General features: G+C 41.4%; 11 protein-coding genes, 2 long non-coding RNA genes and 1 other non-coding gene across 17 annotated transcripts; 5 read left to right on the top strand and 9 right to left on the bottom strand.

Annotated features, from left to right (window-relative positions):
• Positions 1-2,783: 2,783 nt before the first annotated feature.
• LOC102699595 lies at positions 2,784-7,189 on the bottom strand. 2 transcript variants are annotated; one of them, XR_001550468.2, is made up of 4 exons: positions 7,013-7,189; positions 3,701-4,242; positions 3,377-3,615; positions 2,784-3,289 (listed from the first exon to the last, which is right to left on the bottom strand). It is a non-coding gene; the product is annotated as an uncharacterized LOC102699595 (long non-coding RNA). The 2 variants fall into 2 exon arrangements; XR_423629.3 differs by having other exon boundaries at positions 3,377-3,544; positions 7,013-7,188.
• Positions 7,190-8,119: 930 nt separating this feature from the next.
• Positions 8,120-14,619, top strand: LOC102699316 (V-type proton ATPase catalytic subunit A). The gene is made up of 19 exons (XM_006656268.3): positions 8,120-8,393; positions 8,961-9,087; positions 9,181-9,236; positions 9,328-9,384; positions 9,477-9,588; positions 9,684-9,721; positions 9,854-9,955; positions 10,049-10,105; positions 10,178-10,249; positions 10,384-10,485; positions 10,595-10,790; positions 11,293-11,399; positions 11,855-12,049; positions 12,150-12,236; positions 12,314-12,418; positions 12,655-12,752; positions 12,858-12,936; positions 14,019-14,107; positions 14,201-14,619. Exons 1-19 carry the CDS (start codon positions 8,325-8,327, stop codon positions 14,313-14,315), a joined length of 1,863 nt encoding a protein of 620 aa, XP_006656331.1. The 5' UTR covers positions 8,120-8,324; the 3' UTR covers positions 14,316-14,619.
• Positions 14,620-16,367: 1,748 nt separating this feature from the next.
• LOC102722867 (glycosyltransferase BC10-like) lies at positions 16,368-21,343 on the top strand. Of its 2 annotated transcripts, XM_006656267.3 has the most exons (11): positions 16,368-16,694; positions 17,264-17,781; positions 18,380-18,478; positions 19,098-19,198; positions 19,281-19,352; positions 19,513-19,603; positions 19,737-19,817; positions 20,231-20,287; positions 20,372-20,494; positions 20,580-20,618; positions 20,843-21,343. In XM_006656267.3, exons 2-11 carry the CDS (start codon positions 17,437-17,439, stop codon positions 20,969-20,971), a joined length of 1,137 nt encoding a protein of 378 aa, XP_006656330.1. In that variant the 5' UTR covers positions 16,368-16,694; positions 17,264-17,436; the 3' UTR covers positions 20,972-21,343. The 2 variants fall into 2 exon arrangements, with proteins under 2 accessions (XP_006656330.1, XP_040381371.1); XM_040525437.1 differs by lacking the exon at positions 16,368-16,694 and having other exon boundaries at positions 17,123-17,781.
• Positions 21,344-23,390: 2,047 nt separating this feature from the next.
• LOC102700253 (cryptochrome DASH, chloroplastic/mitochondrial) lies at positions 23,391-26,811 on the top strand. Its single transcript, XM_040525057.1, has 12 exons — positions 23,391-23,819; positions 23,936-24,075; positions 24,193-24,411; positions 24,481-24,621; positions 24,730-24,921; positions 24,993-25,039; positions 25,191-25,267; positions 25,438-25,513; positions 25,606-25,675; positions 25,776-25,899; positions 26,037-26,086; positions 26,309-26,811. The coding sequence occupies exons 1-12, from the start codon at positions 23,402-23,404 to the stop codon at positions 26,507-26,509; spliced, it is 1,755 nt and encodes a 584-aa protein (XP_040380991.1). The 5' UTR covers positions 23,391-23,401; the 3' UTR covers positions 26,510-26,811.
• Positions 26,812-27,283: 472 nt separating this feature from the next.
• Positions 27,284-30,212, bottom strand: LOC102722586. 2 transcript variants are annotated; one of them, XM_006656266.3, is made up of 5 exons: positions 29,995-30,212; positions 28,476-28,566; positions 28,264-28,384; positions 27,863-27,917; positions 27,284-27,777 (listed from the first exon to the last, which is right to left on the bottom strand). In XM_006656266.3, the coding sequence occupies exons 2-5, from the start codon at positions 28,516-28,518 to the stop codon at positions 27,598-27,600; spliced, it is 399 nt and encodes a 132-aa protein (XP_006656329.1). In that variant the 5' UTR covers positions 28,519-28,566; positions 29,995-30,212; the 3' UTR covers positions 27,284-27,597. The 2 variants fall into 2 exon arrangements, with proteins under 2 accessions (XP_006656329.1, XP_015694457.1); XM_015838971.2 differs by lacking the exon at positions 29,995-30,212 and adding an exon at positions 29,808-29,976.
• Positions 30,213-32,440: 2,228 nt separating this feature from the next.
• On the bottom strand, positions 32,441-34,039 carry LOC102721454. The gene is made up of 2 exons (XR_001550628.2): positions 33,749-34,039; positions 32,441-32,555 (listed from the first exon to the last, which is right to left on the bottom strand). It is a non-coding gene; the product is annotated as an uncharacterized LOC102721454 (long non-coding RNA).
• Positions 34,040-34,782: 743 nt separating this feature from the next.
• LOC102699698 lies at positions 34,783-36,459 on the top strand. The gene is made up of 3 exons (XM_006657154.3): positions 34,783-34,795; positions 35,197-35,853; positions 36,164-36,459. The coding sequence occupies exons 1-3, from the start codon at positions 34,783-34,785 to the stop codon at positions 36,223-36,225; spliced, it is 732 nt and encodes a 243-aa protein (XP_006657217.2). The 3' UTR covers positions 36,226-36,459.
• Positions 36,454-40,688, bottom strand: LOC102721741 (putative clathrin assembly protein At5g57200). The gene is made up of 15 exons (XM_006656263.3): positions 40,480-40,688; positions 40,243-40,312; positions 40,058-40,155; positions 39,490-39,628; positions 39,263-39,390; positions 39,062-39,154; positions 38,930-38,980; positions 38,755-38,820; positions 38,589-38,654; positions 38,407-38,487; positions 37,952-38,029; positions 37,683-37,859; positions 37,515-37,593; positions 37,261-37,379; positions 36,454-37,107 (listed from the first exon to the last, which is right to left on the bottom strand). The coding sequence occupies exons 1-15, from the start codon at positions 40,564-40,566 to the stop codon at positions 36,712-36,714; spliced, it is 1,728 nt and encodes a 575-aa protein (XP_006656326.1). The 5' UTR covers positions 40,567-40,688; the 3' UTR covers positions 36,454-36,711.
• Positions 40,689-43,188: 2,500 nt separating this feature from the next.
• Positions 43,189-44,441, bottom strand: LOC121054777 (B-box zinc finger protein 32-like). Its single transcript, XM_040525434.1, has one exon. It carries the CDS (start codon positions 44,261-44,263, stop codon positions 43,559-43,561), a length of 705 nt encoding a protein of 234 aa, XP_040381368.1. The 5' UTR covers positions 44,264-44,441; the 3' UTR covers positions 43,189-43,558.
• A 6,554-nt stretch (positions 44,442-50,995) lies between these two features.
• LOC102699972 (protein STRUBBELIG-RECEPTOR FAMILY 3-like) lies at positions 50,996-57,392 on the bottom strand. Its single transcript, XM_006657155.3, has 17 exons — positions 57,049-57,392; positions 55,997-56,126; positions 55,853-55,921; positions 55,638-55,703; positions 55,486-55,557; positions 55,329-55,400; positions 55,170-55,241; positions 55,029-55,094; positions 54,349-54,414; positions 53,725-54,197; positions 53,590-53,643; positions 53,175-53,500; positions 52,799-53,067; positions 52,565-52,703; positions 51,901-52,040; positions 51,643-51,799; positions 50,996-51,482 (listed from the first exon to the last, which is right to left on the bottom strand). The coding sequence occupies exons 1-17, from the start codon at positions 57,173-57,175 to the stop codon at positions 51,396-51,398; spliced, it is 2,385 nt and encodes a 794-aa protein (XP_006657218.3). The 5' UTR covers positions 57,176-57,392; the 3' UTR covers positions 50,996-51,395.
• Positions 57,393-61,894: 4,502 nt separating this feature from the next.
• On the bottom strand, positions 61,895-65,689 carry LOC102722022 (ubiquitin-conjugating enzyme E2 22). Its single transcript, XM_006656264.3, has 7 exons — positions 65,361-65,689; positions 63,597-63,674; positions 63,335-63,479; positions 63,065-63,142; positions 62,844-62,956; positions 62,623-62,726; positions 61,895-62,444 (listed from the first exon to the last, which is right to left on the bottom strand). The coding sequence occupies exons 2-7, from the start codon at positions 63,597-63,599 to the stop codon at positions 62,129-62,131; spliced, it is 759 nt and encodes a 252-aa protein (XP_006656327.1). The 5' UTR covers positions 63,600-63,674; positions 65,361-65,689; the 3' UTR covers positions 61,895-62,128.
• Positions 65,690-74,396: 8,707 nt separating this feature from the next.
• LOC102722304 (TBC1 domain family member 5 homolog B-like) lies at positions 74,397-78,733 on the bottom strand. The gene is made up of 5 exons (XM_006656265.3): positions 78,362-78,733; positions 77,919-78,022; positions 77,201-77,377; positions 75,185-76,845; positions 74,397-74,782 (listed from the first exon to the last, which is right to left on the bottom strand). The coding sequence occupies exons 1-5, from the start codon at positions 78,496-78,498 to the stop codon at positions 74,636-74,638; spliced, it is 2,226 nt and encodes a 741-aa protein (XP_006656328.1). The 5' UTR covers positions 78,499-78,733; the 3' UTR covers positions 74,397-74,635.
• Positions 78,734-82,362: 3,629 nt separating this feature from the next.
• Positions 82,363-86,662, top strand: LOC102721170. Its single transcript, XR_005811991.1, has 3 exons — positions 82,363-82,638; positions 84,506-84,557; positions 86,549-86,662. It is a non-coding gene; the product is annotated as an uncharacterized LOC102721170 (transcript).
• A 15,438-nt stretch (positions 86,663-102,100) lies between these two features.
• On the bottom strand, positions 102,101-105,571 carry LOC102720884 (auxin efflux carrier component 2). Its single transcript, XM_040525273.1, has 7 exons — positions 104,541-105,571; positions 104,210-104,394; positions 103,813-104,116; positions 103,019-103,104; positions 102,762-102,919; positions 102,553-102,629; positions 102,101-102,462 (listed from the first exon to the last, which is right to left on the bottom strand). The coding sequence occupies exons 1-7, from the start codon at positions 105,545-105,547 to the stop codon at positions 102,396-102,398; spliced, it is 1,884 nt and encodes a 627-aa protein (XP_040381207.1). The 5' UTR covers positions 105,548-105,571; the 3' UTR covers positions 102,101-102,395.
• Positions 105,572-108,130: the final 2,559 nt, after the last annotated feature.

The raw sequence follows: 108,130 nt of genomic DNA, 5'->3' as shown, positions 1-108,130 counted from the left end.
TGTCCATCTTGAAACGTCGTAAAAGATCCTTGGTGTATTTTGTTTGATGCACAAACGTACCTTGAGATGTTTGTTTAATTTGCAATCCCAAAAAATAAGTCAACTCGCCCATCATACTCATTTCAAATTCCCTATGCATCGTTTCAGCAAACTCCACAACCAAAGGGTGAGATGAACAACCAAAGATGATATCATCCACATAAATCTGAACGAACAGTTGATCATCACCATGCTTAAGAACAAAGAGAGTTTTATCAATTTTTCCCATTATAAAACCTTTAGCAAGTAAAAAGTTTTTAAGCCTATCATACCATGCTCTAGGTGCTTGTTTCAAGCCATACAAGGCTTTAGACAAACGAAAAACATGGTTGGGAAAATCAGGATTTTCAAAACCAGGTGGTTGTTTCACATAAACTTTCTCCTGTATATAGCCATTTAGAAAAGCACTTTTAACATCCATTTGAAATAATTTAAAACCTTTTGAAGCAGCAAAAGCCAACAAAAGTCTAATTGCGACTTAGTTGTTGATTCTAGATCGACGATTTTGATAGGAGTGCTGTTGGTGCACTTTGTAAATACCAGTTGATACAATAAAGTCAAGATCATTCAATCTACGTTTTCGACTTTCATCTACTGGTGATTTTTTGGATTCCGACGATCCGATCGACGTCATAGGAGTGGCGCGATTCGATGATCTGCTCGACGGCACATGAGCGGCACGATCAAGGTAGCAGCGACACAGGAGCGACGTGATTAAGGTAGCAAGTCTTCGTTAATTTCTTCGACAGAGGTAATCCTTTATTCCGCAAAAGATTTTTGGGTTTTGTTTTTCCCTACCATTCACCCCCCCCCTCTGGTAGGTTTGTTTGATCTTGTTCGATCCTACATTATATTCCTACATAAGATTTGTAGGAAAATGTATATTCGGTCAACTTTCATCGATATGGTTGTGTACATTTGATATTCCCATGATTTAACACATGTATGCCAGCCCCAATGGTTGAAGTTCATCTATATTTTTTAGAATGTCAGAAATGATGTAAAAGTTGCATTTGCACTTTCGTGCGTACGTTTTTTTTGAACACAAATTGTTCAACAGACCATACTACGACCTGAAGCTATAAGAAGAAAGCATCGGTTATATATAGCTTATCAGAGATCGGTACAAACTATGTACAGGTGATCGATTGGCATATTCAGGGGAAAAAGACCAAACGGCATATTTATAAATAAAATAATTTATAAATAGAACTTTTTATACATACTATTACTCTATTAGCGATCTAAAAGCTAAGGCTGAAAAATAATCTATAATAAAAAACCTAAAAATCTACCTTAAATTTAAAGTTGAAAAGTCAAATTTTAACTTATAAACATAAGTAAAAGCAAAAATATGAGACGGATAGTTTCCACAAATCACATTTGTCCCACCTCCAACGCCAAATGCGTGGCAATTGATAATATAAAAAACGGAGACATATGCGAGAGGAGATGATTTAAGCTTCACACCATAATCTCCAACCTGCAGGCAGCAACAAAGTTTATCTAATACTACCCCAGTACCATGTATTAACAAAGGATCTCAAAGAAACATGCAATTAGTTGCAAATTCTTTTTTAAAAAAATAAAAAATAAACCCTAGTTGGAAAGTACTCCCGAGGCTTCCTATCAAGGATAGGAGAACGACGTCATTTCGCTTTGGGGGATAAGCATATTTACAAATGAAAAATAATTTACAATAAATCTTTTATATATATGTATTTTTAGCAATCTGGAAGCAATGACTGAAAAATAAACTATAATAGAAAAAACCCAAAATCAACCCTAAATTTAAGATTCAGAATTCAAATTTTGGCTAATAAGCATATGCTGAGGTGAAAAGATGAGGCTGAGAATGCCAATGGCGTGATCAATAAAAAACGACACAATCTGCAGGTTGACAAAACTATAGCAGTATGATCCACGAGATTTAATTCTAGCAATGTCGAGACACGAATCAGTACAAAGCTGACTTTAATATCTTCTCACTACTTGTTGCTGAACTCCCTTTCACCTTTGTGTTTCCAGACCTAACAAAGACAGACAAGGATTACTAATGAAAATTCAAATCAAGAAAAATACATGTCATATAAAATAAGAAAGCATTGGACAACTACTATATTCTGAATCTCATGTTTGGCATGCTATGTAAGCAAGTGCATGAAGAGGAATATCACAAATACACAAACCATGTTATGCACATGTAGCCCTAAGTTTTGATTATATGACCACATGTCAGCCGTCAGGAAAACCCGGGAAGTTCCTTGCTACCTCAGGCAGAGCCAGCCGTTGGTCTTGCTGGAGGTAGGAGGGATGAAACTCCCAAGTTTGGCGCAGTATTTGTACTATTTCAATTTCGACCGATCAACTTCGTGTTATGGAAACACCATCAACGGGAAAATGAAGTTTACATCATGTGCTTGGCCATAAGGCCATTCACTATGGGGGCTACTGCCCCGTGTGCCAAGTGGGCTGAGGGCATGAGCAGGACACGAGTTGCACAGTGGAGACCCATGTGGTCTGGGCTGAGAGGATCCCAAGGTACGTCACCGAGAAATGCCGGCCCGTAATGGGTGTCCTTGGGCTAGAAGCTCCAGCACGTGTAATTCCGGATTTAACCTCAGCATCTTGGCCCCAGTTCTTGAATGGGCTTCTTCAGTGGAAGCCGCAGCGAGTGTGACACAAGATTAAAGGTACCTAGGGGCAACCGGAGATGGTTTGACACCATTGCGGCTCTGGGGGCATGGACGATTTGGAAGGAACGCAACGCAAGGATATTCAACCAAAAGCAATGAACTTGGGACGAGATCACATCCGCAATGGCGGCAGAAGCGGAAATCTGGCGTCTTGCAAGGGGAGGCGTTCCGCAGCTTAGCCTTCAACCGAACGCTACCCTGGTGGCTCAACAATCACCGCGAGATTAGGCTTTATTTGCTTAATTTTCCTCCTCTTTCTCTTTTAGTTTTTGTGTATTTCCCTTCACTGTTTCCTCCCTCCCCCTGTACTTTTGTTTTGCTGAGCTTTATTCCTCTTAATACAAAAATACGCGAGTCTCGCGCGTATTCCAGAAAAAATAATGAGACCCCAGCAGAAATTGAGGTGGATAAAATGACATTTGTTGCTGCAATTTCACAAGTGGTAGTTTCTGTTAGTGAAGACATGTGCCTTCGCCCAACAAGTCCTGAATCTGAGCCCCCTCAATGATCAAGAACTTCAGCACAAGGGGCTGAGCAATAGCATGACTTAAGTCCTGTTAAATAAAACCCGAAGTTAAAGTGTAGCCAAATGCAAACACAAGGAAAATGGAAGTTACATAAAATGGTCCAAGCTCAGTAACCTGCAATGAAATGGCCAAACACATGTCTGCTATCATCCTCCGTCAGCAAAGTTCTTGTAGCAGTTCTCGGAGCACCAAAAAACCAGCTATTGCTCACAAAAGTCTGATCATCATCGTCACCAACTGATCAACCAAAATGATGATCACAAAATGCCGGCCTGTTGCTATCTACAAATAGAAAATCAATTTCAGAACACATTGTCGCATGTAACCAGCAATCTTGCTTGGATCCATAGGACCTACATGAACAAGGAAGGGGATCACAACTTGCAGCTGTCCTCTTCCAGATCTAGAACAGAATCGCAGTGGGGAGGTCAAGCTTACCTGCTCCAAATCGATCTGGATGAGGCAGCGAAGGCGCACTGCTCCGAACAGCAAGCCTAGCAGGTCCTCCCTCCCGGCTGGAAAGAATGGACGGGCGACGAGCTCGCCGCCGGGACCAGCCTTCAACCAAGGAAGAGGGAGCTCACCTCGGCGCCGAACGAGTGGATGAAAGGAGAGTGTCTGCGCGGGAGAGGATGATGGTGACTTTGGGGCTACTCCCTCTCGCGCACGCTGAGACCACCAGCGGAGGCGCTGCATTCTCCCAACGCGTAGCCCAAGACGCTGCCTCGCACGGGTCGAGGCCGAGAGACGCGTACCCTGCTCAGGATGCGAACTTCCCTGTCGGGCACGTTAACCAGCCTCCGTGGCACTGGCGGTCCGGCGTGGTGGGCTGAGGCATAACACCACCTCAGCAGACTGTGAATGCCCTTAGTTACAATGTGCAGGAACTGCAATATGACATACGACAGTAAAAGACACAAGGAGTGCCGTCTTACTGGAGGATATGTTATAATTTTGTGATTTGCAGGAGTTGGCGACATCTGGAAAGAAAAAAGGGTGCAAAAAGACACTTCAGCATTGTAAGTTTGTAACTGTAACAAAAAGGAACATATCCTGAGCCCTCTAAATGCATGAAGATAATGGAAAAATAAGAGTGAAGAGAACCAGAAAAAGGGTTGACTAAACAGAATTTCTCAGAGAAAAGCAAAGTTGTCTCTGGAAAGACCAAGAGCCACAAACTGTGACACCTTTTCAGCTTTTCCCCTACCTAAAGGGTACAGTGATATTATTCTCTTCTTTAGGAAAAAAAAGGTATGGCATTGCTCAAACATTCACCTTGCTATTTGTGCATTTTAGGTCACAGAATTTGTTCTGGTCCACTACAATCTAATGGTCCATCTTGCAAGTAACATATATACCTTCCGTTATTTGACAAACCTAATATCAGCACATGAATGCTATGCAGTCTCTTGTCCAAATAGTAGTAGGTCAGATCAAAATTGAATATTGCCTCCTCCAAAATCACCCATATGCAACTTGACCAGACAGAATTTAAACCAATAATGAGCATCGAATATTGAAGAGCAAGTGGTAGGCCTATCTGAAATGATGATTCCAGGTATGAAGGAATGTTCTCTCAGAAAGAGATTAATCCAAAGTCAAAGAGCGAATGGGCATGAATTCTCACTGCCTCTCAGCCAACCACTTAACAACAGATATACCCAACTTGTAAATGATTAATTGATAATAAGAAAATAGGCATCAGTATCCTGTATTGATCAATCTGGATACAACTCTCATTGGAGTTTGCCCTTTGGTGTTTGTTGTGTACTTTCAAGAAACAACAGGATGCCTATGCACAGATTGCAGATCTTCCCTTCTCAATTGTTCTTTCAAAAACAAAAAAAAAATTAATATCAAACTTCAGAACATGTTCAATTGTTCTGAAACTTTAGTGCTCTAAAATTATTTAACTAATTACTTTTGACGTTATTGTGGAAATGATCTTTTTGTGTTTAGAAAGATATTATTGAGTCTAATAAGCAATGAAGTATTCCCTGTTTTTCAAATCCATCTTTAGCTAATGCATAGTATAATCCAGACATTTTTTTGCTAAAATTTTATATAAGTTAACTTGTGTAATCCAAGAGAGCAATGCACGATACCAGTAAACCACATTGCTCTTTCTGTGATGGGGTAGAATATCTATCCATATCAAACCTAACACCTCCATACAAAAGAATCGGGCCATTGCCTTTGACAAAAGAGGCATGTCATGTTTCATTTGTGCACTTTTGCGAGCCTATAAATAGCAAGCCATAAGGACCACACAGTCATGCAAAACACATAAGGCAAAGTCATATGGATGACTGAAATCCTGCACAGAGGCAGCAGTCAATGGCATGCATCATCTAGTGGTGCATATCCTAGAGAAGTAGAGAGGTTGTTTTGGTGCTTGTTATCACACCCAATGCTAGGTATGAGTTATGGCTATCAATGGCCACTCGTGAAACGAGATAGAGAACGGAATGCAGCCAAGGATGACTTGCCGGTATGTTTATGCATGTTTCAAGGGGCCATATGAGCCCTCACTGTTTTAGCTCCATGCTCTGGAATTTTCCGGCAAGTTGTCCTTGGCTACGTCTTGTTCTTTTTCTCTCACGTGAGGCTATTGCATGGTTTACATCTAGCTTCCAGGTCATGCATGTATAGTGATGCAGATCACTGTAAACCAGCTATGTATTTATGGATTAAGGATTAGTTTAGTTGTGGAGGTGATACACTTCTGGTTTCTCACATATAAATATCCAGGCAACTACAGCTGATCCTTTGGGTATGATAATGGCTCATTCAGAGTTGGATATGACTGCACATCATGTCACGGGATAGATGTGTGGATGTGGAAAAATTCCTTTTATTTTGTCATTTAAGTGAACATATCCCTTGTAGGTGTGGTGGCCCATGCTGAACAACATTGGCAAACAATGGATAAAATGACTTGGTTGTATCCCCATCATGTAATTAACTAGCTAGCTAGCATTATATTCACGTTTTCCCCTTTTAACTAAAACTGAACTAACACTTCAAATTGTAACATCAACAGTCAAATTTCTTGACTACTCAAATTTCTTGATTACTCAAATTGTAAAATGGCACATGCCCAACATATAGCAGCAGCCAATAAGATGTAGGAGTATATGTTCTGTGTTTTGGTGTTAATGGAAATTGGTAATAGCTGATAATATGCAGGATAATATGTTTTGTGCTTTGAGGTGAATTGAAAGATAAATTGGTGATACTCTAACACCATAACACGCTGTGAGGGCTGTCCTAACTCCTATTAATGAGAAATTACCAGGACAATCTTCTCAAGAAAAGAAAGTAGCTGGACAATCATCATTAGCTAAGAGGGAAAGAGTCACTGGCTCTATTGGTCGGGTTCCATGCTATCCAATATCGATATCTCACGAAATAAAGCAGACGCTCCAGGTGAGAGCATCAGAACACAAGAGTAAAGCCAGGATATGACAGTACATGGAGTGGGAGCAGCAGTGAGGATTGAAACCCTCCATTTGATCACTAGCCCAGGTAACTAACTAATCAGTCAATCGAGCGTAAGTGGGCAGTTGATCGCTACCAGTACTAAACCAGCACTGCCCTAACAACAGAACAATACTAGAACGACCTCCCCCATCGGGGTCAGTTCTGCAGCAAGGATGCACCAAATCGAAGGATCCCATGTTCTCGTGGTTTCATCGGCAGTACAAAAAAATCCCGACACCGGAAGCTTCGAGATGTAGCACAGCTTACCTCTCGAGCGCGCGCTCGTAGTCGCGTCTTCCCGCGTACGTAGTAAGCGCGGCGCGGCGCCATCCTTGGGTTACCTCGGATACGTAGACGCCGCCGCGCCCGCGCTCGCCGTCGTCGGAGAAGGGGATGGGAAGGCGATGCGGCGATGCCGCCGAGACGGGGAGAAGAAGCTCTTCGTGTGCGTGGGCTGGGCCTGGTTGGGAAATGGGCTAGCCGAGCAAGTGGGCTGGCCTGCGAGGCTATAGGCTTTCCTGAAGAGATTCCTTCCCCCTCTCTAAAATGTGAATAATATATATTTCACCAAAGAAAAATGCGGATTTAAAGAGATATACCGTAAAACTATAAATTTAGTAGTACTAAATTCAACATGAAAATATGTATTTAATGCATAGTATCACATAAATATAGATTTATTTATGAAGTTATCACACAACTACAGATAATATATAGTTTATATTCATTGTACTATTTTGCTTTTTTGGGAGTTAATAGATTATACATTTGCGATAAAAAAATGTTGCAGTAGACAATTACATTAAAGGGGAAATGTGGTTTTAGGATAAGTTTGATGTTAAATCTATAGTTCCGTGATATATCTCTTTAAAACTGTACTTTTGTGATAGTTTAATCAAATAATATGTAGTTTTGTGAAATTTGCTAAAAATAAAATATATGTCTGAAAAAATTGGGGTTGAATGTACAAGCTTAAAACAAAATTGAGTAGCTATAGGTACTTTTAAAGTAAAGCCCGTATGTTATTCATTGTCTAGAAATCCTAATATTCCATACAATCTATTCCCTCATAACCATGTCCCAGACTAACCTCACCTGACTATTAACAAATTATCCAAACAAACTCCTTGTGTTTTAAATTGTTAAAGTATAACTTTGTTATTTTGATCAATAAAGGGTCACTAATGTCACTAGAATAGCATTTACTGTATACACATCTTTAATCAGTGTGATGTTAACATGTCCCAACCAAGTCGTTGACAGCACCACCGCCACTCATGGCATGGCATGATGAAACAAACCAAAAAACTAAAATAAAAACCCAAATCAGCTGCAAACCAAACAAAAAAGACAAGTAAAAACCCATAGATTTTCAAATTTTAAATGCGAAAGAGAGAGATAAAAAAAACAAATCCGGAAACGAAATCCGCTTATGCAATCGTGGCCCCGTTCCCCATCGCAGCTTGTTCCAGCCCAGATCGAGAGAGAGCCGTCTCCCTCTTCCCTTCTCCTCCTCTCTCTCTCTCTCTCCCCCGCGTGATCTGACGCCGGCGACGACCGCCCGCCGCCCGCCGCCGGCATGGCGTACGATCGCGTCACCACCTTCGAGGACTCGGAGAAGGAGAGCGAGTACGGCTACGTCCGCAAGGTTTGGTCCCCTTTCGCCGCCCCTCATCCTCGTTGGATCAGTCTCATGTATGTGTAGATGCGATGTTACGAATTGGGGTTGGCCTCTGGTCGTCTGGATCAGTGGAGCGGAGGTGCTGTCTGTGGATTTTAGTGCTGTCTCGGGTTCTCGATCACGGGAGTATGGGGGGGGGGGGGGGGGGGGTGGCGCTGCTGCCTGTAATTGGCGTGTGATCTCTGCTAAGAGACTGGGGCTGGGGAGTGGTGTTTGGATCGAGTTGAATTGATGTGGGATTAGGTGAACTTTTGGGCGGATTAATTTAGGGTTCTACTGGTGTTTGGATCACGAGAGGCGCTGGCTAAATTTTACTGTGTGGATCGATGATTGATGCGTTAACTGTGATTGGTTTGGTTTCTATGGTGAAACCATTTCCGTTGTGCAGATGCGGTATTGTGCTTTTGGGGTTTAGTACGTTTGGATAATATGTTGATAATGCCTTGGCGTCTCTTATTGGCACATGATCCGTCTTTTCGTACTTTTTTTTTTTGTTTGAACGAATTGTTTCGCCTTTGTTTTGCATTCTTCTAGGTTTCTGGACCTGTGGTCGTGGCTGATGGAATGGGTGGTGCTGCCATGTATGAACTTGTTCGAGTTGGTAATGATAACCTTATTGGGGAAATTATTCGTCTTGAGGGTGATTCAGCCACCATTCAAGGTATAGAACAGTGTAACACATATTTGTGGCGCCTTTTCTCCTTATGACACGTATAAATTTTACAAATTTTATCTTGTGATTATCACTTTACAGTTTACGAGGAAACTGCTGGGTTGATGGTTAATGATCCAGTGTTGAGAACAAGAAAGGTGTGATGCATTGTTAATTCTATGTGCATTTCATGTATGTTCTTTTTTCCTTTTCACTTCTTTTATAATGCTTGGTTTCTACTTTCATCAGCCTCTTTCAGTTGAATTGGGACCTGGTATCCTTGGAAATATCTTTGATGGAATCCAGGTGAATCAGATGTAGTAATCGCATATTTATTAGGCTGATACGAGGACTTCTATGCTGATTACATGAACTTTTTTCTTATCTACCCTTCGCAGCGCCCTCTAAAAACTATTGCTATAAAGTCTGGAGATGTGTACATACCACGTGGTGTTTCAGTCCCTGCTCTTGACAAAGATCAGTTGTGGGAATTCAAGCCAAATAAGCTAGGTATCGTGCCTGCTATCCTGTTGTAAAATCTGAGCATGACTGTTTTCAAGTTTTTTCCTGTACAGAAAGATACATTACATTTGTCATTTGAATAGGTGTTGGAGATGCCATCACTGGTGGAGATCTATATGCTGTAAGTTCACAAGACATTTCCCTTGTTTACAAGTTATTATCTTGTTTTATTGCTAGCGATCTTCTGCAATCTGCAGATCACTGATGATGCAATTTTTTTATGTGTCTTTACATTGTCCTAACTACCTTGCAGACTGTGTTTGAGAATACACTGATGAAACATAATGTTGCCCTTCCTCCTGGTTCTATGGGGAAAATAAGTTATATTGCACCAGCTGGCCAGTATAGTTTGCAGGTTAGTATGCATTACTTAAAGCTGCTGCTTCTGTGCCTCATTTTTTTTGGCTTAACTTCATGTGATATCCTAATCCTAACTTTCTGTATGCAGGATACAGTTCTGGAACTAGAATTTCAGGGCATCAAAAAGCAATTTACTATGCTCCAGGCAAAGTGCTTTCCCTTTCATTAAATATGTCTTTACCATGTTTATGTATATCTGAATATTTATGCTCTGCAGACATGGCCTGTCCGGTCACCAAGGCCTGTTTCATCAAAGCTTGCTGCTGATACGCCTCTTCTAACAGGACAGGTACACAAAGCTAGCTACTCACAGCTCCTCCATATTGTTTTTTTTCATTATTGTCAAGATTTGATGAAGTGATGATTTCCTGTCCTGCTCTATTTTACTTGCTGTACCTCTCATTTGCTATGAGCTGTTTTCAGCGTGTACTTGATGCACTATTTCCCTCGGTGCTTGGAGGAACATGTGCTATTCCTGGAGCATTTGGTTGTGGAAAAACTGTCATTAGTCAGGCACTTTCAAAGGTCTTATCACTATTCCTCTCTATTTGTTATAGTTTTATCCAACTGCAGGCATTAGCTTTTTAAAATGACTGAATTATAGCCTTCTACTGAGTCAAATTATCTTATGCAGTACTCCAATTCTGAAGCTGTTGTTTATGTGGGCTGTGGAGAAAGAGGAAACGAGATGGCTGAGGTCCTTATGGACTTCCCACAATTGACAATGACATTGCCTGATGGACGTGAAGAGTCCGTTATGAAAAGAACAACACTTGTCGCTAACACATCCAACATGCCTGTTGCTGCTCGTGAAGCCTCCATTTATACAGGTAATACATATATACTGATTACTGATGTTTTGAATTTAGCATTCCATTAGTATAGTAATATAGGAATGTGTATCCATTTGCTGAAGTCCTTTCCTCTACCAGAAAGTGTTGCTTCGTTAGAGACTAATAGACTATAGTTATCTCAATACAATCGTCACATGGATTTGACAAATATATCTATGCATGTTTCATAATTTTTCAGTAGAACATTGAGGATATACACATTTTTCTTTTAGCCATGGCCTGCATAGTTTATTGAGGATATACATATATTCCTGTTAGTCATGGCATGTATTATTACTAACTGTTTTGTTGGAGTCAGTTTATGATGGATGGTAACTAGCTTGTTAGCACTAGATCTTTTAGTGATTGAAACTCAATGAAGTGGTACAATATGTGTGGTTTCTAGTAATACACTAAAAATAGTCCTTGCTTAATTATGCATTACCCCTGATGTTCTCTCTGTCAACAAAACAATCATATGTTTTTTTCTGCCCACCAGGAATTACAATTGCTGAATACTTCCGTGACATGGGCTATAATGTCAGTATGATGGCCGATTCCACTTCTCGATGGGCTGAAGCCTTGCGTGAGATTTCAGGACGTCTGGTATGATTCTTCCTTTCATGTTACTATATTACCTTTTTGGTCTTTTGTTTGCAACTTATGTTGACTTCTCTATGCTATGCTGTGACATGAATGTGAATTCCTTTTAATGATGTACCCCTATTCGGATTTGGGATTTAATTCTATTCCATTTCCTGTGAATTCTTGATCCAAGAGTATTATTTATTTTATTTCAATTCAGTAGCTTAATTTATTACTGAATTCATCAATAGTCGACTGTACCATCCAATATCAAGATAATAGAGCAATGGGGAGATTAATGTATTGAAACATGTAAATGGCACTTATTATATAGGTTTGATGCATCTTGCTTGAAATATTTACCAGGCAGTTATCTTACTACAAATTATTTTTTGTCGAAAGTGCTCTCGCTAGCTACTTACTGCTTTACTCTACAGTAATGTGAATTTGAAACTGATGATTTGATCGATTTTCAGGCTGAAATGCCTGCAGATAGTGGTTACCCTGCATATTTGGCTGCACGTTTGGCATCCTTTTATGAACGTGCTGGTAAGGTGAAATGTCTTGGCAGTCCAGATCGGACAGGCAGTGTCACAATTGTTGGTGCTGTCTCTCCACCTGGAGGTGATTTTTCAGATCCTGTTACCTCTGCAACTCTTAGTATTGTGCAGGTAAGGAAACTGCTACATAATCCAACCTTTGAATTAAAGTTTTAGACCTTTCTGACAGCATATTTCATTGTTTGATAGTCTTAACTGCTCTCTATTGCAGGTCTTCTGGGGATTGGATAAGAAGCTGGCTCAAAGAAAGCATTTCCCATCTGTCAATTGGCTCATCTCTTACTCAAAATACTCAAAGGTTATTTACAACTTTCCTATGATGTCAATACAATTAAAATCACCATTCACACTAACATGCTATCTCCTGCGCTGTAGGCTCTGGAATCCTTCTATGAGAAGTTCGATCCAGATTTCATTGATATTAGAACAAAAGCTCGTGAAGTGTTGCAGAGAGAGGATGATCTAAATGAAATTGTCCAGGTATTTTTATTCACTTTGTTTAATGAGGATCTGCTTCCTAGATTTGGTCGTAGAAGCAATGGTTGGATCTTGGAACACTTAACATGGTGATTTTCATTTCCAAAAATAGTAGCAACAACACTTGAGGTTGCTCAAACTATTCAATTTGTATTTTATTGATATTTAATGGCCCTTCTTGCTTTGTATAATATGATTGCTATGGCATCATTTGGCCTAATATCTTCACCACATTTCAGCTTGTTGGTAAAGATGCACTGGCAGAATCTGACAAGATTACGTTGGAGACAGCCAAACTACTAAGGGAAGATTACTTGGCACAAAATGCATTTACCCCGTGAGTGATACCCTAGTTAGTGTGATTTAATACAGATTCTTGTCTGTATTTTAAGGGTTAATGATTAACCACTTAATTCTGATCATGGCTAATACAATGAAACAGATATGACAAGTTCTGTCCATTCTACAAGTCTGTTTGGATGATGCGCAACATTATTCATTTCAACACATTAGCAAATCAGGTAATCTCACGTGTTACTACTTTTTTTGTGCTTGGATCTTAAATTTGTCAAGCAACTTTGGTTTGAACTTTGAAGAATGTTTTGTTTGACATTTTGGTAAGGTTGCTATTTATTCTGAAAATTCTTTTTGCTTATGGAAATTTTCTTTCTACCATTATGGATTGAAATTCTGTCCTTTTTGCTCATTGATCTAGGAGTTTAAATATTGTGCTTTATTCCTATCATGAACTGTATTGTTATATCTGTTCTAATATTAACAGCTATGTTCATTTTCTTTATGAGGCTGCAGCCCTAAACGAAAAACCATTAAGGCACAACCCTGGGTGTTGGCAGCACTTGCACTGGTCCTCAGCCAAAGCAGAAATCTCACACAAATAGTTGATAAAAAAGAATTTATTTACTTCACCCCAGTTCTGTTGCACACTTTCATCAACTCTCACTGAATCCCTTGGTTGGGTTGGATGTCACTGTGCTAACGCCTAAGGGTTCTCTCCATGCCATTGTATTCATATGTCCACCAAAGACTTGGGTTTAAGTCAATCATTTTTGCTCAAATTCATCTAGTTAAGTGAATTATGTGACTTCAATATTTTTCTTTTGGAAATTGGTGCACAAACAACTACTTCCCTCAATCACCGTACTACTTGTCCCATCAATCACCTCCCAATTAAATGTCTACCCATCTTACCTCCACTTACCCTCCCACCCCCACTCAATATTTATTAAGGGGCACTAAAGTATTTTTCTTCTCAACCTTAATCTCTGCTAAACAACCTAGAAATGCTTATGATTTGGAGCGGAGGTAGTAGGTTCTAGGCTAATTATAATTTTTTTTTCAAAAAGAACCATTGGCTAGACTTGCAATGAGCTGAATTTTGTATAATGATTATGTCTATAAGAAACATTAGTGGCAAGTAGCAACATCCTTTAGGTAAATTTGATGTATGAACCTTTTTAAGACCCATCTGATATCTAAACTATTTTCATCTTCTGGAAAGAAACTTCTAGTATTCATAGGTGACTGTAGTTTGTTTGAATCCATCAATCTTTAACAAAGGGTATATTTCTGTCTTGTCTTGTAGGCTGTGGAGCGTGCAGCCAATGCTGATGGACAAAAAATAACATACAGTGTCATAAAGCACCGCATGGGTGATCTATTCTATCGCCTAGTGTAAGTATTTCAGTTTTGTACTCAAAATGGTACCTACTAGTGGTTTTGTTTCCATTGATAATCCTGTCTGCTGAATAATTCACTCTGCAACAGATCTCAAAAGTTTGAGGACCCTGCAGAAGGTGAAGATGTCTTAATCGCGAAATTCCAGAAATTGTATGATGACCTCACAACCGGCTTCCGCAACCTAGAAGATGAGACTAGGTGAAGTACTGTAAATTGAGGATCTTATTCGTGTAAACAATAAAAGACCACCAGATATTCGAAACGAGTTGGGGCAATTTCTTTTGCTTCGCGTGAGGTTGTAGATGTTAATTACGTCTCAGAATTACCTTTTTCCCTTCTGCATCGACACTGCTGCTGCTGCTGCTTTTTGTAGCTTCCCTGTTTGGCCTCCCGTGCTGGGTGAAGGCATTCATTTTGATGTACAATTGTTTTATATTGTAAGATAAGATACTGGTGCACATGTTCATAGTTGAATAAGCACGATGACCATCTACTTGAACATCAAATACATCTACATTTCTCACATCAACACCCATTTCATATGTATTTCCAGATGGGTTACCCATGTGCAAAGCACAAAAGGCAACATGAGCAAAATCTTGCACCTGTCAATTGAAATGTGATTTCTTGGCTTACATCCAGATCCAGGTAAGCATTTGGAATCATGCCGGTGCATGACAGCATGAGATGAGATGAGATGAGATCCTATTGGAAGCAGCAGCCCTGCAGAGTGCAGACAAGTCCATCCGTTCATGGTTGAGGTCTTGAGGACCAGGCAGAGACAGAGGTAGGGCCAAGCCAGCCTACCTAGTTTTGTCTTGACCTGGATCTCACACACTCACTGTGTCTGGACGCTTGCCTGCTCCTGGAACAGCCAACCCAAACAGGCCAATACCATTTTCGTTTTCTGTTGGATGTTCTGGACATCCCAAATGCTTGAAAGAAGCATCGTTTTCTTTGTTTGTTTTCAGGTGAGAGATTACTTTGCTAGGTAGATCCAGAATCCAGATTCTCTGTACCTGTCATTTTTTGGGGGCGATGTATGTACGGTCCTTGCGTTGCGAATACTCCTAACCGTAGAATTGTACACACAGTCACCAAACCCATTATTGACCGGTCAACAAACAAAGGCGTCGTTTGTATGTTTCGACTCTCTAAATTCTTCTGGATCTCGCTGAAAATGTAGGGCCTATTTGAATCTTACTCAGCCGTTTCATATTATAAAACATTTTTTGATCTTACTTTAGTTTCATCCATAGATAAAAATATATTTTATATATGTGTTTAGATTCATTAGCATCATAATTTTGAGTGTCAAAAAAAAATCTTATAGGATAGAATGGAGTTAATACTGAACTGTAAAGGTTATCTGGTTTACTATCACATTTTCCTAACATGATCAATAGAAGTTATCATATTTATCTAGATTGGTGCTATCAAATTCTTTGTCACGCCTTGGTGAGTTTAAGATGGCCTAATTTGTTGGAAGATAATGTTGCCCGTGGCTGCAAGCTTACATTAAACTTGTTTAAACTTATATGTGGTAAACTATGGCCAGCAGCTAAACAGCCTTGGTGAGAAAATTGCTGTAGCCGTTGACCATCCCTGCTCCAACATCCAAACAGGGGTCTGATGATCTGATCGATCCCAAAGCCAAAGGTAGTACCAGCAAAGATGCAGTAGTGCTAATATGCTTTTGTGGGTGGCTACAGTGCTTATGTACCACACATGCATATGCACTCTGATACCAAAGGTAGATGCATATTCAACCAAAGGTATGCCTCTTTTGGCCAATTTTTATTAGACTATATAAAAAAAGCAACCATTAGTTCATACGAATCGCATATTCTCGCACTACCTCTACCTCACAAAAAAGATAAACAAACAAGACTAAGAATACTACTCACTCACTTTGTTCTATATTATAAAATTTTTCAGGTTTATCTAGATTCATCTATATATATCATTGTTATATTTTATATATATGTCTAAATTTATCAGCACACAAATAAATTCAGATAAAGTTAAAAGAATCTTATAACGTAAAACAGAGGAAATATGGATTTTACAAACATATAATTCAAACTGGTTCGACTTTAAAAAATGCCAAATCTAGAAACCCTGATGACCATGACTACCTCCAAAGTGAGAAACTTTCAAGGGACCCAGTTGCAAAAAAGCACACGACCAAAACGATTACTTAAATCCAAACCACCTCCTCCCCTCCCCACCATTTCGAAGCCCATCACGGCAGCGAGAGGCGGATTAGTGCCACTTCCAGCTTAATTAAATCCATTTGTTTAATCTCTCCCTCCTCTCTCTCTCTCTCTCTCTCTCTCTCTCTCTCTCTCTCTCCACCTCCGCCGCATCCCAATCCGATCTCCAGATCCACCTCCGCGGCCGCCGCCGCCGAGCTCGCCGCGGCGACCTCCCCGCCGGGACCGGGCCCCCGCGAGCTCCGGTTCGGTGTCCGTTTCGTGCCATTTCAGGCGGGCGGGCGGGGTGCGAGCTAAGCTCGTTTCGGAGCGAGCTCCTGCGCCGCGTCTCTCGCATTGGGCTTGGTCGTCGCGGGAGAGCTGGGGTAAGCGCGCGGTTTAGCGTAGTTTTTTGGGTGTTGCTCTGTGGTGCGCGTGGTTTCGATTTTTTTTTCTTTTTTACGTGAGCTTCTGTGAGTGAATTGTGGCTTTGGCTATGGTGATTTGGGATGGGTGTGCTTGGTGATGGTGGTGCGGCGAGCAGTAGATTGGATCGAGCTGGGTAATGGCGTTCTGGGCTAGCGAATTGGGATCGGGATGATCTGGTCAGAGTTTGACTTTTTCGCGAGCCGCCGTCGTGGACTTGGGCGACGCTGCCTTACTGTGGAAAAGCACCTGATTTCAACGTGTAGATCACCTATTTCCAACCAATTCGCTGCCGGCTTTGCTGGATTCATCGAACAGCTTACAAAATCTCCCGAGCAGGGGGACCGACTGGTAGCTTGGTAGGATGCTGGTAGCTTTGCTTAGCTGAATCACCTACTGGATGCATCGAGATTTTGTGCAAGAACAATCATTGGCCAAATGGAGTTTTTGTTTGCGCGACCGAATTCTGTCTCTTGCCTAGGAGCTTTCGTGATCCCATGATTGATGTTGTGCTTATTTGCAATTGCAGGAAGGTGTCAACCTTTTAGCTCATTGGGATTCATCTGGGCTCGGGTAGTCCGGTGTGGTAACTTCACATCATAATTACCAGAGTTTGATACTTTGATGGTGACGATCTCTAGATGATCTGAACATGGTGAGGAGATAGAAGTATCTTGAGTGTTGCAGCAGGGCAGCAAGGATATGACTGTCATGCCATCTCTGCGCCACCGGGCTGCGGCCAAGAAGCCCAAGTGGATAATCATACTTGTGTCACTGGTTTGTTTTGTGTTGATTGGGGCCTATGTGTTCCCACCACGGCGCTATTCGCAATGCTACCTCTCTGGTTCTGGTGGGTGCACAGGTTTCAGGGATTGGCTCCCATCTGTAACCCGCAGGGAGCGGACTGATGAGGAGATCATTTCATCTGTGGTCATTAGGGATATTCTTGCAATGCCGATGCCAGTGTCAAAAAATCCAAAGATTGCTCTTATGTTCTTGACACCTGGTTCACTGCCCTTTGAGAAATTATGGGAAAAATTTTTACAGGTTGGTACAGATATATTTGTTGCAGCTGTGCAATTTAAGAGTATTAACCATTTGACAGTCATATGCTTTCCTTTAACTGCAATGCAACATCAGTCTCTTTTCAGCATAAATACAGGTAGACAGGCTAGTTCAGTGGTTAATACTGTAACATTGTTTTTAGATGCATATTGCTGAAAGATGACACTTAATCAATGTATTGGTGTTTTTGTGAAGTTTTTATAGGCTACAGCTAGTTGTAGACTTGCTCCACTGTTGTATTATGAACATCATGTTAAATTGATAGATGCTGAACTAACTTATTAAATTTGTAGCTAATGTCATAGGTAGCATCCCACAAGATCATTATGCATCATTGAGAGAAATGTCGAGGCCAATTTCCTTTACTGCACAACAAGTCAAACTAATGGATATTTCCTTATAGCTAACAAATCGACTATATTATACTGCAAGAACTAACAAGTATACTTTATTTGTCACTATAATCTTCCCTCTCTTCTCTCCTGAACCTCTGGAAGTGTATATATGCTGTGATAATGCTCATTGCTTATATAATTCATTTAAACTTAAAAATCTGAATAATTTTGACTTCTCCTAACAGGGTCAGGAGGGACGATACTCCATCTATGTTCACGCATCACGTGAAAAGCCTGTACATAGTAGTTATTTGTTTGCTGGTCGTGACATTCACAGTGACGCGGTAATAATTTTCGTATTCATAGATTCCATATTTAATGCTTTTTTTAGATGATGTTCGTTATGAAGGATTTGAACTGCAAAAATATGGCTATTCTCAAAGCTTATGCATATTTCTCTGCATTCTAAATGACTAATGGGTGTGTTAATGACTAAGTGGTAGATCTTGGTTCCATCAGAAGCTTCTTTATTTGGCTATCTACTCCAAGGTAGTAGTGATGGACAAATAGTTGTTTTACGCACCATTGGACATATTACTATAGTGATGGGCTTATATCGAGCATGTCAAAGTGTCTAAGATAATATTCATAAATAAGTTTTTAGCACCATTTTCAGGATGTTCTATGTCAGAGGTAGATCATGCTATATTAGGTTCTTGCCGAGAATTATGGCACTCCTTATAGCTCAAGGGCTGCTACTATAATGTGAGATCCAGCTTGTAAGAACACCTCTAGTAATTTAACCTGCAGCGGAAATAAAAGAAAGAAACTGTTAATTTCTTAATCCTGGAAAATTGAAGTTTGTATCATTGCATATTTCAGTAGACTTCTCGAAAGGACTATTCTATTGACTTGTGGTCACAAAGTTTGCGAACTTGAAAAGAGTGCGTGATTGCTCTGCAGGTAGTATGGGGAAAGATTTCAATGGTTGATGCAGAGAGGAGACTATTAGCCAATGCACTGGCAGATGTTGATAACCAATTCTTTGTGTTGCTTTCAGACAGGTTACTGAATCTGATTATTGATAACGTATTTTTGTTCCTTTGTTTCACTATATATTGAAGTTATCTTTCCTTTTTGTTACAGCTGCGTGCCACTGCATACATTTGATTATGTCTATAACTATCTAATGGGAACAAATATTAGCTTCATTGATTGGTAAGAAGCTAAGAACACCGAATCCACATTCAAATCAGAGTAACTAGTGAAACAAGTTATGTTGACATGTGATCAATACCGCAACGTTGTTGATTTGTGTATCACTTGGAATGCTGCATGCATATTTTGATCTTATTTCCCTTTATTGTTATTTTGTCAGCTTCCGTGACCCTGGGCCTCATGGAAACGGGAGGTATTCTCCTGAGATGTTCCCTGAAATAGAGGAGAAAGACTTCAGAAAGGGCGCCCAGGTAGTTTCTTGTGTTACTGTTACACACCTGATTATGGCATTGCAATTCAGTCTTTTCGCAGTATATCATTTTTTTACATGCCAATTTTAAACTGACATGTTTTATATCGTGTTCTTATTTGTTATTTTACTAGTGGTTTGCAATTACACGAAGACATGCTCTACTGATTCTGGCAGACAGCCTTTACTACAAAAAGTTCAAGCTATACTGCAAGGTGAATATCAGTTCACCCCTGACCCCTTCACTTCTTGTTGAACACAGCCTTAGCATTTGTGAAAAATGCAAAATAGACTTTCAAACAATGTCCCTCAAATATGACTAACGGAATGAATATCAGTTCTGATAATTACTTCCTGAAACATTTGGAAAAGTGTACACTTCTTGCAAAGAGAGCTTTTTCTAGTGTGTAAAATATACTAAATAAGCTCAGTTTTCATTGGATCGAACTGTGTTCATTTCTTGTGATGTTAGCCACAGAACACCTAAGATCTGAAAGTCTTTGGGCTTGTCCTGTAATCTATCATTTTTGAAGTCTAAACAAGCCCTCATAATTTTTGTTTTTCTAGTTCTTGTATGTGTTTTTCTGTTATCAGTGATCTTTAAATGATTTACCTTCTATGATGACAGCCAGCAGATGGACGCAACTGTATTGCGGATGAGCATTACTTGCCAACCTTATTCAACGTTAGTATTTACAATATATTGAATTGACATTTGGTTCTTTTGGGGGCTTACTTGTTAAATTCATATCATTTTGCATAACTTCAGATGGTAGATCCTGGTGGAATTGCTAATTGGTCAGTTACGCATGTTGATTGGTCTGAGGGAAAATGGCATCCGAGATCATATAGAGCTGCAGATGTCACCTACGATCTATTAAAGAATATAACAGTATGTTTTCACCTTGATATATATCCTTTTTCTCATAACCTCATAACAGTATGTCCTTATTCTCATGTACATTACTGTTGTTCAGGCTGTTGATGAGAACTTCCATGTAACAAGTGATGACAAAGTAAGTACACCAAATTTTTTTTCAGTAGCCATCAAATTACTCATGTTAAATGTTCGTTTTCTTCATCTTGGATTATCCTGTTAGGCTGTTACACATTGTCCTTGGTTGCCAATTTACCATGAACTCCTCGATTGTACTGCATATACATATAATTTATTATTTATGAAGTATGAGACTTGAACAGCTGGAAGACTGACGTGCTTTTTGTTGCCGTACTTTTGTAGAAGCTTGTGACACAAAAGCCATGCTTATGGAATGGATCGAAGAGACCATGCTATCTTTTTGCTAGGAAGTTCTACCCTGAAGCTCTTGACAACCTACTGAAGTTATTCACCAGTTATACATCTGTCTAAGTTCCATCGAATTCTTTGTCCTTGGCATATGGTCTCAAAATCCCATGGGCTCTTTTTTGCTGTTTCTGTAAATTGCGAAATCAATACCTAGATTTTTACACATGGATCTGATGGACCTAGAGACTACAGACTACAGAAGCAGATCGTCATCGCAGCAACTGTGACGACTTGTGAGTTCTTAGTCCCTGGGTAGGGCTGTGGCGAAATTTGTAGCAATGACACTGCCCTCACTGTAATTTATTGTGTTCTCTTGTATTATTACATTAATTGTCTTAGTCCATTGGCTCCATTCCTTTGAAGAACAGATATTTTACATTTGTCACACCGTTATTATACGATCCATTCTTTCTATGGACACAGATAACAAGAGAATCAATGAATCCCAAGTCTTCTGTTACCGTGAAGTTTTGATGATTTTGGCCTATATATGTTTTGCAGTGTTTTTTAGCACGGGTGGTCCAAATTACATAAATGTTTTAGGTCATAAATATAACATGCAATACATAATAGAAGTATAAAATTGATCAAAAGTGCATCTTGCCTATGTTAATAAATGTTCTTTTTCTCTTTTTTTTTCTTTCTCTTCACATATGAGCTATTTTTCTTTTTTCATATATAATAGTAATATACTCATGCAATAGGTTTTACAATTGATAATAGGCAGCCCAGGTGAAACGGTAAATGCAACTGATGATGAGTGCATAGGTCCATGGAGAAAAAACGGTTTTCTTAAAAGATTCTAGTTTTATTAAAGCAATGACTTTTGCGTGATGTGGGATGGGGAGAAAGACAGGTTATCTTTAGGGTTTTTAAAGAAAAAGTCAAACGACATATTTACAAATGAAAATAATTTGAGAATAAAATTTTTATATACATGTTCATAGCGATTTAAAAGCATAATCTAGAAAATAAACTTTAGTGAAAAACCTCAAAATCAACTCTAAATTTAAGGTTAAAAATTTAAATTTTAAGTTATAAACATAACCCAAAGCAAAAGATGGGGGTGTAATAGAGATATATGCTTAAGCAGTGATTTTTTTGGCTGGTCCGCCCTCTAGATCCGCTAGTGATGTTTTGTCATCTTTTTTTGATTAATAATATATTAATATGTTCTAATAAAACCATATTAAAGCTACCTATGGATTGACGGGAACATAAGAATTTTGGATTTTGTAGGACTTTAACCTTATAGTAGAATTCTAGAAAATGTCCTCTTGGAACAAATGATTGCACACCCTGAATCCTACGAATTGTTCTAGCAGGAACTAGTAGGGAAGTGAATCCTAAGAAATTCTTATGGAATGCTTAAAGTCCATGGAAGTTTTAGAGAAAATTTAACATGATGTCCAACTTTATGAAAAATTTCTTTTGAGTCTTTATCTCTCAGTAAATTCCTATATTATTTTATGTTATCTATCTAATTCTTTTTATTTTACACTTATGTTCCTATTAAAATACATCATTTATCCTATAATTGCATTCATGTTAAAATCCAATGTTGTTTCTCTTACTTTATTTTCTCGATATTGCATTCAAAGAAGTCCTAAACACACTTGTTATTCATAGTATCCGATGAATTGTACTTCCATAAGATGTACTATTGAGCCTATAGTGCTGGTATATATATAGATAGGGATGGGCACAGATCAGCCAACAGGGAATTTAGGATGAACTCTAGTTTAATTTAGTTCAACTTAATGAACTAAGTAGATGTTAAAATAGAACCAACAGTAAATTACTCATGGGCATTCATGTCCATCTCTAAATTACTCATAGGCTAATCCACGCCATCCATATCTATTGATGGCGATGGTGATGTAACAAGATAAAGTTATCAGAGTCATAGTAACCAATCTTTGTTGCTGCAACAAAGTATACAGGTCTAAGCCTAGTTTTTTTGAATTTACTATATGAATATTCATATAAATTGTTTGGGGGTGGACCTAGATGGTTTCGATTAAACACCGGCGCCCCTAAAATTTTGAGAAACAAATCTAGCGGACATTGATTTATATAACTTTAGAGAAAACACAAAAGATAGTGCACAGTTGCATAGTATTATCAGACATGAAAATGAAGCATTTTGCATGAATGATCTAGGTTCCTAGCCAAGCTTCTTGCTTTAATCCTTTTGGAGATACTTTACCCTGTAGACGGTGCACACCCATTTGGCCTTTTTCCTATATATATCCACCACTGTCAATGTCCTTTATCCATTCCAAAACACACGAGACCGGGGGCCCACGACCCCAGGGCCCCACAAAATCCATAGTCCATTTCCTTAGGCCCACGCTCGGCCACGTAGCACCACTCACATACCGCCACGTGGCACCCCTCCCCACTCTTCCCTCCATCTTCCTCCTCCCGCCGCGTTTTGCAAACCGCTCCCTCGCGTCTCCAAGAACCTTCGAATCGCCGGGGGTCCAAGAAATGCTCCACCTCCTCCCCTCCTCCTCCTCCTCCTTCCCTCTCAATCCCCAGTTCCTCCTCCTCCGGAGACCGCCCGCCAATCTGCGCGTGCTCCTCCTCGGCCCCTTCCACGCCATGAGCGCGGCCTCGAGCTCGTCGCGGCGGGCCGCGACGGCGGCGGCGGTGCCTTCGCTCTCCGCCGACGAGACCCGCGCGGCGGTCGGCGAGGCCTTCCGGAGGTACACCTCGCCGAGCCTGCGGCGGGGCGGCGGCGGCAGCGGGGTCGCCATCGTGTGGCTCAGGAACGACCTCCGGGTGCTCGACAACGAGGCGCTGCTGCGCGCCTGGGCCGCCTCCGAGGCCCTCCTCCCCGTGTACTGCGTCGATCCCCGGACGTTTCGGGGGAGCACCCATTGCTTCGGCTTCCCCAAGACTGGAGGTGAAGGAACTCGGATGAATCTCCTGATGGAAATACAGTTGCTTCCTGCTGATTAATTCGAGCTTGGCGTGTGTAATTTTGGCTGAGGAAATGTTGGTTTGATTCGTCTCTTTCAGCACTGAGGGCGCAATTCCTGATCGAGTGTTTGGGAGATTTGAAGCGCAACCTGATGAAACAAGGTCTCGACTTGCTCATCCGGCATGGCAAACCTGAAGACATCCTCCCTTCAGTTGCAAAGGCTGTCAGTGCACATACAGTGAGTTCATCTGCGCACTCATGCCCAATTCTCAGTGCAGTTTCATGTTGAGTTGTGGATCCTGGAGTACTGATTTCAGACTGAGAGTTAGGGGAGTAACTGGTGCTGTATCTCCAGGTTTATGCTCATAAGGAATCATGCAGCGAGGAACTCCTCGTCGAACGACTTGTGCGCAAAGGCTTGGAACAAGTTGTGATTCCTCAGGGGGGAGCATCTAACCAGAAGAAACCCCAAAACCCCAAGCTGCAGCTCATATGGGGAGCAACACTGTATCATATCGATGATCTCCCATTCTCTGTGACCAGTTTGCCAGACATATATACACAATTCAGAAAGGTATAAACTCTCTTTATCTAGACTGTTTTTCTGGCATCATAGTTACTGTCAATGCAATGTTTTTGTCAGGCTGTTGAATCGAAGTCCTCGGTTCGGAACTGTAACAAGTTGCCGCCGTCGCTTGGGCCGCCTCCTAGTTCTGGCCTGGATGAGATTGGAGGGTGGGGAACAGTACCAACATTGGAGTCACTAGGCTTAAGCATGACAAAGGCAGGTTCAGTTAACTGTGTTGATATTATTGTCAGTAATCAACTGTACTTTGGTAGACAACCTTTGATAACTTCACTTATAACTGTCACTGTTTACTTCTCTCTATAGTCAGAGAAGGGAATGCATTTCATCGGAGGAGAGAGTGCAGCTCTGGGAAGAGTTCATGAGTACTTCTGGAAGAAAGACCAGCTGAAAGTCTACAAAGAGACCAGGAATGGCATGCTAGGTCCAGACTACTCCACCAAGTTCTCCCCTTGGCTTGCTTCTGGCAGTCTTTCGCCACGTTATATTTGTGAAGAGGTAATCAAGTCATGCTTCTGTGAAGAGATCAGTAGCTTTTGCCTCATGCTGTATTAATGGTCACGGTGCAGGTAAAGAGATATGAGAAGCAGAGAGTAGCAAATGATTCTACATATTGGTAAGTGTGCCCTTATCACTTCTAGAGATGTTTATATTGTAACTCTTGCTAATGAGTGTTTTTCTTGTCAATTATTGCAATTTTGGGCTCCGAGTTTTCTTACAAGTCAAAAGTGAAACTGAAATATATCCTGATATGCCAATACTTACAGGGTTTTGTTTGAGTTGATATGGAGAGATTATTTCCGATTCATATCAGCAAAATATGGGAACTCCATTTTTCAGCTAGGTAAAGATGTAGCCCTCTCGCATATCCTTAGATATTATACCATGAAAAGAAGTATCATTCTGAATTTTAATTTTCTTATTTATCCTGAAAAGATTAAGCTATTTCAGCTAAATAAACATACAACAGTTGCATTTGTCTGGTAAGGTATAATCCTTTCAAAAATACTGTAGGTGGTCCAAGGAATATAGTGTCCAAATGGAGCCAGGATCAGGCATTGTTTGAATCTTGGAGAGAGGGTCGAACTGGGTATGGTGTACTCCCAGTTGTTCTAATTTTTTTCACATATTAACTCATTATTCATCATATAAAACTTCTGAATTTGTCATGGTGAATTTCAGGTACCCTCTTATTGATGCCAACATGAAGGAGCTTTTAGCAACTGGTTTCATGTCCAACCGTGGCCGTCAGGTAAGCATTGACATGTTATCACATTAGCAGAATGACTGCACAAGGGTATGAGACCGAAGGCCACCTGATCCAAGGCATCCCTCTTGTTGATTTTATACAGATTGTCTGCTCATTTCTGGTCCGGGATATGGGTATTGATTGGCGAATGGGAGCTGAATGGTTCGAAACATGCCTATTGGATTATGATCCAGCTTCAAATTATGGTAACTGGACATATGGAGCAGGTTAGCGTTTCCTAATATTCAGTTACTTATTCTTGTAAGCATCGAATAATCAAAGCAAACAGATGACTATAAAGTGGAAGAAGCAAACAGATGCCAGGCTCTGACTGACTGACCTGCTACTGCTGTAATCTTGACAGGAATTGGCAATGATCCAAGAGAAGACCGATACTTCAGCATACCTAAGCAAGTAAGCACCAAAACAAAAGAATATTAACCAATATTCAAATACTTTTCTTACCGACTGAACAATTTAAAGATAATCAATCTAGACACTAGACTACCAGCAAGGATGGGTACTAGAAAGTGACCATTGCAAGAAGAAATTAAATTATGTGGCTATATGCATCAACTCACAACTACATAAGCTTAAGATGTCAATATCTGACCATGAGTGAACATTCTTCTGCAGGCTAAAACATATGATCCTGATGGAGAGTATGTTGCCTACTGGTTACCCGAGCTCCGGTCTCTTGCTAAAGAACGAAGGAACTTCCCAGGAGCCTTGTACATCAACCAGGTTGTCCCACTGAAGTTTGATGCTGGACATCAGAGAAGAGATCAGTTCAATAGGCAGAGAAGGCCAGGCAACATGTATAGAAGACAAAAATAATACGATACATATTCAATTATACATTTACAGTTTACACCATTGATCAATACGAAATGATGCAGATTTACAACAGATAGCTAGAGAGCAAACGGCAGTGAGCCTTTGTATGGTCTTATGCAAAATTTCAGCTGTGCAAGTGTTTGTAAAATGACGCTGCATGATTTGTGAGCTCATAAAGTCAGAAATACTCGACAAAATTTATGACAAGCGTGAGAAATGTAGATAAATCAAATGGAACCCTAGAACATTGCAGAGAGATCAGATCTCTCTCCTCAATGACAGCATATTACCTCTCATTTTCTGCTGGCTAGCCTTCGCAACCAAAATTTAAATGCATTAAAAATGTACGATCGTCACTTCTGTGTCCAATGTTATTTAAAAATATTAAAATTTTAAGAAAAACTCAAAAAAAAGTCACATGTAAAGTACTATTCATGTTTTATCACTTAATAACAATAAAAGTATTAATTAAAAAAGTATTAATTAAAAAATCAAATAAGACGAAGAATCCCTAAAAAATCAAATAAAACGAAGAGTCAAAGATAGCATCTAAAAACTGATAAACGAATTTATTTTGGAACAAAGGAAGTACCATTCAAAAAGGTTATTCTACTATTTTTCATACTTTCCAGCATTGACTTTTAAACAACAAACAATATAGATATAAAAATTCCACCTATAAATTATTACTCATGGCTGCTTCATTGAGATATAGCACCCAAAGGTATAGATGGCCATTCAGTTATCCACGAACAAATCCAGCACAACTCGATATGGTGATAAAACAGAAATTTTCTTCCATTCATCAGATGAGCTCATTTCTCAGTAACATAGGTTTGACAGCCTTTATTTGCCAAACTAGCTTCATAGCCGACAAAACTGAACACAAAAGATATGTACACCACTGCCGATGACAACGGCACAAAACTTGAAAACGGCAGCTTCTAGAGGTGATAACCCGTATGTACAAATTGGCCCTGAAGAGGCAAGCAGAGTTACAACTACAAGTAAAGTCAACAGCCGGAATGTTCACCAAGCATGTCCTCTGGGTCTGGGTGCGAGCGGTCATGAAGCTAATAAATGTAGTTTCAAGCCTTTGTAACAGATCCTTCCCTCATGCAGTAACGAACATTGCATCCCTTTGTTGGTATAGGAATGCTAAGTGACTGATCAACGTTTTGCATCTTCCACGCACAGAATTGTGTATCGTGTACAAGAGGATTGCTTGCTCGAACTGGTGGAGATCCTGTAAAGTATGGAGGAGAAGCCTGCAGATTGCCAGACTTCTAGCTTAATTGGGAAGCACATTTGAGCAACACACGAAAATGTGGCAAAGAAAAGAGAAAAGCTAACCTTGCTCATAATGAAATCAGAAAGATCTTGTGTTAAATCATACTCTTTACATGACCTGAACAGCAAGATGAATCATGCATGCTATGCAGTTAAAATCAAAATAATGTAACTTATACCAATATGTAAACTCCAGATGAGAGAAGAGTGTAAAGAAAACTCAAATGTAGTCAAATTTGTAACATGAAAAACACAAATTACAGCATACTCAACCAAAGCAAGATACTTCAAGCAATCTAATGCATCAATAGACAGTTATACACTATTATTGGGCGAATTTGATAAAATCATTTGATTGTATTAGGATATTTAGGGTATTTAATGATGTTTATATCACCACTTGTGGACAAGAAAATTAGATTAATAATCATATTAAAAACTAGTTAACCAGATTGCAAGTATACCTGCCGCTCTTGCGTGGTATTGGACATCTGATCGCTCCAGCCCTGCTAGTTGTGCTTTGGCAGGATTTCATCATTGTTTCTGTTCTAAGCTTCTCTAACTCTCTCATTTCCTGGATAAAGCCTTTATGGTATGATGTAACCAAAGTATGATCAGTCGGCAATGGTTCCGGTATATTTAAACAATGCATAACAGGTTAAAGCGTGGTTAGAACCTGATGAAGGATTCATGGTGTTCAGCAGATGTTCCATGCCCATGACAGGAAGTCAGGAATAAGATTTAAGATGGTTTGCTCTGAAAGGTCCCTGCACAATAAGAATTCCAAATGAATCAAGAGTAAAAAGAATCTTTTCAGAATAATTGGAGCCTTTACATCAGAAAATCAATAGGACTTCGGGAATATTTTTCCACTGTAGTTTCACATGCCAATAAAAGTTATAATATCTCTAACAGGAACAGTGCAGTCCCAATAGTCACGCATGTATAACAATAGAAGAAATTTTATCATACGTAACATCAGGAGTGAGAAATGTAAGAATCTGTAATGCAGTGGTAGTTGTACCAAATGTAAAAGACAGCACTCTTCTAAAGAGGAGAATTAGAATTCGAATAGAGAGACATAGCTGAATCAGCTGGCAACTGTTTGGGAATTGATTGGTAGGACTGCCTTTACCATATATATGTAACATTTTTACACTCCAAATCTTGCTATTTCAACCATTCAATTGAGTTTCAATGTTTTGCATTGGATCTTCCAACTGATCCCCTACAATGCCACAACATCCTCACAAGCCATCACTCCCACCTCTTCGCCTTCCCTTACCACGGGAGGGGTTAACACACCCCAAGCAGTAAACCCGGTTACCGCGCAGTTGCCGTGGTAAACCAGGAATAACTGGACAAAATTTATCAAAAAAATAAACTTTTGTTTAACTTTTTGAATTCAGTGGGGTTACTAGGCATTTAGTGTTACCGCTCCCTGATGGTGTGCCAAGTTACCATGTTAACCGGCGATAAGGGAAGCCCTTCCTCGTAGACATCGCAAGCGAGGTCCAGTGGACAGTGTTTCCATCCCCACTGGCAAGTATGACCCTCAATGCCCCCATTTCTCCAGCATCTTCCTCGCCTCCAGATCCACCATTCACCGGCATTGGCATCAGCATCCGTACTGCTGCAGCAGCCTGGCCTCCATCTCCATCCAGCCAAAACTAGGGACGGCTCCCACCGCCCAGAAACCTAAACCTAGCAGCAGGATGGAGCTACGCCGGTGCACGAATCGTGGAGTAGATCCAAAAGATGGGAAATTTTGTAAGATTTTCTGACCATATTCTGCAGCCAATCCTCTGATAGGTCCAGATGTAAAGTTCCTTAAAATAAATTTACAAACAAGATCGCCGGCTGAAGATTCTTTAAAGAGGAGATATAAATGCACGCGCAAGGAAGTCGGCATAGGCCAATCTAAGCAATTAACACTGCAACAACTGAATCTGCAGCATTTCTCCCCAAACACATCCCCAGTCAGATTGGAACCCTCGTAGGCTCGTACCTCAATCCAACGACGACACGGAGATTAAATTAATCTCTCAGAAACCAACCGAAGCAACCGCAGAGATCGACGAGGAACGGCGCACAACAACACGCCAGCGACTCGCATCCCCTCCCCCCACACTAATCACTAGATTGAATACCCCATCTCTCATCTCCCGGCCGCGCAAGAAAGAGGAGCCACCCACCTGAACCGCACGAATCGAGAGGATGTAGGGGGCGGGGGACGAGGCCGCCTCCTCCGGTTCGCCGCGCTCCCCGGTCGTCCTCGTGAGAGAGAGATGGGGGGATGAGGCGAGAGGCTAATTTTAACGGACGCGACGGTGGCGGTGGAGGAGATTGGGGTTGAGGGGATCGAGGGGGGCGGGGCTTGGCTTGCCGATCGAGCGCGCGAGCGCGCGAGGTCCCCGAGAGGATAAGCGCAAACACGCAAGCGGGCCGCGCCGAGAGGAGAACGAAAGAAAAGGGGGGAAAAAAAAGAACGGCAGGTGGGGCGTGCGGTTGTGTGAATGTGTCTCGTGTGCGCGGGGCGGGGCGGGCGGACGGGCGGTTGCGCGAGCGCGACGGAGGAGTCCCTCTCTTTTTTGCCGTTGGCATCGCGTGCGTGCGTGCGTGTCCGTGGTTGGTTGGTGGCGGTGTTGCGGGACGCGAACCGGTGGATTCATTCACGCACGGCTCCGTGCGATGGATGGCTGCCTGTGTGTGTCGCGCGACGTTGCGTTGCGTTGCGTTGCGGCGCGGCGCGGCGGGGTGGGGGAGACGTGGTTGTGGCGCGGGGTAGCCGTGGCGTGGCGGCGTTGGGGGCGCGGCGGGGAGTGGGGGTGGGCGCGGCCTCGTGGGCTTTTTTTCTTCTGCAGTTTGCGCACACGTTTCGGCTCTTGGTGAGATTTGAGGATCGCTGTGGATCCGGACGGAGCACGAACGGATGAAGACCATGCTCGCTCGGTCCTAAAAAAAATTAATACTGTATTGGCTATGACATCCTATTGTAACAAATATAAATATAGTTAGATATATGTTCAGATTTATATAATTAGAATTATCATTTTGTCTTTTTATAAAACGGCGAAGTAGCATGGTAGTACCATTCACGATAATCACTTTGTGTCCATTCTGGATCGTCCTTGCCCGGTAGTCTTGGTGGTTCTCTAACAGTGAGTACAATAAATGATTTAAGTAGGTCGTAAAAATTATCTTGATGCTTACGTGGAGTAGAGAGAAAATGAGAGAGAAAAAACAAGATACAGATCTACAATCAATTTTAGCACATGTGTCAAGATAATATATGTACGAGAGATGGGCCATACATTAAAAGTAAGTTTTATTATATACATTTTTCATATTTTAGGTTGTTATTATGTTATTATGGATTAATCTAAAATACAAGGGTGAAATGCTAAAAATAAACTACGATGAAAAAACGTCAAAAATAACTATTTAAGATTTAAAATATAAATGTTGACTTATAAGGATAAATAAAAGCTAAAAGATAGGATAGGGTTGAAAACCAACGATGCATACATCTGTACACGAGAGGAAAAGCAGGTGAGGATTATACTTGAGTCTACGTAGTTTTATTTTGTTAATTGTTATTGTTTGGTACTATTGGTCGGTACGATAGCCTCAGCGCTCTTTAGCAAACAAGCACCCTATTTTTTACTATGTGTGCTTATAAGCCACAATTTAAATTGTCAAATTTAAATTTAGAGTAAATTTTGTGATTTATAATCCTAATTTACTTTTTAATCTTATCCTTTTAAGTAACTAAGAATATATATAATTTTTTTATTCCTAAACTATTTTTTACTATAAATATGTCGTTTATTTTTTTAAAAAAAAATCAGCCCCAAACTCCATGTAGATGGATCTCGTTAAAAGCCACCTGTTAGAACGGGTGATAAAATATTAACGGCTCTAAACAGCTGTGAGACTAGCGATCCTACCTCCGTTTCATATTGCTCATATTGTAAGACATCATAGCATTATCAATTAATAAATTTATATATATATATATATATATGTCTAGATTTATTAGCATCTATATGGATCTAGACAAGACTAAAAAGTCTTACATCGTATAAGGAAGAGAGTAACATTTAGATCGATATTTTGACAATGATCAACCACAGATGATTGATTTCATCTCATTTGGTGAATTTTTGTTTTTGATACCTTCCTTGTTACAGTAAGTTTATGCTCCTATATTTTGTACCCTGACCTTTTCTTTTGCTTATGTTTATAAGCCAAAATTTGAGTTTTTAACCTTAAACTTTAAGTTGGTTTTGACATTTTTTTTATCAAAGTTTATTTTCCAGCCTTAGCTTTTAGATCACTAGAAATATATATATATAAGTTCTACTTACAAATTATTTTTTATTTAGCATTTGATTTTTTTCTGTAAAAAGGCAACCAATCACCGTCTTAATCGAGCTTGTACAACTTCAATAGAAGATTTATGCCGTGTCAGCATATCAGCGTGCTTGCGCTACAAGATTATTAGCACATAAAGAAGAGATCATAGAAGAGTGGTCGAGATTTTAGTTCTGTAATGGTAAGATTGTGCGACAAATGTGCAACAGCAAAATCTCCGAGCAATAGTTATTCATGATGCATTGTAACACATTGCGGTTTTCTGTAACACCGTACATGAGTGACTTCAAAAGCCAAAAGGCAATACGACTCTACTTTCTCATCTTAGAAGTACAAATGCTCCTGTGTGGTTTCCAGCTTTGAACCTGATTTCATCCTGCTGCAAGCAACGAGTGATATCAGTCAACTATACCAAAATGATGGCAAGAATAAACAAGCACTGAAAATTTAGTGCTTGTAACTTGGCATCAAAATATTGTTAATGGGGGCAAAGGTTACAAAAATCTATATCGAAAATCATGCAGTGTGAATCCTGTTTTGGTGTTTACCCAATCTACTAAAGATTTTCCAAGTTAATGCTACAGATCAAAGTACAAAGAACTAGTCTTTACCTGCATTTACTCTAGATAGATAGGAAAAAAAATTGCACACCTAAAAAGATTGGACCAACAGCTAAAAGACTTAAAATGATGAATAAACAACTATGAAGTAGCTAGAGCCTAAACTTCAACAAGATTCCTCGCCATAGAAGAACTGAGTTGCCAATCTACCTTGTCAGTAATTCTAATTCTAAAAGACTGGAAAGCATGGCAAAAATAAAACCTAATTTTCGACCAACAAATACTCCAACATGAGAAACTGTAAAGTTACAGTGCCACATCAATTAAAAAATTTCTCCGATTAGTAAATAAATGAGCACAACATTAAACCCCAAAGCTCACATAACCAATCAACTGGCAAAAATTCCTGAAGCCCACCAAATCGCCATCATCCACTTATTAAAGTTGCAGAATTGTCATCACTTGCTTTCTGTTTCCGGACCAATGCTCATGACAAACCATAGCAGGTAATTAAATCGCACACCTATTGACTGCATGTGTCCTAGATTCCTAGATAAGGAAAATCTAAAATTTCATCTACAAATCTAAGGTATTGATCCCATACAACATATACGAGGAATTCAAAACTCAAACTTTTGTTGGTTATACTCAATCCTATATACCCATCCATGATCCATCTACCTATCAACAATATTATCGGCACATAAAAATCAATCAGCACCAAATTACACAGGTCTACTAGACTATAAACCAATTTCTAATCTTGCAAAGTATCGTGCGATTGTACTCCTACCCAGGATGCAATTGTTTCCCCCACTTCGTCCAAAATAACCAGAGGTTAAGACATCTAATAAAAGCTAAAATTTCACAACTATTTATTGAATCCATAATCAGATACACTGCAGATTGATTGATTAACACTCTAAATTACAAATTTATGATTTCAAAATTTTAATCTAATAAACGAACACGCTTCAACCGGCAACGAATTTCCAACCGCACAAAGACTCACCGCCTTAGGCAACGGCAACGGGGCGCGGCGCCGGCTTGGGCGGCGGCTCCTTGCCGTCGGTGAGTTCCTCCTCGTTGTAGACGACGGTGATGGAGAGGGAGCAGGAGGGGCACCGCGCAATCTCCTCCCCGAGCGGAGGTCGGCGAGCGTTATCTGGAACAGGTCGCCGCAGGGGCACGGTACGTATACACCCCCAGCTCCGCGTTCCACTCCATGTCCTCGATCTCCACCTCGTCATACGCCGACATCTCCGCCGCGAGCGGAACCAGCCAAAGTGTAAAACCCTAGCTCCTCTTCTCGCCCTCGCCCTCGCGCACGCGTACCCCCCACGAAAGCTTCGGACTTTCGCGCCGCCGCAACACAAGTCGCAGTTGCGTACACAACAAGGGTAAAGGCAGAGGCAATTTTACTGTAAAACCCTTCACAATTCTTTTAAGTTAGGATTATTTATCTTTTATTAAAAAAGTCTAATGACATGTTTATAAATAAAATTTTTATATAATTTATAAATAGTATATATCTTAGGGATTTAAAAGTCAATACTACAAAATAAATATCGACAAAAAACACAAAAATTAATTCTAAATATAAGATTAAAATTAAAATTTTAATTTATAAATACAAGCATAAAGAGGAGGGCTTATTTATGAATAGAATCCTATGCCGACCACGGCAGCAACCTGCATCCTTTTAAATTTACAAATATGTCATTATAATTTTGTAAAGTTAGAGATATGTTATTGGTATCTTAATGTCATATGAGATCCGCATGAGTCAATGACATGTGGGTCAGAATGGCATATCTCTAATTTTTTAAATTATAATTGCATCATTGCAATTTTTTCTTTTTAGGAATATAATATTTCACGATAGATTTCTCCATTATAAAATAAGATTATCTTTATTATCTCTTATTTATTGTAAATGAGTTTTTAAATATTATATTAAAGTTTATAAAAGTTGGTAATGAACCTATTAGAATAAATTGTATTGTAGTTTCTTTTTTATTTTTTATTGGTATATACAGGGATGAAATGTTATTTTCAGGTGAGCATATTTGTAAATAAATTTTCAAAAGGGGCTAAATTATGGCCTTGTTTAGTTTGCAAATTTTTTTTAAAAAACATAACATCGAGTTTTTAACACATATTTAAATTATTAAACGTAGTCTAATTATAAAATAAATTTCAGATTCCCCTGAAAACCACGAGACGAATCTTTTAAATCTAATTAATCCGTTATTAGCACATGTTGGTTACTTTAGTACTTATGGCTAATTATGTCTTAATTAGGCTCAAAAGATTCGTCTCACGATTTTTCCTGTAACTTAGTTTTAATGTTTATATATATTTAATAATTTATTTATGTATTCAAAAATTCGATGTGATTTTTTTGAAAAGTTTTTAAAAACTAAACCGTGCCTATATTCCGTATAAAAAAATTTCCAGTCACAAAACAGGCGGAGACAGCTTGCAGTTTCGGGAACCGGCGGCTGTGTCTTTTGCGGATAAGCCCTCGGATTTCTGCTATATTTACCTTCCTCCTCTCAAACCTTCGCGACACCACCACGCGCACGCGGCGCGAGGCACCACCAGGTCGAGCTCCGGCCACCGCACGCACGGGGGCGGCAGCTAGGTCCCAGCGAGCTCCGGTCGATCACCGCGTGAAGACGGTGTCGTCCATGGCGCGCGCGCTGTCCCGGACGGCGGTCCATGTCGCGGCGCGGCCCGGCGGGATCGGGATCCTGGCCAGCCGATGCTGCTACCACACCCGCCGCCGGCCGCTGCTCACGGCGGAGGAGCTGCGCAAGGACGCCGGCGGGCCGTCCACGTCGGAGGACGCGCGGTCGAGCGCGTTGACGCGGCGGCTGGAGGAGGCCATCGACGGCGCCATGGCGCGGATGTCGGAGCCTGACTGGGCGCCGTTCCGGCCGGGGACCTCCTACTACGCGCCGCCCAGGCCCGCCGGCGCGGCCCTCAGGATGCTGGCGCTCGTGAACAGTGCCGGAAGGACGGGCCCCCTGCCGCGCCCGCTCTCCGGCGACGAGGCGCGCGCCGTCGCCTCGTCTTCTCGCGGATTCCCCTGCTCGACCTACTTCATCGATGGTAAGAGTTCTTCAGGATTCGACCTTTTGGGATCTCATTTTTCTCGCTGCTTGCTCATGCTGTCCTAATTGTGAAACGCTTCAACAAATTCACACAAGAATTGCTCGAATTCAGAACAAATTTGTGACTTTTCATCATTTCGTCATCTCAACTCAGAACAGATTTGTGCCTTTCCAGCATTTCCTCCATCTCTTCTGCAATCCCAGTCTAATTTGGCTTTCCTGCTTAGTATCTACTCTACTGTTCTTGCACTTGTTTTGCATCCTTGCCTAGATATTTATATATATCTGTGTATTTGATGATCATGCAGGCTACTTTCCGGATGAAGTGGAGCGCTCAATGCAGGATGCGATTCCAGCTGAGGAGGAATGAGTGGAAGGGATCGGTTCTTTTCACTGGACGTGAATTCAGCTGAGGACGAAATTAAGCTTGCCTCTTTCATGTGTGCCTCTGCTTCTGCTGTTGTAGAAATGTAGAATCCAGAAATCCATGAGCTACTGTTAGGCAATAATAATAAAAACTCATGAATCCATGTAGCTCTTCTGGTTATATGTAAGACTCATCAAACTATAAAGAGATTAATAATTACCATCTTTTTTCTTGCTATTGTCTGAGTTGGTTTGTGGGGGCATCTAACTATTTGCAATTGCTGGAACATAACTTGTGTTTTCTATATTAGTCATAATCTCATAGGTGAAGACATTGACATTGGAATGATCATACAAGTTTCCAAACGTGAGTACTACATCGCATCGAGATGTAGTATTGAAAATTGTCAGACTATACAACTTTCTTCTCAGGATTGGAAAGGTATATACCATCAAAATCGGTGGGCGGTACAGAAAAAATTATGCAAATTCAGGCTAAATTTGAATTATTTTCCTTTTGAGGATTAGCCATGGCTACAAGGCCACCGAATGGATCACCAAATGGATTGGACAATCCAGCATGAGGGGCAGAATACTGAGTCTGCTGCTGCTGGTATGTTTGCGGCGGCATCGTCACCATTTGCTGCTGTTGCTGGACCTGGAAGTATTGTTGCTGCTGTTCCTGATAATACTGCTGCTGCTGCTGCTGCATCATGGCTAGCTGCACATTTGACGGTGGCGCGAAGTTATTAGACATGGCAAATGGATCATTGGGATCAAATGGGTTCCCTGCAAGGCTGCCGGTGTAGGTTGCACTGGCTATTTGCTGCCTCCTTGCTTCATCTTCATACAGACTATCTAGCAGTAGCTTGTCAAAGCCCCCAGCCTGTTGGGCAAATGCAGATGTGTTAGCTCTGAACTAATTTTAGTAGCTTGCTACCAGCTGCAACTTATGATCATCTTTTCTTACTAGCAATGATGAGTTTTCTGAAATCATATAGTAGAGTGCAAATACAGCAACAAGAAAGAACATAATTACCAGTTGATTGTCAACTGGTTGACTTGTGTGGGTACTTGGTGCAGTAACCAGTGCCAGTTCCCACCCAGACTTGTCCAGCGCAAACAAGTCATGTGAAGTTGAGGCCTTGTTTTCATTCCCTGAACCATCCATAATACGATATTTAGTAGCAGATACAGTCTTAAGAAGTATCCACACACAGAATAGGATCCAGGATGATGGAAGTTATTCAATGAAAGTATATCTGAACCACAGATTACATCCAATACATATACCTGGTGCCACAATTGCAAGAGCCAGGGCATTGCTTTCTTCAATGTCTGCAATCAGGGGTTTTACTTCTTCGTCAAAATTCTGCACATAACATAGAAGTCAGTATGGGGGATTCGATGAAATAAGGCACCGAGTCGGAATTAAGATGGATCATCGTATACTGGACTTACTAATAAATCCCCAGTTGTTGCCACTGGTACAGGTTCCGTTTCTTCCACCGGTTCAGCTGTAGGCTGTGGCTCTTCTTCAGGCTCTGCAGGCTCTTGTTTCTCCTCTTCCACTAGCTTCTCGGTTTCCTGTGGAGCTTCATCTTCGTTATCACTAGGTAAATTCTGCTCCTCGCTTTCCTGTTTCAACAACAGAAACAACAGAACTGCAATTGATTCTTCTTTGTGATATGACCTCTTTTGTAGTTATACCAACTGTTAAACGCACTAACCAAACTTTTACTCGCTGTGCTGACACGGGGTGCTTCTCTGATGTACTCTTCCATTGTTACAACAAATGAAGGGGGTGGCTGAGGTAATCCAGCAACACATCATGAGATCATTGTAACCGGAGATTCAGTAAACAGGAACTGACTGAAGCACTATATTTAGGCCTAATATTTGTAGATAGGAATATGCCAATATGCAAAAAGGAAGATAAAGACAATGCAGGCCATTATCACCTAAATGAATAGTTTTAACAACGGGTACTGATTAGCGAATGTTTGGTACGTTCCTACTTTTCGCATCCAATAAAAGTATTTTATTCATATAGAAGTACTGAACCTACTGAAGTCAAGATTGGAAAGAATTCTTCGATTTAAGACACGGATATTCTTTTATGTTATAGTAGTAATGAAACTACTGTAGTCTACTCTAGATTGGGAAACTCACTGAATGAATGTACCTGCCTCAACGTAGGAAACTGGAAAGTCCTTGCCAGTTCAAGACGTTTGCAGTGGTCATAAAAAGCAGAAAGCTTATCTGCCTGGTGAGCATGAAAAAACATGCCATGGGTCCAAAGAATTAGTAAGTTGATACAACAATGCTACTCCTCGCTACTGCATATCACAAATGAGAGTTATGTACCTGGTAGCCAGCTCGTTTATAAATTTCAAGTGCCTTGATAGCATCATATTTTTGCATATCGAAATACTACATGAGATCAGAGAAAAAGAAAGAAATTGAGCTTATGTTTCACAAATTGTTGCTGCACATATGCAAAATACTTGCAGGATTTCAAGAAGAATTGTACCATATCAACAAGATTGATGATGCCATCATTGATCGAACAGTATATTTTGAAGCTCTCCTTCAAAACCTAAGGCCCATAAAAAAACCTCCATAATAGTGGTAGGAATCACATACTTTCTGTAAATTAAAATTGTAAAATAGAAGGGGATATCTTTATGACAAAGTTTGAAGCTTACAAGGGCTAATGCATATTGTACAAGATAATTTGTGCAGGCTGAACCTTCGGGCTGAAACAACAAAAAAGATGGACAGATAATAATAAACATTGGAGAATGGAAGGAGTTTATGTGATCTTGATAAAATTAAACCTGACAAAAAATAAGCCTTAGTAGTAGTTTCTGTAATGCAGGCAACTGATCTAAAAGATCTGAACATGGTAGAGTTCTTGTTCTGCTGTGTGCCTGGAATTAATTTATCAATATTTCAACATTGCAACCATGCAATTAACAAATCAGAATGGTCTTAACATGGTAAGACTATCAGTATCCAGGTTAGAAAGCTGATATCACCTTGCCAGAAGCTCGGGGTAATTTCACCAGACGATCTGCTTCAACATCGTATTTTAGAACTCTAAAGCACTCGACCCGTTCATCTAGATAGAGCGCATATGTGCGAATCCAAGATGAGCAATCCCAAGCTGACTTAAGGAGGGAGGAGAGCAAATAGAGCATCAGTTCAGATGTGAAACTAGGATAGAGATAGATGTTCAGGTTCAGAAGTCAGAACATGCACAAACCTAAAGGGCTCGAATCATCTTTGAATTGTGGAATCTGCAAAATAGTTCCTCTGTATGAATAGTTCAAGAAGTCTTCTTTAAATGTCCCATCACCTTCTCTGAGTAGTCTATGTATCACTATCAGTGTTTTTAATGCAACCTGGAAAATCAGGAGATATAGGAGGTGAATGTCTGTTTTTTTTTAGGAAAAAGTCTAAACAACATAATTTCAAATGAAAAAAAATTAAATTATGAATAAAATTTTTATATACGTGTTCTTAATGGTCTAAAAACTAAGGCTAAAAAATAAACTACAGCGAAAAAACCCTAAAATCTATTTCAAATTTTAAGGTTGAAAATTCAAAATTTGGCTTATAAGAAAAGATGAGACAGATATATATAGTGCTTTAAACATCTTTTTTTTTTCCTTCTTTGCCACTCATTTTGAAAACTCCAAACATGAGCAACGCTCGGTAGCTATTCATCTCTACCGACAAAAAATATTAAAGAATGAACAAAAACAAAAGAAAAGATCCATGCTTAAATCAAGGACCATCAACATATATAAACAAAAAGACAAGAAACTCACAATCCAATTCTTGGTCTTGGATAATCTCCTAGCCAATGTACATATCGAGTAGCCAACATCGGATCGCGGGCGACTCGCGGAGGTCGCAAAGAGTATCCCTGCAGCCAGCAAAAAAAATTTAAACCTAGCAACATTTGATGAAACAGATGATATCCCCACACCCCCAAGAACATGAAACCACTCACTCCTGAGGTACCGCTCCTTGGGCGGGCACTCCACGTGGTTGGTTGCCTTCACAATGGCAATGTCCAAATCCTGCGAAAGAACATCAAACCAAACCAAAGATGCAAAATTTTCATCAAGAAAACAGGTTGCAGTATCAAATTGATCGAGGTTGAGAGAACAAAACATGTCTGGAACTCTGAAACGCAGAGACGGAAGAAAATGCAGTCGAAAGATCAGGGAAATTCGATGGATGTCACCTTGTACTCGCTGTTGAAGTTGGCGAGGCCGACCTTGGTGGAGTCCTTGAGCGCGCCGTAGGCCTTCCGCCAGGTGCCGGACCCCATACGCCCTCGCCGTCGCCGTCGCCGGCTGCCCGCCGCGCCCGCAGCCCTCGCGCGAAGGTGGAACAGCGGCGTGCCAGATTTGGCGGGGGAGACGAAGAGAGGCGGAGGGTTGCGGAAGGGGAGACGAGCGCGGCGTTGGTGGTGGTGGTGGTGGAGGAGGAGGAGGACGCGTACCGGCCCGGCTACTTCGGCGGATGCTAAAAATGAGATAATCCGCACGCCACGAGAGCATTCAGATTTCCTCAGGAAGATCTGATCGAGCAATGTTGATGATTCAGCCAGCGAGCAAGCACACACACTGATGCTGCAAAACTATTTCTTTTGCGGTTTCTTTTGCAGCCATTGCCTGAGTGCTCGTGGCTGGAGTGGCAGAGCTATTCTTGGCACAGTTGCATCGCTTGCATGGTTGCATCTGAATATAATAGAAGCTGAAGGTGAATGGAGTTCATTGTGAAATGTTTCATTCAGAGTGGATCGGTGGAGGAGGTCACCGTCCCCGGCCGACGGTGGTGGAGTCGACAGGCCGCCGGACCGCCGGTTCGCTCGAGCCGGCGGCGGCGGAGGCCGGAGGGGACACGCATGGCGTCTTCCTTCCTTATGCTTGACCGTTCTCCGTTTTTACTGCTGAGGAGTCACATCGCCACCGGTGGTGAAGTGACGGCGATGCCCGTTCGCCGCGGAGTGCGTCGGCGCCGCCGGCGTCGAGTGCAGCGGAGGCGAAAGACGCTTCCGGTTTTGCTTAAAATATCCCTTTTAATTTTTTTAACTAAAATCACGCGGGTATAGTTATAATATACTCCCTCCATCCTTATTTAATAGATGTATAACAAAAAATTACATGTCCACAAATGATCATCACATTAGCAACTGCTTCTCATCTAGTGCGCTGGACCTTTCATCGATCTCTCGTACAGATTTACTATGCTACCATGCATACTGCCTTAGGAATTCACCATCCATCAATATAACCATATGCAGGAGAGCTACACATTCAATTACTACCGTCATTCATCTAAAGATACATGAATGAGGTGCTCGTATCCATAATATGACTGCATGAGTTTAAATGAAGATTAAAAGGAATATATCCTTGGTCTTGATGCCAAGACTAAATATGACGGTCAAAGAGGGGTATTAACCTCTGATGGCCTATATATCTTTTTTACGTTTGACATTCGTCGTAATCAAATATATAACTATAATTTATTTTGTTATGATGATATTTATGACTAAGGCCCTCTTCGTTTGCCCAGGTTAGATAACTTATCTTCTCGTTTTCCGCGTGCACGTTTTCCGAACTGTTAAATGGTGTATTCATATTAATCTATTTTATTTTTTTAATAATTAATAATTAATTAATCATGTACTAATCTATTACTACGTTTTCCGTGTCAGGGATAAGTTAACTTACCCCACCAGCCAAACACGGCCTAAATATAACTAGTTGGGCCGGAACGTGATTGAAGTATACGTGAGGCCCAAACCAGCGTACGTGCATCTGAACATGTAACACTACCAGCTGCGCCACTCTTGATCTTTCAGAAATCAAACCTCACTGCGGAGCTGAAACTACGAGCACAATTAAAAATCAAACGGTATATTTATAAATAAAAAATAATTTATAAATAAAACTTATATATGTATTTCTAGCGATCGAAAAGGCAAGATAAAAAATAAACTAAAACGAAAATACTTCAAAATTAAATCAAAAACAAAAACTAAAAATTAAAATTTTAACTTATAAGAGTAGGTACAATAGCAGCTATAAACCAGCTATAAACATATTTTAAAAATATAAGAAGAAAGAGAGAATAGAAGTGAGTTACTAATTTGTAGCCAGCTGTAGCACTGGCTCCAAGACACAATGTTTGTATGACATGTGAGATCCTATACTAATGCTTTATAGGTAACTATTGTATAAATTAACTATTAGATTGACTATAGATAAATTAGAGCCAGTACTTGACTAACTTGCAAAGCACGGAGACAGTGTCCGGAAAGAAAGCTCTCTCCGCAGCACTCTAGTTTCGTGAGACTGAGAAGCATTGACAACTAGGACAAATCCACTTGATCTTGCGACACTTTAATATGCCTATCAATGATCAAGATGTGTAATTTTGTACATCTCAGTAATTGTATCCAGCAAGGTAGGGCGATGATCAACATCCTCTGACAGCGATGGTCAGAACTTGGTACAAACTCGATAGACCAGCACATCCAACCATAGTACTTCCAACTACTAACAATAAAGTTGCAACACATGTTTAATCATTGCTTAATTAGTACAAACTCATGAATGTTACAGTACTCTCTTATTTACGAAACAACAAATTCCTAATTTTATGTCTTTTACATCAAAACTCCGTTGATTAGTAAGTTACCCGTAGATATTTAGTAATAATATATTATTGATTATTTTATGGGTTTATTAGTAATGAATCCAACATATAAATAAAGTAGAAAAATAAAAGTTATTTATTTGTTCTAGGGGAAGGAAAGAAGGACAACTACGCCTTGTTAAGCAGTAGAGCTATACAACACATGGTGATAATGTAAAGTTTATGCAAACTGAAGGCGAACGAATCAAACTTCCTGTAGATAACATTGTTAAGGGCAACAAGATTTGTAAACAGTTTCTGACTCTGTGTACATGCATGATCCACAACTCCAGAATCCAGATATTTTTTCCCCCACACATGACCCAAGAGCATGTGAATGATGTGAGCCACAATTTTTGTTCAACAAGTATAATCAAATCACCAATGATTAATTAGACCAATGCATGGTCCCCTAGCTTCATCTAATCACACATTTGGAATTACAAGCTTGGTGACAACCTCTCCTTTTTTTTCAAAAAGAAAAAGAAAACTATTTCTACTAGGTAATTCTAACTACAAGTCTACAACAATATTTTTGACAAGCTAATCACAAGATTTTAGCTTTGCTTAACACTCTTGAGAAAATTAAAGATTGAACAGCGCCTGAATGAGTATCATTTCTGACGAGCTTTGTCTCTGATATGTGGTTCATCCAAGGCGTTGGGTTCAGGACACGAGCACTCGTCCCAGCCCTCCTCGGAGTCCACGGCGGCGCGCCGCCGCGCGCGCGCGCGGGCCATCGACGATGCCACCGCCGTGAGCAGCCTCGCCGGCACGTGGGCGCACGCCTCCAGCCGCCGCATCGCGTCGGCCTGGCCGGCGCCGTGGGCCGCCACCTCCCACCACAGCGCGGCCGCCATGGCGACGCGGAGCGGGACGCGCGCCGCGGCGACGTCCCCGCCGCACGCCCGGAGCGCGCGCCCTGCCGCGGCGGCGCGGCGGCGCGCCGCCCCCGCCGCGAGGCCCATCCGCTTGGCCCACCCCTCGAGCACCACCTCCGCGCGGGGACGCGCCCGAGGCCGCCTCCTCCCCCGCCGCGCCGAAGCCGACGCCGACGCCGCCGCGTCGGAGTCGGCCGTCGACACGCACGACGTGCTCGACGCCGCCGACGCCCCAGACTCATACCCCATCTCCTCCTCCTCCACCAACCCCACCCCTTCCCCGGCCACCCGCCTCCGGTGATGCCGCGACGCGAGGAAGTTCGCCCCGTGCACCTTGGCGTCGCACGCCGCGCACAGGAACGCCGCGTCCGCCTCGCAGTGCACGGCCGCCGCCGCGCCACAGAGCGCGCACCGCTCCACGCCGCCGCCGCCACCCATCCCAACACTATCTCCCTCCTCTCCGATCGCGTCGCGCGCCGTGACGAATTAAGCGGCCCCGGCTACCTCGGCGCGCGTATTTAAAGCGCCGAGCTGAGCTCGAGCTAACACACGATCTCTCTCTCTCTCTCACGCACAGACACACAAAAAAGCAGCGATTTTTATCTCGATCACACGTGCAACAACCGGCGTACATGGAACGGACGATGGGAACGGAATGTGACGACGAAATATTTGTAAGGACATGGAATTCGCAACGTCGTTGTGCCCGTCACACACACAAACATGCTACTACACGACGGCACACAAACATACGCAGTATTTTAGCGGTGAAAGGTAAAAAAATGTTTGATCTTTTATAGCCGTTTAATAATTTAACCGATAAAATTTAAAAATTTTTGATTTAAAATAGATGATTAATTTATGTCTAGAAAATTTTCATAAAAAACATACTCTTTAGCCGTTTAATAAAATACTGAGAATAAGTTGCGTGAAAGATCACAGCCGCATGTACGAGTAACTAACGTTGGCTCGATCGCTGGGCGATTGACACTTGGAGCGAATCCCATGGAGGCGTGGATACTTTATTAGCAAGAACCAAAATTGAGGCTCACACGCTGACACAAGTGGTTATGGGTTAATGGGAAAAACCTGGGCCGCTCGTTGGCGAGAGAGAGGGTCGTAGAGGCGTTGGTGGCCACACAACCTCGTACCGTCCCGTCCCAACTTAGCGCCCACTCGCTCTCGCTGGTCGTGGTTTTGTCACGCCTGATAGTATTTTTTTAGCGGAGATTTGCTCCAAGAAAAATATCTTGAGGTACCGATGTCTCGAGATAACAAACTGTTTCTTATCATTAGATCTAGCTAAGCTGAATAGGATGTGCACAGTTATATTCACTATTAGATTTAGCTGAGTAGGGTATACATGCTTATATCGCACCTTAAGATATTTTTTATTACTATTTTATTACTGAAGCAAATCTCTATTTGGTGTTGGTGTTCATTTCACCTTGTAGCTGGCCGATCGATGCCCGTAGGGTGTTGATGTGTCAGTCTTTCGATCGGTTGGGTTTTTCTTGTTTAATCCCAGTTGGTTCTGGAACTAATTGCTCTGGATTCGATCGGCTGCCACTTGTGGATATGTTTAGCGTTCGACGATTCTAGACGTACGCACGGCGACGAAAGGTGTTGGGTTTGGGATCAGATGGTTTTTCTACGTAGCTAGTGATTTTTCCGCTTAAAACCGCACGGATGTAACTACACTATAATGAGATTATACTGTAATTGCAACTGAACTAACATATAAGTATTTTTATTTGTATATGAGACTTACATATGTTACACTTCCGTTCGTATAGTTTTTAATGGAAATCCCATTATCAATCTTATCTTTTCACTTTTAATAATAAGCTAAAATTTGAATTATTAACTTTTAATTTAGAGTTGATTTTAGGAGGTTTTATCGTACTTTATTTTTTAATATCGCTAAAAAGATGTATATATCAGTTTTATTTATAAATTATTTTTGTTTATAAATATTTTCGTTTGGCAAAGCCAAATGATCGCCATCCGTAAGGCCAGTGCTGAATCAAAATCCTCGCATCGATACGCTCTCGGTGCATGCAAGTCGCTGGTCGGAAGAATAAATAAATGTCCATTGCTGCTGACGATGGAGGTGTTAGATTTATCGATCGATCGAATCTAGCGCAACTGGTTAATTTGTTTACGGCACCACTGGTCGATCGATGGGATCATAGATTTTTAATGCGACAACCATCGTAGAAAAAATGGAGGTGTAGTCGTGTAGTATGACTATACATGAGAACGTACGCCGTCCGTATTGGTTGATGACCACACTATGAATGAATGGTACAAAACAAAACAAAGTCGGGTGTAACTATCCGGTGGTTACGTCGAGGTAAAGCAACCCACCATTCACCAACGGAGAGGAGAAAATATCCGAGCCCACCAGGACCAGGCCACCACTTTGGATTCGTGATCGTGCGGAAGAGAGAGAGAGAGAGGCGACGACACGCCGTACCAGACGAAAATACCTGCGTTTTCTACGGTCAATTGTTTCTCTGCTTACGTGCATGTATTTTTTTAAACGGTTAATTGGTGTTTTTTTAACCCTATATATATATATATTAATTATCTCATATTTCTAAAAATGTGTTTTCAATTTTGCATTAGTTAATTCAATTATTTATACCATAAATTAGTTATCACTATCATCTTAAAAAACAAAATTGTTATAAAAAATCAAGTAATGTTTTATCTTAGTATGCGTTCTCTGTTGAGGTTTGGAACCGGTCCAGAAACATAGCACAAAATTAGCATATAAATAATCATTTATTAGCCTAACAACTAAAAAATAGTTTAATATAATTTTATATAGCAGCTTTAAAATATTTTCAAATCGCACCATTTAATCGTTTGAAAACAAACCATATAACGAATATATTACATCTATTTTATATGGTAAGATTTTTAAGTTTTGTTTAAATGTATCAATTGATATATATATATAATTTATATATATCTAGATTTATTAACATATATATATATATAAATTTAGATAAGAATATATGAAAACGTAGGAGTAAGTCACACGAAGAAGAGGATGCCGAATGTGGTCTAACGTGCGCGCGCGCCTGATGATCATGGTAGCGACGAGAGGACAGTGTGGTTGGCCGGTGTTGGTTACGGCCGCGCGTATATCGAACAAAACGAGGCGAAAGCGCGGAGGCCACGTACGCGCGCCGCGAGCCGCGTGGGTGCGGGGGGCCGAGTTGGCGACGCCGCGAGCCGCGAAGAGATTCTCGCGCGACACCGCGGGGTAGTGGTGGTGGTGGACACCGCCGTGTCGTGAGACGGTGGACGACACGGCATCGGTCGATCGCGTCATGTCACCCATCCATCCCCTCCCCTTCCTCCCTGGACACCACCACCGCCAGGTGAGGAGCTGCTCCGCTTCGCTTCGCTTCTCGAAGCTACCTACCTACCGCATGCGGTGCGCGGACGGAGAGGAAAAGGGGAGCGAGCTGAGCTGACTGCGACGGACGACGGTGGCCAGGCAACAGGCACGTGGTGGAGTAGAGGCGCGCGCTGCCGTCCACGACACGTACGTACGCGCGAGTGGGCGCGGCTGCATCTACATCAGCGAGCGGCTTGTTTTCTCTGCCCAAAATGAGTTACCGAATTCTTCCACGGCTTATCAGTCATAGAGTAAATAAAAAAATATAAATAAAGAGATTCGCTTCGGTCCAACTAGAAGTATCTCGGGATACCAAATTATTCCTGATCGTTGAATCTAACCATCTATATCCTACTCAGCTAGATCTAACGGTGAAAGACGATTTGGTACCTCGAGATAATTTTTGTTGGACTAGAGTAAATCTCATAAATAAAAGTATAAAACTTTTCTAAAGTGTTTTTACTTCTTAGTGATTTAGAAGGAAAGACTAAAAATTAAAAAAAACTCAAAACCAACTTCAAATTTACTGTTAAAAATTTTAATTTTAACTTATAAGTGTAAGCATAATTAAAAAATCATGTTGAGGATGTTTGGTTAATTAAGAAGCGAACACAAAGCAATACTATTAAATTCCATATGATTGTGCTGTTATCGTGTCAGCCTAATAGCGATGCCCTCGGCCAAGAACAAAAGAACGCAGAGGCAGGAGATAGAAATTTCTAGGCTAAAATTTAAATTCGGGACAATTGCAAATTTAACACTGGTTTAAACGTCATTGTAAAATTACCACTAGAAAATTACAAAAATATCACTATAACTGTTATTTGAGTGACATACTTGCAATTTAGAAAAATACAGTGGTAAATTTGCAAAAGGCCCTTTGAATTTTAATCTTAATTTTAGAGTTAATTTTAAAATCTTTTTATTATAGTTTATTTTCAGTTTTTATTTTTATAGCTAAGAACGCGTATAAAAAAATATTTATAAATTATTGTTTTTATAAATATATCGTTTGACCTTTTCGCCGTAAAAACCAAACAATCACCCCGTGTCAATTCTATGACTTCTATGTTCATGGCCCTGATTTCTGAAGCTTCTATCGAGCCTGTTAACACATTAACATGGATAGGTGGAGCACATACAAGCACAAACAACCTACTCAAATAATCTCGAAGCAAAATGAGCAGCAACCACAGAAACGTTAACCGGTTAATACCAACGAATGGTCCATTGCTCAACACATCTTAGTCCAAACAACGCCAAGCAATGTTTTCCTTCCCTATCAGACAACGAGGGCCACAGGATCGGACATTATATTCGGACCTGAGAACATTGCAAACCAAAAAACAAAACGTATAATTAATTAAAAACAGTGAAGGAAAACATGCATCGGTCCCATGCTTAGTTGGGTGGATGCAGCATCCACCCAACCTCATAAAAAACAGAAGATACTATGGTTATGTTTACGTTTAGTTTCCAAAATTTTTTCTTAAAAACATCCTATCGAATCTTTAGACACCTAAATAAAGCATTAAATATACATGAACATTAAAACTAATTATATAATTATGAAGAAAATTATGAGACGAATCTTTTAAGCCTAATTAGGATGTGATTAGCCATAAGTGTTACAGTAACCAATATATGCTAATGACGGATTAATTAGACTCAAAAGATTCTTCTCGTGGTTTACAGTCGAAATCTAAAATTTATTTTGTAATTAGACTACGTTTAATACTTCAAATATACATTAAAAAATTGATGTGATGTTTTTGTAAATTTTTTTTGGCAATCTACACCAGGCCAACCACATGGCATGGCAGGGCATGATCGGATCAACTGTTGCAGATCTAGAAACCCAACGTCACAGCTCCCAGCCTCGTGTGATCACCATGCATCTGGCCGTTCTTGTGGCCGGGGAGAAGGGGGCTTGTCACTGTCCTGAAGCAGTTTGCAGCTAGCTCTCGTGGCTATGAAGTTACAGGCTGGTTCAGTTTTCAGGTTGAACATGTCAGTCCCGTACGAAATCAGAGTATTCCAAGAGAGTTTTTCGTAGGAAAAAAATCATTTGTTTATTTTATTTGTGTCCTTCAGTTTCGATTTTTTTGATTCTATTGTGAGCTTAGCATGCAGTTGATCGTATAGGTAATAATATAGGTAAAAGAACACCGCCACGGGAACGTACTTTTTTAATTATATAGTATCATTTATACCAATAATAACTATAAAAATAGATGATCTTTTATTGTCAAAAGAACACAAACATATATATGATATGTTCTTTCTTGTATAAAGATAAAAGATTTTCTCATTTTTTTGATAAAAATACACATCACACCTATGGCGAGTTGGTGAGACGGTGTGGTGTGGGGCAGTGATCCGGGATGGTCCGCCTTCGCCACGCTTCTATCAAACGATTGATTACCTGACGACTCAAAGTACAATCTTCAACTTAGGCCTTCACACATGAAACTCGGAAGACAAAAAATCATTATGAAGAATTCGACTGCTGTTGGAGTATATAGGGATCAAGTACGTTTAAAATTACTATATAGTATTAGGGGTGTTAACGGAGCAAATTCGAACAGATAGTGGTCATACCATATCCTAAACCATAATTTTTAAACTGATACGGATACGGATTATTGCGGATGTCAGAAATGATGCGGAGTCAGTGCAGAGTTGATTCGAAAACAGATTATTATGACCGGATGTGATATGTACATGCAATTAATACATTGTCATTCAATATTTGATGAAAAATACTTGGGTTATTGATGGGCTTTTGATGCAGTGCTTTATGGGCTAAAATACTCGGATTATCCACCAAAATAACTATCGGATTATCCGGTAAGAAAATCAAATAATCTGCATCCACCAGATATTAACGATACCACATCCGTATCCGAATTCGCAACTCATTATCCAAATCCGACTCCATATCCGCCGGATAGTTGCAAACATCTACCACATCCTTAATTTAAACGGATTCGGATCGGATCAAATCGGATATTATCCGATCCGTTAACCTATGTAGTATAAAGCCTCCTAATAAAAACAATACCTATAAGAAATTGAGCATACATGTTTTTATTGAATTGAAGAACCAATGTGATGAGAATGAGGAATGATAAATAATGGCCTGTTCCCTTATTGCCGGAAGAAATCTAACTAGTAATGCCAAATTTTGAAAAGATAAAGTAAGGTTGGGTGGTGTTTGGTTTGGGGCATTACCAAAATTTGGTAGAAGTTTTTAGAGTATAAAGTTCTGGAAGCTTTAACAAATTTTAGCATTTTGGTAATGCCAAAATTTAGGATGATTAAAATAGCAACAAAGTAAACAAGCCCTACCCACAACACTGTGCTGCTCAGAAGAAAACAGGGTTTAGTCCAACATGGCACTTGCATAGTACCTTCTAAATAACCCGGCCTGATTTTAAACAGGGCTTAGTCCAACATGGCTTAGCCCAATCCATATCATTATAAACCAAATAAATCTGATGAGCTGGTACCCATGCCAAATGAGGCATGGACCGATAGTTGCTGCTACAGCTTGCTTTTCGGATTTTCCCAGCCCGGCCTGGCTCCCTGGCCCATTGCTCACTTGCTCAGGTTTATCCAATCGTACGTCACCAGCCTGTTCGTTCATCACGGGACCTGGCACTGGCAGATAATTTTCTCAGCGTATGCATATCCAGATTCAAGAATCCAACGTAAACGTGAAACATCACTGGCTTCCATGCAAGAAACAAAACAGATCTTTACAGAAATGGACGACCGAGCAATTCTTTTCCCAGGTCTACAGATGGTAAACACAATATGAAGACGAGCAGAGAATGATGATAGCCAAATTAAGGCACAAAATTTAACCAAATCATGAATTTTGGTTACATGAAGCGGGTATGGTACCATGTCTCGAAAAGAATACATCAATTTCAGGTTTGCAACACTAAGTACATGTTGGCTGTACCTCCATTATCCTTTCCTGTGTAAATGTGGCTCCAAGTTGACACGCGTTATGGTGTTAGTGTATACTGCTCTAGGAAAAATAGTTTCTTTGCCAGTATTTTCCCCAGAATGTGTCGAAAGAATTTCCTCCCAGTTATCTACAGGCAACTTGGTTCACGTGATTCTGTATGTCCTTTGATTTGTGGTTTACTCCGATTCCTCACCAGTGGCATTTACAATTCTAGTTAAGTCTTGGACAACTTCAGACATTGGCGGCCTGAATTGTGGGTTTTCCTACTCAATCAGGAAAATTTCAGATTAGACACATTAACTTAATATTCAAAACGCATTGCGCAAAGAATGTAAACAATAGGACATGTGCTAGTGTAATAGTATGCTTGCAAATGCAGTTCCAGTAGGACCAGTACGAATGAAGAAAGTACACATCAATTACCTGGATACAGCGGCTGATTATGTCAGCAAATCGTGACAATGCTTTCTCAGAACATTGCCCTTGTATAGAAGGGTCCACCATCTTGGACAGTGATTCTATGTCATGAAGCTGAGAATTGGCCCATCTAACAAGATGTTGCTCAGCACGTGGGAGCGACCTGAAATTTTTTGCATAAAACATGCATGTCAATCAAATAGTTCTTGTTCTGCACTAAAATTTTGATCAGACATGAGAGCATGAGATTTAAAAGTTTCTTACCTATCGTATGGTTTACGCCCAGTAAGAATTTCTAGCATCACTACTCCAAAACTGTAAACATCACCTTGTTCTGTAACTGTCCCAGATTCCCGGGACTCGGGTGGTTCATAATTTAACAGTGCATGCATCCGATCAGACAACTAGAACAAAAACATAAAAGCTGTAAGTGCACCAGCTATCACTACCATCAACATAACAAGATGATTTATTCACTGCCTGGCCAAATTAAATTAGCTAAATCTACTTGTTTGTGAATAAATAACAAAGCATGGCATCAACTAGCAGCACAAGACCAAAATTTAATTCTTCCCAACCAATGGGTCGAGCAGAATTTTGTAGTAACTTTTTATTTACAGAATTTCTGATAAGCTTAGCCAAACCTAAGGACCTCTTGGTACCTCCTCATGATTTGTATTCTTAAGGAATGTGTGTGCCTAAGGGTATTTTAGTCATTTCCTAATCTCTTGTACAAAGTATATTTTCTTCTAACTCCCAATTTTAGTCATTTCCTAATCTCGTGTCAATGAAAACTATTCAAACCCCCATTTTTTTCCCTCAATATTTGACATGTAAATCACTCTTTACAGGTTCTAAATTACTGCTTCAGCTATAGCAACTTCAGCAAAATAAACATGCAATAGTTTATCACACATATAATATCTACCTGACTGACAGGACTTGATGCCATCAATTTTTCTAGTCCACATTCAGTGACACGCACTGAAAATTTATTATCAAGGAGAACATTAGCAGGTTCAAAATTCTGATGCACAATTGGGGGTTGGAAGCTTTCATGGAGATATCTGCAGGAAAGAAATTATGAAGGACACACATGTAAAAATGAAAATCGCATATGGATTATGTAAAGGGTAAAGCATGGAACCATAATTTCACTCACTCTAAGGCTTTTCCTGAACCAAGAGCAACCTGGAGGCGAGCATTCCATGAGAGTGTACTATCATCGCCCTCTGTATCATGAAGTGCATCATCTAGTGTTTTTGTACTGAAGTGATTATACACGAGTAACCGCTGCCCAAATTCAGCACAATATCCAACTAACTCATGAATGTTAGGATGCTTGATATCCGACACAAGTTGAACCAGTTCTAGAAAGTCATCTACTGATATTCTTCCATTAGTATTGTCAATCTTCATAACTTCCAAAAACTACACAGAATAGCAGGAATCATGCTTAATATTTTAATTGCAGATCAGATATAATGCGTTGCACCATTAAGATGAGTAATACTTAGTACTTAGCAGTTAGAACATACCTTTCCGTTAGGAAACTCTGCTAGGTATACCTTTCCTAATCTACTCTTTCTTATCAAATTTTCCTCTCTGAAACTGCTTGTGTATTGCTGAAGAGACGCAACAGTGAATGGTGTGGCAGAAGCTCGGTTGCTTGTCCTTGGTGGACTGGTGTATCTCTTTTCTAGAGGAACTGGATTTACAGTAACTTTTTCAACAGGAAATGGCAAAACTAGAGGTGGAGGGGGCGGAGGGGGTGGTGAAGCAACTGTGGAATGATATGGTAAATCTACGCGCTCCAAATTAATTAGATGCTCTCCTTGGTTCTCAGGAGACTTCTTAGGGATGCCTGCAAACAGTTGCACAAAACTTTTAAAAAAATTGAACTGTATGTTAAAACTTAAAGCTATATTATGTGTTCCCCCAAGGACGTCGTACCTGCTTGTGCCAAACTTTGCTCACTCCCCCTCATATCACGGGTCTCACCTGAACCTGTCGAATAAACATCTTATATGAATGCAAAAAATAATCAGAACTCTCTATCCTACTGGGAATTCAAAAACATAAGTTTACCTTTTTTAGCATTATCCCTTGGTTGCACCGTAGACGGGTTGATTCTGGGGTCAACCGTATGATGCACCCTTGCCAACTGACTTCTGTTATAATTATAATCATATCTTGACCGTCTCTCTTGGTACTTGGACAAACAAAATATTACCAGCAGGACTATAACTATGAACAGCACTACTCCAAGAAAAACAAATCCAACAATTTTGAGGGTTGATGAATTCTGTTTCTTAGATGATGAAATGCTGTCTCGGGTAGTTGGCCCATCAGAGGAGTTTGCGGACGGTGGAGGGGCTGAAGGGGATGGAGGTGACGGTGATGGTGCTAGATTTGGACTGGTAGGCGATGGTGTTGGAGGTCCTGTTGGTGTTGGACTTGGTGCTGGTCTCGTTGGTGTTGGAGTTGGTGCTGGTCCTCCAGGTGTTGATGGCGGTGATGCAGAAGGGGCTATACTGGTATTAAATGGATTCCCATCCTTTCTGCACTCGTATAATGTTAGTCACTTAACAAGCCATACAAAATTGTTCTGATTAGTTTTGTAGTTTGTAACTTCAAGGAAACAAGATAATGGCTATAATTCAACTCGCTGGCATCAAAAGGAAACTGAATAAAAGAAAAAAAAAATCTCACTTGAAGTTTGGTATGCTCTGTAACTTCGGAGGCACTGGTCCAGAAAACAAATTATTCTCTATATTCCTGATCAGATTAAAGATGTTACAGAATATAAGTGCAACCATTCAATGATCTGTACTCTGTAGTAACACAGTTGTTTGAACAAAATTTTTCAAGTGTATAGAAGAGGCATTGCTAGGGAGTGCTCATTATCATAATAATAGTAAAAAAAATGAAGTATTGGTTTTTCAGTTGAAACGGTCAGCTAATGGTTTTTGTAAAGACAGTGTCCACCTACTCTCCCCTGATTCCTTCTATGCATCATTTTAGTTATTTCAGTTTTATTCTAAATATAAACGATGAACTTATATGCAGTATGAAATCAGTGATGGAAATTGCAGTGTATAGATTGCAACATTGTAGATTTGCATGCCATACGTTCTCTTTAAAGAATAAAGATTCCATAACAATTAACAAACTTAAACACAAAATGATTACTTTATATTGTATAGATTAAAAGTTATTACAATACTACAGTCACATGCACTTTTTTAAAGATACCATAGGCTTAAGGGAAAAAAACACAGAGCAGCCAAATTAAAGAATCTCAAATTAGCATGCCTTCAAATTTTTAGATCATAACATACTAGAGAAACTGAATTAGCATGGTGATCAAGGAGAAGAAAGTAAGGAAATACAAGTCTTTAAGAGGGAGATCCTGCAAGACATTAAGAGTCCCAGACAGTCGATTGTTTTGCATGTGCCTATGAGAAAACAGATGAAGAATTAAATTGGGACATAGGAAATGGAAACTGAGATAAGAATTGGTGTACACTTACAATGTAGTCAAAGATGAGAGATTTTTCATTGATGGTGGTAACACACCAGTCAAGTTGTTAGAAGAAATATCCCTGCATGAAAGCTTAGATGCAACCATCAGCAAATTAAGACAATAAGACAACAACCAAACATAAAGACATACAGAAACTGCATCTTACAAATTTACAAGTCCAACAAGTGAAACAAAAGCATCTGGCAGTACCCCATTTAGTTGGTTGTCATTGAGTGACCTAGGAACACAGGAGAAATAATATATAACCTCTACAATACAAACTAGCATGTATATAAACTTTATGTTGGAGAGCGAGAATGTACATGTCTGCCAAACTTTTAAGTTTTGCCAATGAACTTGGAATGCTTCCAGTGAGCTGATTAGCTGAAAGGAAACTGTACAAGTGCAAAGATCACAGGATCAATTGAATAATACCAAAGACCAAAAAACTGCAGACGAGATCAATGATACGTACAGATGCTGCAACGTAACCGGTAGGTCTTCTGGTATAGTTCCACCAATTTTATTGTTACTAAGATTTCTACATCAAACATATAAATCATTCAATGAGACATTTAACATGGACAACAAGAGAGAGGAAATTCAACCACACAAGAAATCATAGAATCTTCTAGTTTTGACAGAAATTATGATGGTAATGGAAAAACTTTACAATTTCAACACCCTTACATGGTGATGATTGAGGTGAAGTTCCCTAAGCCTCCGAGCTGACCACCCAAGTTTGCAGCATTCATTGTTCTAGAAGTGTTGAGTTAATACGGGAGCAAAACAAAGGATTCCAAGAGATAAAAGAAAACATAATGAAGAACCTACACTGAGGTTATACTTGAGCCGGTGCATACAACACCCTGCCAAAGCTCGCTGCAGGGGTCTCCACCATTTCCCGACCATCCAGGAAGTTTTGGTGATCCCAGTGAGATGTACAGTCCATTTATAGCAGAGACTACACATGTTAAGAGGAACATATAGAAGCCATTGTTACAAAGAGAAAAAGTCGGCGCCTGCCTACGAGGGCCACAAAATCACCTATATTGCAGGACACATGAACCGGATAGAACAATTATAGGAACAACACGTGCACATCGTGAAAAGAATCAGAACATAAACCCACAACCCCTCCTATGATCGTATCCTACCCCCCTCAACTTCTCATTATGTTCAGTTGTCCATCACTATCGCAATTAAAGGTGTCCATTCTGCTATTACTTGAATAGCCAACACAAACGTTTTCCCCTGCATGTTATCCCGTTTCCACCAATCCAGAATGCGAACAATCCATCTCTGTCTCCCATTTCTATCGAGGATGATAAGACATGAAGCACATGAGACCACATTATCACGGGCCTCAAAAGTTGCTTTCGTTATCCCTGTCGAGAGGGACAGATCGATTGCTTTTGTCAAGCAAGTGAAACATCAATTAGTCCGAATTATACATGCCACAATCGCCTTCGTTGGCTTACGCGTGTGACATTTTGTTGAACTGGATTGAAGACAAAAACTAAACAATCCCATGAGGATGGAGTCGAACCGGGCCAATCCACATAACTGGATGATCCTCGTTTCTCCAATCCCACAACGGCCGCGCAACCACCGACACAGTCTCACCAAGCACCGTTGATTCCAGTGGCCAAAAAGCCAGCAAAAACAACACGAACCACGGCCTCCAAGCAGCAGCAGCGCAGCACAACGAAATCCATCCCTGCTCCTCCCAAGTCACCTCGACGAAACCGAAACCGAAGCCACCCACCCACCCGCCGCCCACGCACGCACATCACCGCACGAACCCCACGAACAGCGAGGAATTCGGCCGACAACAACTGAAACAAACCATGAAACCGAAAGCCGAAGTCGAAGCACGAACTTACCATCCGCGGCGACGGTGTCCGCGCGCGCGAGCCCCGGAAATGCGGCGACGGCGACGGCGACGACGACGAGCACCACCACCAAGCCCCCGCCCCCGCCCCCTCCTCCACGCGCCGCGCCTCCCCGCATCGCCCTCCCGATCACACCATCCGACGTGCAGCTCCGCTCCCAACGTACCCCACGCACGCACGCACGTGGCCGCCCCCGATCAGATCGAAACCGCCCGCCCGACGACGAGGAGACGCCGCTCCCCCCCACACCCACGCAAATGCGCAGTACGCTCGCTCGCGGGCGGCGGCGGCGGCAGCAGCAGCAGAGCGAGCGCGCGAGTCAGCGAAGAGGAGGAGGAGGTGGTGGAGAAGTGGACGGAAGCGAGGAGGCGAGGCGAGGAGATGAGATGAGCCTGGCTGGCAAGGCAGCGCAAGGCGACCCCGGGCACGCAACGACGGCGTAAAAAAGGTGGGCGCCCGCGCCTCCCGATGGCGGCAGCAGCCAAAAGAAATGGGTGAAAATGGAGAGAGAGGGGTACGCTCTGCGCTGGAGGCGGCCCATCTCTTTTTAATTCCCGTTTGGTAACTGCTCTAAAATCGAAATACGAATATTTTAATAAATTTGATGATTTAATATTTTCTTCGTTCAATTGTTTAGGTAAAATATATTGGATCATCTGAGTCAATAACAGTGAATCAGAGTGTCAAATAATTAAATCCCTCGAATATTTATGTGCATTTCTTAAATGATTATGAACAAGGAGATATCATGATACTTTGTTATAAAATATTACTGTTTTTAAATTTTAGATTTTATATGTGTCACAATATAAATATTACTAAACTGATTCTTATGATTTCTGTCATTTTAATTTGTAACAACACGTAAGCCAATGATATAATTGAAAGAAAAAATAAGCAATTTAATATTTAAGAGTAGGAACTTACCCTCCAGCAACTCAAAAAGATTTGAATTAACGTTCTATTTTAAAACGAAGGAGTATTTTCGAGGTTTTTAACTGTTACTGGTGTGACATGAGGGAGGGAGCTCATCATCGCGGCCGCCCGCCCGCGCGCGTCGGCTGATCGGCTCGCGTAGGCAGGTGGGGGCCCGCGGATGACGTGGCACGGGTGCACGACCCGACGACCGACGCCGTGGCGCTGCTGGTCCACGGCGCCCACTGTGCCGCGTGGACCGGGAGGCCGCATGTGCTGAGGAGGATCTTGTCTGGCCAGGGAAGGGGCCCATCTCTGTGGTGCGCCGTGTGTTGGTATTCCCTGTTCTTGCCTGGGATCTTGGCCGCTTCTTCGTGTAAACACTGTTCTTCGGTATCACGTTATAAGGCCTCGTTGTTTGCAATTATTTTTTTAAAAAATATCATATCAGATATACAGATACACATTTAAGTATTAAACGTAATTTAATTACAAAATAAATTATAGATTTCACCAAAAAACTACGAGATAAATCTTTTGAGCCTAATTAATCCGTCATTAGCTCATGTACGTTACTGTAGCACTTATAACTAATCATGTACCAATTAGGCTCAAAAGATTCATCTCATTTCCCTATAACTATGTAGTTATTTTTAATGTTTATGTATATTTAATGCTCTATCTAAGTATCCAAAAATTCGATGTGATATTTTTGAGAAAATATTTTAGGAACTAAACAGGCCTAAGGTTTTCTAGTTATTTTTACATTTACGTAGATACTAATAAATATGTGTATACTATCTCTATTCTAAAATATATTTTTAGGATTTAAATTTTATATACCATACTATAAATATTTCTACACTAATATAGATTTCAACCATTCCAATGACTGTAGAGCCAATCAGATACTTTAAAAAAGTCTAACCAATTCAAAATTTAATGGTTGATTACTAGAGGAACTAAAAGAGAATCTTTTTGTATATTCAGTTTATGGTTAACAACTTAGAAATAGCCGTACTTATAGATACATGAATAAATATATATAGAACCAAAACATCTCGTAATATAAAACAGGTTATTACCACACGAAACACATTAGCGTGGAATTTTCTCCAACCTTGTGTTTTTTCTTAATGACTTGCAAGTTGTAACACTCCAAGTCGTCTAGCTCAAAAACAAAATTCAGGGTCATCCAAGCATGTGTGACAGTGTGAGTGAGTCAAGCCACAAGTAAAGATTTTTTGACACCGTAATACCATAACAATGTTTTTAATTAATGCCGGACGTTTCCTCGACAGTACAAAAGTTGACACCAAGAAGCAGTGCAAACACGCTCAGGGCCGCTTTCCCTACACTGTAGTAGGTGATATACTTGGACAACGATGTGCCTTTTTTATAGGTAAATTCAACTGGAAAATGGTTATTTTTGACCAAGTTGATCATAAGTACACCTTGACTTAACATGTATGCATGTGTAATTGAGTTTTACTGGAATTGATAGTGTTTCTCTTACCTACTACAATGATCAATGGGTGGTATATTTTGAGATGGAGAATGCAGTTTACAATTAGCTTATGTTTGAATGGAAATCTATTGCCGAGGGATGTTCCAACTTCCAAGTGTTATTATTAATGGGAGGTCTAGTATTTAATGGCAAGTGCTAGACTAGGGATTGTTTGGATCTAGCGACTTTTTTTTTCTTGTCACATCGGATGTTTGGACGTTAATTAGAAATATTAAATATAGACTGATAATAAAACCAATTGCATAAATAAAGGCTATTTCATTAAACAAATTTTTTAAACCTAATTAGCAAATGTTTACTGTAGCATCACATTCGTTAATTATTGACTAATTAGACTCAATAGATTTGTCTCGCGAAATAGTCCAGAGTATAAGATGGATTTTATTAATAGTCTATATTTAATACTTCTAATTAGTGTTCAGCATAGACTTAAAAAAACTCGCTGGAAACAAACAGGATCTAAATGAAGCATGTAGGCGATAAGCCGATGACAAATCAGCAAGCCCATGTCTCCATAGGCAATCAATCCTTATCCCCTTCTAGGGTTGACTAATCAAATCAACCAACCAAAATAATAATGATGACAATACTGTGATTGAGTGCTTAAGTATAAGATGCAGGATTAATAAGAACAGCACGCAGTAGTTGTCACATGCAACTGTGAAGCAGACATTCGTCGAAGGAGATCGCGAGTGACAGGTTTCATCATTTGATTAGTGCCAGAGATAGGAAAAACTAACTTGCAGCACACACTAATTAAATTTGTAAACTTAAATATTAACTCTGAAGCATCCACTCCCTGATGTTGCCCGATTTGCCGACTGTTGTTTCGACTATCAAACTAGTGAAATAGGACGTCCAAAAACTTTTTTTTTTTTTACTCTGCATCTTGCAACTGGAAATTCTTTAAACTGCTTAATTGTCCACAAAAACATTTGGTCTACAACAAAATTGTTGTTTTCACAAATAACGGTCTATTCATTTTCAGCTCGCCCGTGTGATAGAGTGGTAGCCAGTAACGTATAGCCCACGAACATGTACTGATGTTTAGTCTTAAAAAAATCACCAACTGGCCATTCTTTAAGCTCTAATTAAAACGAAGTTTACCAAACCCTAACGCCTCGCCAGATCAAATAAAAAAATGTCACCTGACTCGTCAGATAAAACAAGTCTCGTAGCAGCTCTACACGATCGGATTACTTCTGCTCTCTACACGAGTGACATTGCAGCTTCTCTTTTCGTCGATACATAATTATAATCTTGTGGACTTTGGACTCGTCTAATACCAGTATCTTACATGAACATTTTGGATGACCCAAAATTTAATCACCAAGTTGGAGGCTCAGAAATAACCTCGACTTTATTCAAGTGACGATGGATCACTTGCAGACGAAGCCGTGATGATTGCGTGCATCTAACTAAGAAGGTTAGCGATCTGAGATGAGGAAAAAAAGCAAAAGACGTCACCGACGATAGAAAACGCCCCTGGTTCTGAACTGCAAATGTCATTTGGCATCTCCGCTTTCCCCCCCTTTTTCGTCTTCTTTGGGTCCCATTTCACCATTTGATCCAGAATTTAACTCTCTGGGTCAAAGCAACCAATTGGATAACAAAATCAAAAGCGAAAAAGGCAAAAAAGAAGGGCGTAAAAGCCTAGCGTACAACCAGTGCAGAGCAACTGCCTGTGAAAGTTCCTGAATCATCTTTGGGTCACGAGAACTTTGGGTGGTCGATCATGATGGGCTCTGGCTAGTTGCTTTGCAACTCAGTCGCTCACAGGAGATGACTCCACACACTCCCCTTGGGAAGTGGAAGATGTGCTTTGGAAAGAAGATTTTAACACGAATCAAATCTTGCAAAAGAAACTAGCAGACATGACATAGTGCTTGCACAAAGGCGTGTTGGTAGATGTCCAGCTGAGATGGATATGTAAAGTAATGTAACGCTGGTTCTTAACTGCAAATGTCCTTAAGTATGTGGTAGCTGAAGAATCGAGGTGGCCCAAGAATTGCAGTTAAAAAGGAGAGTTAGCAGAAGAACCTTACCAGAAAACTTCATGATGGCTTCCAATATAAACCCGGCCCGGCCAGCTCTACTTCCAGAAGGAGAACTGGTAGATGAATAATCATCATGATAAGGAAGATTTGGTAGCTGAATAATCATCATGATATGGACTCATGTCAGGACTTTTAGCAGCTTGTTGGTCACACTGCACCAAATGGTACGAATCTTATGATACGGGTAGTGTCAACAGTCCATTGGTTCAGTTCATTTTATCAGTCAACTTCTTGCGAAAGAAAGCTTCAGCACCACTGAACTAACTACCCCTGGAGACATGAAATAAACTACATAGACATTAGAACTAACAAAATGAGCTAATGGGAGGCGAATCAGCGACAGGAAAGACAGGTATTCTTCCAACAATTGTCATTGCACAGACAGTATGGTACACCATTTTATCTGTTTAACCCCAACAGATGCATCTTTCTCCAAACACCATTTCATATTGCATCAGATGCCCCACGTTATTATCAATTTTTCACTATGCATCTGTTGAACATGGAACTTATCAAGAAATCTAGTTTTTAGCTACAACTAACAGCTTCGGTTCTTCCAAGGCTGTTTTGCTTATAGTCTCTTCAAGCTCTTCTTCCTCGCATCAATCTTCTTCTTCTCAACTGGAACTTTCACAGCATGTAGCCCATCCTTCTTGGGTACTGCTGAAGCTCCCAACGCAGGATCAGAAGGAGCAGCATTCTGATCCTGCAAATTAGTGCCAAGTGCTTTATTTGCAGTGGAGGTAGCTAATGCTGCTGGCCCCAATGGCGTGTTCTTGCTAACAGCAATGTTAGACTGATCCACATTAAGAGCTGTGGTTGATTCAGAAATAGTTCCACTCTTGGTCTTATTCTTGGGTTTAAGTGCATGGATGCCAGTGTATAGCCTGGGATATGGAGCAACATGAAATAATCAGCTACTAATTACAGATCCACATGTCACTTCAGTAAGTGAAGCAATATGATTTGCTAAATGATGGTAGCCAAAAGATGTGCACACAATCATAATACCACATTTTTTGACCAGTAAAGCTCTAATCAATGTTTGGAGGTATAAAAGTTAACCTTGCATGCCGTGCATACTCCTCATAGTTCTCAAGCAGTAATTTCCCAGCTTGCTCATTAAGGGCAGATTCGGGGAATGGCTCTATAAGAAGGCATCTCACTACCTGTCATGTGCAAAAAAGAGTCATATTCCACGCCGTTGTGCTGAATCATAGACCAGCCACAGCTTATGAAGTAACCGTACAATACTACCAAAAAATGATTTTGCCGAACTAGCTTACCAGCAGAACATGTCTTAATCCGAGACTAGGATTCCAATCCTTCTTCAGTGTGTTTACACATATCTCACCACTAGTTGCTATGTTCGGATGGAAAATTTTCGTCAAGAAGAATCCTGCAAATCAAGGGGGAAGGTCAAAGACTTTCAACTAAGGGCTTCACTTCAGAGAAAAATGGACTAAACAAAGTAAGAACAATACTGAATGTTTTGAGGGAGAACTACCTTTTGGAGGTGACTGAGGGAAGTAGCGAGATAACAACAGCTTCATGCGAAATACTCCGTTCTCATATGGAGTTCCAGCTGCACCAAGTTGAGATTGAGATTTTCAGAACACAGTGGAAGAAATAGTACAACAGGAAAAAAATCCAGGTTCTGCTAAATGCATTGCAAATAGCAGAACAATGTGCTAGTGCAAGTACAAGTGCATGATCAGTGTAGCTAATATAGGCATGTACATTTACACAAAACCAAAGTATCTTGCTAAAATATTACCAGGGCCTTCAATATCAGCAAAAATGGTGGTAAAGTCATCATCGTTAACAATGACTTTAATCCCTTCTGGAGGTGACTCATCAAGATTCTTCAGTTCCTTAGCCAATTGCCTGATGACGTTTGGTGGGAGGTTCTCGTTGGTTGCCTTTAGTAACACAAACATGCAGTTAGAACCTTGAAAGATTGAACAGCTACTTTGCAGTAGCGTTCTCCTGAAGATGAATGAGTTTACAAAAGATATTAAATACTTCTGACTGCTCACCATGGAAGCAATAACAGCAGATACGCTAACTTTGGCAACTTCACTTGGAATTCAGTGTGATTGATCACCAAAACAAGCCTACAAGAAAATAAATAATAGTTAAGGATTGTGTATGATTCGGTTGGTATCAAATGTTCAAAAACAAACAAATTAGTAGTAGCTGAGCCTCAATATTTTTTAATTGATGTATAGAGGGCCAACTAAAGACTATTCCAGGTAATTAAAAATCAGCGCATGGCTTACAAAACAAGCTGCAGGAATGTGCATGCACCAAGTGACTATCATCTCCAATATGCTACATTTGAACAACTGCTATACGTGCTAAGGATAACTTAATGATGCTGGATAATATTGCTACGAATGATGCATACAACAATGCATTCATAAGTGACTGGATTGAGTAACATAAAGAAACCGATAAAGTGTTACATTACATTTCATATGTAATGTTGTTGGAGAATTCTTAACCTAAAAGGAGCCATTTCCATATACTCAAGTTACCATCTGTTCTCTACCATAATGATTATTAAACATCAATTCCTACTAAAATAACATCCTTTTCCTCTCCCAATGCCCCTCATGCACGCAAGTTAATGTGCACACTCACACCAAGTAAATGCAAATGTAAATACTGAATTAGTAATTTATTCCTACTAGAAAACAATGCTGCATTTAGAAACATTTGCAAACATGAAGTACTTCTATATAGCAATATCTGCACCATCGGGAAACTAATAATACCAAAACAATGACTTAAGATCGCAGACAATAATTGACTGTTTGCAATGTTGCAAATCTGGAAATGAGCCATCTCCGCACGCTTATCTATTACTAACTTGACCAATCAAGATTATAAGATAGTAACTCCTACTAAAAACATCAATTAACTTTTATTGTCTCACTCCCTCCACTCAACACAGTTTTGCGTGCACAACTGTGGACTCCCCCCACACCATACAAATAGAGCATCAACTACTACTGTAACACATTTCCCCCTCCCAATGTCCCCTCATGCACACAAGTTTCATGTGCACTCACACCAAGTACATGTAAATGCTACACTAGTAATTTTATCCTACTAGAAGACAATGCTGTACTTAGAAACATATTAGCAATATCTGAACTGCGGGAAACTAATAAAACTGAAACAATGCCTTAAGGCCACAGACTAGAATTGGCGGTTTGCAGGTTATGTCCATTATCTCATGCCACCATAATACTGCAAATATGATAACGAGCCATCTGCGCGGGCTTATTCAATACTACATTGATCATATAGGGCATGAAATAGTAACTCCTACTAAAAGCATCAATTAATTTTTATTCTCCCACTTAGTTTTGTGAGCGCTATCGCACACTCCCGCCAACCATACACATACAACTCCCGCATATTCAGTCAGGATCAGTACATTCAGGAGCCAGTGCTGTGCACCTTGCATCCTGTGTGAATTAAGTGGGTACTGTGATCACAGTGCCACCAATGAAAATCTACAGGAACGACACATGAGTGCCTCTCTCTAAATACAAGAGGTAGTGAACTTGAAACCTAATCAGCAAATAGACCTCTTAGAATACAGTAAGATATCCCTTCTCAGAGATGACACCGGGAGCAATGTACTTCCAGATTAACAGATCGACCGATCGATCACGCTCACCTACACACTACCAAACCTACACACTGCCACTACTAGCACAGATTAAAACAAAAAACAAGCAGCACGAACAAGATCCCGTCTCAATCAACATAATAAACAGACGCCTTACCTACGCCGAGGACCAAGGGAACCCGCACGACGACGAGCCCGCCCGCCCCGACTCTCGCCGCCCTCCGGTGATCCAACCAATCGATCGATCCGGCAGGCCCCGACGACGATCGAGAAAACGGGTGGGGGTGGGGGCGCTGCCACTCTCCCTCGGGTCGGGGACAGCAGGGGCGAAGCCAATTGAGACGGGGCGGCGGCAGAATGATGCAGAGTAGAGCCGAGGCAGGACGCGGCGTGGGAAGGAAACCCTAGCGGCGAGGAGGAGCGGCTCTTCGATTTGGGGGAGAAGCAGCAGGAGGGGAGGGGGAGGAGCGGAGGAGGAGCGATTTGAGAGCGACGCGAGAACCTACGGGGAGGGGGAAATAAAAACGAGATCCATGCGGGTGGTGGCGCCGGCCTGGCCTGGCCCGACGGTGAGATCCGACCGTTGACGCTGCGGGTGGGCCCCGCGGGTGGAGGGGAGCGGATGCCCGTCCCGCCGACGCGCCCGGTGGTGTATAGCCGTTGGGGCAGGGGCGGGGGGGGGGGGGGGGGCGTTGGTTTGGGCGTCCCGGCGAAGCGTCGCCGGCGGCCGCCGTGTTGCACACCAACGGTAAAAATTAGTCTAGGCTTGCTAATCACTGTGTTATTAGGGCATGTACACCGTTAGCACTGTTGTACGTTGCGTCTCGTCTATTCGTTACTACTATTGATTATCTTGATTTATGTGTCAAAAAATAAATTAAATGTTTTGCATATAGATAAGTCATTATACAAGCTGTCTATTTAGCTGTCTGTATGTGTTAAATAGACAACAACCGTCCACAATGTTATACTTACCCCTAGAGTAGAGCGTCACCAATATTTTGGATTTGATGGTGAAAAACTGGCTCCAACTATTTTTCTAATTAGATTTTTAAACAGCAGAGTGTTCTTTCCCGTTTCCATCCTAGTGGAAACACGTACCGGCTCCCAATAGAAATGTGGGTGAGACGGAGAGCACGTCGAGTGGGAGAGCGACTACATGATTCCTCCATGGGGGGACTATTTTTGGTTTATTTTTTGTTTAGGGTGATCCTACTTTTTATTATTGTGATTTAGTTTTTAGATATCTTTGGTGGAAGTAATCCATTCACGTCTTAAAATATAATTAGAAAATCTTATAAACATAATTTTGATTACAAGTTCTAAGGCATCTATGGGCCATGCTCTTAGAGCATCTCCAACAGCTCATCTATCCCATACTCTATCCTGAAAATAGAGGATGAAGACTAGAAATTAAGCTCTAACAGAACGGCTATCATATCATCTATTTTTAGAGGTCATCCATATTAGGAGAGAGAACATTCATATTTAGATGTTCTCTCTCTATCCTGTAAAGAGATATAGAGAATGTCATATATGAATGATCTAGTGGAGTAGAAAGAGATATGAAGGATGAAACTAAATGAAGATATGGATGACCAAATTTAGATGAGCTGTTGGATGCTCTTAAGAGTATGGCTGCAGATCTGCGATGTGATGTGATGACGTTTGTGAAGTTCATGTGAAATTTCCAGTGCTACCCTCTATCGTGTGATTTGAAAAAGGTGTTTGAGATAGTTAAGATCTTAAAATTGATGGATTATCAGGCTTTTTATACTATTTATATATAATATTTTTAACAGAACATGTTGTTTAAGAGTTTGAAAAGCATATTCGTGATAATCCAAAATTCATAATTGGATTAGAATATAGGCTAAGCTAACAAAAGGGTTGGTGATAGGTTACTTTCTGGATGATGTCTTTCCATCCAATGATGTTCTGATTGTATGTCTTATGTTTCTCCATTTACTTCCCCATCCCAAAATAAATCTAAAATAAGTGACTATGTTAGCTAATTTTAGATAAATTAATACTCAAATAAAATGGTATTCATGTCCCTATCTATTTATGATTTTGGTGATGGAAGGATGTACAATAATTATACATTCCCTTATTTATTTTGGTTTCTTTAGTTCTAAGCCCTAAAATAGTCCTTTGTTTTAGGATAAAATTTTGATCAAAATAATCATCTATTTTAAGACGGATGTAGTATATTTTAAGTAGGTAAGTATTTAAAAATGTTGTCCAAGTAAAAGCCAACTATTGTAAAGAAATCCGCATAACTTACGATCAATGTTGTAAACAAAATGATCCAGTTGGGCTAGTACTCCTGCCTGCTGTGGTAATTATCTGATGTTGGAAGTGCGTACTCTACTATACTAGTACCTCACTCCGTATGGCTGGGATTACCGTATCTTTCCGCTTTTGCTTATACTTTTTAGCGAAAGTTTTAATTTTCAATCTTAAATTTATAACTGGTTTTGAGTTTTTATTGTAGTATATTTTTTGACCTTTGATTTTAGATCACTGAGAACACATATATAAAAATTCTATTTATAATTTTTTACAAATATATTATTTCATTGTTTCTCTAAAAAATGAAAGGATGACCACGTATGATCATCTAGGGATGATTGTAATGATATATCTGTAGACGAAAAATAATTTATAAATAAAATTTTTATATATATATTCGTAGCGATCAATATCAAAGGCTGAAAATATAAGATGGGGGTGGCTTACATAAGCAAAGGAAAAAAATGCAGTTAATGTTGCTGTATCATTTTGTAATTTTTTAAATCATAAAATGCATGATACAGGAATTTACCGTTTTACCTCAATGGTCTTCGTGATCCAGGAAGAAGAAAAATATTGTCCCCTTTATCTTTTGTTTAAGAAAGAGTGTACTTATTAGGAGTCTAAAATGCCATTAAACGTGTGAACATATAATATGGGGTCTTATCGAGAGTTTGAATTAATATGGAAGATCAAAGAGAAATTTGAGATTTCGTCGCTGCTCAACGTTGGTTTTGGTGCTATGCCATCACACAAATAGGTTTTGATAAAGAGCCATACTTAACTGGGTGGGCTTCGATGTTTTGTCATTTTAGCTCATTTATGCATTTTAGATGTATTTTCTGTGAAATTAATTACAAACAGTATTATTTTGCCCCTGTCTTCCTCATTGAACCGGACCAAAAAATCGTAAACGAGGGAAGAGAGATCCAGAGCAGCGACCGGTGGTGCCGCCCGCCCGCGTCGAGATCCTCCCACCGCCGGCGCCATCCTCCGCCATCGCGCCTCCCGCTGTCGGCGCTCGGGCCAGCCCGACTCCCCGCCCCTCCGGCCCAGACGATGTCGTCCGACAACGCCAAAGACCCTCCCGCTGTCGGCGCCCTCCTCCGTCGTCGCGCCTCCCGCTGGGCGCTCGGGCCAACCTGACTCGCTGCCCCTCCGGCCCAGCCGACGTCGCCCGCCCACGTCGAGACCCTCCCGCTGCCGGCGCCCTCCTCCACCACCGTGCCTCCGCTGCCGGTGCTCGGGCCAGCCCGACTCGCCGCCCTCCGGCCCAGCCGATGCCGCCCGACGACGTCGCCCGCCCGCGCCGAGACCCTCCCGCTGCTGGCGCCCTCCTCCACCACCGCGCCTCCCGCTACCGGCGCTCAGGCGCCGATGCCGCCCGCCGGCGCATTTGAAATTTTTTGAAGTTTTTAAATTTAAATTTTGTCTTATAAACATAAGCATAATTGAAAATATAAGACCGTTGGGTTTGTATCGTTTCAACCCTAAATTTAAGTTTTGGGATCAACCCGCACACTCTAGCAAACTAACGTAACCCAAACTGTTTCGCAGTTTTTGTGTCGGTTGCTTTAGGTCTTGCACAAGAGTATCTTCAAGATAGTTCTAATATTTCACTCCCCAAAACTCATGTATTGGGTCCATAAAAAAATATTGAGCATAAAAATTACACTTCGTCTAAAAGAAGGAAAAAAGTGAATAACTTGTATTGAGAACACATATGTTTTTAAGTTAATTCCTAAAATTTAATTGTATGGATAACTCCTCTTGAAAATACTCTTAATCTAGCTCGGCTCACTCCACGACCCTTCTCAGCCGAATGGTCTTTGTGATTCTCAAAGAAGGAAAATACTTTATTGGGTACAGATGTAGCGGGTATTTCCTGTATTTTTTTAAAGAAAGAGGAAGAGATATTCCCTTCATAATAAGCCAAGCACCATGTTTAATATCCCAAAGAAAAAAAATTCTAACGTGACTCACTCGCTATCGGATTGTGTACTTCAACCGCAAACGACTCTCTCCCTGAGTAATATTAGCGACGGTTTTTATTGACCTATATCACCCTACAATGCACCAGCTGAGATCCTCACTTCTACGTCCTCACCTCTCGAATCCAACGGCCCACATCCATCCATCTTGCAATCAACGGCTTGGATCATCCCTCGCATAGCATCTCCCCCTTTGCCCCAGCGCCCCTCACGGCCTCACATCACCCCTCACGTCGCCTCGACCCTTCACGCCGCCTCCACCGCAGCGCCGCCCCTCTGCCTGCGCCGCCTCCCTCCATAGTCGTCGCCGCGCCCGCCGCATCCGCCCCCAAGTCGCGGACCTGCCGCCTCCCTCCATCGTTGTCGCCGTCTCCGCCCCCCAGTTAGCCGACCCCCCCCCCCCCCCGCCTCCCTCCTGGTCGTCGCCCTCCGCCCCCCGTTCGCCGGCGCCGGCCCGCCGCCCTCTCCGCCCCCGTTCGCCGACCAGTCGTATGTACGTGCATTCACATATCTTGCTTGATGAGCACATAAGCATTGTGTGACCTTTAATTAATTAATTATCCTCACGACAGAAAGAACAAACAGACTATATGGAGTCATTGACTCCCTCCCATTTTTGTATGGTAATTGCTGAATCAGAAATTCACCTGAATTTGGGCATTCTTGATTTTGATTTGCTGGCATTTGATATAAGATACAGTGCAATTGTGTATAGACATAATTGCTGAATGGAGTAGTCAACTAAAATTTTGGTTGCTCCAAGCATTTCTGAAAGAACCGGTTACCCTGTATTTAAATTAAGCTAATAAGTACATCTGAAAACAAATATACAAGAATGCCAGAAATTTGCAAGAGTAAGAAGCATTTTTTTCCATACCTTAAATTTAAATGCAAAAGTGATATCTGAACTGTCAATCCGAAGCATTACTCTCCGGAGCTTATCTTTTTTGGATTGCCCTAGCTTCATGAATCCCTACAACATAAATTCCACAAATACTTGAAACATTTTTTTTCCATTTTGGATTAGCCTAGCTTCATAAAACACAGGTGTTTTGCATACCTGATCGCTTAATACGAGTATTAGGCATGAAAATTCAAGCATTCAAACTGTATGATTTGTTGATCTGCAAATTTCTATGTATGATTTGTTGAGCTGCAAAATGGCATTAAATTAGATAGTTTAGAGTAATGAGGTCGAGTGTAGTCTGAGTTTCTGTGAGTAGTCTGATGCTGATGCTGATGCAAATCCTGCATTTGGGGGCTGTTTAGTTCCAAAAAATTTTCACCCAAAAACATCACATCGAATCTTTGGATACCTAAATAGAATATTAAACGTAGACAAAACGAAAAACTAATTGCACAGTTATGTGAGAAATCGTGAAACGAATCTTTTGAGCCTAATTAGTACATGATTAGCCATAAGTGCTACAGTAATCAATATGCGCTAATGGCGGATTAATTAGGCTCAAAAGATTCGTCTCGTGGTTTCCAGGCGAAATCTGAAATTTATTTTATAATTAGACCACGTTTAATACTTCAAATGTGAGTTTAAAGTTTTGATGTGATGTTTTTGCAAAATCTTTTTGCAAACTAAACAAGGCCTTGATATGGCTGGCTGCTCTGCTCTGCTTGCTGCTGCTGCAGCATCACCACTTGCTCAAGCTGGACCACTCTACAAACTGTTTCGTCACAGTGGCTACTTGTTGCATGATAACCGTAGAGTTTCAAGTTTTGTTTCTTTCATGTGATCAGTAGTGGGACTGACTTTCTTGTTCTGGGACCAATTTGAAGGGATCATGGTTAAAGTTTTAAAATCAATACAGGTGTTAAATTGCAACACAATTACTAATTAGAAAACACAAATTAATCTTACAGTTTCCCTGTTAGCTTCACCATAGTCCATTGCAAGCCAGGTATATTTCTTTGCATAACATTTAAAGATCTTGCGATCTGACCAATGGTTATTGGTTTTGTCATGGAACTTCCCCTCAAATTCATATACTGCTTGTTCACGTGATGGAGAGGGATCATGTAGCTTGTCCCCGTGCACCTACCCTCCCCCATCTATTGTAAACCATGAAGCTTCCACCAACATCAGATTCTAAAATTAACACATCAGTTAATGATCTATCAAACACTATACATTATTCAGAGATTGAAAAATTGAAAGTATGCACCCAGAATACATTTTATGAAGAGTTTTACTTCCATCCTTCCTTTTGTATCTCGAGGTACCGGTACCTCGCGGTACCAAATCGTTTCTGATCGTTGGATCCAACAGTGCACATCCTACTTACTAGATCCAATGGTAAGAAACAATTTGGTACCTCGAGGTACCGGTACCTCGAGGTACAAAAGGAAGTATGAAAGTAAAACTCTTTTATGAATGGTGCATTTGATCTTCTAAAAGAAGCGTACTCAATTCTGTGAAATAAGCAGGTAATTATCAAAGTAAGATAGCCTCATGGATCAAATTCATATAACTCAACTGTTAGAAGAGAGGGAATGTCATTCTGATCTCAACTGATCAAAGAGATAGAGGAGAGAGTTGTTGAAGAAACCTAAGGCTTGGATGATATAGAACTTATTATTGTCATCTCCGACATTAGTCTGGTTCATGGTGGAATCATAGATCTCATCACCCTGCAATAGAAATCAATAGTTAGTAAAAGGCATAGATAAAGGCATAAAGAACAGCGGTTTATAAAGGTATAAATGATGAAATTATAATGTGAAGAGAAGACCATGAGATAAGCACTCTACCTACAGTCAATACTGAATACATAAATTAGGGACTCGATCATGTGCTTTCCATAGACTAATCTTTAAATACAGTCAATACTGAATACATAAATTAGGGACTCGATCATGTGCTTTCCATAGACTAATCTTTAAATACCTGAAAGAATTAGACATGCTACATTTTGAGCACAACAAAATACAGATACATCAATGAGTAATGTAAATATGCTGCTAAACTGAAAATAATGCAATGTATTAGGCAGTAAATTGCTGATGATAATATTTATGGTGTGAATAACATTTTTTTTTATATTTTCATGTTCATCCTGAAGGGGCTGTGTTCTGCTTGAAATTAACATACAGTGCTATAGGTAGCCGACGAGACGATGACGTTTCTCGGTTTCTGTCCCTGCTTTAGCTTCTTTAACTGATACATCTTATATCGGTTTCCATCATGTATATCAACTTAATTTTAACGCCCTTCTTCTTAATTTTCCTTATTAATTAACTAAGACTGATGTTTGTTTTGATCTTTAGAGGTATTGCAATTGCACAGCAAATAGTTGGTTTTTTTGGTTTGATACGGTATCATATTTTTGTTGATGTGGATGGGAATTTTTGTGCTTTTCTTTTTTGGTTGAAATTGGGAATCCAGAGTACAATGTAGCTGCTGCCAACCTATTGGTAATTTTCCAAACTATCCAGAGTAAAATGCGAATTTTACAGGTATTCTTTGGGCGGCAAGGATAACAAATCAGTTACAAGCATTAAGACCCAGTTTGGATTCCTATGGACATTTTTTAAGTCCTTGTCACATCGAATGTTTGGATACTAATTAGAAGTATTAAATATAGACTATTAATAAAACCCACCCCATACTCTAGACTATTTCACGAGACGAATCTATTAAGCCTAATTAGTGCATGATTAGCGAATGTGATGCTACAGTAAACATTTGCTAATCGTGGATTAGTTAGGCTTAAAAAATTTGTCTAATGAAATAGCCTTTATTTATGTAATTAGTTTTGTTATCGGTCTATATTTAATACTCCTAATTAACGTTCAAATATCCGATGTTACAATAGACTAAAAAAAGTCCCAGATCAAAACAGCCACTAAGTTTTCAGAATGCTTGTTTATTCTTGCCGTCATTTTGGTATGGTTGACTGATATCACTCGTTGCTTGCAGCAGGATGAAATCAGGTTCAAAGCTGGAAACCACACAGGAGCATTTGTACTTCTAAGATGAGAAAGTAGAGTCGTATTGCCTTTTGGCTTTTGAAATCACTCATGTACGGTGTTACAGAAAACCGCAATGTGTTACAATGCATCATGAATAACTATTGCTTGGAGATTTTGCTGTTGCACATTTTTCACACAATCTTGCCATTACAGAACTTAAATCTCGACCACTCTTCAATGATCTCTTCTTTATGTGCCAATCTTGTAGCGCAAGCAAGCTGATATGCCGACACGGCATAAAACTTCTATTGAAGTTGTACAAGCTCGATTAAGATGGTGATTGGTTGCATTTGTATAGAACAAAATCAAACGATAAACGAAAAATAATTTGTAAGTAAAACCTATATATATATATATATATATATATATATATATATATATATATATATATATATATATATATATATATATATATATATATATATATATATATATATATATATATACACGTATTTAGGTTGTAAAATAAACTTCGGTAAAAAAATCCTTAAAACCAACTCCAAATTTAAAATTAAAAACTCAAATTGGCTTATAAATATAAGTAAAAGCGAAAAGACAAGGAAAATACTTACTGTAACAAGGAAGTTATCAACAACAAAAGTTCACCGAATGAGATGAAATCAATCATATGTGGTTGATCATTATCAAAATATAGAGATGAAAAAGGATCGTCCCTATCTTTTTGCTTCTGGTTATGTTTATAAGCTAAATTTTGAATTTTCAATCTTAAACTTATAGCTAATATTTTAGGGTTCTTTTACCAAGTTTATTTTTCAGCCTTGGATTTAGATTGCTAGGGATATACATATTAAAGTTTTATTCATAAATTATTTTATGTTTGCAAATATGTCGCAAGCAACCACCCGCAATGTGAACAAACATTTGTCCATCATAGGGTCTGCCAGTTTGAAAGCAAAGCCATATAAAATCGGAAGGCCAGAATCACTTTACAATCAGCCAGCTGCTCAAATATACAGTTATTATTTTATCAGCTTACATGGAGCATATACAAAATATCTACAAAGCAACCGGACCATTTATCCATTGTGATAATTCCATTATCAAGTTGAAACTTGTGTGAAAAATTTATGAAAACCTATCAGGAAAGTATGGAACAAATATTTAGAGCTACTCCTCTAAGTTTCCACAAATATAGCTCATGTTAGATTCGACGTAAAAGATCACTAATCTTCTGGAGTCCTTCTAGAGCTGCCTTTGCTTTAGCTTGATCTATGTTACCAAGAACAATTTCCTGTGATTTATCCAGCGAGGTCGAGTGTAGTGATGGTTGAAACAACAAGTCAATAACCTGTTAAAAGTCAGAAAATCAGCCAAATAAGAAAGTAGCATATTGTTCTTATGGTTTGAGCATTGTTTATACCTCTGGAATTACACGTGTTCCTTCTTCATTCTTTTGTACTATCTTAGACAAAAACAGGACAGTACTAAAATATGGGAATTATGAACTATATTGCCAACTCTCGTGTTTAGTAGTGGAATATAGGGATTATACACACAACCAACATAAAGTAGGATCTCAAGATGAAAATGCATCAACCATGGAGTAAAGTTATATCACATGTGTGCCACAGGTTTTTTGTTCAGAAAATAATAGGGTGTACAGTAGTAAGTTACTCTCAAGTGGAAATACGTAGTAACACTTTTGTACTTTAAATCTTAAAATCAATAACTTTCTGTCAAGCATGGTTACCTCAATGTTTTCAACCATAGATTCCCCAAGTGACCTTAATGTTTCAATTAACTCTTTGTCAGCCACATTTGAACTTGAACCTAGTTGAAATGTTTCTTTGTGACCACCTCCACGCACAGAGAAATTCTGTTGATCTTTTCTCTCTGATTTTCCATTAACCAAACATAGTTTATTCTGTTGTGATTGCTGATAATCCACCAATGCACATGTTTGAATGGCTGCGATTGTCACTTCATCAATCTTATCGTTATGCACAGCGAGTGGGTCAGGCTCGCTAACCACCTTATCATCATGGTAAGCACATGGCTCATCTGCATGATGAGTTTCATGGTCATTATCAGTACCACATGATAATGTTGTACTGCTGTCTCTTGATAAATTCCCAGATGCAACTCCAAGAGGATCTCTTATATCAACAGAACTGGAGCAATAACCTTCATGCAGTCCTGCCTCCCCTACATTGTTTGAGGTGCCCCTGATATTCTCTGCAGTACATTGATCAATATGACTTGTTTGCTCTCCTATAGGCGTGTACAGTGTACTTGTCAAATTTACTGGAACTGTACCAGAGCTATGATGTTCATCAGCAGTAGTGGAAGTCAAATTGCTATCTTCAAAATTATCATCCTTGGTTCTGGAAACATTTGACTCAGTGTTGGATGAACCTCTTCTGAACAAGCCTCTTCCCTTTATCCTATTAATTGGACCACCACTTCTTTTCTCTCCTGACATCTGGAGTATCTTCCATGTCTCTTCCCAGTAGTTGGGTGGGGTCAAGGGAGATTTTCCTCTCAGAGGAGATGAAGGAAAATTTGCTTCTAGAGCAAAAGGTTGCAACAACTTGGCTTTATTAATCAAGCTTTTTAAGTCAATGTCTTCAGGAAAATTTAACAATCTCACTAGGCATGAAGTTGCATGTTCACTTCCTAGCAAGGAAGATCTAAGGTGGAGCATCATTGCGACTGCCATTGACAAAATCAGGGCACCACGAGGTGAGCATAAAATCTTAAACTGATAGTCTGCTTGATTCTTTATGTCTGCACAATATGAATGGTTAGGACAAGAGAAGATCTCATCCCAAATAAACAGAAGATTGTCAAGTGAAAATTCACGACCGAATAGAACTCTCAGCCATCGTAGCCCAAAATACTGGGGCTCTACTCCCAACTCCACCAAATGACTGTGAAGAGAGGAATCCACACTAGCAAGCAAGTGATATATTGCACATGATGCCTCCCTTACAGGTGTTAAACCTGTGCTTGATTCCGGCGCAGGACTGAGAGAATAGAAGTCAGTAATAGCAACCACACCTTGTACACCATTCATCAAACCATGCATCAAATTCTCAAACATACAATAAGCATCATGCTCCATAAACTTTTCTGACAAAATAATTCCCAGTTCCCCCTCTGCTCCATATGCATCATTAATCAAGAAAAGGTCCCTCGTGTTAGGATCAAGATCCTCCAAACTTCTTATTTTAGCTGTACTACCCTCAATCGTGTGTGGCCTGTCACTCCTGTTCAGTTTTATCCTATCAGGAAATGTTTGGCCATCAAAATCATCACCCAAAAGCTCTTCATGAAACTCCCTGACTTGTTTGAAGTAGTGCACATCAGAGTGGAGGACATAGAGAAGAGGGGCCAAGAGCTCATGCATTCCTACAGAAAGAAGGAATTTTATTTATGTCGAAAAAGTATAGATGGATCTTTGGTGCAGTTAGAACACTAGAAAGTAGTTTCATATTTGATTGGATTAATGAAGAGATATTACCTACATGGAAGAAATAATTATCATTAAATTTATAGTCCAAACAAACTTATGTTCAACATGCTAATGTCCATGGACTTCACAATGTTACATTAATACACTATCAATTGCCAAATCTAAGGCCTTGGAACCAATTCACTTGGACTATGACGCCTCATTTTTAGGTATATTGTATTGCAAGTTTGCATCTTTAGATGGAATCTGTGAATTTTAGGTTGCATGAGAAGTGTATGCATCGATGCTTACCTTGTTTGTAACCAAACTCTGGGTATCTAAGGCTCCAAACTAACAATATACGCCCAAGCATGGATTGACATGTGCTTGTTTGGAAGAAATTCCCCAATTCAGGATATAGCCGGGACAGATCTTGGTTTAACATTTTCTCTAGTTCTGCATTTCTGAAATATTGGCCCCAAGTGCTTTCTGCATTGATGATATAACATAATGGTTAGAACCAAATAACACAAGGCAATGAAACTAGATAGTAATCTGTTTGTGAAGAAAAATGTCACCAAATATGCAGCCAATGCCACTTTCTTATATTGCCTAGGATAATGCTGAATCAAGAAAGTATCCAATTGATGTGTTCTGTTAATTTTGGGCAATCCATCGTCACCTAAGGGCCGATGATGTTGCAACAAAAAACATGGTTTCTGGCAGTTCAGCAGACTCAACAACCTCCTACGCTTCATTCTTACTTCTAGAGTTTTAGTAAGAGAATATCAGAATCAACATATCACAACCTTCTCCCCCAATCCACCCTGACCCTCTTATGTAACTCTAGCACCAAACAGTTAACATATATTTGGCTGTTCTGTTTCAGTAGCCGTTATGATACTAACAAAAAACCACTGAACATCATATGTAACAGACAAAACCAACAAGTATTTAATTCAAAAAATGCCTGGTGATGAAAGTAAAGACAACTCAGAGGACATGAACTGAAGGGCAAGAGCAAACCCACCTGGGTTCTGTGACAGTGGATTCTCCACAACAAGGTCAGGAGCATTTTCTTCATCCTTTGAAAGATGGGGATCTATTAACAACCTCCGCCGTAAATTTGCATATCTACAACAATAACATGTCACGAGGCAGGAGTCAAAAAACTTTGGACCCAACAAGCTTGCATTTTTTGCTCCCCATACTAACAAGCAGAGCAATTAATAATAGCATAAGTGAAGCATAAAATTGTAGCTTGAGTACAATTGGGCACTCCAATAGCTCAGCAGTTCGTTACCATTGAATCTAACGGGTGATCAAAATCGAACCTTTTGCCGCGAATTAATCGAGCAATGATAAACAAACGATTGATTGCAAAACAAAATAAAGATAGCTAAGCATTCCAAGAAAGGAAAGCATCGCCGGAACCAAAGCCATTTCAAGAACGGAATTCCCCTCGGCCCTGACCTCCGGCGGGAGTCCGCGGCCGCCCGGCGGAACTCCTCTGTGGACACGGAGGCGAAGCCCGGGAGCACGCCGAGATCGGCGCGCCACCGGGCGCCCCGGAGGCCGAGGAACCGCTGCCTCGACGGAGACTCCGGCATTGCCTGCCGCCTCAGCTCCGGCTCCGGCTCCAGCCCTCTAACCGATCAGGCAAGAAAGCACGCGCAGTTGCGCAGGCCCGGTGAACGACGGAGCGATCATCGCCGGCTGGGTCGATCCGCGGCCACGGCAAGGAAGGAATTGGGGGGGCGTTCTTGGGAGGTGGGGATTCCTTGGGGGAAATGGGAAGAGAAGGAACCAGGGGGAGGAAAGCGTCTCGGTGACTTGTGTTTGTTGCCGCTGTCGTGTGGACGGCAAAGGCGATGACATGTTTCGACTCGGGTAGATGCCACAACTACGACGATGCTGCTGTTTGGATAATAGACTTTTTGTTTTTTAAGTTAGAATGTTTGGATGTTAATTAGGAGTATTAAATATAGACTGATACTAAAATTAATGACATAAATAAAGACTATTTCATTAGATAAATTTTTTAAATCTAATTAATCCAAAGGCGATCACATTCGCTGATCATGGTAACTCGATAAATTCGTCTCGTAAAATAGTCTATAGTACAATGTGGGTTTTATTAATAGTCTATATTTAATACTTTTAATTAGTATCTAAATATTCAATGTGACATGGACTTAAAAAAAATTTAAGGATCCAACCACCCCCTTAATCTGCAGGTTATGTGCGGTAAATGCAGAGAACACTGTCTGTGTTTGCGTTGGAGTGTTCACTCCCATGTGCCACAGCGGCTGGCCGGTGAGCCAGTTGAGATGCAGATAAAAAAGTAAATAGATTTCTGGGAACTTTATATCTCTATGTTTTACTTGTAATTGTTCTCATATGACAAAATTTAAAATTTTAAGGTTTTTATCAAAACTGATTTTTCGGTCCTTAACTTTTACATTTGCAAATATGTTATTTACATTCACCCTGTACGAGTTTTAAATTCAAAGTAACAAAATACGCATATCGTTATTCCTTTAAACGACGGTGGCAAGTGATAAATCTATCGCCCGATAGGTAAGAACCATAGGATCGGTTAATATACCAATATTTCCTGGAATCCACTTTTAGCTTGACACGTGTCAGCTACTAGAATTTTGATGCATACAGAGAAGAGGGAAAATATATATTTAGCTATTTATACATAACTCACTCTATTTAAAAAAAAATCGATCTACATGTTATCACTGGTCTCATAGCTGTCTAGAGCCGTTAATATTTTATCACCCCGTCTAACAGAGGTGGCTTTTAAGAGCAGGTATAATAGCAGACTATAAACCAACTATAAACATATTTTAAAGAGATAAGAGGGGAGATACAAGAGAAGCGGACTATTAATTTGTAGCCAGCTGCAACGTGAGCTTCAAGACACAATATATGTATGAGACTTAAGGTCGGATATTAATTATGTAGTATATGACTATTTTATGTATTGATACTAAGTTGGCTATACACCATTTATAGCCATCAGCTGGCTATACTGCTGAACTTGCTCTAATGAGATCCATTTACTTAGAGTCTAGGGTTGATTGTTTTTCTTTGAAAAAAATAAACACATATTTATAATAAAAAATAGTTTATGAATAAAAAATTCATATATGTGCTCTTAGTAACTTAAAAGATATGATTATAAATAAACTACGATTATAAACCATAAAATCTACAATTTAATTTGGCATACAAGCATAAACACATGAAAAAATCGGGTGTTTGTTTGCTAAAGAGCGACGAGGCTATCATACTGACCAACAATACTAAACAATAACAATTAAGAAAATAAAAATATTTAGGGGGTGTTTGGATCCTCAGGATTTTTTAGTCTCTGTCATATCGAATGTTTGGACACTAATTAAAATATATACTATTAATAAAACCCACCTTATACTCTGGAATATTTTACGATACGAATCTATTGAGCCTAATTAGTCCATGATTAGCGAATGTGATGCTACAGTAAATATTTGCTAATTGTGACTTAATTAGGCTTAAAAAATTTATCTAATAAAATAGCATTTACTTATGCAATTAGTTTTGTTATCAGTCTATATTTAATACTTCTAATTAGCGTCAAACATCCGATATGACAAATGACTGAAAAAATGCCTGGATCCAAACAACCCCTTGGACTCAAGTATCATCCTCATCTGCTTTTCCTCTTATGTACAGATGTACGCATGGTTGGTTTTCACTCACAGCTCATAAGTCAATATTTCTATTTTCATTCTTACTTTTAGCTTTTCACCCTTATATTTTAGATAAATCTACAGTAACATAATGACAACCTAAACTATAACAAATGTAAATATATTAAAACTTACCTTTAAAGTATGATTCATCTCTGGTACACGTACATTATCTTGAAGCTTGTGTTAAAGTTGACTATAAATCTATATTTTTTTCTCTCTCAATTTCTCTCTCCTCCACGTAATCATCATGATAATTTTTACAATTTTTACAGCTCGCTTACGTCATTTATTGTATACGGTTAGAGAGCCACCAGTACCGGACACCAACAATCCAGCACGAATACCATGTGACTATCGCTTATGGTACTACCGTACTACTTTCTTTGTTTTATAAAAAGACAACTTGAATTGGATATGATAATTCTAATTATATAAATCTGAACATATCTCTGTCTATATTTGTTACACTAACATGTCATATCCCATATAATTTTTTTTAAGGACCGAGCGAGCACGGTCTTCATCCGTTCGTTCTCCGTCCGGGTCCCTAGCGACCCTCAAATCTCACAGGAGCCGAAACGTGTGCGCAAACTGCAGAGAAAAAAGCCCACGAGGCCGCGCCCAACCCACCTCCCCGGGTCTTTGGATGATTTGCCCTCGGATTGCGCATTCCTAAATACCACTTTCTTCGTGACTTTTAACTATTTACCATTTATTCTATATGTTTTGTTGATTTAGTGTTACCTTTGTCTAGTTTTATAGGATTATAACTATATATGATCTCTTATCTTGATAATAATTATTTTCTAATTATTAATTTGAATTTAAAATTTTATAATTATATTTTTACACGGGAACCATTTACTTATATTCTAAATTGTACTTGCTCATAAACTCTTTTTACATAATATTTAATTTATAATTCAAATTCTAGATACTTCTAAATTGTATTTATATATTGAAAATTATTACAAATAAAACAATTGATATTAAAATTGATATTGAGGGAAGAGTCCATCTATAAATACAATTTGTAAATGACTAAAATTTCAGTGAATCATATTAGAAATACAATTTAAGATTTACAAATAAAAAAGGGTCCATGTGTAAATTAAGAGAAAAGGTCAATATATAAATACAATTTAGAAGTATCTAGAATTTAAATTATAAATTAAATATTATGTAGAAAAGACTTTATGAACAAGTATAATTTAGAATATAGATAAATGAGTTCCATGTAAAAACATAATTTAGAAAATTTAAAACTCAAATTAACAATTAAAAAATAATTGTTATCAAGATAAAAGTTTCTGTATAGCTATAATTCTACAAAACTAGACAAAAGTAACATTAACTCAATAAAACACCAACAGTTAAAATTCACTGGTATTTAAAAATACACGTCCCGAGAGGACGGGAAATCATCCAAATCCCCACCTCCCCACCCCTCCCCGCCGCTCCCCCAACGCCGCCACGCCACGGCTACCCCGCGCCACAACCACGCCTCCCCCACCCCGCCGCGCGCCGCGACGCGACGCACAGCCATCCGTCGCACGGAGCCGTGCGCGCCCCGCAACACCGCCACCAACCAACCACGGACACGCACGCACGCACGCGATGCCAACGGCAAAAAAGAGAGAGACTCCGTCGCGCTCGCGTAACCGCCCGCCCCGCGCACACGAGACACATTCACACAACCGCACGCCCCACCTGCCGTTCTCTTTTTTTTCCCCTTTTTCTTTCGTTCTCCTCTCGGCGCGGCCCGCTGCGTGTTGCGCTTATCCTCTCGGGGACCTCGCGCTCTCGCTCGCTCGATCGGCAAGCCAAGCCCCGGCCCCCTCGATCCCCTCAACCCCAACCTCCTCCACCGTCGCATCCGTTAAAATTAGCCTCTCGCCTCACCTCTCTCTCTCTCACGAGGACGACCGGGGAGCACGGCGCACCGGAGGAGGCGGCCTCGTCCCCCGCCCTCTCCCCCTCCTCTCGATTCCTGCGGTTCAGGTGGGTGGCTCCTCTTTCTTGCGCGGCCTGGTGGATTTGGGTGGTGGTGGTGCTTCTTTGCGTGAGATCAGATGGGGTAATCAATCTAGTGATTAGTTTGGCGTGTTGTTGTGCACCGTTCCTCGTCGTTCTTTGCGGTTGCTTCGGTTGGTTTCTGAGAGATTTAATCTCCGTGTCGTCGTTGGATTGAGGTACGAGGGTTCCAATCTGTGGGGATGTGTTTGGGGAGAAATGCGGCAGGTTCAGTTGTTGCAGTGCTAATTGCTTAGATTGGCCTGTGCCGACTTCCTTGCGCGTGCATTTATATCTCCTCTTTAAAGAATCTTCAGCCGGCGATCTTGTTTGTAAATTAGTTTTAAGGAACTTTACATCTGGACCTATCAGAGGATTGGTTGCAGAATATGCTCAGAAAATCTCACAAATTTCCCATCTTTTGGATCTACTCCACGATTCGTGCACCGGCGTAGCTCCTGCCGTCTGCTAGGTTTAGGTTTCTGGGCGGTGGGAGCCGTCCCTAGTTTTGGCTGGATGGAGATGAAGGCCAGGCTGCTGCAGCAGTACGGATGGCGATGCCGATTCCGGTGAATGGTGGATCCGGAGGCGAGGAAGATGGTGGAGAAATGGGCGCATTGGGGGTCATACTGTCCACTGGAACTTGCTTGCGTTGTCTATGAGGAAGGGTTTCCCTTATCACCGGTTAACATGGTAACTTGGCACACCGTCAGGGAGCGGTAACACTAAATGCCTAGTAACCCCACTGGATTCAAAAAATTTAAACAAAAGTTTATTTTTTTGATAAATTTTGTCCAGTTTTTCCTGGTTTACCACGGCAACTGTGCGGTTACCGGGTTTACTGCTTGAGGTGTGTTAACCCCTCCCCCGGTAAGGGAAGGTGAAGAGGTGGGAGTGACGGCTTGTGAGGATGTTGTGGCATTGTAGGGGATCAGTTGGAAGATCCAATGCAAAACATTGAAACTCAATTGGATGGTTGAAATAGCAATATTTGGAGTGTAAAAATGTTACGTATATGGTACAGGCAGTCCTATCAATCAATTCCCAAACAGTTGCCGACCGAGTCAGCTATGTCTCTATTCGAATTAGAATTTTCCTCTTTATAAGAGTGCTGTCTTTTACATTTGGTACAACTACCACTGCATTACAGATTCTTGCATTTCTCACTCCTGATGTTACGTAGGATACAATTTCTACTATTGTTATACATGCGTAACTATTGGTTCTTAATTAATTTGATCTTGTGTTAATTACTCCCTTCCAATCTTTGATGACTTGGTCAGATTTCATCAAATCTGTTCCCTGCATTATAAAATATCCTCCTGCTACTGCCTAGCCTTCACTAATCTATCTTCCTACACATTGGGTTGATCAAGCTTGATTTGCATGGTTGGTCGTTAAACATGTAAATATAGGAACTTTGTTGTGCTTGATCTGCGTATTGCAAATTGATTTGTTGATTGGAAACTATGCGTGTAATTTGGTGGATTTGAGGTTATAGCATTGTTATTGATAGTTGTGTCGCTAAGGCGCCAATTGATGTTTATTCACTGGAACTGAATTTTCTTACTGGGCATTGTATGTCATATTTTGAAGGGATAACCTGGTGACTATATAGACTGTAGAATGCCAGTTTATCTGAGGTTGCGATCTGGTAGATTCTGGGAACTTATATGTTTTATCCACTGTTACTTCTGTTAGTTGTATGTCACTCTAATATCAACTAAGTGGCTTAGTGCTTTCTTTAAAGTATATAACATGATTCTATTTCTAATATTGTTACTTCATTATGTACATCAGTGTGACCTAAGCTGATTCTCTCCACTAATCATTTTTCTCAATGCCATCTCTATAGGTTTCTTTGCCAATCTATCAACTCAGCTGGTGTCTTAGGAGCTTCTTCAACGGTATGTACACATGAAATTTTTACTCATATTGCCACCATTTAATGGAACATATGAAAACATGCACTTCATAGCGGCATGTCCTTCATTCTTGTAGTTTCACTTAAATAAAGGTTTCACTTGATAAAATTGTGTGATTAACGAGAGAGTTGTCCTCCTGAAAGGTGGAATCTGGACCAACAACAGAACCTGCAAATTAGGTCTACATGTAACTAACTAATCAGTTCAGCTCTAGACATGGTCTGTGAGAAAGTTGCTTCACACTTAATTATCTGCATGGGAGCTTATATTTTCATTTAGCCCGAATATTAGTTTTTTTGATTCACATACAGTACACTATTTTAGGTGATAGGGAAAATATTTGTCAGCATGTGGGGCCAAATGCTCTTAGGATGTATAAAATGACATCTTTCTAAGAATTATAATGGTATATTTATAATTAGTTGAATTGCAATTGCATATTTCTAAACTGCATATTTGTAATAGACATATGGATCTAATTAACCCTTTATCTAACCTATATTGCATCAAGCGCGATCCTCACTTCTACATCCTCACCTCTTAGACCCAGACATATGGATCTAATTAACCCTTTATCTAACCTATATTGCATCAAGCGCGATCCTCACTTCTACATCCTCACCTCTTAGACCCAACGGTACATAACAGTTTGTCTCAAAATCAAGAGCTCGGATTGTCCGCGTCGTCCCTCACCCATCTACCCTAGCAACGTGCCCTCCCCTTCCCTCTGCCCCAGCGCTGCCTGGCTCCACCTCTCATGCTGCCTCCACGTCGCCCGCGACGCCTCCACCGCGTCGCCGTTCCTCCACCGCTTGCGTCGCCTCCGTCGTTGTCGCCGCTAAATTTTGTATTATATACATACATATATTATTTAAATTATAAACATGTGTGTGTTCAGATTAACTCACAGGTGATTGCGGAAGCTATTTTTTTGACATGGTATTATTTGTATTACTTCATCCGGTTTTTTAGATGAAGCTAAATTTTGGACCTATACAATATCATAAGTCATTTATAAAATAAATAAACAATTTGTTTTGATCTAATTTAAATTATTTAATTAATATATGCACATGTATAATCTAATCTACCCTATAGTGATATAATATATTAGAAACTTTCTATGAAATATAAATTTGTATTAGAAACTTTATATATGTCATGCATAGACAAAATCAGTCTATATATTAGAAGCTTTCTAAAAAAATATAGATCTATACAATATATAACTCCTATAATTAGACTATATGTACACATATAACAGAACCAAGGTGCTGCCTTTGATTTAAAATTTAGTAAAAGTTAACTCCAAATTCAGAATATAATTTTATTGATTTTTTTTCCAAACTGTACTTGCTTGTTTTCTTTTGCCCTAGAACTCAAATCAGAAATTGATGTTAGAAAAGACGGTGAGTCATGTGAAACCTATGAGTTATGTGCATTTAATATTATTTTAAAATTAAATTTACTTGATATTTAGAAAAGGTGGAGTTACTTGAAACATATGGTCACTTTTGTTACATTTATTACAAATCTGATGATTATAGTATGATATAAATATGTGAGTGACATTTGTTATAAATCCAATAATTGTAGTACATTATAAATAATTCCGGTATCTCATAACATATATTATTTAGTAGCAAATAATATTATAGCTATTATACTGTTCATGATCACACATAGTTAGATATTTGTGTTACTCTTGCTAAAAATCACTAATGTATTGTTTTATGAGGTACTCATACTAAATTATATTTCATAATTGAGTAATTTGTATTTAAAAATGATGTCCTAAACACTATTCTTTTATAATATTTTGAGGTACTCGTACTAAATTATATTTCACCGAGTTTATTTTTTTATTAATTTTTAAATCATTAAAGATATATATATATATATGTATTATATAAATTTTATTTATAAATGATTTTTTTATTTATAACATGTCATTTGGCATTTTGCATATACAGCCAGACAAGGTTCGCGTGCGCGAGGGTGAGGAGAGGAGCTAGGGTTTTGCTGGTTCGGCTCGCGAGGGCGAGGAGAGGAGCTAGGGTTTTGCTGGTTCGGCTCGTGGTGGAGATGTCGGCATACGACGAGGTGGAGATCGAGGACATGGAGTGGAACGCGGAGCTGGGGGCGTACACGTACCCGTGCCCCTGCGGCGATCTATTCCAGATAACGCTCGCCGACCTCCGTCTCGGGGAGGAGATTGCGCGGTGCCCCTCCTGCTCCCTCTTTATCACCGTCGTCTACAACGAGGAGGACCTCGTCGACGCCAAGGAGCGGCCGCCCAAGCCGGCGCCACGCCCCGTCGCCGTCGCCTAAGGCGGTGAGTTTTTGCGCGGTTGGAAATTTGCTGCCGGTTGAAGCGTGTTCGTTTATGAGATTAAAATTTTGAAATCATAGATTTGTAATTTAGAGCGTTAATCAATCAATCTGCAGTGTATCTGATTATGGATTCAATAAATAGTTGTGAAATTTTAGCTTTTATTAGATTTCTTAACATCTGGTTATTTTGGACGAAGTGGGGAAACAATTGCATCCTAGGTAGGAGTACAATCGCACGATACTTTGCAAGATTAGAAATTGATCGTATTGGCGCTGATTGATTTTTATGTGCCGATAATATTGTTGATAAGTAGATGGATTATGGATGGGTATATAGGATTGAGTACAACCACAAAAGTTTGAGTTTTGAATTCCTCGTATACATTGTATGGGATCAATATCTTAGATTTGTAGATGAAATTTTAGATTTTCCTTATCTAGGAATCTAGGACACATGCAGTCAATAGTTGTGCGATTTAATTACCTGCTATGGTTTGTCATGAGCATGAGGCACAAAAGTTTGGCAATCTCTTCTGGCATTGGTCCGGAAACAGAAAGCAAGTGATGACAATTCTGCAACTTTAATAAGTGGATGATGGTGATTTGGTGTGTTTCAGGAATTTTTGCCAGTTGATTGGTTATGTGAGCTTTGGGGTTTAATATTGTGCTCATTGGTTATGTGAGCTTTTGGGCCTATTTGGGGAGCTTTTTCAAACGATCCACGACATCTGAGAATTTACAGATTCTGAAAAATGAACTAAGAATCCAGAAGCTAGAAAAGCTGAATTTAGAAACTTTTTAGATTCTTAGAAGCTGTCTACCAAGCTGATGTCTCTCAAAATTTAGAGCTCGTCAAACAGACCATTTGGGCCTAATGGGACAGTGCCAAATAAGCTGTGCACTTGTCAGGCATCATGTGCACCCACCGCAAGTATATCAGCAATGGAATCAATCACAGCTGCCGATGAACAGTAGCACTCCCGGGCAGTTCATCACCTTAACCCCTCCGTTTTCCATGCATTTTTTTGTTGAGTACTTGAGTGTTTTCCCGACTGATTGTAAAGGAGAAATGACGTGAAGCCCCTCAAGCTAAGGTGGTGTTTAGAAAAAAAATTTTGGGAGAATTGTCACGTTAAATGTTTGACCGGATATCGGAGGGGGTTTTCGGATACGAATGAAAAAACGAATTTCACGGCGAGCCTAGAAACCGCGAGATGAATTTTTAAGCCTAGTTAATCCATCATTAGCATATGTTGGTTACCGTAGCACTTATGGCTAATCATGGGCTAATTAGGCTCAAAAGATTCATCTTGTGAAATAGTTCAGAGTATGGGGTGAGTTTTATTAATAGTCTATATTTAATACTTCTAATTAGTGTCTAATATTTGATGTGACAGGGACTTAAAAAAAGTTGATTGGAACCAAACAGTCACTTAATTTAAGAGGTGTTTAGTTGGAGAAATGGAAATTTTTAGGTATCACATCAAACGTCTAACCGGATGCCGGAATGGATTTTCTAACACGAATGAAAAAAATAAATTTTATGGCTTGTCTGTAAACCGTGAGATAAATATTTTGAGCATAATTAATCCATCATTAGCGTATATGGGTTACTGTAGCGCTTATGACTAATCATGTATTAATTAGACTTAAAAATTTGTCTCACGATTTTTCACATAACTGTGAAATTGGTTTTTTATTTTATCTATGTTTAATGTTCTATTCAGATGTCTAAAGATTCGATATGATGTTTTTAGAACTAAATTGGGCCTTATTTAAGATACATTTTGCTATTGATTTGTGCTAGCTCAACTAGGGCATGAAACTAAGGGGTGAAAAAGCCAAACGATATATGTGTAAATGAAAAATAATTTATAAATAGATTTTTTATGTACGTGTTTTTAGCGATTTGAAAGTATATGTTAAAAATTAAAATACGATAAAAAAACCTAAATTAACTCCACGATTGAAGGTGAAAATTCAACCGCATAAAACAAAAGTGAAAAGATAGGCCCTATTTTCCCCCAATCACGAAAGAATATATCCCGTAAAGTTTCTACATTTTCGTCTCGGCGCGTCTGGCACGCGTTTGCACCATACAAATCTTACTTTTGCACGATACAAATGTGACCCCGAGTGCTCAAAACGATTGCAGTACAGAACAAATTACGCATACGCGTACGGCGACAAACCGAACAGGAAATTCCAGCTTTCCAAGTCACACACGGAGCAAACAGACAAGTTACAGAAACAGAACTCCCTGGACGCCCTTAAAACTTCTCGCGTCACCTGAAACGCCCTGCAACAACGAGGAGGAGGAGGGACCAGAGAAGCCACGGAAACGTGAACACTGAGCTCTCTCGGTCCCTCGTAGTACGTGACGCAGAAAAATACAAAAATAACCGCACCAAAATCACTTCGGGTCTTATCGGTTGGCTTAAAGCAACTTCAACAGTTAGGCAAAAATAGTTTGCCAAATTTACTGTTTTAGTAACTTGGTAAACAATATGAGAAACGAAAAATTATTTTATGTTCAACAGTTACCCAAATTCCACTTACCAAAAACAGATATAGTCAACAAAATCGGTTGAAAATTGAGGAAGATCGCACCAGATAGAAGTCGCTCTCGTCGCCCTGCGCCCCCTGCCAGCCGCGCCGCCTCTCTGGCGCCCCCGCGACGCCCGCGCACCACCGGCCGCGCCGCATGCTCCGCGCACCCACGACGGCCGCGCGCCGCCGACCGCGCCGCGTGCCCGCGTCACCTGCTCCTCCCACGCCCCCGTGTCACGCCTAGAAATTTACACCAAATTTCTGAACAATAGCATGTATTAAATCTCGGTCTCGGCATCAGCCCGAGTACACACTATGATAAATCAATACACAGTTCCACGACTTAAAAACAAATAAAACAATTATCTATCGAAATGCAGCGGAAAAGAAAAACAAGACTAAAACTCAACTAATCTTCAGCAAACAAGACTAAAACTCAACTAATCTTCAGCTTCAGCTGGCGATGACGCCTCCACACCACAGGCATTCTCGACGACGGACTGAACCTCACTTCAACCTTGGGAACAACCTTCTTCTGACTTCTGACTCATGCTCTGACACTTGCTCTAATGGAGGAAAAATTAAGCAAGTCTGAGTACAAACCACCGTACTCAACAAGTAACACCCAAGAGAGGAGAATAATGAATGCAATAGGATACATAGATAGACTAAGGTTAAAACAAAGCTGCAGTAATTTAGCAAAACAGAAGATAAAATAGACTGAAATAAAAGTAAAGTAACATTTAAAATAAGCATCCACTCTCCAACGTTGCACCACGTTGCAACAGGCCCAAACCGCTGTCGAACGTTACACCACGTAGCAACAGGGTCAACCCTCTGCCTAACGTTAAACCACGTTGCGACAGACCCAAACCACTGCCAACGTTACACCACGTTGCGCAGGGTCAAACCAGTTACAAGATTAATCAAGTTATCAAAGGTTCAACTAATCCCAGTGAATCTGTCGGTTCGCCCAATAACCGCGGGCACGGCTATTCGAATAGTTTTACTCTGTAGAGGTGTACAACTTTATCCACAAGACATGGCTCCCAAGCATGTTACCATGCCCCAACGTATGACCACGATACCTCAGTACGGAAACCATGATAAGACCTTTCACCTAACTTTCCCTAGACAATCGCACCGCACTTCAGGTTTCACTCCCTCCTTTACACCAAGTTAGGCAGTCCCCTCTTGTGCCTTGGTGAATCCAGAAGCAGCAGAGGCTTTCGTTACACCACGATTGCCCGTTCATACTCCATCACGCTCACCCTTGCCTTGGTACGTCGAATAGAGACAAGCTAGATTACGAGTCTCACCGTTGCCCATTCTGACTTGTGGTTAGTACGTGTAAGACTTCCAGGGTTTTCTGAGAATCGGTCCTTAATTGCCATGGGCACGACTCTCAAAACCATGCACCCACAACCCACCATAAGCAATATTTTAGTTATATTAATCCACATCGAGAGATTAATAATGATTACAACCATTAAAGGTCTATCAAAGTGTAACAGTAATTAAATTATAATTGGTGAGCTAGTTGAACTAAGCATGGCTAAGCATTGACTAATCCTAATTCTAGTCAAATTAACCCTGGGATGACAATAGTAAACAGTGGGAATCAACGGGTATAAAGGTAAATGCCCAATAGGTAAATAAAATAAATACATTTGAATACAATGCATGTTTGAATGTAAAAGCGGGAGATTTTATAAACATCGGGTCAATATGATCAAAGAAGGGTGCCACTTGCTTTGCTTAGACCCACGAGGAACTTCGGCGACGACTTCAGGAACGAACGGTGCTGCGACGGGGTCAAAACCTACAACAAACGAAGACTAGATTTAAAACTACTGAAACAGAGAAAGAAACTATTTTTAATGGATTCTTGGCATTTTTCTGGATTTAATGAAACTTGAATGGACCTAAACGAAGACTAGATGAATTACTTATGAATTTTAGAAGATTATCTGTGTTTTTAAACTAAACAGAAAACCTTATTGATTTATTGCGCAATTAATTGGAGGAGCTGACGTCAGCACATGAGTGAGAGGAGGCTGACGGCTGGGGCCCATTTGTCAGTGGGAGAGAGGAGAGATTGAGGGGATGACACGTGGGCCCGGGGAGGAGAGGAGAGAGAGAAGGGAGGAGGTGGCTGACGGGTGGACCCCGTTGGGAAGGGAGAGAGAGGGCAGGGTGTCTGGCTAGCATGTGGGCCCCACTAGCCGGCCACAGAACAGAGGGGAGGGGGAGGATGGCTTCGGCCGGGCGGAGGAGGGCGGTGGCATCTGGCGCGAAGGGCGGTGGAGGGCGGCGTCTCGGTGGCGAGCGATGCGAACCGGTGGGTGGCCGCGGACGACGACGACCTAGTGGGTGATGTCGCGAGAGCCGACGACGACGCTAACAGCGGCGGCGCCGAAGGGAGAACGGCGGCGGCTCGAGGAGGACGACGACGACGGCGCGATGGGAGGGCGACAGCGCTCCGGCGTCGCGACGGCGAGGCGAGGGAAATGGCGGGCGGAGGGGCGACGACGATGCAATGATGGCGATGGCGACGAAGTAGGGAACGACAGCGTGGAGACACGGCCGAGAGGGAGAGGGATCGAGGCGGCGTGGCGGCGAGTCGGCCGGCGGCGCGGGTGCGCACGGGTGTGGGCGGAGGGAGCTCAGCGACGGCGTCGCGAGGGTGACGGTGATGGCGGAGGGTGGTGGACAGCGGTGACGTTCGGCAGGGAGTCGGCGAGCGACGGCCCCAGGCAGCGCGGCGACGACGTGCGACGCGGCGGCGAGGGTCGGGGAGAAAGAGGAGAGGGGAGACCGGGGCGGCGCCGAGCATGGCCGGGGAGAGGAGGAGGAGCGGTGCGCGACAACGGCTTGGCGGCGTGGCGCGTGCGTGGGGAGGCAGAGGAGGATGGAGGGATGGGGAAACTGTGGCGACGACGGCCGGGGACTGGCGGCGGCGTCGGCGCGACGACAGCTTTGCGTCGCGCGGCGCGGTGGCAACGACTGAGGGGGCCCGCTGCAGCAATGGTAAGGCGAGGGAGACGGTGCCAGGATGGCGCATCGACGGCGAACAGTAGCACACGCGCATGGCGGCGGCACATGGGCCGGCGGCGGCGGCCGAAGGGGAAGAAAAGGAGGGAGAGGGGAAGGGGATGCTCACCGGCGGCGCGAAGGGCGGCAGCGAGTCGGCGTCGAGTGGGAATGGGTGATGACGTGGCTCCGCGACGGCGACCGGAGGTGAGGCGCGAGCTTGACTGGCGACGGCGAGGCAATGGGCCCAGCGGCGGCTCGGGGACGTGTGGAAAAAGGCGGCGGCGGCTCGAGGAGAGGGGGATTTATAGGTGGCGGCTACCACGCGTAGGGTGGGGAGGTCGTTAGCGCGACGGCGCGTGGATCACGGCCGGTGGTTGGCGACGGCGCGTCCGACGCGGAGGAGGCGGGGGAGGTTGTTGGCGGCGGGCACGGATTGCGGCTGGTGGTTGCGGCGCAGCCGTTGGGCTGGCGTGAGCGGAGAGGCGGCTCGACCGACGACGTGGCGGCACGGGCGAGGCACAACCGGCGCGGCGAGAGGCAATGCAGCTCAGCGCGACGGCGAGGTGCGTGAAGGGCTGGGAGTTGGTTGGCGCGGATTGCGGGCGGTGGTTAGCGGCGGCGCGGCCGGGCGGTGCGAGCGCTGGCACGGCGTGGCGACGAGGCGGCGCAGCGACGCGGTGGCGACGGAGATCGCTCCGCGGCGCGGGCATGACCCGAAGGGGAGCGATCGGTGGCCGAGGGGAGGATTTTATGGTGGCGGCTGGCGCGTGCGGGAGGTGGTTGCGACGGCCGGCGTGGGCGGGGAGGTGGTTAGTGGCGGCGCTGGGAAAACCGGCATGGGCGGTGGTTACGCCGGGCGACGGATTTGGCGGCGGCTGGGGAAAGCGGAGTGGTGGTTGCGCCGGCGTGAGGAAGCGGGGCGGCGGCGCACGGCGAGGCGTGGCAGCGGCGCAGCGCGATGGCGCCAGCGCGGTGGCTGGCAGAGGAGGCTAGACGGACGCAGCGCGGCGGCGCGAGCGCGAGGGCGACGCGGCGACGGGCGACGCATCGTGGGCACTCGGCTCGTGTCGCGGCGGTGAGGGGTGAAGGCAGAGGAGGGCGGTGGCGCACGATGGGAGCGCGACGCGGCATGGGCGAGGCGGCGAGGCAGCGACCGACGGCAGCCACGGCGAGGCGGCGGCTGGTGGCTCGGCGTGGCATCTTGACGCAAGGGAGAGGCGGGCACCGGAGGATGAAGACGCCTCCAAAGACGGCGGGGTCGTGTCGGCCGGCCGAGGGGCGACGGCAACGGTCGGAGAGCGCGAGAGCACGGCAGCGACAACGGCTTGGTGTGGGCGGTGACGGGGCTGACAGGTGGGGAGTGTCCCAGGAGGAGCGGGGAGGAGGCCTGGACCTCAGGGTGCCAGCGGGCTGCGGCCTCGGCTGGGCCTCAGCTAGGCCGGCCCAACGCGGGGGGGGGGGAAGGAGGAGAGGAGGGAGATGGGCCGGGAGGAGCTGGGCTGGCAGGTCGTCAGGGAGGGAAGGAAAGGAGGAGGAGATGGGTCGAGGGAGGTGATGGGGACTTCGAGCTCGGGTTGGGCTATGGCTCAGAAAATTTGCGAACAACACACATATTCACATGATAGAACCAAGTCGTGCATAAATTAAAGATTCGTACGACGAATCAGAACTAAAACATGAACCTATGAACTGTTAGCGGAATAGCGACAGGATTTGACGACCCGTTAAATCGAGTTTTAACGACTCGCTAAACTGGAAACTAAACGACTTTAACGTTAAACCAATCTACATGTACGAAATTAAAGTCCGCACTGTAGATCAATCTCACGCTAGCTAATTAGATTGGAAAACCTAAGCAATTACACGGTAGATTAATGATAGGTTGATTCGCATGAGTGAAACGTATGCGAACCTGAGATTCGGTGGAGAAATCAGCGACGGATTGCGGTTATTCCTCGCTGTTTGGCTAGAAAACCTGAACAATTAAATGGTAGATTAATTTAGATTGATTCGCAAGAATAAAATAGATGCGAACCTGAGATTCGGTGGAGAAAACCCGACGAACGGCTGCTGCGAACAGGGATGCAGCAGGGTTGGTAACGACTTGCTGCTAGGAGAGGGGCAGTAGGAGGCGGCTCGAGGAGCACAGGAGAGGGAGACGGGGAAAAGAGGGAGGCTCTAGGGGGGTATTTATAGGAGAGAGCTAGAGATAAATCTAGTTATCCATCCCCTATTAAAAAGGAAATAGATAAGGTGTCAAAGAGATAAAAGATAGATTGGAATTAGTTTTAGGTGGAGAGGGAGGGATGCACGCACCAACCAGGAGGGGAAGGGAGATCGTGCAAAAGGGAAAGGGGCAGAAGGGAGTTCGGCCAGCAGGGGAAAAAAAGGGAAAGAGAAAAAGAAAAGGGAAAAAGGGAGGAAGAAATGAGGGAAAAAGAAAAGAAAAAGGAAGGAGGGAAAAAACGAAATTGCCTTTAATTTTGCCGATTTTTATTAAGTTTATTAGACCAAATTTTATTGACTACAATTCAAATATAAATCCTGTTAATAATTTAAAATGCTTTCGGGACATTTTAGAATATCCGAAAAGCTTCCAATTAATTAAATTAATTTATACACTACTTTTCTCCTGAACTTTAATTAACAAATTATTTTTAATGCATTATTTAATTATTTCTTGGCTTGGGTAAAACTCAGTGCGTGACACCCCGCGAGGTCTGTGTGCCGTCGGCCGTGCCACTAACGCTATTTGTCATGCTAAAAGCATGCCTATTTGTCATGCTACTTTTTTTTTCTGTAGTGCCTTATTATCGATGATGTTGATCGTCTACTTGAGCAGAACTTTGAGGAGGATATGAAACAAATATTTAAATGCATTCCTCTGCTATATATCATCTGCATCTGACAATTATCACTATATGCAAACCATAAGTTGTAGTTCTATGCTGACATAATCTTTTATTTTCTTTTGTAAATCACCACTTATGCTATGCAGAATAGACATACAATTCTTTTTTCTGCTACACTATTTATACTGCCCTAGAAATATGAATTTCGTGGCTCCTCTTCAGTTGGCTCATGTGATGTTCCTAATACCTACACTATTTCCAGAGACAAATTATATCAATCCATTTGATCAAGACTCCCTTTGCAAGCTGATCTGCTTCACCTCTACGGCCATTACCACCAATAATATACCCAAGAGCTTGTGAAAGATCATGGAGGGGCTAGCGGGAGAAGTATGTTACCTGCATAAGACAAGCTCAAGGCGGCGACGAGCTAGGCTATGGCGAGGTGGCGCGTGTGCGGGGGATAGTGGGGGCGCCGACGGACGCGAGCGCGCGGATCCGCGGCGTGCCGTCGGGCCGTGGGCGCGGGTGCAGGCGCGCGCGACGGCGACGCTTGTGGGCGGGCCGAGGCGCCAGGCGACGAAGGCGACGCGCGCGGTCACGACGAACTGGGCCGCGCCGAGGTGGCGCGCGTGTGGGGGAGAGCGGCGGGGCGGCGGCGCCTGGGGATGGCGGCGGTGGCGTCGCGACGCCAGGTCACGAGGAAATGGCGTCGACACAAGAAAATTGCGTGCGCTGAAAGTTCCTGGCGAAGACGCGAGAGAAATCTAGCGTCGTACTTTTCTGGATGCCAAGTGAAACTTCGTCTCCCATATATGCGCGCAAACGAGAGGATATGGCAAATTGCTAAAATTTAGGAACTCAGATGCCAAACTGTTGGAGACAGTTTTTTTAGATTTTGCCAAAAAACAGAGATGTCAAGTTTGGATAGCAAGCTGTTGGAGTTGCTCTTAGAACGGTGAAAAATCAAATGATATATTTATAAATAAATGTTTATATACTTAGCAAACTATAGCCAGCTATAAGCATGTTTTAATGTGACAAGAGAGAAGAGCAGCGTGCTACTGATTTGCAACCAGCTGCAGCACAGACTTTAAGACATATGTATGTATGGTAGATAGGATCAAATATTAATTATGTAGTATATTACTATCGTATAAATTAACTATTAAGTTGGATATAGATAATTTGGCTGGCTACCCTGTTGAACTTGCTCTTACAGCCAAGTGTTGCACCCTGAAAGTCCGGTGCGTGTCAGCATGCGCGTCTTTGGGGGCTCCTGGCCGAATAAACCCACGCAAATGCGGCGGACTGGCGGCCACAATGGCAGCGGCCGCCACGCGCCGCCGATCGGACAAAACGGACCGGCAGCAGCGTGGCCCGCACCGCGTGCAGGTGGTGCCACGGTTAACCGCACCACCAACATCAAAAAGGGCATTCATTGCGGTGCGCGGCGAGCGCGAGCCCCCACCGGATTTAATAGCCGAGGTGTTGGCATCCGCCCCGCCGCACAAGTGCAGTGCAGCCAAGAGCCCAAGAAAGCCAGCGGTAGCTACACACCTTGACCCGAGCTTGCAGCCGCTGCACGCGAAGACGATGGCGGCGGCGATGATTTGCGGCAAGGAGGAGAAGGTGCTGGGCGTGCAGAAGGCGCCGGGGAGCTGCCCGTACTGCGGCGGAGGGGTGGCGGCGACGGAGGTGGAGGCCAAGTGGGTGCTCTGCTTCCTCCCGCTCTGCCTCACGAACAAGAGGAGGTTCTCCTGCACCGCCTGCTCCAGGCGCCTCGTCTCCTACCCTGCCATTGTCCACGACTAGCTTTAGCTTACCATTCCTCCTCTCCTACTCTTGTTTTTCTTCTTCTTCTTCTTCCTATTGATTTGGAGATTATGGCCTCCGGGTGACGTTGGGATTAATTAGCAGGCTGGATAATTCCGATGACTGGCTCTAGATCTGGCCGGTAACTTGTGCGTGTGCATCTTTTTGTTTACCGTGAACACCGGCGTTATCACCGATGCTGTACGCTACGTGTGCGTGCGTGTGTGTTTTTTTGGTGACGTCGCTGCGAAAAAGATGGGGAAAAAAATGAAAAGAAAAGGGGGGTCGCGGTTCCATCGGAGCAAGCAAAGGTTATAAGGCCTCGGAGCTATCGCGGTAGCGATCATGCTGGTAGTTCGGTCAGGACAGTAGTTGGTCGTGTGTTTCGTATCTGCGTCACGTCGCGATCACCCGGGATTTTTTTGCCGGCTCGATCTCATCGCCCGCGCACGCGTATCGACCGACCCATGACGGCACCGGCACGTACGTACGCACGCTATATCGAGCGTAGTGTGCGACTGGCCTCGTTTTCCACCGGCGCCTGCGGGTTTTGGATGTTGGCTTCTGGGAGCGAGCAAGAGCATCTCACGTCCTTCATCATACAAATAGAGAATAAGGATAAAATTTAAGTTCTAACAGAACATCTATTCTATTATCTATTTTTGGATGTCATCCATATTAGGAGAGAAACTCTATATTTAGATGTTTTCTCTCCAATCCTCCAAATATATATATAGAGGATGTCATATATAGATGATCTGCTAGAGTACAAAGAGATATGAAAGATAAAAGTGTTTTTGATGATCATCCAAATAAAAATATGGATAATCAAATTTAGATGAGCTATTGGGATGCTCTAGGCTATGATTGTGAGCCTGTGACAGCGACCAGATGGCCACTACTTCACGAGCCACCAAAGTTTTCAGTTTCACCGTTGTTGACAGTTATCCCTGCAGTGTCAGCCCGCTTGACGGCCATTCGCCGGTTGCCACTCTGGCCATTAGCAACTTCTCAAATCTCACGGGGTCACGGCCCAAACACACGACCCCAGCCAACCCCCAACCCGTCTGCACGCTTGGGTCTAGAGGAATTTTACAGGAGCTGAACTGTTTTGTTTGGAGATCCTACAAAATCTATATGTTTTGGAGAAGCCCTTGACCTATCGCTGGTAATAAGCCACGGAGAAAATAGATGAAGGCCGCGTTCGCCATCCAGCTAAGTTAACTTAGCTCTCTCGTTTTCCGCGCACACGTTTCCCGAACAGCTAAACGGTGTATTTTTTATAAAAAAAATTTATATGAAAGTTGTTTTAAATAATTATATTAATATATTATATATTTTTTAAATAATTAATAATTAATTAATCATGTACTAATCTATTACCACGTTTTCCGTACCAGATAAGTTAACTTACCCACCCTCTGCCGAACACGGCGAAAGTAACATACAATAACTTATAAATGGACTTTTCTATCTATATTAGCTATTTGAACAACATTGGAAATAGATTAGGATAAAAATTAATCCAAATATAACTATAAATTCAAATTTCAAAAAATTATTTATGGCTGATATTATCTACCAAGTAGACGGTAAGAGACATAGTCTTCACGGCCACACGCATGATCACTGGCTCGCCACATCAGATTAAAAGATTCCCTATTTACAATAAAACAAGTGTTTTCTGATCGGTATTATAGCCTTTTAACTTCATGTCACGTACCACTTCTTTAGCTATGAGTCTACATATAACCGGTATCTTTATGTACTAACATGCTATATCACCATTCTCTGTATCATACCAGATCTAGAGTAAGGATGAAAATATATGAAAATTCCGACCGCATTGATACCACATTTTTAAAAATAATATAAAATAGTATTTTTCAGAACATTTCCATTTAAAAATTTTGTTTTTCTCTAGTTTCTATCGATGAACGTCATATTAAAATTGCTACTAAATAGTTAAATTCATAAATACAGGAAATTTCTAATTATACTGGCATAATTTGTATAAAATAGTATAGAAGTGTCTTGAGGGTTTTTATACCCGTGATCCCGTCCCAGAGGTAAGAAGCAATGTTGCTTCACTTGTGTGTTTTTCCTACTACTATTCGTCGAGTTCCGTGAGAAAGCATCCGTGGTTTACGCTACATAATTTCCCTACTTTTACATTACACTGTATATGTTCACTGAATCACTCAACGGACAGAAGGAGAGTGATCTGAAATTCTGAACATTGAATTGCCGTGCTGCATATCTTTCTTGAGATTCCAAGTCTGATGTGGGATGCTTGACTAATTAGCTAAGGGCACGAGCCATGTTTATTTTGCAACATAGTAATAGTGTGGGACCCAACATTAAATATTAGCAGTACTATATAGCTCATAATGTTTATACGTGTAAGTTGGTAATAAGGCGGGGTCCATCTAGAAAAGAATCGATGCTATCAAAGTTGGATTAGAGCAACAAACATTTTTTTATTCCAAGGAAGTACATGTACTGTGCTTGTTGCTGGTAGTAGTCTTACTACCAGGTATTAGTTAACACTGGCCACCACAATGTATATTACCAGCTAAAATGCTTATGTGCACCCCTTCTTACCTGCTTTTTATCACATTGTGGTTGCCCTAAGAGAGTGTTTATCCTCCAGACAACCTTGAGCTGTTCCCTGGGATTAATTAATATTATATTTATCCCAAAATGTAAGGATTTTTAGAGCCCTTTTGCAATGCAAGACTCTAGATATGCAGATTTTATTTCTAAAAAAACACACACGGAATCAGAATGTATGGCTAATGAACACTGCTGAAATCTAAAACATAAAGGCACCTTTTAATTTGGAGGAAAAATATATGAAATTTAATTAAATAATTTCGATCATATGGAACAATTTCTTACGAGAGCATTTGAAGTTCCTATGGATTGTGCAATCCTATAAGGATTTTGGAGGAAAGTAAACATGAGGTAGGACCTCATGTTCTCTCTTTTTCCCATGAGTCCAAATTCATGTGTTTGTTTGTGTATGAATCAAACAATGTTTTTGAACTTTCATGTGTTTTTAATTCCTATAGGAATCTAGTGGACATGGTATTGCATTCATACTTTTTTCTTCTATTCCCATATTTTGACAATCCTATGATTCAAAGGGTCTAAATTTGAAATGTACCTTGTTCGGATGGTTCAAAGAAAATCTATAGGAATTTGGTGGATTCGAGAGCGAGAGAGAGAGAGATACAGAATACAAGTTGCATCGAACTTTTGATAGGAAAAAAAAAGAGGTTTGAGCTCATGGTGTACTTTTCTATGGAATTGGTGTATAGGAACTCAATCCATAGGAACTTGATGAGTTCAAATCCTTGTTCCAAACGTGCATATGTAGGGAAACTCCAAATGAGTGCTTAGGATTGAATACAACTGTTAAGAAAATAGTTGGAATTAAATGTGGAAAGGTTGTAATTGGTTAGAAGATAGTGTAGAAGTGTAAGTTCTACTTCCTTCGGTTACATAATTCTTGTTGTTTTAGATAAGGGTTTGGTCATATATTTAAAACTTTTACCATTAATAACTTTTTAAAAAATTAGTTTAAAAACACTATGACAATATGTATAGATGATTCATAAAGAGTACTTTAATAAAAATAAACATTTACTTATATATATTAATATAAATCATTGTTAAAGATAGATTTAGAAGATTGTGTCGTTGTCCAAGACAACAAAAATTATTATCAAATTGAAGGAAGTATATTTTGAGAAAAAAATTAATGGTTATAAATTGCTCTATCTTGGAACAGAGAAGGGAGTATTATCAATTGCTGTCTGCGTCGTTTGGCCAAATTCCATTGGGTTCTACTAGTAAAGTAAGCTCATGTTTATGTGTTCATTTCAGGTTCCCATTGGCTACCACTCTCTCCGTTTAACCTAAATTTATATGATTATTAATAAACCTAAACATATATAAATTATATGTATTTATTAATAAATAAATTTAGATAAGATTAGAAAGTCTCGTAATGTTTAACGGAGGGAGTACGCTCGTCTATCCCATTACTAGTTTCTGTCCTGCAAGTTGAGAAAAAGAAAACTCTGTTCTGATGAGTGTATGAAACTGATCTGTAGCTATTTTTTGCAGCTTTGTAGGAGTCCTCAAAAGCATGAACTCTCTTCACTTCTTCAGAGCAGAAAACTTTACATGACAGCAGCTTTGGATGGTTTCGGACTAATTAAAGGCGGCCTTCAAGTAAGCATGCGTGCATGATGGTTAAGTTAACCTGACTGAAGACTAATCAGTCGGTAATTAAACAATTTGGAGTCACAATATTCTAGGCCATCATGCATGTTCCATGCAACAAAGGACAGCCCACTAGCAGCAAAAATACAGAGGTTTCACATGTGGGGCAGACCATGGATCTAGCTACCATTTGACCCTTAACAATTAACTATTGATCGACCAACACTGTTAGGCAGACAAAGACAATGGCAAGATGATATTACTCCCAACAATCACAAGATACTCCCCACATGTGGATCCACTGTTAAACCCCTAGAAGGTACTAGCTAGAGCATGCATGCATATCCATGCATTGCTTTGGACTCTTCAATGCAAGCTACACAACACCTTTACACATCAATAAACAATGCTGTAACTAGCTAATGAAGTTACTACGATGCTAGATGCAGATGCATGCAGCTTCAGGGTTCAGACTAGTCTGAATAATCTGTTCATGGATGCAGGGATTGAATTGAAGCAGCCTGCTCTTTAACCGAAGCCATCAGAGTGACCTTGCCATGCAGTGTGGAAACATCATCTATTACTTTAGTTTATCCCAGTGTAGGATCGAAGTTACAGTTACCTTTGCACCTGAGGCAAAGATCAGGCAAAAATGTGCAGAGCATCATGTGTCTTTGGACAAAGGAATCAGCTGGTGGAATCTTTAGTACCGCCAACCCAACTTGTCAAATTAACGGTTGAACTCTTCATACTCAAAGCCCTAACCTTTACTTTGATGCCAAAACAGTTGCAAAAAATAAAATAAAATAATGGAATCAAGTGTGTCTTTCCTTTGCATTTCTCTCTAGCCAGGATCCTACTTAGTTTCATTTCCCCCTATTGTTCAGCTCTGGTAGTTCTTCAGGTCTTCAAGAAAGCCCATATGTTTCTTTTGGCATTTTTTCTCTAGAAAACTAGAATCCTACTTTTCCTAGCCATTTTTTTGCCATCTTCAAAAGCACTATATCCCAAGAAGAACATAATAGAGTATCGTGATCGGAAGCGCGATGAGCATCCCAAAAATAACCCTGGAAAATCCACATTGATATATTTTAGGCTATATTCTTCAGTAACTGTGTTGATGAACAAATAAAAAGAATTGAGCATGCATTTCTTACGCTGTGCTAAGTATTTGAGGATGGCAATTGTACTCCTTGGCAAACACAAATGGGACAATGCCTTGCGGAAGTGCTGCCTGTTTAATAATCAATTAATCTATAAGATCACCACACATACTTTCAAATTCTTGGTAATTGCTACAAAAGTAATCCCCTGAGTCCAAATTATTGATTGCAAGAAAGCTTATAAAAAAAAAGCTACTGCTTACCTGAACAATGGCAACATGCAGAAGCACTCCCCTGAGTCCAATGGCAATAGAAGTAGCTGCAATAACAGCTGGACCAGTCAAGAACCTCACTGCCATTGCAAATGTCGCAACGGTCTTGCCACAAGAAATGATCTTTGGTTGCAGAGCCATGAACAAGCCTGGGTTACATATACTAAGGTCAGAACTTCTTGGTCAAAACAAAGATAAATCAGACTAGTTATGACTATAGATATGTATCCAAAAGGTCAACTCTGTACCTAAGCTGAACATAGCCATTCCTAGTCCTGCATCTGACAATATTGATATGGATCCCTTTATTATTGAAGGCATTTGGATATTCCATCTGATCAAAATTTCACAAAAGGAAAACCACATTAGCCCAAGAGTCAATAAACATACAAGTATTTGCACAATGTACACAAATATACATCACAAGAGAATCAATGGTAGATGCATCATATTTATGCAGTTTTAGATGCTTGCAGCATGTGCTCCTCCCCTCTAAAAATGCCCTGACATTTTCAATTTCCCCCAAGAATCTAGATGTGCCATCTATTGTAAGATAGTTACTACAATGAATCAATCATGATGCATCCATATCATTGTGCTCTTCTTCTCTACACATGATCGATGGATCATCTAGCTACTGCTATGTCTGTCCTGGATGGGGACAAACACGGCAATCGCAGCTGATTCGGTCTCTGCTGCAAAGCTCCAGGGCTCACATAAGACCTGCACCTGCATCTGCAAGCGTGTATATGTGCTGCAACTATGTATCCATGTGTGTGTTCTTGCATGTGCTGGACCAGATCCGAGGCCGACGTAATTATCATGTGCTCTCACATGCATTCAGAAAAACTAATCCAGTTGAGAAGTTAACAAAGTTCTCGTCGATCTCGCCTCTCCTAGATTAATAAAATTTAAGTTCAATCTAGCAACGAACAGCATTATAAAAAACATGTTTTTGTAGATTTGAACAAGAGAAATCACATCTTAACTTGCGAGCTGTGCAATGGTGATCGGTGAATCGATCATGGCAAGAACTGGTCACCTGAATGAGACGAGGGACCAGACGAGGCCGATGAGGCTGGAGTAGGTGTTGGGGTTTCTGATGAGCTTGCGCCACACCATGATGAGGATGAGGCGCGTCATCACGCTCGTCGGCGGCATCGGGTGCGCCGCCTCCGCCAGCCCCGGCACGTCGGCGGCGCAGCCCTTCTTCCTCGGCGCCATGTAGGGTGACCCTGACACCGGGAACTTCGCCGCCAGACCCGCCGCCGGGCTCTTCAGGCCGTCCTCGATCTCCAGGTCGCCGCCGCCGTCCTTCTTCGCCGGCGTGACAGTGCCACTCACCCCTGACACACACACACACACAGATAGAGCACGCCATTAATGCAAGTCTTAAGCATGTAGTAGTGATCGTTGCGTGCATTGATCGCTTTGTTTACCTTTGGGAGTGGCGCCATCGACAGGAGCGGCCGCCGGCGGCGGCGCGGAGGCGAAGTCGGTCGAGGCGGCGTGGTTGACGGCGTTGCGGAGGTTGGCCTCCGACACCGGCGACGCGCTGGAGCTCCACACGAACATGTGCAGCTCCTTGTTGGAGTTAGAGTTTGAGCCCCCGAGCTCCTTCTTCCTATCAAACATGGCCGCGAAAAACGAAAAGAATATCAATCAACACGATGAACAGTTAATTGACAGCTTGTTTTCGATTTTGGAGCTTGAAAAACTGGGATTTTTGAGCTGTTAATCAGTTCATCTAATGCAGCAAAAGATTGTTACCTTGGCGCCGGCATCATGCTGGGGTTCGGCGCGGGATACGCCGGCGGGTCGCCGCCCTTGCCGGAGGCGAACTTGTTGGTGACCTGCTCGTCGAGGCCCTGCGCGCGGCCGCCGGCGCCGTGCTGCGCCATGGGGCTAGCCATCTGGCTGGCCATCTTGCTGCCGGAGAACATGGCGTAGAAGTCGGCCTGGTTGAAGCTGGACGCGCGCGGCGTGGGCTCGCGCGACGTCTGCAGCGAGTAGATCTCAACGCCGGTGAGGTTGGACGCGCGCGGCGTCATGGCGTTGGACGCGCCGTACGTCCGGGACACGCCGGAGCGCGCGGCGCCGTGGCCGCCCGTGGTGGAGGCGGAGGCGGACCGGCGGATGACGACGTGAACGCGGCCGTCGCGGCCGACCTCGGCGTCCGCCTGCAGCGCCTCGCGGCCGTTGAGCGAGACGACGTCGGAGTCGACCCGGAACGACGCGATGCTGGCGCCGACGTCCGGCGGGAACTGCTCGGAGATGAGCGCCTTGGCGCCCCGGTACTCGAAGAGGAAGAGCATCAGCGTGTACCAGATGACGCTCTGGAGCACGACGATCTGCACCATGAGCGAGCCGGAGAAGTCGCCGTACATGGCTCGGAGCAGCGGGATGCCCATGACCAGCGTGTTGGGCAGCGTGGACAGCGAGAAGAGCGTGATGGTCCAGTCGAGCGAGGCGGCGCCGGCGTTCCGCCGGTAGCGCGACAGCACGTTGTGCCACACGGCGAGCGCGGCGAGGATGACGAGCTTCTGCAGCGAGTCGGCGGCGAGGAAGCGGTAGTTCATGGCGTAGGGGTTGTTGGTGGAGATGAAGTGGAAGGAAAGCAGCGGCACGGCGAAGACGGCGACGAAGCGGTTGATGCCGGAGCACTGGTCCGGCGTGAAGATGCCCCACCACCGCACCGACCCGTACGCCAAGAACATCGCCACGTACAGCGGCACGATCGCCGCCAGCACGTCATAGATGTCGCGCCCGGTGATCATCGCGGCGGCGGCGGCTGCTCCTCCGGCTAGCTAATCAATCCACACCGCACCGGCTAGCTTGTCTTCCCAAGAGAGCGAGCCGGCGTAAGTGTGCCAAAAGAGGCAGAAGGATAGTTATATAGCTTGAGGGGATGCCGTAATGGCGATGACACTTAACTAATGAAAGTGGCACCTTCATATTACTATAGCTCAATTTAATAATATAAATAAAATATTCTAAACTCTTTCAAATACAATCATATAAACCAAACGTTCGAGTTGAGTCATATGTTTCCTCACCGATGGAAAAACAATTTGTCTTTTAAGCATATGCTTCTTACTCGTCTATTGTATATTATCTAAATAATTATCTAAACATATGAAAGAAATAGGAAGATATATTAATATATGAAAAGAAAATATAGGATGGTGTACTGTTCTCATGGTTTGGAATGGGATACAATTAGTTTCCATTCAAACATTAACCATGCACACCACTCAAGACCCTATATACTATGATGCTTATTTTTACTGGCTTTATTAGGCTGAAACTATCACGCTATTCGTGGGGCATTTTAGAGTGATTTTAATTAGGCAAACATGTAGCTATGGCCATATAACTATGTTTCAGTTTTTATTTTTGTTTTTCCTGAAAAAGTTAAATAAAAATGCTAGAATACGGTGCACCGTGCGTGTTGTTTAGGACATGGCAATACTTTAGTACCAGTAACATCTCAATTCATCATCTAAGTTGATTTTTTCATTCTTTTGTTATTTTTAATTTATTTTTATTATAATTAATATATTTTAATATATTAATTATATTTTAAAGTATTATTCTTGTACTAATGAGTATTTACAGGTACCATGTATCGATCATAATGCCAAATAATCGAACCTTAATTTTACGAGTGTCAAAAAAATCAAATCCCTTGGCAAAACACAAGATCGAAACTAATTAAAAGTCAAATGAGACTTATTTAGAACCGATCAGGGCAGAGGTGAAACCACAGTTAATTCAAGTTGGGCTCCATTCTCTGTTTTTTTTAAACTTAATTGGGCTCCATCCTTATAGGTGAAGTTATGTTAATTGATTCGATCGCTATAGTAGCCTCAATCCTCTACCTGCCTAACCTAAGGGGCATGATACTGACTTAACCTAAGTAGGTACCCATGTTGTACAGTAATTAAGGCCCCCCTTTGGTACCAAGTGCAAAGGAAAAAAAATTGAAGGATAAAAAAAACTATGACTCTTTCCTCATGTTAATAACTCCATCCTTTAAAAATATAAGTTCTATTTTATTCCACACGGTTCCCAAATTTTATTTTCTTTTATAATATACTGTCCACAACTGTAAAATTAATATCATTAATACTCCCTCCATGTGCAAATATATGACTTGGTTACTTCAATTTTAAACAGACCAATATAAAAGATATGGAGGAAGTATATTTTTAAATACAAATCTATTGGTACTATTAGCATAATATAAAACACATATGTGATGTTATCTTAATTGTTAGTTAAAATTTTTAAATATTAACTTTCCGGAGAACAATGATGCCTTATATTTTATATTTTAGAATGAAGGGTGTACTGTTTAGGATTGATGAAAAGGCCAGGAAGTTTTGCCTTTTCTTGTGCTCCCTCATTCCAAAAGGAATTCATTTTTAGCATATATCACACATATCAATTTAGAACTATGAAGGCTAAATATCGTTCACTTTTCAAACTTTAATATAATAATTAATAAAAAAATAAAGTCGCTATGAGACAAAATAGGATGGGGTAAAAGTGAAGTATTTGTAGGAGTGAAGACGGAAGGAGGGCTTTTGAGAGCAAAAACAAAAAATTGACAACAATGCTTTAGTAAAAAAATTGACAATAATTAGTGCGTGTATTCCTGCTTCATAAACACCATTTCACACCATTTTACACTGCAAACATGTGAATGTGTTTTCTTTAGTTTTTCCATTACAAAGAAGATGCATCCTCTCAACACCCATGTGTCCAAACAGCTGAAGGCAATACATACATGAGGCTCATAAAAATTCCTATGGAGTAGCATCAACGTGTACAAATAACAGATTAGGGATGATGAGTGTACAGCCTAGTGAAGGGAGCTCTATAACATGGCAGCTAGATTAGAAAAACACACTGTAATGTATTAAACCACAAATTAATAAAAAAAATTGACACACCATCTATGAACTCAGCATGCATGGGAGCATGCCAGCTCATGGTGTGTACCTGTGCCGTGCCATAGAGAGGCTAGCCCTGTCACAAAGTACACTACTTGTCATTGTTAGATTAAACACTAAACATTTAAACACAGCTATGGATCAGATACCGCGCGTTAAGAACATGGACCACTTTGTTGCCCCCTTCTTGATCAGAAATTTTACTTTTAGATTCGGTAGATTACCCGCTTAATTAGCCTATAAGTGGGTTAAGTGGGTTGGTGAGTCGGTCCACTTACACCCTTAGCTACCATGTTGTCAGGTTGTGTTCGTTTCGGCTCTTAAGCCGACTAGCCGTTTGTCATACCCAATGATACTTAATCAGCACATGATTAATTACTCCGTCTGGTTCTATATAAAATA

This window comes from Oryza brachyantha, chromosome 6 (genome assembly GCF_000231095.2).
Source record: "Oryza brachyantha chromosome 6, ObraRS2, whole genome shotgun sequence".
Lineage (NCBI taxonomy): Eukaryota > Viridiplantae > Streptophyta > Magnoliopsida > Poales > Poaceae > Oryza > Oryza brachyantha.
The sequence above is the reverse complement of the archived record's forward strand: the minus strand, read 5'-3'. Positions and strand labels throughout refer to the sequence as shown.

Excerpts from the sequence above, each read along its gene's own strand:
- LOC102722867 (XM_006656267.3), top strand. The coding sequence starts at position 17,437 with ATGACTGTCATGCCATCTCTGCGCCACCGGGCTGCGGCCAAGAAGCCC. Across the intron at positions 20,288-20,371 it reads ACTTGCCAACCTTATTCAAC|ATGGTAGATCCTGGTGGAAT; the intron begins GTTAGTATTTAC and ends GCATAACTTCAG. Across the intron at positions 20,619-20,842 it reads ATGTAACAAGTGATGACAAA|AAGCTTGTGACACAAAAGCC; the intron begins GTAAGTACACCA and ends GTACTTTTGTAG.
- LOC102699972 (XM_006657155.3), bottom strand. The coding sequence starts at position 57,175 with ATGCGGGGAGGCGCGGCGCGTGGAGGAGGGGGCGGGGGCGGGGGCTTG. Across the intron at positions 52,041-52,564 it reads CATCAAGTCCTGTCAGTCAG|TTGTCTGATCGGATGCATGC; the intron begins GTAGATATTATA and ends TTTTTGTTCTAG. Across the intron at positions 51,800-51,900 it reads GGGCGTAAACCATACGATAG|GTCGCTCCCACGTGCTGAGC; the intron begins GTAAGAAACTTT and ends AAAAAATTTCAG.
- LOC102700253 (XM_040525057.1), top strand. The coding sequence starts at position 23,402 with ATGCTCCACCTCCTCCCCTCCTCCTCCTCCTCCTTCCCTCTCAATCCC. Across the intron at positions 24,412-24,480 it reads TATATACACAATTCAGAAAG|GCTGTTGAATCGAAGTCCTC; the intron begins GTATAAACTCTC and ends TGTTTTTGTCAG. Across the intron at positions 25,900-26,036 it reads TAACTGGACATATGGAGCAG|GAATTGGCAATGATCCAAGA; the intron begins GTTAGCGTTTCC and ends TAATCTTGACAG.
- LOC102721741 (XM_006656263.3), bottom strand. The coding sequence starts at position 40,566 with ATGGGGTCCGGCACCTGGCGGAAGGCCTACGGCGCGCTCAAGGACTCC. Across the intron at positions 40,313-40,479 it reads ACTTCAACAGCGAGTACAAG|GATTTGGACATTGCCATTGT; the intron begins GTGACATCCATC and ends GTTCTTTCGCAG. Across the intron at positions 38,981-39,061 it reads TAAGGCTTATTTTTTGTCAG|CCCGAAGGTTCAGCCTGCAC; the intron begins GTTTAATTTTAT and ends TTGTTGTTTCAG.
- LOC102699316 (XM_006656268.3), top strand. The coding sequence starts at position 8,325 with ATGGCGTACGATCGCGTCACCACCTTCGAGGACTCGGAGAAGGAGAGC. Across the intron at positions 9,088-9,180 it reads TGATTCAGCCACCATTCAAG|TTTACGAGGAAACTGCTGGG; the intron begins GTATAGAACAGT and ends ATCACTTTACAG. Across the intron at positions 12,237-12,313 it reads CTTACTCAAAATACTCAAAG|GCTCTGGAATCCTTCTATGA; the intron begins GTTATTTACAAC and ends CCTGCGCTGTAG.
- LOC102722304 (XM_006656265.3), bottom strand. The coding sequence starts at position 78,498 with ATGCCGGAGTCTCCGTCGAGGCAGCGGTTCCTCGGCCTCCGGGGCGCC. Across the intron at positions 78,023-78,361 it reads GCCGCGGACTCCCGCCGGAG|ATATGCAAATTTACGGCGGA; the intron begins GTCAGGGCCGAG and ends TTATTGTTGTAG. Across the intron at positions 74,783-75,184 it reads CTATGGTTGAAAACATTGAG|GTTATTGACTTGTTGTTTCA; the intron begins GTAACCATGCTT and ends GACTTTTAACAG.
- LOC102722022 (XM_006656264.3), bottom strand. Across the intron at positions 62,957-63,064 it reads CCCTCAGTCACCTCCAAAAG|GATTCTTCTTGACGAAAATT; the intron begins GTAGTTCTCCCT and ends CTTGATTTGCAG. Across the intron at positions 62,727-62,843 it reads GATTAAGACATGTTCTGCTG|GTAGTGAGATGCCTTCTTAT; the intron begins GTAAGCTAGTTC and ends TGCACATGACAG.
- LOC102722586 (XM_006656266.3), bottom strand. The coding sequence starts at position 28,518 with ATGGGCATGGAACATCTGCTGAACACCATGAATCCTTCATCAG. Across the intron at positions 28,385-28,475 it reads CACCATGAATCCTTCATCAG|GCTTTATCCAGGAAATGAGA; the intron begins GTTCTAACCACG and ends CATACCATAAAG. Across the intron at positions 27,918-28,263 it reads ATACCACGCAAGAGCGGCAG|GTCATGTAAAGAGTATGATT; the intron begins GTATACTTGCAA and ends CTTGCTGTTCAG.
- LOC102699698 (XM_006657154.3), top strand. Across the intron at positions 35,854-36,163 it reads CTCGACCTACTTCATCGATG|GCTACTTTCCGGATGAAGTG; the intron begins GTAAGAGTTCTT and ends ATGATCATGCAG.
- LOC121054777 (XM_040525434.1), bottom strand. The coding sequence starts at position 44,263 with ATGGGTGGCGGCGGCGGCGTGGAGCGGTGCGCGCTCTGTGGCGCGGCG.
- LOC102720884 (XM_040525273.1), bottom strand. The coding sequence starts at position 105,547 with ATGATCACCGGGCGCGACATCTATGACGTGCTGGCGGCGATCGTGCCG. Across the intron at positions 102,920-103,018 it reads AATGGCTATGTTCAGCTTAG|GCTTGTTCATGGCTCTGCAA; the intron begins GTACAGAGTTGA and ends TATGTAACCCAG. Across the intron at positions 102,463-102,552 it reads CCTCAAATACTTAGCACAGC|GGTTATTTTTGGGATGCTCA; the intron begins GTAAGAAATGCA and ends TGGATTTTCCAG.